A 144,179-nucleotide genomic window follows, 5' to 3' on the forward strand; every position below is an offset into this window, starting at 1 on the left:
ATAAAATTAACAACACACTTAATTTAACTTTATACGGAAAACAAATACGTGGAACAAGTATCAGAATTAATGTGCGCGAACGGTCTACTGGTTCACTTTTCTTTCTTCGGTCTCAGTTTTCAACGACTTGCAAAATGAAGAGAAACAATAATTGTGCACTTTTGTTTTATTAATTCAGTTTCTTCTCTCTCGTGATAAGCAAAAAAAAATGAATAACCGTCCTGTAACTCAACCAACTTAAAACTCTTGCATTTTTCTCAACCTAGTCAAAAAATGAAACGTGTAACTTACAAAAAATGTGAGATCATCTGAAGGCAAGCGCGAGACTAATTTAGTTTCTCGCGCGGGCTTGCGGTGATCGAAGCCAAACGTCACACCAGCCCTCCCCCAGATGAACCATGTGATATTCCAAACAAAAATGGTGAATCGACAAAACATATGTGATGTGCACAAATGAAATCACTGGATGAACAGAAGAGATGACCATGGTACTTTTGCACGAAAGAACAAAGTACTTCCATTACATATCACTTTTTTTGCTACGGACAAATTGGTTTCTTGGGCGAATTACATAAATCACTTTTGAGAACGTTTTTTGTCCTGCGAATCAGCAAGAAATTGATGTTTAATTAACACATGCCAAAAGATACAGTATTTCTATCAAAACCCATGACTTTAAATAATCACTAAAAAGTAACAATCTCATATTACAAAAATAATGATGAACTACATGAGCTTTTGCCAAAAAACGCAAAAACCTTCAGACAACATAAGATTACACTAAGTCAACATGAAATCTAACTACACAATTCTTACTTTAGCTAACATGCTATGCAAAGGACGCAGAACACAATGTAAAACAAAAACCAACGCAATATATATAACTACTGTGACACAAAATAGCACTGACATCAAAAAGCATCTTCAATCATTGAAGTGAATCCTTTTTCAAAAAAGAAAACTATTTTCTCTGAACTTTACTTTGTTAAAATGTGTATTTGTGTCAGTGCGTACATATAACAATGAATTTTTCAACAAAATCTAATCACAAAGCATCAGTTTTGATCAGCAACATGCAAGTTGGATGACATTGCTTTATGTAGAAGATTTCCATTTGAAACTAGCATAAATATTGCCATAACATCTCTAATTACAGTACAGTATGGTAAACATTTTAAAGCATAAATCTAAAATAAATCACATGCATATCCATCAAAACCATCAGGAATGGTTATAAAAGACATTTGAGGCCTGAACTCTTGAATTTTAAAGAAAAAACTAAACAAATTTATCAACTCTTGATTACCAATAGAATGAATAAAGATAGAATGTTTCGTTGTTATCGGGGTTTACCAGACAAATTGATCCACCAACTAAGAACGGCCATGCAACTTTCCTGCAGAAAGAGAAAACGAAATCAAAGAGACTGTCGAAGACAACCCTCGAATGTTTTTATTTGTCAGCTCAGATCTCATCGGCCACGAATCCATTCTTTCTGGATGTGCCACAGCGATCTGGAATTATAAATCTGACTGGTGTGATGCCGCCAGGATTGCTATTCCTTACTTCCTGCCAGTATATCGCAATCGATCGCAATTCTGTTATAAACTGAAATCACGTCGGGGTCACCAATGTGCGCGAACGGTCTACTGGTTCACTTTTCTTTCTTCGGTCTCAGTTTTCAACGACTTGCAAAATGAAGAGAAACAATAATTGTGCACTTTTGTTTTATTAATTCAGTTTCTTCTCTCTCGTGATAAGCAAAAAAAAATGAATAACCGTCCTGTAACTCAACCAACTTAAAACTCTTGCATTTTTCTCAACCTAGTCAAAAAATGAAACGTGTAACTTACAAAAAATGTGAGATCATCTGAAGGCAAGCGCGAGACTAATTTAGTTTCTCGCGCGGGCTTGCGGTGATCGAAGCCAAACGTCACATTAGTAGCCTATATCTTGGCCACCCACTATCCTCGACCAACGATAGAAAAACTGCAATACAACACCTAAGGCCATTAAGAGAATAATTTGGGCCTCAAATCAAGACACTTCTAAGAAACGCACTATATCTCAAGAATGCCAGATATTTTTTGTAATTTTCCGGGTTCCTTGGAAAGTATCCGGGCACCTAAAGTCATCCCGGCCCGGGTTTAAAGGTGCCACCTGTACCCTTTTTGCCAACGCTACTGACATTGAATCGGCTTAGGCTGGGCAACGTTCGAAAAGAATAAAAAAAAGGTGAGTCCCATACTTGATCCAAGCTCGGGGGATGAGAAGATAAGGTTTTCATTATACTAAGCCTTTGGCGCTAACGAGAGTAGGATGGCCTACTACACCCTGGGTGGAGGTGAGCGGGTGTTTAGATTACATGATTACATGATTGGAATCCAAGATTACATGATTGGAAAGCGAGTGCCTTATCCGCTGCGCCATTCCACCGCGTTTCGAAAAAAAAGAAAAGCTTTTAACCTCCAACCAAACTGAAATCAAAATTTTTAACACTTACGTTTTACCAGTTGTAATCTACAGTTTAGAATGCGTAAATTGGACATCATCAACACTGCAAAAACTCACCAGCCTACTATCCAAAATCACATCATGAGAAGCAGGACCAACAAAAGGTTACTTGTCCATGACCACACTAAAATAAAAGATCTATATTGACAATGACAAAGCTACATCCAACTAACATTGATTTCTAGTGGTAAAAAGAAAGTGCACCTCACGTCTATTTGAGTTTATCATAAAATAAGTAAACACGCCATCACAACATCAATGAGGGTTGTTCATACGTTTTCAATGTGGTTTCAAGTAATAAATTTCAATTCAGTTTGTTTTTATTTCTGACCATCACAACGAAAAACAACGTATGCCCAACATAGCAGAGGTCTAGAAAGAGGTAAAAGCGACAATACATGGACGTTATAACGTGCGTGTAAGCAGAATAATCAGTTTAAAGTATGGCACGGTCGTAACACTTAAATTAATCAACTTTAAATTCATTAAAATTATCTTGAAATCACGAATGATCACAGTTGTAAAGCAATCATCACCAGTTGTCATCTCCGCCTGCAGCAGATCGCGCATCAACATGGGTTATTTGCTTCCAAGAGTGGCAATTTTGAGCCAACTCGCCCAGTGTCGCCAAGTTGAGTTCGGTCCATGATTGAATGTTGTCTTGCCATTGTTTTGGTTGCCTGCCACGTTTTCTTTTTCCTTCTACTTTGCCTTCTGTGCAAACTTTGCTGATTCCGAATTGTGATCTTTTAGTGTGGCCGAACAATTTTAAAACTTTTGATTTTATTATTGCTGCAATTGGATGTAGTTTTGTCATAGTAAAAAGATCTTCTATTTTCGTGTGGTCAAATAGCCTTTTGTTGGTCATGCTTGTCATGATGTGATTTTGGAAAGTAGTGAGTTTTTTCATTGTTGATCATGTCCAATTTACGCATTCTAGACTCTACAGCACGACTGATGAAACGTAGGTGTTGAAGATTTTTGCTTTCAGTTTGATTGGGAGTCTAAGTTGAAAGTGGTTTTGAAGCCCGTGAGAAGGTGGGTGTTGTCCTAGTGGATCTTACAGCAGCCTATGACACTGTGTGGCACCGTGGTCTTACTATGAAGCTATTACAACTCATTCCTGACCGACACATGGTTAAGTTTCTGGTAGAGACCATCTCGAACCGTACCTTCATACTGCATACCAACGAGGGAAAACCCAGCAGACCACGCCGCCTGAAAAATGGCGTCCCCCAAGGGTCAACACTATCGCCACTCCTATTTAATATCTATATAAGTGACCTCCCATGCACTACATCGCAACAGTATGGCTATGCGGATGATCTAGCTCTTCTATATGCTCACAGGAACTGGCATGAGGTGGAAAGAAAACTTGAAACTGACCTGAAACTGGTGGCTGACTATCTGGACAAGTGGAGGCTCAAACTGAATGCGTCGAAAACAACAATCTCTGCTTTCCATCTAAATAATCGGGAATCTCAGCGTCAACTGTCTGTCTCGCTAAAAGGAAATCCTTTACCATACACTGCAAACCCAACTTACCTTGGAGTAAAACTTGACCGGCAGTTGACCTACAGACCCCACATCGAGTCACTCCGTGCCAAGGTTACCTCGCGAAATAACCTCTTGAGAAGCCTAGCAGGAACAGGATGGGGAGCCCGAGCATCAACCTTGCGTACAAGTGCACTAGCCTTGGTCTACAGCTCAGCCGAATATGCCTCAGCTGTGTGGAACCGCAGCAGACACACAAAAAAGATGGATGTATGCATTAACGACACCTTGCGCATCATCACTGGCTGTCTCCGCCCCACACCTACTGCTTATCTGCCAACTTTGGCTGGCATTGCTCCTGCTCATGTCCGTAGGGAAGAAGCCTCTTACAAACTGGCTCTACATGCAAGACTCGATCCTCAACACCTTCTCCACAGTCACTCCCAAACAAATGGACCAGTCAGACCTCAACGCCTATCATCAAGGCGCCCATTCCATCGATACGCTATACAACTTGTGGATAAGAACTTCAGCTGCATGGAAACATGGGCCCAAGAATGGAACGAGCTGCCACATATCCCTCCCCAGTTTTCAGTTATGCCAGCACTCTCCATCCCTCCTGGAGCAGACCTCTCAAGAAAGGCATGGGTCACATTGAACAGGATCAGATGTGACGTTGGCTGTACTGGAGCTAATCTGTTTAGGTGGGGGTTGCATAATTCGCCGATATGTGTCTGCGGAGCGGTAGAACAAACAATGCAACACATACTCCACGAATGTTCCATCTTACGACCCCCAAGTGGAATCACTGGTATTCGACAACTGGACCCAACTACCGTATCTTGGCTGCACGAGGAGGCATTGCCAATCTAAGCTGCTACAAGTCAAACGAGAGAAGAAGAAGTTGGATGTTAAAATCTTTTTGTTCTTTTCAAATGCTGCCCAGCCTAAGCCAATTCGGTGTTGCACTGCAGTCTTTCCATCGTTGGTCGCGGATAGTCGGTGGCCAAGATATATGAATTCTGTTACTTGTTCTATTTGTTTTTCGTTGAGAGTGAGATTGAGTGTGTTGTCAGTTTCACAATGGCCATATCGTCTGCGTAGCGTTGGATATTACATGACCGCCGTTGGTGAATCCAGTTGTAGCCTACACTCATTTTCTGTTTCTGAGATTATTGCAGCAGCTACGATGCAGAACAGGATATAGTCCTGTAGAATTTGGTCTAAAAATGGGTCAACCTAGAAAAAATTCTTATATAGACGTATGATATATCGTTGGAAAGATAATTTTATCAGCTTTTCAATGATGGGTTTTGTCATTTTTTTTACTTTGGGGAAAAAAAGTTACGACCAAAAACGTGCCGGGGGGGTAAAAGTTGAAATTAGGAAAAAATATTAACATAAGAATATTTATTTTCTTATCTTTCCTGTAATGGGTGAACAAAAGGTTAGAAACTTATGAATTATCAACAGAAAAGCAGGATATAGATGCAAAAGGTATAAATGAAAATAGAATTATAGGCTAAATAAGTTTCAGGGGGTAAGAGTGAGCAAGACGGGCAGGGGCGCCGGAACGATTTTTGACTGGGGGGGCAAGATTGCGAAAAAAGGACACTTTTGTTTACTAAAAGGCCAATTTTTTGTCAAGTTTTAAGATAAGATATGGCGATAATGCTAATCTATCAGCTCGCTATGTATTGAGTAATGATAGCCTACAAGTGTCCGGTATACAAAGAAGGGCATCATGCTATGTTATAATGATCTAATCTACTGTCAAGCCTTAAATAAAGCAGCCTGCGGCCATGGCCGCTAAGTAGTGCTTGAATGACCGCCGGTGCTACCTCCTCAATCGGCCAAGTTTAGCCGCCGGTCTCTTCTAGCCAATTATTTAATTTCGCAATAGAATGATCGTGGATTCACTATCGAAAATATGTAGTATCAAAGAGTGACGCAAAATTAGGTCAGCGAGTCATAATCGCCACTGTTGCATTGTGCGGGAATATTTTTTATTGATGGAGTATATCCATCTGCGATCACCAGCGCTGTAAGTCTTGTTTGTAATTCTCGACGTTTATTTTAACAAAGTCTTAATCCCAAGTGCTAATTTACATCGGCTGGCAAAATTGTCGTTTTTATGTCGATTCGATGTTGTCGGACATTGAATCGTTGTTAAAAAGGAGAACTAGGTTAGTTGACATCCGAGGAAAAAACATTTTTTGATCAGATTTTGCAAAAATTATGCTTCTTTTAGTAATGTCCTTCACATCATTGAAATACTTATTTTATTACCTTGCCGTCATCGTCAACACATGTCGAACGTTGTTTTTCGTTGCTAAAAAGAATTCTAGGGGAGTGGCGAACTTCTTTAAAATCAGCCACATTGGAGACACTCGTGCGAGTGTCGTTAGTATGGTCCCGCAGTACTGGATTACAATCCCGATAAAGCAGTTATTGCGAGATGCAACGATTCTATTGTAGGACGTCGCCCAGGCCCAGACTTCAACAACGCTAAGTGATCATTTTTGCATTGTTTCAAGTTTAATTCTATTTACTTGTGCTATCGTTATTTTTATTTTGGCCTCCAAGCACACAGATTTGGCCGCCGAGAAGGAGCTCCCGGTAGGCCACGATGGCTGCCGAAAAAAAAACGAGTTTTAAGGCCTGTAACCTGTGTTGCAAAATTTTGTGCCGTAAATATTATTTTAAGGCAAAAATGAAAGATTATAATTAGGCTAAAAGCGAATAGCAGAAATTGTTATATTGCAAAATGTGCAGTAGCTTACATGACTTTAAAAGGGCACCATTGCCCCCCCTGCCCCTCCATCTGCAGAAAAGTTGAGGGCAGGGGGGGCATCCGCCCCTCCTGCCCCCCCGCTTCCGGCGCCCCTGAAGACGGGGGGGCACCAGTAAAGCTATCGTTGTTCATTATAACTTTATTATGTTATAGTTTACTTACTACGGTTAGTGTGATACATTGCAGATAGATTCAAGTCAAGAAGAAACAGCAATTTGTGTTAAGTGTCTATCGGACTGGTGATTCACTGTGTCATGTTGGAGCTTATTTCTGCGAGAGTGATAGTAGCCTACCACACCCTTTGGACCCTATAATTGGTCATGCTTTGAAAATGGATTGTGAAACGCTGGTTGCAACGGAGAAAAATAGAGAAAATGGCCATATTACATGCATCCATACATCATGCCGTAATTTCTTGAGAAACCATGCGAGATCCAAGAAACGTCCAGCCTCAAGCAATGAACAATCCAGTAGCAAGACAGTATCGACCGGGTCAGATCAACAGTCGTTCGACTTTAAAAAGCAGTGTTTTTACTGTGGATATACAGTAGTTGTATGTTTGATGAACGGCACCCTGATCGAAATAAATTTGAAGAGGTGCGGACAAAATCGTCAGGAATATATTACGTAACACTTGCTTTATGCCAAAGTAGAGACGATGAACTTGCTAAAACTGTTCAGAAACGACTGCTTAGTGCACACGACATGGTGGTTGCTGAAGCCAGATACCATGCAGAACAAGGTTTGAAAATCCTGCTCAGTATTCAACACCTGGTCGTCCAACATCCACTGAAAAAATGACAATACTCCATGTAAAAAAAATGGAACATGATATGGACTTGTACACCGTTGTCAGTATAGGATTGGAATCATGATATGATTACAGAATGCCACACAAACCGTATTGTTTTTCATATTTACTTTTAGGAGGACCTTCACAATCGCTTTATTGATATTCTCTGGAGCGCATCTTACATCTTCAAGAAGTCACCCTCCAGGTGGTGGATACATGAGTGCGAAAACAACATCGCAATCTAAGCCAAAGTCTGTTGTAACCATGTTACTGGTGATCGACTTACACGCCAAAGATTTAACAGCTTAACACTCGTTCTATCGGTTGAACAGTGGCAAAAACTGAATGTCCGAATGGCATTAGGGATGGCATGTGTAACCTTCGACCAACAGCTTCATATAAAAGCATACGACATAGAGTCATCAAAGAACATGAGCGTATTTGTTCGATTGGGCGGCTTTCACCAGCTCATGAGTTTTCTGTGATTAATTGGTTCTTTTATGGAAGGAAGTGGCTTGAGAAGAGCTCTTGAGACAGTATACGCTCCTGTAACTGTAGGTAGGGCACATGTTTAGTGGGAAGGCAGTTTCCCGCGCTGTTCGACATGATCTGTTATGCGCAACAGCTATTCTGTCCCTTATGTTGGAAGAATTTTGGAGTGAGTTGACGCCCGGAGAGCAGAGTGCCTTGGAAAAATTGTATGACTCAGACAGTCCTTCTGATCATAATAATGATAACATTAGGCATAAGATGATGGCATTTTTCACCGATAAAAAGGAGCAGTTCACACGAGAATCACGTACATCAGCTCTGTGGTTAAGCTATGTTAATTACGTTTTAGTTGTGCTGGAGTTTATTCAAGCAGAGAGAACAAGCAACTGGTTACTACACATTTCTGCGTCAAAAAGCATGCTGAAGCTGTTTGCTGCCACAGGTCACAACAATTATGCAAAAACATGTCGCCTGTATCTTTAAACAGTTGCTGAATTGGAAACAAGTCTCCCAGATGTCTACCAGCAATTTATGTACGGAAATCACACCGTCAGGCGTTCTAACAAACAATGGGCAGAATTCTGAACTGATTTGTCTAATAAACAGATTCTCATGAACTCTTTAAAAGGAAAAGACGTAGTCATCGGCACGGGCACTACCGATAATGTATTAAGGGTGTAAATAAAACCATGCACAGGTGTGCAGAAGTGACAGATGCACTCAGTACAGTCTCATCATTGTCAAATTCTGATGATAAACACAAAGAGGCATTTGCTGGAAGAATCAAACGTGATAATGATGATTTAAAAAAAGTACAAACCTGGTTTCGTTCACATAATCCGTTGGAGTTCAGCTTATGGCTCTAGACTCAGGGTTGATTGATAACAACAACAGTGTGACCTGTGACCGATCTGAAGAGATAGGGGCGTTTATCCAAATTGAACTTGATGATAAAACCTTTATTAATTGTTCCTTCAAGAGGAAGAAGCAAATAAGTGCTATAGGCTACAGAACCTTTATGCCAGTCTAAAAAATGGTCATGATACTATCACCATTGATCAGTGACGATCGGTGAGGGAAAGCAAGGAAAGCAGTGCTTACCTTAGCAAAAACTATGCAAAATATAATGACTGAATTCTAGGTTTAACTGATTATTTTTATCACGTCTATTTTAACTTGAAAATTACTGTATTCGTGACTAGAATTACTCGTAACGCTTGTGAGTAGTCTAAGTCCTCAAACCGCATATCTTGCCTATAAATGCCAATTGACGCAAACGCTTCTGTCAGAAACAATCACTGAGGCTCCAGGTAAGCAACTATCAAACTTGCTTTCCCAGATTTAAAAATGTCAAAAAACGCCTTCGTTTTAACCAATCCTCACCCGTTTTGCAAAACGTCACCAGCTGCTTAGCCAATCAGATGTGTTATGGTTATGGTAGGTTAGTTGTGCTTTTCCAGTGACGTCAATGCGTACATTCGCTAGAGCAACTAGACTAACTCGTCAGAATGGTATCTCGTCACGCTACACGCACAGCATCATAATGCCAAAAAGCTTGTTGCTGTTTTTTGATGTCTCCTCGCCATGTAGGCTACTTTAGCCTACTGTACTAGCTTTCATAGTCATGCCTTTGCCCTTTTTACAGCGTTGATATAACGTTACTTCGCCAATGAACGTTCAGGTGCGGATGCAATATCTAGTTTGTTAAGCTTCTATACGCAGGAGGCAAACTTATCCAGCTTTTTGTACAAATTGTTTGCGGTTGTAATGTTTAGGCCTAAGTGTTAGTTTTTGTAGTGTAGGCTTAACTGAATATCTGAGAATGAACATTCATGACAAATTAAACATTTAGACAACTATTATTCCATGTCTTACACTGGATTTTGGTCCTGCAACGTTAAAATTAAGATTGTTAGGCGAAGCACAATTTGACAGATTTTTATTTTTGATTTGTTTTAGAAATGCTCTCAGAGCGCACCAAATTGGAAGTGCTTATCAAAAATTTCTGGGGGAGGCCCCCCAGACCCCCGCTGGAAGTGTTGCCTTCGGCAACAAGCCCGACGGTTACGGCCTTCGTGCCTACTACCTTGCTGCAGCATATTTCCAAGTTGCTTTCCCAACGGTTTAAGCCACCGAACGTCACTGCCATTGATCCATTAATACTCTTTTTGAGATTGGCTGTTGTCATAGAAAGCCAGAAAACGAAATTGCAATCTACCGGTACTTCTACGACTTATCACCGTACCCAATCTCACTGTTCAAAGATAGAGTTTTACGAACTGCGCAAAAATCAAAACTGAAATCATACATCTTGCACAAAGTTGAAATGACAAAAGAACCTGACTTCATTAAAATTATTGATGGCGGTGCCCAGTGGCGTACGCAGGATTTTCTCAAGGGGGGGGCCATTGAGAGTAGCGTAGCCAAGAATTTTGAAAGGGGGGTTTCGACAACATTTTCGCTTAAGACGACACCCAGCGGCGGGGGGTCTGGGGGGCCTCCCCCAGAAAATTTTGAAAAATTACTTTGAATTTGGTGCGTTCTGAGAGCATTTTCAACAAAAATGTGGTTGTGAACATTCCTGTAAAATGGTGCTGTCAGGTGGCATAGCAAAAGGATAAGATCATGTTTTCTTCGGCATTTTTCCGAAATAAAGCTAAGTCTCTATGTTTTCTTGTTGTTAATTCCTGGCTGAGATGTTTGGTATTGGCAAAACTCGCTCTTTTAATGCAGTTTTGTTTAAAATTAGGCAAGTTTTTTTAGACTGAAACCATCATTCCCAAGCATAAAGAGACTGAAAGCATCATTCTCAATATCGTGACGTCACACGCGTGCCAAAGTAGGGTTGTAAACCCAAGGCCCAACCCCCCCCCCCCTTGGCTATGCCACTGGCCATTGATATCCCTAGTTTAGACTTTATCCATTTCTCTCTCACTAATCACTATAATAGGCTTACAGAACACTATGCTACGTTGGCATACCTGGGGTGGGGTAGGTGGATTGGGCTATGTATTTCGTATTGGCTTAGTCTATAAAACAACATTGTTACAGTAATTGCTTTGACAGAGCAATGCAAAACATATTAAATGCCTTAATCTACGTCGTTAACTACTAAAACATTTTTAAGGGGGGGGAGGGCATGGCCCAATGGTCCCCCCTGCGTACGCCACTGGCGGTGCCTTGTTGTGGTGGTGTGACTGAAGGAATGAGAAGTTCCATGAGTTCTTCAAAAAGTACATCAGTTTTCTTCAGCACTTGCGCGCCAACGTTATTGTTTTTGATGGCTACAGGGTTGGTTTTGAATCTTTATACGCGGACTGACAAAGCCTTGACAGGTTATTCGTGATAGTATCGCATACTTGTAGAGGCTGTTGACGCAGGGCCGGTTACCGAGATTGACGGAGTGAAGTTTCCGATTGTTGAAGTGTTATTGCCGGGAAATTATTCCATCCATTAGGTCCCGCTGAATGGAAAGCAGTCCTTAGAATGCATTGCTCAAGCGCACACATCGAGAGTCGAACCAGCGCAGCTTGATGAAGCTTCTTCGTTCACAAAGTCACGCGCTAACCAATTAAGCTATTGGGAGGACTCACATGGGAAACGACCACAAAAGTACGAGGAAATGGTCATGTCTAATCGTTCACCTGTTGATCCGGCTCTTCTTCCACTATCACCACGCACTGCATATACTATCACGGCCACAGAGTATATCACCAGCTGAAAGTTTGGAGAACTTTAAGCAACTCAGATTTGAAACCATTGTCATGGGGTTGGCAGAAAAAAGATGACATGTTTTCTCCAGTCATGACGGATGTAGCTGCTGCACCAGAAGATGTCTTGAAAATCTTTCGATGTAGCTGCAAGGGATCATGTGACAGACTCTGCTCTTGTCGGAAAGCGGGCTTAACAGGCACATCGTCAAGCAAAGAATGACACGGTCAACCAAAGATTCCACCCATCAAAAACGCTCTGGTACGACGTCTCAAACTGTTGAATTGAATGATCAAAAATCTTGCCAAACTGAAAGGAACATCTTTTTCTCAAACTATACAAACAAAGATCCGACGATACTGATGTCCATTGCTTACTAGTATATCATGCTATGTAGCCTACCGTGACTATTCTGATATCTTCTTGCCAAACATTACAAGAGGGAAAAACTACCAGCAAAGACAGTGCTACAGAGTTAGAGATGTTATTGCGAAGGTAGATGTTCTTGGGGTGAGTGGCTGTGATACAACTTCAGCAGTTCATAAATTCGGCAAGATGTTTATTTGATAAGTTGAAATCAAGCAAGTTTGCAAAACGTTGCCGATGTTTTCTGCGAAGACGACATGTCTCCACACCAAGTTGGCAGGGCTTGGATACGGTTCTTCAAACTTTTAAACTTGTCTACATATTATACTTTACCACAAATCACTGAACAGAAGTACGAGGAAATGGTCATGTCTAATTGTTCTCACATTGATCCGGCTCTCCTTCCACAATCACCACGAGCTGCATTCTGCATACCACCACGGCCTCAGAGTATAGCTTATCATCAGACATGCACAAATATTACAGTCGTGTTTGATGACGAATTGGGAAAAGAAAGAAATTTTATGGATGCATTTGCATCACTTTGATTGAAATGTGTTTACATTTTATTAGAACTTAAAACTGTAAATGTCGTTTTTACATCTTCACGGCTGGTTTAACCCTAGCAAGACCGGGCTTTTTTGGCACTCCAGGACTGGGGGACACAGTGCTTTTGTAACAAAATACCCTATGAAATAGCACTTCATCTAAAGCCTTCTTCACTACGGTACGTCCTAGATAGCTTTTATGTGTTGCTTACATATCCTTGCTTATAAAAGAAAACCCTTTTGTTTTGGTGAAATCTATCCTGTTATCTCTGTCTCGGTCAACTTTTACTCCCTTACACGTGTGATAAATACCTCCTAATTAGGTTATGTTTTATATTTTTGCTTTCCGATTGTTAGTTTGCTTTGTTGATAGTAATATTCCAATTTATGGTATTGTATTCTGTTATGAAGGTAACGTATTTTAGCTTATAATTGTATTACAATATTGAGCAAATTAGTGTTTTACCCCCCCGGCACGTTTTTGACCGTAACCTTGTTTCCCCAAGGTAAAAAAAATGACAAAACCTATCATTGAAAAGCTGATAAAATTATCTTTCCAGCGATATATCATACGTCTTTATAAGAATTTTTTCTAGGTTGACCGAAAATTCTACAGGACTAAAAGGCTATAGCAGACAAGACATCTCCTTGCTTAAAACACCTTTTATAATATCGATTCGTCTGGTTGTTCCGATGTTTGTTTTGATTAGTGCTTTCGAGTCGTCGTACGTTGCTTTCAAGAGGTTGATGTGTTTTTTGTTGATGGAAGTTTTATCCAAAAGTTGCCAAAGGCAGGGTAATTTAACACTGTCAAACGTTTTTTTGAAGTCAATGAGGGGGATATGGACGGGATTGTTGAATTCAATAGACTTTTCTATAATTTGTTCCAGCGCTAGGATTTGCTCGATTGTTCCTCTTCCTGGTTGGTAGGCTGCTTGTGTAGGGGGAGGGATGCATATAGGCCTAGGTAATTTTTATGAGTGCCGCAATAATAGTGATACGCTAAAGAGTTTGTATATATGACTGAGTAGACTTATTGGACGGTAATTGCTGCAGCCGAGTCTATTGCCTTTCTTGAGTTGTAGATTACAATTATTAAAGCTTCTTTAAAATTGCTGGGTATCTTTTTCGTTGTTAAGATAGAATTGAAGAGGTGAAGCAATGCTGTGATTAAAGGTTCACCTCCTGCTTTGAGGTATTCCGAGTAGGATAAATGCCGTCTATACCGGGACATTTCTCATACTTTAAGTTGCTTATAGCATTAGATATTTCGCTTCTTAAAATAGATGGGATTTCGTCAGAGGCAGAATCATCGATGAGTATCTGTTGTGGATTGTCGTGACAGAGTTCTTCATAGAATTTTGCCTAACGTTCGAGGATACAGCTTTTGCTCGTGAATATGTTTCCTTTTGCATCTTTAATTCTCCAATTGATGTTTTTAGGTTTTGTTTTAGGTTTCTTTATTGGAGCATAATAGATTTTGTGTGGAGGTAAGGTGTTGAGTTCATCAATTTTATCTTCTAATTCTTTTATTTGGTATTTTTTCACGAGCTTCTTCGACTCAGATTTAGCGATTTTTTATTGAGTAGATGAGGATCCATGTTCTTTTCTAGTTTTATATTTAGATTGGATGGCTTGTTTAGTTTGTTGCGACATTCAGTTCGGTTGGTTTTGTTGCATTGTTCTGGGAAAAACAACTTCTGATGCTTCCCGTAGCTGTGTCCCGTAGTCCTGCAGTTATAGCTTATAGTATGGACTCTGGGTCTGTCATTTGCTGTAAAGTGGCATAGGCCTATCTGTTTTGTAAATTTACTTGGAAGTGTTCAGCGACTTCTTGTTGTTTCATAAGGTGGAGTCTCTGGATTGGTTTCCGCTTCTGAGGCCACGAGAAGCTTATTCTGAATAATTTTGTACGTATCGTTCTGTGGTCTGATATGTTGGGAGTGTTCAAGGTAGAGCTGTCCAGGACGTTTAGTCTAAAGAGGGCGAGATGCGTGATAGGATAAAGTCTATTTTGTTTTTTGTCTTCCCGTCAGGAAAGGTCCAAGTTAACAACATTTTCTTTTTCTTTTGGAACCATGTGTTAGTGACTTGGAGGTTGTTTTTTACGCAGAACTGGCCCAGTAATTCGCCTCTTGTATTTCCGGTCGCCAGAGTGTGTTTTCCAATTCATGACGGGAATGTTTTATGTAGTTGACCTAGTTTGCAATTGAAGTCTCCCTTAATGAAGAGGTGATCTCTTTTTGGTACGTTGTCAATGATAGGACTAGCTTGGATTTTGTCATATAGTTCTTGGACTTCCTCATCGCGGTGGGATGAGGTGGGGAACTAGCACAGTATGAGAACTAGTTTTGAGAATTTTCTCTGAAGAAGTAACACAGCAAGTCTGTCAGATATCGGTTGGTATCCTTCCACAAAGGGAGCATAGAACTTGTGAACCAGGAAGCAGTGGCATAGGAGCATATGCTGCCGCCCCTAGCTTTCGTTGAAAATGCCGCCCTAAGTAGACTGCAGCAAATCTTGAAATAGTTTCATGTTCAAGCAATCTTTTCAATAAAAATATTACAAGTAATGTGCCGCGTCTCAGAAGTTCTATATTGCTTGAGAAAGAAGCCTCACTGTCTTTGCGTTAAGGCCAAAAATAAAAGACAAAAAATGGACAACAAATGTATTAGGCAAATAAAAGATCAATAGCCGCCTCAAAATTGAACTTTTCGAGCCTTCGCCGAAGCAAAATCAGCGATAATATCTTCAAAATCAAGTTTTTGAACGTAGTCTCTTTCTATAGAAAGAATCTATAGAGCTGATAGCCAATCATCATTCATGATAGAACGTAAACACGACTTTATCATTTTGAGCTTTGAGAAACTCCTCTCACAGCTCGCAATTGAAACACCAATGGTAAGATAAAGTTTCAGACGCAAGCATAAATATGGTGTCGAATCAAGTAGGTGTGATTTAGCTAACCACTGTAAAACATCAAACGCTGTTGCATTACGATCAAACGTGGTTTCACTGCTATGCACCAGCCTCTTAAATCTGTCAATTTCAACAGCTAACTCCAAAAAGTCCACTCCGTCGTCATAAGTGCTTTTAAAAGCGTTGGTGAATTCATTGTGACTTTCGTTTTGCAGCAGCGCGTGAGGATTCAAAAATCCAAACATATCACTCAAGTGGTGTATGCCGGTAAACCTAGTTTCAGCTTCAAGTTTAAATCTGTGCAAAGCTTAAAACATGCATCGTCTTACTTCTCCAACAACACTAAGGCCAGCCTCTTCTGCGTGTTCGCCAAGCATTCTCTTTTTTCTGCAAACTCTCCGATCTTCAACTGGAATCTCTAGCTCTGTGCATTTTTTGATCGCTGCATCCACAGAACCTTTAACCAGATTATCTCGTTTTTGCACTAAAAAGTTGACAAACGTTTTCATCTTGTTAGAGCATTGCGCTTACAGCAGTCCTTTTTGCTGCAAGTAGGCTAAGTTTAAGTATCATGAGATTCTCGCAGGATTACTTTCCAAAAATATAAGAAGGAAAAGAAAGAAAAAGATTGAATCGCTTCTAGAATACTATGAGGTGCATTATAATTAATTAATTCATTTCTCGTGCTGTGTGCACTGTGCAACCTCATTGTGCGCTCCCTTGCAGCCTGCCGCCCCTGGCGCAGAGCCAGAACCGCCAGGTGGCTGTTATACGCCACTGCCAGGAAGCCGACTCCGTTGGATCGAAAGGATTCATTACTTGATAGGAACAATTTGTGAATAGAGGTGTTATGAGTTGTAATTTGGCTTTTCATGACTTTGGTTTCAGCTAGACCAGCGGTTCTCAACCAGTGGGCCATGGCTCACTGGTGGCCGGTGGGCCATAGAAGCATTTTGATGTGGGCCACAGACATATTTGAAAAATTGAAAGATTTATTGAAACATTTTGTTTCATTTTTGTCACTATAGTCAACTTTACACTTGTGTGTTTGTTTATTGTACAATGAATGATACTGCTGTTTTTAGCTACAAAGTGGCAATCATCTTCTTATTATTGCAACATGCAGTTTACATCAACTCAGTTTTTACAACACTTTATGATGTAATAAACTAGTTTGTGGTTACAATTAAGCCATCTTTATAAGCGGTAGCCTTGTCGAACTTCTGCAGATCCGCTTTTTAGTACGTGCAGCATTTTATTTTGTGGATTATTTTTGGGAGGAATTGACAATACTTGAAGCTTTAAGTTTGATGAAAATTACATTCAGTATGTACATCAACTTTTGATAACAGAGAAGATAAAGGACAATGTGTATTATGTTGTAAAGTTCTTAGTCATCATTCACTGAGGCCATCAAAACTGAAACTTCACCTGGAAAAAGTTCATCCTAATTGCAAACATGAAGATATGAATTTTTTTAACGAAAAAAAGACAGTGTGAAGCGTTAGCACCTGGATTCAACAAGGGAATTCCAGAAACATTCCAAAGGCAATGTTCTGCTGCTTTTGTTTATAAACCTTTTTGTAATTTTTTTCTTACATAAAAACTGAATGGGCCACAGAACTTTTATGCAAACAAAAAATTGGCCAAGAAAGAAAAAAGGTTGAGAACCACTGAGCTAGACCGACCACATCCCAATTCGCATTTTCGAGTTCATCAAGTGCGTGATTGTTTAAAGTCATTGATTGTCCTTTAAGCCCCAAGGAGGTCAGCTGGCTTTAGGAGAAGCATTAGAGGAACATCTAGTTGGTCGACTCTTGTTATGTGCACAGTGGGGCTAGCCCATGGACAAATTTGGCATAAAATACATCGTAAAAGCTCAATTTGATAGAAGGGGAATTTAACACACAAAGTTTAAAAATAATATGCCGGGTAATGACTGAGTAGAATCGTTTCTCAAACGGCACCAAGATATGTTGGCTCAAAGGCTGTGTCAAAATATCAAACGGTCAAGAGCTGCAATCTCCTTTACTGCCATAATAGCTTTTTTGACAATTTTGAGGGCACAAGAGATGTGCCGCCTGGAAACATAATGAATTATGACGAGACTCTAACCTCAGTGATGATCCTGGGAGGAACAAAATTGTTGTTAAAGAAAAATTTAACTTTTCAAGTTTTTGACATTTTATTTTAATAAAAAAGCTTTTTGCCTCATGCCAAGCACCAGCAGGGTCAAACCTTTGCATTACTTCAAAGCATCAAGTACGGTACCAAAAAGCTTCATATACGGTGTTCCTATTCACCTCATGCGCAGATCAAAAAGGTTTAAAATTAGAAAAAAAAAAATAAGGAACATCAGTTTTTTCCAAATATCTCAAATTCTTAGGATTTATAAACAATACAAAATTACATAAACAATATAGGTCTAACATAATTATGGACATATAAGTCAAACTACTAAAAATGGCAACACTATATTATTGGAAAAGCCTGTGTAGCAAGGAAAAACCTAGAACATCACACAACTCAGGCGAAAGAGAAATTGAAAAAAGAAAACTAATCGGGAAAAAATGATGGTTTGCGAAAATGAGAGAACTTGTATACCTGGGACTGGTATATAAGTCCCCCCCCACCCCCTTGGTAATTCATGACTAAGACAGGACTCAATGGACATGGCTCTTCCGCTTTAGTTGTGTGATGTTCTAGGCGTTACCGTGTAGCAAAAACCTTTAACCATAGACATCTTCCTTTAACATTGTCTCCAGTGCTTCCACTTTGCAGGATTTTATCCCGAAAAAGGGATTTTTCAACGCTTCGAAGGATAAAAAAGGGAAATGAAGATCGGAAGAATTTTTTAGGGATTTTTAACAATTTTACAAGGAAATTTTGTCTTAAAAAAGGGAATTGTTGTTTTTAGCAATATTAAAGAAAATTTTATTAATATTTCCATTCAAAAGTTCTAAAAACGACTGGAATAACGATGATCAACTGGTTTCCGTCGCCACCCGAAACCCCCTCTCACTCTCTTTCCCATTCTCGCCTTTCCGTCACTTCATTTCTATTCTCGCTATGAGTTAGTTTTCAGGGTACGAAATGAGGGTACCAAGTGTTCAGGGTACGAATTAGGTTGCACCCATAATAGTGCTCAGGGGCGCCGGAAGCGGGGGGGGGGGGGGGGCAGGAGGGGCGGATGCCCCCCCTGCCATCAATTTTTCTGCAGATGGAGGGGCAGGGGGGCAATGGTGCCCTTTTAAAGTCATGTAGGCAACTGCACATTTTGCAATATAACAATTTCTGCTATTCGCTTTTAGACTAATAATAATCTTTCATTTTTGCCTCAAAATAATATTTCCGGCACAAAATTTTGCAACACAGTACAGGCTTTAAAACTCGTTTTTTTTTCGGGAGCTCCTTCTCGGCGGCCAAATCTGTGTGCTTGGAGACCAAAATACAAAATACAGTAAAAATAACGATAGCGCAAGTAAATAAAATTAAACTTGCAACAATGCTAAAATGATCACCTAGCCCTGTTGAAGTTTGGGCCTGGGCGACGTCCTACAATAGAATCGTTGCACCTCGCAATAACTGCTTTATCGGGATTGTAACCCAGTACTGCGGGACCATCTAACGACACTCGCACGAGTGTCTCCAATGTGGCTGATTTTAAAGAAGTTCGCCACTCCCCTAGAATTCTTTTTAGCAACGAAAAACAACGTTCGACATGTGTTGACGATGACGGCAAGGTAATAAAATAAGTATTTCAATGATGTGAAGGACATTACTAAAAGAAGCATAATTATTGCAAAATATGATCAAAAAATGTTTTCCCCTTGGATGTCAACCAACCTAGTTCTCCTTTTTAACAACGATTCAATGTCCGACAACATCGAATTGACATAAAAACGACAATATTGCCAGCCGATGTAAATTAGCACTTGGGATTAAGACTTTGTTAAAATAAACGTCGAGAATTACAAACAAGACTTTCAGCGCTGGTGATCGCAGATGGATATATTCCATCAATAACAAATATCCCCGCACAATGTAACAGTGGCGATTATGACGCGCTGACCTAATTTTGCGTCACTCTTTGATACTACATATTTTTGACAGTTAATCCACGATCATTCTAAAGCGAAATTAAATAATTGGTTAGAAGAGACCGGTGGCCAAACTTGGCCGATTGAGGAGGTAGCACCGGCGGTCATTCAAGCACTACTTAGCGGCCATGGCCGCAGGCTGCTTTAAGGCTTGACAGTAGGTTACATCATTATAACATAGCATGATGCCCTTCTTTGTATACTGGACACTTGTAGGCTATCATTACTCAATACATAGTGAGCTGATACATTAGCATTATCGCTATATCTTATCTTAAAACTTTACAAAAAATTTGCCTTTTAGTAAAAAAAAGTGCCCTTTTTTTGTAATCTTGCCCCCCACTCAAAAATCGTTCCGGCGCCCCTGATAGTGCTAGCTAGGCGCTGTGTGTACGACATGTATAATTGTACCCTATGGTGTACACAGTCAGACTGAGTCAGTAGCCTATCATGAATAGGCCTAGTAGGCTATCCTGAAGTTTTTCATCAGTCTCAGATGATTGTGAAGACGTTGCTGCAAGGAGAAAAAAGAGATAGCCTAGCCTATAGAGTTAAACAAGTTAGCGCATCAAGGAAAACCGAACTAAACACAAAAATAAATTTGTTAATGGATGGATAATTCGTTACTGCACATTTACCACCTGTATATTTTCGGTGTTAGGGATAAGTTAGGACTTAGGAGTCCGGGTGGGAAAGATGAGATTGGTAATTGCTGATGTCCAGGACTCCAGGTGGTAAATATCCCAAAACCGACTAACTGACAAGCGGTTTTTTGGCTGGACAGTGAACAAAGGAAGTAAACCATGTTATTGTAAAATATGTGCTGCTTTTGTGTAGCCTAATACTGTTCTAATAAAACAGCGTTGCTTCGACATACCGTTGCCTGGTGTTTTTTTTTTCGCTGAGACTTTTCGGTCATTTGTCCGAAATGACTTGAAAAAATTCGGTCGTTTTTATTTATTTTGGTCATTTTTTCTGATGAAAGTATTTCGTTTTTGATCGAACTGACTATATATTTTTTCGGACATTTTGACCAAAGTGACTAGGCTATATTTTTTTCGGACATTTTGCTAAAAAATCGGCCAATGACCGACAAATGATCGAAAAAAAAACAGCCGTTGCTACTGAAAAAAATCAAGCTAACTTTTGTCATTTATTCCGCAACTTTAATAGCCTATTATCAGATTGGGTTTGTCAACTAAATCAGCCATGCTACTGCCTGCAAGGTTTTGTTTTTGGTAGCGATTTGAATACTGTAGGCTACCACTTCTTCAATTCACTGATTTTCTGTTCTTTCAGGTTAAAACGTAACTTAGGTGAGATTAAAATAACTTTGAAGTTGTATTGGCACCTCTTTTAACTTAAATAATGTCAAAAATAACCTCGCCTATGAAGGAAATTTTGAAGGATTTCCGACTGAGAAAAAAGGGATTTTTCAAGATAAAAAGGGTAACTGAAGAGGATTTATCAAACGTCAAAAGCGGAAGCACTGATTGTCTCTATTCAGTATTCACCCCAAATTACGGTAGTCCAAGAGAGCAATAAAGCAGTAAAGCAATATTGTAGGCTTAATTTTAAAACTGATGTAGTAAAGGTTTTCTTTTTCTCTTTTCTATGTTTGGCGGCTGTGCATTTTAAAGATAGGCTAGCCTACAGTTTTTTGTCGATGCATATTTTAAACCTTTCGGTTTTGTCATCTTTTCCTTTTGTTGGTGCCAAATTTGTGTGTTTACTAATCGTTCTCTATATGTTCTCCCCCACAACAATGAAAATTGAATTGAATTAAACTCTCTTTATGTCGACCTTGCTCGGTAAAACTTGAAAGTTTCATTAAAGTAGCGCTGCAAAGTTGATCATCATCATCATCAGCCGGTCATGCCACTGCTGGCAGATAGCCTCCACGTATGTTTCCACACCATTCTGTCTTTTGCTGTTCTCATCCAGGTGATGCCAATCTTTTCTTCTATGTCATCTCGCCATTTTCTTTTTGGTCTCCCTCTAGTTCCCTCTAGTTTCAAAGTTGATATTGACAATAAATATCTTAAAAAAAAACTAACTTGTGCTTCGTTGTGGCAATAAGACGTAGGCCAATAGGCTACTTGTAACTAAGGATTGTAGATCATGGGGATGCAAAACTACATGCCATTTTGGCCTATCTGCAACACTAAAAGGGTTACGGTGTCGGTACGGTAGGCTACCATACGTTTTTTCTACGTTGCAAAATGATGTAGGCCTACTTTTTATGGACTATATAGCCTACGAGGAATTAAGTTAATTCTAAAGTAATTTGAAGTTTTTAGTTAAAAGCAAGCGAGTAGCAAAGAGTAAAAAATTGTCAGATTAGCAATTGACCCTTCTGAAGTTGCCGGAACAGCGGAGTTTAAGTAATTTAAATTACATTTTGTGGCATTTTGTGGCGGTGGGTCAACCATCCTTGCGGATCAACTTTACTGGGTCACCTTTCCATCTCCTGTTTTTATCTGCAGGTCTAGCCTACTCCTGGCAGAGGTGCACGGAGTCAGCTTTTCTGGACTCCTGCTCCACTCCAATTTCCAAATCTATGACTCTAACGTTGTTTTCAGAATCTTTATACTCGGACTGGCAAAGCCTCTGATAGTTTCATATATTTGTAGAGGCTTTTAATGCAAGGCCAATTTTTATCAAGCAGTTTAAACTCTCACTCCAGTCTGACTCCGGCTCATCAATCCTCTAATATGCGGTCACTTTACGCTTCTGACTCCCGGAAATACATGAAGAAATGTTGATAACAGTTTAATATTTTTGACTGGGAACAGTGATTGCGAAAAAAATTAATTTCCTTATTTGAAATAAATTGAATTTTGAATGAAGAAGATTTAAAGACTATGACTAATCAGTACGGTAGGTACCTTACTGAGTGGCCTACCGGTAATCCGGTATTGACCAACTTTGAAGAAATACCTAGAAGTTTTTCATGGTATATTTGAGGTGATCTAAATGAGGTATTTGATTTGACAAGAACAAATGGGCTGCAGAACATGTAGGCTTATGCTGGAAATGGAGAACAAGGTTAAAATTGGAAAACAAACATCAATTACAATAATAGCCAATGCTTGTTTTTATATGGTGCTATATCCATTGCATGGCACGTTGCTCCTCAGCGCTTTAAAAAGAAGACTGTGTCATTGCAGCCGTATATAGGTGCAACTGAATAGCCTGTGACATTATAATAACCTAATTAATTCATTCTGAAATCTAAATAAACCGAACATTGTTTTCAATATTTTTTCAGTTGTAAGTAAGATCGGCTTAATCATCCGCACAGTTAGCTCAGTGGTTACACGCCCAGCTCAAGATCACGCGACACTGGTTTGATCCTTGGGGTGTGTGCTTAAGCAACACATTTCAGAACTGCTCTCCATTCAGCGGCATCTAGTGATTAGTGAATGGAATAATTCTTCTGCAACAACAGTTCAACATTCGCTAAACTTCACTCTGCCAATTTCAGTAACCGGCCTTGCGTCAAGAGCCTCTACAAGTATGCGAAACTACCAAGAATAACCTATCAAGGCTTTGTCAGTTCAAGGATAAAGATTCAAAATCAACCAACTAATGACAGGCTAATTGTTCAAGTTTGTCTTCTTTTTGTCAAGATTTGAGAATTTCTCTATGTGAATTTCTGTTCACATAAAATGATGTGCCCACGTTTGCTAAACAAAGGAGTGACAGATGTTCCGTCCCTGAGATCCTTCAGCCTGGATCTTTCGGCCCTAAGTACTCCGGGAGTTATCGCCACATTTTCTGGTTGTACGTATCAACGGATTGCCATGCTTCGGGTCCTATTTTGCTCGAAGTTGACAAGGGACAGAAAATCTGTTGATACAAATCTAAGGCATAAGTTTGTATATAATTTAACACTTAAACAACAAGTAAAACAAGGTGATTCCGATCATCAACTAAAATGGATGCAACTATTTTGTCCTCTGAAGACTACAGTACATCCCCTGATTTTGTACCCTGAAAAGATCAAGTGAAAAAAATAAAAAAAGCCGAAGTTGCTGATTGCAGTTTCCGCAAACATTTTAAAATTTTCTAGGTGCTGATAGTTAACGATAAAATTAATTTAATGATAGTAATAAAACTGCACTGTAACATTGAGAGGTGAAATGTTGGCGGCAACTCTGATCAGCGACTTCAGCTTTGTTCTATTTTTTTCTCTCGATCTTTTCAGTTTGTTTGTTTGCGGAAACTGTGATGAGCGACTTTGGCTTTGTTCTATTTTTTCTCTTGATCTTTTCAGAGGGAAAATTTTAAAATATTTGCGGAAACTGCAATCAGCAACTTCGGCTTTGTTTAATTTTCTCTCTCGATCTTTTCAGGGTACGAAATGAGGGTACAAAGTGTTCAGGGGACAAAATAGGTTGCACCCAATTATTTAGGAAGTGGTTATTTTACCACATTTAATACCATGGTTACAATCAGGTGTTGCCAGAGTTAGGATTAAAGTTAGAAAGGGTTAAGGTAAGGGTTAGAGTTAGGAATAATATTAAGATTAGGATCTTTGCCCTTGACTAAAAAAAATTTCCAAAATAAAAGTTTTTGTTTTCAACAGCTTTAGGCTTTTCTCAAATTATGGCAGAATTCATTATCTGGCAACACTATTGAAGCCATTATTACACTATATAGTGTAAATATAGCCACAGCGATTATTTAACTCCCAATTATCCAGATACTTTCATGAATGTCACAAAGAGAACTAATTTGAATGAACAAAATAACTATACTGTGAGAATGAATTCTTTGTTATGCATTGAACAGCATTAGCATTAATATTATTAACTGCTGATATGAAGCTGTGATGGGGAAACATAATAGCAAGTTGAAACCAGAAGATGTGAGGGATTTGCGTGCGGTTACAGAGTTCAATGAACATGAACTCCAAGAGTGGTATAAAGGTTTTATCAAGGTGAGGTGCTACAATGTTATTTGTTTGCACAAATGTTACTTATTCCAAATATACAGATTTCTAAACGTCACCAGGGATCGATCTTAACTTTTTTTTTCACTAGCCCACCGGACTAGTTGCTCCCCGTTAGCACTAGCTCGCACGATTTTTCACTAGTCCGACCAGTTTACTGACTTTTCACTTGTCTGATGACGTATTAAGATAAGTGTTTTGGCTTAGACTGAAACTAACTATAAAGTAAAGGCTTTCAGATTTCAGTACGCACAAGAGAGCAACAATACGCACAAAAACACCTGCTCGTACTACAGACGCAAACAATGCAATTTTAAAACATAAAAAATAAATGTGGCATGCGGTTTGTGCTTAATATTTATTTATGTTGTAATATTACATTGTGTGCATCACTGCATCTGTAGTACGAGATGACACGCCACTCGCCAGGGTGGTACAATACATAATATTCGTTCACTGTCAAAAGAAGTGGACTATTGGATGGATTGCGTTTGGTTAGGCCTCTACCGTCAGACCTGTCTGGCTTGTTGGGTCAGCATAACTCTTTAGGTCACAGAGGCACACGAGCTCTTCAACTACGACAAGATAGCAATCCAAATAGGGAAAAAAAAACGAAAAAAGTAGTCACATGCTCAGTCGACCGACTTTGCAGCCTTCTTCGTGCTATTTCGCCTTTGGCAAGCAAATTTTGCAGTATTTCAGAGTGACGTCGCCAATCGCCATTTTGTAAACCAAAACTTTTCACCGGCGAATATTTTCACTAGCCAATCGGACTAGTACCGGTACACGGTACTGCAACATTTCTACTAGTCCGCGCTAATTTTCATTAGCCATTGGCTAGCGGACTAGCGTTAAGATCGAACCCTGGTCACTCAATAAAATTTCATAACATCTTCACACAAAATTAAAAAAATGTTGTGGTTGTGATTGCTTTCAATGCAGTTTTGATTTTCTAACAGACTATTGTTGCCAGTTCCTTCAATAGCTGTCACCTGTAAACTAAACAAATAGGTATATATATAATGTTTGGGTGCAACCTAGTTCGTACCCTGAACAATTCGTACCCTCAGTTCGTACCCTGAAAAGATGGAGAGAAAAAATTAAAAAAAACCGAAGTCGCTGATTGCAGTTTTGCAGTTTTTGATTTTCAGTTTCCGCAAACATTTTAAAATTTTCCCCCTGAAAAGATGGAGAGAAAAACGCAGTTTCCGCAAACAAACAAACTGAATAGATCGAGAGAAAAAAATAGAACAAAACCGAAGTCGCTGATCGGAGTTTCCGTCTTTCCGCAAACATTTTAAAATTTCTGGTAATGATCCTAAGAGTTTGCCAAAGTCGCTGATCGCAGATTCAGCAAACATTTTAAAAGGGTTAAGAAAAGATCAAGAAGAAAAAATTAAAATTAGCCGAAGTCGCTGATTGCAGTTTCCGCAAACATTTTAAAATTTTCCCCCTGAAAAGATGGAGAGAAAAACGCAGTTTCCCCAAACAAACAAACTGAAAAGATTGAGAGAAAAAAATAGAACAAAGCCAAAGTCGCTGATCGTAAACTTTTTCCGTTTTTCTGCAGTTTCCGCAAACATTTTAAAATTTCTGGTAATGATCCTAAGAGTTTGCCGAAGTCGCTGGTCGCAGTTTCCGCAAACATTTTAAAATTTCTGGTAATGATCCTAAGAGTTGTTGTTTGTTTGCGGAAACTGCAATCAGCAACTTCGGCTTTTTTTAAAGTTTTTCTCTCGATCTTTTCAGGGTACGAACTGAAGGTACAAACTAGGTTGCATCCATAATGTTTGATATCTGTACCATTCATCACAAATATTACAAGTGTTTTGATGGTGAAGTGTAATCAAGAAAGCATCTAAAATTCTATGTGTATGTTCTTGAAGTGTTTTTTTTTTTTTGACATTGCACACAAAAGTTATTTGTTTTGAGATTAGTGTCATTTGATGCACTTTAAACTGTTTTTTGTTTTGAGAAAGTTTTTTCACTTTGCTTTTAGTTGGTGACAAAAACGCAAAATTTCATCCAGAATGTTATTGTTTTGACTCGCATTTTTAATTTAGACAGACAAAACAAAGTAACTTTAACAGGCTTAACATAATGTATTACACAGTACACACACAAAGAAACATAATTAAAATAAAATAATCTCTAATGTGTTCGACATGTACTTATGTCCTCATCAGGAATTACAAATCTGCAATGTATATACATAAGATGATAAAGCCCGTTTAAGTTTTTTTGTTTTGTCTGTCTATGGTTCAATAAAGCAAACTCTCTTATACCAAAACTTTATTTCTAATTTGTTGGCAAGTCACTTAAGACCTGAGAAACTAGGCTACATTCAGCCTTAGCCAATGCAAGTTTGATAATGTTAAGACTTAGTCTGCCGTACATTTTTTCCAAAAGCTATTGTCTAGGCCAGGGGTTCCCAACCTGTGGTACGCATACCACTAGTGGCACGCGAAAGTTTTTCAGGTGGTACGCGGGTAACTTCCGTTTTTTTACAAAAACCTGGATTCACAACTTCATATTTTGGCTCAGTGTGGCCTCTTCATATTTAACGCTTGCTTCCCATGCTGTTCCACAGCTACTGATTTTTCCTTCCACGTAGCCGGGATTTTAATTGCAATCAGGGATTTTAATTGCAATCATGATGAACATCAAGTCAAAAAATCAAAACCGGCTAGATGCGCCCGGAAATGACTTTCGATGCGCTGTTCGCAAATGTAGCCTACACCGCACATCGACCAATTGGTGGACAGTAAACAAAAATAAAAAATCTCATTATGTGGTGCTTTCAGTGGTGCCGAAGTTAGTTGAGGATTGGGGAGGATAAATCATCATTTTATCAAATTTTAAACAATTTTGAATATTGGGAGAGATGCATATTTTTATACAAAATTTTAGTGGTAGCCTATCGGTATTAAGTTTATTAAACAATCATCAGACCTCGGGAAATTAGCTTCTAACAGCATAATATACAGATAAGAAATCATGGAGATAAAAGTGCTACCAGTGCTCTTGTGAATGACTGCTGCAAGGTTAAGAAACAAGCAAAGAAAAATTGGTTCCTCCAGCGCAGTGGTTCTTAAACTGGGGGGCGTGTGAGGCTCACAAGGGGGGCGCAAGAAATTGAAAAACTCTGCATGAATTATGACTAAACATGTCTTCACAACTACGCTGGACAGTCGGTTGTTGAAGATGAAACTTTGTTTTACAGCAGTAACAGTGTTTGTAGAGCGTGTTGTTGTCACATCTCGCATTCTTTGTGATGTTTTAGACGTTGCTAAATATTTCTGCGACGCCTTAACTCTCGTAACATAACGGTTTTCTGACACAGCAGCCTCGAGCTCTAATTGTAATAACAATGGCAACGACTGACTGACAACTGACAGTGGCTAGAAGTGCAGCAGTATCCCCAACTCTACAACACTAGGCTACCATGGGTAAACTTTTTTTTAAATTTTAGCATTGATTTAAATAGGTTTATTGTTAATTAATCAATTAATGAGTGGAAAAAAGAGAAAGTATGACGAAGATTGTCTGAATTTTGACTTTATAGATGCCATAGTAAATGACCAAGTTGTACTACAGTGCCGTCATATGTTTTCAAAATCTGAGCAACGACGCTTTGAGACCAACTCGTTCGCAGCGTCATCTTGAAAAAAAAACACCTCGATCATCGAAATAAACTTTCAGCTTTTTTTCAATGCAAGAACGACTCTTTTAAAACATAAAGATTGCAAGTAGCGAGTGCTTTCGTCAATCGTCATCCGCGGAAGTTGTAGAAGCGTCTTTTGGAATTGCTCACATGATAGCTCGGGAGAAGAAACCCCACAGACAATTTACAAGAGGAATTCTTGGAGCTAAAATGAAGTTCTACTGAATAGGGAAGACTTTGAAGCAATGCCACTAACTGAGTTCTGGGTGAAATATGTACAAACATTTACAAGAGTGTGGGTGCTGTGGCTATACGCATTCTTCTTCCATTTTCATCCACTTAGGCTACTAGTGCGGAAATGTTTTTTGTACTCTTGTCAACATAAAGACAAAATCTAGACACAAACTTGACTGTGAAGCCGATCTGAGATGTGCCTTATCTGCTACTAATCATCAAATTAAACAATTGGTAACCAAAAAACAGTTATATACATCCTAATTTGCATTAATGCAACTTACCAGGAAACAAATTGCTGTTCTGCGTAATTTTTTTGATTTTGAAACAAGGTGGGGCGCGAAGTTTTTTAAAATTGTAAAAGGGAGGCGTGTCACAAAAAGTTTAAGAACCACTGCTCCAGCGGGATTCGAATCTATGACCTTCCAATGAATACTTAGTTTTTCAAAAAACAGAAGTTATGCTTTTCTTCTCGTCCTCTCCATCACTACACTTAGTGCACTATAGGACAAAGTCAGTAGACTGAAAACAATCGAAGCTACAGAAAAACATCTGCAAATTTATGATAAAAATAATAACTTTCGAACACATCACAAGAACTTGTTACAACCGAACATATTGCTTCTTACGGTAGTGCGCATTGAAAACTCATTACATGATTAGCAATGTCATTTATGCTGATGTCATTAAGAATATTTTGGTGAATGTTGCAAACAATTAGCATTCAACCTTTCCTGTCCCAAAGTATTTCTCAGCCAGGTTTTCAATCTACGAAGATTGGAAAACGACCTTTCACATGCAGCAGAGCTTACCGGGCAAACTAAGAGGATCTTAATCAGCTGGAGTATTTGAGAATAGAGAGGTTTTTCCAACTTGGACAATGCCTGGTAAGCTCTTTTAGCATCGTACAGAGATTTTGCTCTTGTTGCCTTTCTGAATGTATCAATTTAATAACTCATCGATTGTCTATTCAGCTCTGGATGATTTTTGACCATTTCAGGAACTAAGCCGGTCTTGAAAATTTGTGCAAGTTTTAACTTTATACTTTGCTCGGAATGGCCCGTTTCGGTGAGTCTGATCCCTTAACGGGGGATTTTTTCATTTTTTTTTAATAAATTATTGGGTACCATAGCCTAATTATCATTGCCGTTTTAGGGTTAGGGGTTTGGGGTTAGGGTTAGAGGTTAGGAGCCCACTGAATCGGACTCACCGAATAGTAGCAGACCCATATTTTGCCGAATCGGAATTCAGGCTACTTCAAACCGTTCAGTCAGTTCAGAGATAACTCTGTCCATGAATTGATTGTAAAGTATTTAATAATGTAGTTGAGTGTTTGCAGTAGCTGCCATCGAGCCTCCACCCAATCTTTCAGGGACTATTTTGCGGTGATGCTTGCAAAGGCGTGATAAAATTAGCAACAAATTTTTCCGGATGTGAAACTGCATTTTGTAATTGTTCTCAAACTCCAAATCAGAATATTTCTCTAGAGTGATTTCTATATATAGAGTCATTGTCTACAGTCAAATCCGAGACAATGTAAAACTGTGATCAAACATCAATAAAAGAAAAACAACAGCAATTCGAGATGCTTGCAAACAACTAAATGGAAGTAGGCTACAACTTCATAGCAAATATTTTTTCTAAATTATTGGGGGCGATGCTGCCAAAATATTGGGGGGATATATCCCCCCATCCCCCCTACTTCGACACCACTGGGTGCTTTAGTGTTATTTTAGTCGGCCAATATTATTCTTCTGAATAAAATATGATTTGATGAAATTAGTTGTTCTGCGTGAAGTGGTACGGTACGTTTGGCAGTACAGAGCATCTAAGTGGTACGAAATCGTAAAAAGGTTGGGAGCCCCTGGTCTAGGCTATTTTTCCTGATGCAAATTTTCCTGGAACGGAACTAGACAAAGAACTAAATGTCAGCATCCTGGTTTATTGGAACAACAAACTAACCAGGAGAAACTTTGATGATGATGAGATGACCCCTTTTTTCAGGATTGTCCTTCTGGAAACCTTTCAATTGAAGAATTCCAAACAATTTATGCAAATTTTTTTCCACAAGGAGATTCCACAAAGTTTGCAGCTCACGTGTTTAGAACGTTTGACTCCAATGGCGACAGTAAGTTCATTGTGAAGTTAAATAATAGCTCTAACAGCATAACATAATTAGCTTTGATTTTTCTACCACAGTATAATATTGTTTCAAAGTTAATCCTCATAACTCGAGATCATGAGATATGCAAAATTACCTTCTCAGAGTAGCATGTATTAAATAAATGTTTTTCTTCAAAGTGCTGTTCTTAACTGGCTCAGAAGTAAACAATTCCTTATTAGTATATGTACAGAGTCAGTATCCTAAGATTTGCAAAAGCCCACAACTTTAATTTATCAACTTATCAATGCAATCATGTTTTTAAATTTGACTAGGGTGAAAGTTGCAAATTTAAATGAGTCAAGGTCTAACTCTGAGTGCAATGTTTTGTTGAATATAAAATTTTTATTAGCCTGAATTTATGAACACCATTACATTGATGTTATTACTATAATTTTACGGATTCTTTTGCAGTTCTTTTGATAATAAATGAAATTAGTTGTTACCGTACTTGAAAAGTGTATGAAACGATTGGACATACAGTAGTAGTAGTAGTCCAGTTTTAATCCGGTGATGTCCCCGTTACCGAGGGTGGCCGGATTCACCTCCAAGTGCCCCAATCGTCTTCACACCCTGCCTCCACATCGATCTGTCTAACGCGTCCTCTCTTGTCAAGCCCACCTTGCTACTTTCTTCCTCAACTTGCTTTTTCCACGTTTTCTTTGGTCGTCCTTGTTTTCTACGACCCTCCACTCGCAACTTCAGCGCTCTTCTCAAAACATCATCTTCATCCCTTCTCAAAACATGCCCATACCACCTCACTCCATTCGCTTTCGCCAACTTATCAACACTCTCATTCAACCCAAGCAAGCTCATAAGTTCTTCGGTATTCCTTTTGTCCATCAGCTTTACACCACACATTGCTCTCAGCATCGCTCTCTCAGTTCTTCTTAAAATCGCCTATTCGTTTTCCCGTAAGCACCATGTCTCACTTCCGTACAGCATTGCAGATCTCACACAACTAGTATAAATTCTTCCTCTCATTTTCAACGGAAATCTTCTACCACATAACAACTCTCGACACTCTCTAAATTTCACCCAACCAAACCTTACTCTTGCAGTCACTGCCGCTTCACAACCACCACTGGCATTCAATCTATCTCCTAGATAGCAAAAGGCATTTACTGATTCAACTTCATCATTCAGCTTTTCAACAGGACCAATCATTTCTTCCTCAATCTTCTTGCATCTTTCACATTCAAAACCATCTCCAGATCTGCATGTCAACTCTCTTCATCTTTGCACATCTTCCATGCACCCATTTCTTGCATTTTGTACATGTAACAGAATTTGCCATCACTCTTCTTCCGCAGACGCCACATGGGTCAATTTTGCTCATTGTGATTTCCCCTTCCGTTCCGCTTATTACGACCTTTGTCTTTTTGATGTTCACACGCATACCTTTACATTCAAACGATTCCTTCCACTTCTCAAATTTCCCTCTCAGACCTTCCATTGTGTCACTCAATAAAACCAAATCATCGGCGTACAGTATTTCCATTAATGAATCTTCTCTTACACATGCAGTAGTACTGTATATATAAAAAACGAAAAAAATGTAAAAAAAACGAGTAAATAAAACGTTTTTAACCATCTTTATTTGTTATTGAATCAAATTTAAAAAAGCTTTGAAATGCAAATTTAAGGATGAAGTAAGTAAACCTGAATGCTCGCTGTGTACGAGACCCAACCTTGCGAATAGTAATACAGTATCTGATGAGATCTTGAAAAATAACAACGCTCACAGTTGATGGCTTGTACTTGCAGATACTATTGACTTTCGTGAATTTATATGCGCGCTGAGTGTGACGTCGCGAGGAAAACTAGAGGACAAACTCCGCTGGGCGTTTTCGATGTATGATTGTGATGGGAATGGAAAGATATCTAAAGATGAGATGCTTGATATTGTCCGGGTAGGTACCGATGTTCAATTGTTCATATTCTTCTGTTCTTGTTTTACCTTGCATACTGATTACGGTACTTGAGAATTCATTGACGACAGGGCAATCGGTAATTTGGAGAGCAAGTCTTTTAGGCGCAGACAGTTAGGCGCCGGTCAAATAGGTGCGCACACTGTGGCGTCTGGATATTTATGTGCGGAGCACTGTGGCGCCCGTTCATTTAGGTGCCATTCCTAGTAAAGTCTGCCGATTGTATCAGCTTGGCAGGTAGGGCAATGCTTTTCACACGTAATTTGATGTTTTTTTGTTGTTGTTGTAAGAATAATGCGATGTTGTGAAACTGCTGCAACCTTTGGTTGATTCATTCTAGAATCCTACTCCTTTCTACTTTCTAGCCATTCCTCTGTCGAAGGTGTTTAGATTAAAACATCATGTGATAGGCGGTTTGCTTTTCAGCACCACAAATACAACGTGATAGGGTGTATACTGTGCAACTAGTATACATATATATGATATAGTCATTAGTCATATACGCCGGACGCCGGTACACCATTCGTTGCTTTGTAACTCGTGGTTTATATCAACCTCACTAGGTATTGAGGCTTGATTACGCGAGAGGCTGTCCATTTTTTCCTGCGAGGTTTTCGCAAAGAATGTGATTTTTCATTTTATTTTCAATCAGTATCTTTTCATCGCAATTGCTGCTTCATGTGGAAGATGTTTTGCGTTGTAGCTTAATTGACACAGAGAGTTCCTGGTCTCAATCGCTATGTTAGCTGACGTCATTTTGAAATGAGATAATTGTAAGGTGTAACAATTGACTATCAAATATCATTAAAGATATGTTGCATTACGTATATAATATACTTTCGTTGCGAATTTTTAATTCTGATTAAAACTCTACCTATTCCCACGTTTTAACATTACAACTATTGCAAGGAACGGAGTTGTTAGTGGAAAATTATTACTGGCTGTAGAGAAATCGCATGGTTTGGTTTCGGCTCGTGGTTAGGAAAATGTTATCCAGTGTCCACCCCTGGTTTATAGGGGTTGGCCAAGTTTGCGTCAGGCCCAGTCAAGTAGTGATCGCAGCTTTGCACAACTTACATCATCCTAGTCAGTTGCATGTCAACTGGTGTTGATTTGCAGTTGTAATAGATTGATGCTATTGAGAACTTGACAACATGTTGTCGCAATGATGATTTGTGTTTTATATGAACTGCAATACAATGGAACTGCATTGTAAAGTTTATATTTTGGTGGCGTGTTGATGGTTATACTTGAAACGATCTCATACAATAGCCAAGACATGCTGGAAGTGAAAGTTTTTTTGACCGTAAAGCCATTTCCTTGGTATAATGCAATGGCGAATTGTCTATCTTGAATTATTAATTGCTTTAATTAAACAGTTCAGTCGCCGCTCTAACATCCAATGCTATGCCACAGTGGGCTAACGTCCGGAACGAGTTTGTCAAGTCCAAGGCTTTTGCGACGGAACATATTAATTGTATTATCGTGAAGTGAAAGACCGGAGATTCCGATTCGGAGACGCTGATTCGGAGATACCCCAATGCAGAGATAACCGATTCAGTAATTACTTGAAAATCCAGCGACGGTTTTTGTTGATCTAAAGAATTTGTAAGGATCATTTAGATAGGCAGTTTTTGTGTTTACCTTCCCATACCCATGCAAACGAAACTGTTTATGTATAATACCAGGTTTGTTCTAAACTGCGACTAGATTTTAACTTAGTTGAATATGATTATGAAACGCTGTTTGACAACTATTTTATTTGCCGAGATTTTTCGGTGATGTCCGAAATCTCCGAATCGGGTCATGCCGGTGAAAGACAAGTCTAGAAAGTATGCGCTATCTCGTTGGTTGATCTCAACATCTCATTCAAGTGCTTGGAATAGTCAGCCCTCGTAATGAACACGCATGTTGCTGCTTGGTACAAATTGCTCCTTTGGAAATCTAAATTTAAATTAACTGTCGTGTTGTAAGGCTAATGGTGATGCAATCCCCAAGAGATTGTTTGCTTAGTTGTTGTGCCTTGTGCCTCTAACATGACTCAACCTGTTTGAATCGTGCGATTTATCGTCTGTATAACTTTGTTCTCGGCTTTGCATTACCAGTATGCAATGGACGAATCTTTTGGGACTAAAATTTAATTTGTTTTGTAAAATTTCATTGGCCCAATATGCCGCGAGTGTAATGTAATAATCATTTAAACTTTTTGAATACGGTAGTTAAAAGTATTCCGTCTTTCTGTCACTGCCAGTTTTATTTTGAAAGCATAGTAAGTTAGTTCTAAACCGTGACTCATGGAGGCAGATGATCGATGTTGATGCGCAGTCTGGTTCAGGTGGAGATGGCGACTGAATATATATTATATGTCGTTAAAACCTTTTAGTACATAGCCCTTTCAATGGCTTGTACTCACGCGCGTAGATCCTTCCACATAACGACCCACAGGCCACAAGTTAGTCACAGTTTGCAATCCAGGCTTGTTAAAGTTGGTGTGTGGATGCACAACATCATGTAGCTTTGTGCTATCGCCATCCTAACTCATTGTACTTCACAGATGTGCATTATTATATTTAAAAATCAATAGAAACTATTTGGTTGGCTGCTTCACTGCACACGGTGGTGCCCGTGAGACAACTAAATCTTTTCATTATGAGTTTTCGTTTCATTCGCTTGATAAAAAGCAATATGTTGGTCTTGGGTAGGCTAATGAGCGGATCGGTCTGATGTCGTTAAGGGAATTAACTAATTTTCCGATCGTACTTCGTTTTAGGAGTTCGATATGCAATCTGCGGCACGTACATCAAAAACTGTTCCTGGACGGCTTTTCTGAAAAGCTTTGTTCAATGTTTGTCTTTCAGTGATCTGTGGATTGCCATTCAAGTTCCATTGGTTTGCGTATAAATGATATTGGACTGCTTAAGCAAAATTTGTTTTTTACTCCCGAAGTTTTCAAATGTCACCGTACCGTCAGTTAGTTTCAAATGTCAAAACCCGTCTAAACGCCAGTTCAGTAAGCATGAGGGCCGTGGTAACTGACAATGTCGCCTGACATTGTGGGTGTGAGTTGTTTTTTTTTGCGCAAACTATAATTTTGTCTAAAATTTCAATGCTGGAACAAAACTTGCACTTTTGCTTCTCTGAAACATCTGTTCTAAAATAATCAAGATATCGGTAGTTAACATGTATCAGTCGGCTTGACGGCAGATTTACCAATTAGACTTTAAAGATCATTTATCATCATAATTATGAAATGAATGAAAGCAATAAATAAAGCATATAACAAAAGAAAGTAGACAATATCACACCGAATCGGCAAATTCAAATTTATTAAATAGAGCTTTCGCCACACATATTTCGTCAGTATAGTCTTGATTGCAAATTTACAAATAAAAGAAATTAAGACAAACAACAAAGGAGGTTGACTGTTAACGTGGTCGCCACTGGAACAGCATTTCCAAGGATTCATCACCCGAACAGTCCTCACCCTCATCATTGGTAGCTTTTGAAGTTGGGTGGTTCATTGTCACCACTTGCTGAGCAATGAGCATGCGACCATATTTTTTACTCAGTTCAACTTAGTCAATACTACAATAAACTAATTTATATTCATAACAGGTTATTCATAATATTCAGCTGCTATAATTTTATGGTTTCTTTTGCTGTTCTTATTGTGATTAATAAAAACAGTTGTTACTTCAAAAAGTGTATGAAACGATTGGAAATACATTAGTATAAAAAAGAGATTAAATAGCCGTTTTTAACGTCTCTGGGCACGACCAACTTGCGGTTTCTATACCGCAGAGTTTTCAGTCTTAAATAAGGATACTGTATTGCTGTCCTTACGATATGTAACACAAATTTTTGTATGGTTACTGGTTAGCCACTGTTTATTTTCAATGAGCTAACGTCAAAAGTGGATTTGTCAAACCGTCTTTGCTTGTATGTTTTGCTGGTGTATCAGGGGGTGCTGCAATCTCAGTGTTTCAAGAAGTTGGTTGACAAGAGATTGCTCCCCGGCTATTTTGCAGGCCGTGCTCTTAGTTGATCGTGTTCATCAGGGGTGTAGATGTTAGAGTTGCATTCGCAACGTGACCTCTATTTGTCGATTTTTTGAAATTACGTTATCCCCAGGATATTAACCAATGATTTGTATGTGTTTCAAAAAATGACTTATTGTCTTCTTCATCGTGTGTTACACGGCCGTAGCCCAGAGCATCACGCAGGCTCTTGCTCGATCGTTGAACTCGGCCAAATCCTGTGCAGAGCACCTTGCTTTTAGGTCAGGGCATTCGAGTAGATGTTGCATCGTTTGCTTCTGTCCGCATTTGCAACTTGTGCTCCCCATGGAATATATTGTGAAAACAATATGTTTTTCAAGCAATCATAGTAAGTGCAATAACGCTTCTTTGTAAGAGAATCGTTGGAAATTGTGAAAACAAGTCTCTTAATTTGTTGACCCGTTGTCTGCCTAAATCTTTAAACTTCACATAGCTTTCAAGTTGATTGCCATAAATTCCAACGTCTCCATATGACGCGTTGATCGCACTGATGCAATGCTTGATATTTCAGGCAATTTACAAAATGGTGGGAGCTGTCATGAAGGTCCCGGAGGATGAGTCAACACCGGAGAAGCGGACAGAAAAAATCTTCCAGCAAATGGATAAGAATTTGGATGGTGAGTTGCCGCGTTGATCCAACCAGAACCACTGAGTCGTACACAAGGTTCTCACTGAAATGGTGGTTGAAAATTTGGATTAATGAGAGGACTGTGAATCTGAAAAGATGTCAAAGTTTGTCAAATAGAAGATTATGTTGAAAAATCACGTGGCGTTTTATTCCTTCTATAGGTATTGGGTTCTCAGTGAAACATTTCACCAACTTCTAATTTACTCTTAGGTTATAAGTGCTCTTAGTTGCTTGAAATATCCATTCCCGGGACAGCATTTCATCGATTGTTGAGCTAATGAGAAATACTTTTGGAATAATTTTCTCAGGCTTTGTAAATTTTAAACTAGTTTTGAGAGTGCCATTGGTCGACTTTTAAAAATAGCATTTAGTAAAAAGATTCGCTTCCTTGCCTTTTCGTCTCGTGTACCTTCAACCACTAGGCGTAATCCTGGATTACGGGGTTGCCAGTTTGCGGTTTTTACTCAAAAATTGAGCTAGTTTTGTTTTGGAGTTGCGGGAAAATTTTAGCACTCGCGTTTTTTTGGTTTTGTTTCATTTTCACCAAATTTGTTTCGATTTTGACAATATTCTGTACACATTTGTCATATTCTGGGCAATTTTTAGGCTTGTTTCATCACTTGTGACGATTGAGCTACTTTGAAGTTGGGCTGGAAATTTTAAAAATATCTGGCGACCTCTAGATAGGATCCAATTACGAGTTGGCATCACGTGTTTTCGGAAGTCTTTGCAGTGCCGGTATTAAGATGAAATAGACCTAATGATTAGCTGCACTCCAACAAAAACGAAACATTTCCCTGTAAGTGGCGATTAGATTGGCCGTACCTGCGTCATTGCTTGATGACAAATGCTACACCATCACGTGGTGGGGAAAATTAGCCTAAAACTGGTGGTTTTGCTTTTTGTGGTTTGTAACTGAAACTTGATTTAAACTGATGCAAATGTAACGTTACACAGTCATGCGTGATGAGTGTTGGTTAGTTCCTATCCTGTTGCAATGTGGCCCATCACAACTTATTGTGACGTGCATCACGATTCGCTGACTCATCTCAGTACAACCAATCTGATTTCTAGCTGCTTCCTAACTAGCTATCAATTGGCTGCTTCGTGTTTTGAGATTAATGTGGTGGAACGTTATCCAGCCATCCATGTATTAGTTTTATTGTCCAAGTATACACAACTGCAACGGTGGTTCCCAATCTTTTTTCAAGTCACGAATTCCTACCTAATGTTTCTAAGAATACCATCAGGAAATATCTTGTTTAATGCATAGCCTACTACTGAGGAACATTTATTGTAAAATCTGATATAGACGGCAGCTGCTGGAAATGTCAATGAAATAAAGTGCTGAAAATATTCATATTATTATTTAATTGAAATAAAGTGCCTTAAACGAAACATGCAAATGCGAGACTTGAATGTTCAAAAAAAAGGCATGAAAACAAACGAAATAACGAACAAATGAGACACAAGCACGGAACAAGTTTAATGAGAAGGCTGCTGTTGCCTTTCTTGTAGCGCACAAAAGCCAATAACTGACTACATTGGGAAACATCTTTCCTCAAGCTGCATGTTAAATTCGAAAGGGGAAGCTGATAACAACTATCACCTATGGTCTTACGCGATTCTTTATAACAGAGGCGTACAACCTTTCATACAGCCGGGCCAAATATGCGACATGCGTATTTGGTTTAGATCATGGGCCAAACTTGCATTTTTCATCGACTAAAACTACCACGCAAACTTGTTCTGAAACGCTTTTTTACGCCTGCCCCGCACGGCGTACATGTAATTTTCATACTGGCCATTTTGCTGCAACTTGCGTTGAAGTCATTCATGCTATATCATCCAAGAACACTAGATTACACAACCAACTTTCGTTTTCCATTTCATCAAATGGTTGCCCTTTAATTTAAAAAATGTATGACTTCTACCCTCAGATCAATCACAAAGTCCTTGCCTAGCCAACGCCTTTGAGTAAATTACGACTGGTGTTGATGCGCAGAGTTAAGATTATCCATTCCAAACACTGAAATACGGTAGGGCAATTACAAAAACGTGACTATTTATCTCTGGCAATCCGATAAGCTACCTTGCAAGAAGCTTCTGGCAATTGCGAAGGCAATTGCAAATTGTCCTGTTTATTGCGAAGTATGTTTTAAAACTGAGTCTATTATCATGTTATATGAAAGTGAAAGTTGGACTTACAGAAATTTACAAACACATTGATGCTTTTCAACTCTGATGCCGCAGAAGAATACTAAAATTATCATTTAAAAGCACATTACAAAAGAAGCCTTTGAAAAAGAATTGGAGTACAAGACAGATGGGCAAACGATTTAGCAAAACAAAAGATGAAATTTTCGGGACATATTTTGAGAGGATCGGCACGACAGCTACATCAATTGGTTATTGAAGGTATTGTGGAAAGAAAGAGGTGCAAGGGAAGAAGGAGACAAACTTGGGAGAAATTGTGGGCTGGATTGTCAAGCATCAAAGAAGCAAAAAGGATAGCGGAGAAACGTGACTTGTGGAAGCAAATGACAGCCAACCATCGTCTCGGAGACGGCACATGATGATCTCTGTCCTTCACGACACCATTATGATGGTAGTCTGCAGGGGTTCATTTTTGAAAATAAGTTTGTTCATGCTTCTCACCTTTCGTTCATGTTCATGCTTCGTTCATGCGTTCATGTTCATGTTCACCTTTCGTTCATGTTCATGCTTCTCACCTTCTCACCTCACCTTCTCACTCACCTTTCAATATAGTGGCAATACCAAGATACTCACAGACCCCTTTGCAATATCTCATGGACCCCCGAGAGGTTTGCGAACGCCAGGCTGGGAATAGAACAATGTGTATAAATTATGTGCAATCTTAATGTTATGTAACTTTTATACTAGCCTATGAAAGGTCTTGTGTGTACGATGCATATTGTGCTTCTATAAGACTTGTGTGTATGCAAGCCTGTGCGTTTTGAAAGAACGCTTGCTGACTGGTGCATCCAAAAGCATTTCTAATGGAAAAAAAACGTTATTATTTCAGGAAGCATCACGATAGATGAGTTTGTTGAGGGAGCAAAGAACGATCCTTCCATTGTTCGGTTGCTGCAGTGCACCCCCGGAGCCGGGGGGTCAGGCTTATAGAGATTACTGTATCATACCTTTGTCCTTCAACACATGATGATGATGATGCGCAAATGAGATTGCACGCAGGGCCACATCACTGCACTTAACCTTTGTTGTTTCCACAAGACTTTAAACCTTTTGACGTTAATTCATGAATGTAAAGTTTAAATAGAAAGTGCGATGTCAGTGTCTTATAGAGAAGATTATGGCAAAGATATTTACATTTTTGACAAATTGTTAAATTAATCCGCAACCGATATAATTTCATCTTATTGCTGAATCATTGAACTGAACGAATTGTTTGCTGCTAGTAGACAGCTGGCACATGCTTGCCCCATGTGTAAATATCGACTTTTTCCTTTATATTCAATACATCGGTACGCGATCATATATTATGGCTTGTGCTAAAACACGTTTTTCGTCGCTTTATCATCAATCCCTTACCCCGATTGGCTGTCGGAGTGGAAAGCCCTGCTACGGTCGTTGTGCGGCGAATGTATTTAGCTCATCGATGTGTTGGATTTTCTTTAAATGGTTTCGTAATACTGAGCGCGTCTGCTTTTTTCGTTGTTGGCTAATGCCTTTGAAACTTCCCTCTCTTCGGCGACAGAAACGTGAAAGGATGTCAACGTATCAAAGTCTTAAAACCAGTGCTGTATACGGCGGTATACGCAGTATACTCTCTGCTTTTTCAAGCAACTATAGTATAGCCACTGGCTTTCCAAAGAAAGTGCCCATGATGCTATCCTTACTAATAAACAATTTGGTACCTCTCGTCCACTTTTGATGTAGATAAATTCATGTTATGGTAGAATAAAGATTTGTATTTGGCAAGTTGTGTATTATTTATCATTTTGGAAAATCTGACAGTAGCCTATACCCTGTGCTTTGTTTACGAATACAGCACTGCTTAAAACGTGTAGTTTTGTCACATTGAGGGCATTTTAAAATGCTTCAAAACTAGTGTTGTCAAAAACAGCTGGAAAATAAGCTTCATCAGCTAGAGTTTTAGAATGTAGTTTCGAGAGAGAGAGTCCACTTCTGTTACAAGTTTGCTTTTTTGTACCACAGACAAGCAAGGCACAAAAAAGCATAATAATATATTTTACATACTATTTACAAGTAGTTTTAACAGTCGGACGTTTTCGGCTTAAGAATATTTATTTTTTGGTGTAGTAGACAGTTAGAAGGAATCTGTTGGTGCATCTCTGATAGCTCACCGTTGAGCCACTAAGTTTGAACAAAGTGACGGTGAAATAGCACATCGGACAAACACTCGCTTTCAAATTCTGCGGTCCTCGTTGGACTCCCTACAGGAGCTGGTTGTCAGCCTTCACCCAATACATTGAGCTGGCGATCATAACTAGTTCGATAAATTGTTGTCACCAAAAGTCTTTGTGATCACGCATAGGTTCTCTTTGAGTGACGTAAGAGTAAATGAGTTCCGTGCAATATTTCTTTACTCACAATAATCGCGACTAAGGGCGTCTGTACAAGCGCAACGAGAAGAGGAAGGGTGGAGAACTTCCACAAGCTAAATGTAAAAATGAGTTTACATTTCAGGCGGCCCTCTATACGAAGCAGCCTAATATCTTCATGTCTGGTTTAAACTCTTAGAGCGATCCTGCAAAAATTCTTTGAACTAATCCTGTTATCTTTATTTACTCTTGCAAAAGAATGATCGAGTTGTATTTTGTTAAATAACAAAATCTAATAAAAACAAGTAAACAAAAATAGGTTACAACCGAAATAAAATTCAACAATAAAAATTAACACTATGTTGCATATTTGTGATGGCTGCGTGACGTCACACTTTTTCCGGGGATTCCCCCATAAAAGCCACTTCATCACTTTCTTCATTGACGTCATGATTGTTATCGCCTTTACCGCTATTTCTGGATGAAAAGAATTGAAAGGCGTCTTCATCCAGTGCCTCGCGTGGAATTATTTGCATGGAGATCTTCTTGAGCGGGTAGTCTTCCCCCCTCCAGGTCATGTAGCGAAGACCACCGAGCATGTTTGTAGCCCCATCACCGGTGAGGTCAACCGGGTCGTTCATGTAGGGCCCGTTCGGGTTGGCGTCGCCACATAGCGGCGAAAACCACCATCCTGCAACAAGATGAAGGGAAAGCCATTTGATGTAATTTTGTTTTCAATTTTAACTAAGATAGACATAGCTCTCTGGCGCTCCACTGGGCATTGGGCAACCCAGCCAACCACAAAAGTTATAAAGTTTCTTCACTTCCTAAACTTGAGGCGGAGTGTGATTAACCTTGACGAATTGCCATAAATGAAGTAGCCTAATTATCATGATAGGCAAACTTAAAAATGACAAGAGTATTTCCCCTTTTTTCACCAAGAAACCAAAATATCAACTTGGTATCAATCATTTGTTACTTTTCGAACACTGTGATGTTGTAGGGCTTGTAATGTGGTAGGCACTTTAACAAGCAGATTTCTAATAATCCACGAACGCATCCAATCCAACCACGAACCAATGAGATGCTACGTTATCTGTTATTGTGACCATTCCAAAATTCAGCCAGAGAATTAATTATTACTATGAACTTTGTTTGGTAATTACAGAAGGAAAAAGAGCTATAGCAGAGGTGGGAATCAAACCCACGTCAATGTAATGACTACTACCGCCCTAACCCAATGCGCCAAGCCAACCGATGGCAAAGCGATGATTTAATTTAGCTAGAATGTGCGTTTTTCCTTTATTCTTCCCAAACGCAATCTTGATGACGTCATGAACAGCGTAGCTTCTGATTGGTTCGTGCTGGATTGGATATCTGCATGTTAAAGTGCCTACCTTGTAATGTAGGCTATTGCCAGAATTGAACCATCAGCTTATAACTTAGTTGGTAGCACCCAATAATCCCAAGCCATTCCAAATAGAGGTGCGATGGAACAAAGTCGTTGTTATGCTGTTACTATTTATTCAACTTTAATTGTCTCCAGTTCAACTTGAAGCAGCAACTGACCTGCTTTGCGGGTGCTGGTGCAGCCTGTCGTCGAGGACACGCTCATCTGCCGATGTTGAACACGAACTTTGAATGTCTGCTGATTGTTTTGTGACAAAGAGTCGCCTGCATCTCCGTTGTACCCACTGACCTGGAAAATAAACTATGATCAAACATGGGTCAACTCATCTTCAGCGCTTCTGCATTCTTTTCTGAGGGTGTCGCGTTAAACCGTAATCAAAAACTGTAGAAAAATAATTCCTGCTTTGATGCTATTGTGGGATTCCAAAATAGCGGAGCTGATAAAAGTCAAGATTGTAGGCAGATAAAAGAAATTTAATATCATCCTGTAGCCCAAAAATGCTGCATTGCGGACCGAGTTAGTTGTAGGCCTATAATGTGCTAGGCTACTGGCTTATTACTTTCCTTTGCAATTTGTCATTCTTTTTCTTGTAAAACAAATGATTTTGATACAATCATACTGACGTGACAATATGACGTCTCTTACCACCAACACGTAATCATGACCGAACACAAGAAAGCGATCATAGACAGCGTATCTCTTGTTTCCTCCCCAATCCTCCAGGATGACCATGAGGGTGTATATCCTCCCATGGGTGAGCCACCGGATGATATCCAAACCCAACCAGTGCTCTCCATAAACATTTCCGAATCCGTCCCGGTAATCCTCCATACCTGAGGACGATCATTGAAGGTTCAAAAGGTAGGCATACTGCAAGCTGGGGAAGTTAGATTAAAATTTCATAGCGGTCACACTGCTAACTATTTCGATCTGGTTGCGTGGGGGATAAAGTTTAAAGTTATGTGGCCTATAGGCTAATCTAAAGTACCGGTATTGTTAACTTGCTTGTCTTTGAAATACAGTGCTAATGTTAGCCTACATGTTCTCGTAAAAAGAAAGTGACAAGTGTAGGCCTAATGACGGATATGATGTTTGATCAAACAGATGCTGAATTTTTCAATCTTGGCACCGTTCCCCTGCAATGTCCAAAAGCGTTTTAGCACTTTAATTGAATAAAGTGTTGTTCACTGTCTGCCATGAAGCAAGCACCTAGGTGCAAATCCACATGCTCGTCTTCCATGATGATCTTGGAATTTAAGATGTCTGAGTTGTGTTACTCGTGAGTTTATAAAACTTCCGCTTGTGTAACATGATCTGTGCATGGAATCAAGAGCATTGCTCTGTAAAATTACATTTAAGCTGCTTTGATGTTACGCATAGTTTTGCTAGAAAGGTCTATATATCACAATCATACAGGGTCTATATCTCACAAAGTTTGCGATCTAATAGAACAAATCGTTATTCTTCTTCGTATCTCTCCTTTTTAAAACCGGCATCGGCAAGGCACAAGGATTGAGGAAGCTAAAATAGTTGAACGATGAGACTCGGTCAGTCGTACTGTCCATCTAATGCTGTGGAAAGTGATGTTCAGGGCTGTGTTTTCAAATAGCCATGCATTTTTGTTGGTTTGAGTGAATCAAGAGCTCCCGATTACTTTGATTAATGGCAGACTCCGACAATTGATCCTTCTTTTACATTCATATGGTTTGCAATAGCCGTAGGGCGGATGCATTCGAATTGCAATTACTGTACATATTTCTTCTAGTTCAAAAATCTCTTACTTCGGTCAAAGTCCTGTGTTCCATCCTTTCTCCTCTGTATCACTGTCCATCCTCCCTTTGACGTCATGTTGCAGTAGACGTGTGTGGTCTTCATGTTGTGCACGAGTGCATACACACCCTCCTCAGTGTGCCCGCTCATCCACAGATCGTGGCAATCTGTACAGCTCAAGTTTAGAGTTACATGTTTTACTGAGAGTTTGTTACTACTGGCACTGAGAGTTTGTTACATCGGTTTGGGTTGAATTTTTGTTTAATTTCAAGTGGTTTAGAAGATGGCAGTTTTTTAAATAAATATGTGAATGCATCCGATCAATGCCAGAAAATATTCCATCAACGTTCAAGAGAACTAAATAATTTCCTCCACAAATAAACAAAAGTGCTTCCGACCTTTGTGCTGAGGGATGGGCCTTCTTATCTGTTGGGCGAGATTCGTGACGATATTCAACAACTTCATAACCATCTCATGATGATATTGCAGGTCAGTCTCCATGTCACTTATTCTATCTTCGTGCTGCATTGTCTAGGGAGTGGAATTAAAGAGATGCCAAGTTTATATTTGCAAAGACAGCTTTTTATAATGGAAATCCTATTTTATCGACATTCCACATTTAGAACAGGAGCAAATAAGGCGCACTAGACTTAAATAGGCTACACTTCGGTACAAATGAACTGTAACAAGCCTGGTGATGCCACCAACTGCTCACTTTCAAAGAGTAACTGGGAGCCAAGAGTTTTGAAATGCTTTACAAAGAAAAAATACTATAAATTAACGATCCGAATCCGTGCGGTACCATATCCACACTAAAAGTCGTTGTCAAAACCTATTCACATATGCTTATGAAAAGATTTACAATAGTTATGACCAGGGCTGTTGACAGGATTTCTCGGGCCCGGTACCAATTTATTTAGGGCCCTCTTCATCGACAAAGTTATGAATATAAAGGTTGTGTACAAACTTTTATTGATGTCGTTTAAGCATGGTCATTTAACAAATCTTGCGCAATCTTAAAATATCTTGAACCGCAAAAACTTACTATCTCCACCTAGCGGTTGCTTTTTTGAACTTTTATTTATTACATGGCGCTAAAGTAGGCTATTATTTCCCGATTCCATTGATGATTCACTAGTCATTCTAGGCTCACCAGAAGAGAATTTACCGCACTGCAGACAGTCAGAAAGTTGTCAAACATTTGCTGATTGCTGCAATCTGAAAAGCGGTTTTGGTCTAATTTTTAGTGCAGAAATAGGAATAGTAGCCTAATCTTCTTACCTGTGCCATTTCAGTTTTTGAGTTTAAACAAATATTATCCTGTTTATTTTGAAATTCGTGCTTCGGGTAGTATTTGTGGTTAGGGAAATCACTATACTAGACTAAATTCTTATTTTACTGTTTGGTGGTAGAGGTGGCTATTTTACCACCAGAATGCTGAAGTGGGCCCGGTACTCATAAGGGGGCGGTACTTTACCATCTGACGGCTGAAATGGGTGTTTTAAGCTCTGATGGCAATTCCTTTAGATCTGATTATATTAAGATCTTGATAATGTTTGAAGTTGTGGAAATTTTTTTAAATCCGGGCCTCTTAAATATTCCGGGCCCGGGTCCAAAAGTACCACCTAGACCCCCCTGTCAACGCCCCTGGTTATGACTGAAACAAATCTTGCGAAAATGTCATTTTAGACTACCAATAGAAAAGCATGGATGATAATGTTTATATTTCTAATAAATAATAATGGCAATTGGTTTCAAAATCCCACTCAAAAAACGGATGTTTGAGAGTTTAGTTCCATTAAAAATTTCCGTTATTCAATTCGAAATGAAAGCTGACGTGGCAGGTAGATACGTCATTTTGACGTCATAGCAAATAACCTTGACAAAGTTTGGTTTGCTTTGTTCAGTCATTGAACTGAGATGTTATTCAAAAGTAAATACAAACTTACAATAAGAAAACATGAATGTGTTGAACATCTAATTCAAGCGGTAGTGATAATCTCTACACACGGCAACTATGCAGGTAGAAGTCGTGAAGTAAATCTTTTCATACGGAGTTGAAAGTGCTGGAACAATGGCAGTGATGCAATGGCTAGGTTTCAAAGGACCGAGGCCCCATAAAACTGACGTATTCTTACGTTGTTTGTTGCAAGGAACGAACAAGACCGGACAAACCGTTCATATCAATGCACCAACGAAGCCTGCATGCCACATGCCCGGTGAGCCAATCAGTGCTTCTTAATATTGGTAGATGTTGAATCAAAATGACTTATTTGCCGGCCGGAAGATGTAGCCTATGAATATTGTATGGAAGGACGTAAAGGCCAAGGAGGTGATTATTCTGATTAAGGAGATGTTCTTTAACCTTATCTCACCTTCATCACCAGCAGGGTCAAGGTCTCATTTTGCTGATGAACCGCTTTTGCTTGTTTCGTCAGAATGGTGTATACGTTTGAAGTCGTCATAGTTAGGTAGTGCACATCATCGTTGGCCGACCGTAATGATCTTGACAGGTTAGCCAATCGGTGGCTTTGATGACGTAACGCTTGGGAAAGTCCCTCTACTTGCTCCCGAAATACAGTCGTCTGAAAAACATGACATCAGCAGCAATCAGTGCTTTTATCGATGGGGAAGCTCTCTGCTAATCCGTTAGAATGATCACGGCAGGAGGTGGATGCAAAACCTTAGTTTAGATTATAGCTACTGCTCGATGTGCATAGGTCAGATCAATGTGATTAAAATCAACAAGTAGCCAACATAAGTTGACATTTTAACATCATGGCGTAGCCGGAACAGTCTAGCATTTCAGAAACTTTAAAAGTTGGAGTGAATCCTTTTTTGAAAACATTTTTTTCCGCGCCTTCATGTTCTGGAATATTTTGCAAGTTTTCAAACATTCCAAACTGACATTGAGCTAGAACAGGGAATGAACGGATTGCCAGTTGATGATGGATGAGCACATAGGTTTGTAGCAATAGAAGAATCCGCGCCATAACAAACCAATGACCATCGACTTTGATCGTGGCCGATCAGGTGTTGACCTTTCCCTCAACCTATCTTGCGGTGACCCGCTGACGTCACTACCGCCTTTTAACTGGCGACATGACGTCATTGTCTCATGCGATGTGGTTCTCAATATGACGTCAATATGCTTCTATAATTATATGTTGGTCGCTGTTGATGGATAACATTGAAACCTCTGCACTTCGCCGACAATTTGTCATAAGTAGAGTAAGTAGAGTAGTAGTAGTAAGTAGAGTATGTCATAAGTAGAGTAGACAACCGGGAACAGACATTGCCGTCGGCTGCAGCGTGGGTTAGGTGTACGTCGGAAGGCGTACACCGATGCATAGCGCTCAAGTCCGCTTTCCCGCAATGCAGGATAAAGATAAACAAACAAAAAAAAAACAAAATTTTAAAGCATCATTACTTTACACTGTCTCTGCTCTCTATTGCAACATTTTGTTGCAATTTTCAATCTCAAAAATGTTGCTCAAAGTAACAACAAATGAAAAAAATCAAAAAACACATTGTTTGACCAGGCGACCAGAACAGGCGCGATTAACCTAACTTGCATAACGCAGTAAGAATAAATTGGGTAATAATATGAAGACATCGTAAACCTGACGTAAATTAAAAATGAGCCCTGTCGATAAAAGATCTTAGCTGTTATAAAGCGACAATGAATAAAACCATAACAATATTATTATCAGCAATAGACTTAACGATTTGTACTCAACTTGATAACTTCCTACCTCAGTGATGGTCGGCGAGCGACTGATCGGGAAGATGTTTCCGCTCATGAGCGTGGCGTTCAGTCTGTCCACCCTGCTCCGAAGCGCGGTGTAATCGTTTGCTTGGTATCGAACCTACAGGACAAACCACATGAAAGCATCGCGATGTATTTGTGCAGCTAGACGTGAAGCAAAAATAAACGTGATGCTTTTAAAACATTTCAATCTCGGAAAGCTCAAGATGGTGTACACAAGATTTGCTCAACGAGTTGTTTGGAACTTGAAGTCGTGTACTTGATCTATCTATGCTCAAACAACCGCAGCTTATTGCCTTCATCATTTGTTATCAATGCTCTGATGGACTTGAAACCTTCAATTAGGTTTCAAGTCTATCGTCACGAAGACACCAGATCATGTGGAGCGGTGGATCTCCACAATACGTGGAAGGTTGTGTTAGAATACTTCAACTTGTTTGGTGAAAAATTCGATCATTTATAAATGATAGCACGGTCATAAGAGAGTGACCTTGAAGATTGTCTTATTATATTATATATTATTATATATATTATATTATATATTATATTATTATTATTATTATTATATTATTTTATTGTAAGATTGAAGATTACTTGAAGAGTGGATTGAAATATGAAAAGTGCTCTGTAAGTAAATTTGAACTTGCTCAGTTGAATGAATGCGTTTCCTGCCGTGCAGCTTATAAGGGAAGTGAGAAGCATAAACAAGCGAGATCAATATAGAAATGAAACAACGTCGGACAAAGAAAGAACAGAAAGCCTTCCTTCTTGCTCAGTAATGCAGCTGTGCAAGTAATTCTACGTCACTACTCCACGTTGCTTTCACAACGCGGAAGCGAATAATAAATTTATTGGCGGATTTTCCTCCATAATCCGCTTTGATAGGTCATTGAAATGTTTGTTTTTAACTTTGATTACCGGTAAAAAGAAAAGGTAAGGTAGTTTGTTTTCCAAACTTAACTTCCGGAAATTGGAAGTGCGCCAACATTTGCCAACGTTCTCCTCTAAACGCGGCTGATTGAGTTCGATGGAAGGCTAACGTCGACATCAGTATTTGGGAAAATGGTAGGCCTAATTGTGAATTATTTTATTAAGCATTTCAAGTTTATATCAAAAACTCTTAAGCACTCCAAATTTTGGCCAAAAGCAACAGAACCGCGCCCCTGTATGGAATCATAGTGCTCATACTCACCTGCTCGACAAACCCATTAACAAAGCCTTTCGTATTGTATCGGAACCTACACCTGCTGAGTTTTTACCAGTTTTTTTAGGTATCGCCCAGCCGAGCTGCGCCGCAGAGCTGCCACACTCTCCTTGGCTCGCCGGTCACTAGAGCCCTTCCATGCGCTTCACACCTGCATCACCAAACCAGCTACAAAGAAACGCATCAAATCAAGAAGCCCTTTTGTTGCTCAAGCCCAATCCTCACTGAAGGATAACACCAGTGCTTCATCTTGGATCACCAACACCTGGAAAGAAGAGTGGACACACAACACCTCCAGACTCAACTCTTTTGTCCCTGACCCATGCTTCCAGGAAAGAATCGCAGCCGACCTGCTTGGGTACGGCTGAATCTGCTTCGTACGGTATTGGGCGCTTCAGATCCATGATGCACAAATAGGGCCTATCAGCATCTGAGGCATGCAACTGTGGTGCAGAGGAACAGACAGCAGATCATGTACTATGCCAATTCCCGATTTTTACTCCACCAAGAGCAGTTGGTCTGTCAACGCTGGAGGACTCTACCATTAAGTGGCTTCTCGAGGAGTGCCCGAACATTTGACCCCGATGAAATGTAGTCGAAAAAATAACTTCTCATACGAAAGGAATGTCCTTTTATTGAAGTAAACTACGAATGTTGGTCCGATTGTGCCAAACAAAAAGTCACAGTTTGTAAGTGGCACTAACTAACTTGCTTTCTTGGTCTTTTAACTTTTAAGTCATTGCTGCTGCATCAAAACAGATATTTTCAGCTTAAAGTGGAAAAAGTTCTTTTTCGTGTAACAGGTATTTATTCTGCTGTATCCACCAGAGTTTACTCACTCTTTTACCATTTAATAGCGAAATGTTGGCTCGGACTGCAGTAAAGTCTTTTACAAAGCAACCAATCTTTGGCTTCACATGCAGATCTCCACCTTCAATTGGCGGGAGAAAGAAAATGGATGCAATCAATGGAACGCCTATACTTGAAATATTGAGAACCGCAGATGCAGAGAAAGTAATTATGAATAGATATTTTTACACATATGTTGATCCTCACCTGCATTTCAATGACGTTCACCCGACTCTTTGTGACGTGCAACTTCTGCTCAACTTCGATCAAGGTTTGGTTGTTATGGGCAACAGCATCTCCCAACATTCGGTTAGAGGCAAAGCTTGATTGAAGTAGATTCTGCTGCTCATTGATGGAAGAACTAAATCCTTCCAACTTTTCCGAATGCCTGCAAGAACAAATACTATTGCTTTCTCCATGTACAAAACTATACTTTGCTATGAATTTAATGTTTGTTTTGATATACAGTAACAATCACCGGATTGTAGTTGTGACACTTCACAGCAACCCCACCTGGCTATTGATTGCTTTATTTCGGCTATGGCTCTTTGCTGCCCTCCAAGCTGAGGATGCAATTCATCCATCACTCTTCGATAGCTCCTTTCTGCAATTTCTTCTGGAGATATCCTGTTTTCCGTTAGATCTTCATACTGAAGCTCAATTTCCTCCTGAAAGATATAAAAGTCAAATGAAGATCTTTATTATCTTTGATGAAACAACTTATGGAATGCACGAAAAAAGCATCGAAGAAGCTGCAAGAAGCTTAGAAACACGCGGTAACATTAAAAACATCTCCATTGAAACCCATGAAGTCCAAATCTTTCATTGCGTCGGCAGCATAGTTCTATCAATCTTGAATATTTCCACAACGTTCGGTGTGTTAGGTTAGAATCAAAGGGTGGTAGGTTTGAACAGAGCCCCAGGCTAGAATCTGTGTCTGGCAGACAAGCTCTAGCCCGATATGCTTTAATTTGCATCGAATAAGGCCAACCTCGTGGCTGTCCTAGGTCAGTTGTCGATACGACATTAGTAACTGGCTAGAGCAGTGGTTCCCAACCTGGTGTTCGCAGACCCCTTGGGGGTCCGTGAGAAAGCATCTGGGGGTCCGTGATTACCTTGATGAATTTTGGAAAAAAAAAACTTTGTTCTATATGCACGGATGGACCACCAGTTATGCTCGGGAACAAATCTGGATTTGCTGCTTTAGTAAAAAACGAAGCTTCTCGCGTGGTTGTTACCCATTGCTTCTTGCACAGGTACGCCTTAGCAGCAAAGACTTTAGCCTACTAGCAAGTCTCAAAGAAATTCTGACGAATTGCGTGAAAGTCGTTAATTTCATCAAAAGCAGAGCTGTAAACCACCGTACTTTTAAAGCACTCTGTCAAGAAGTAGGGTCAGATTACGGAGTACTTTTGTATCATTCTGAGGTACGTTGGTTATCTAGGAAAGTTTTAAAACGACTGCAGCAGCTAAAAAATGAGGTATCAACTCTTTTGAAAGCAATAGGAAGTCCCCTCTAAAAATTGTTCGAGAGTAAAAGTTTTCTATACAGCATGGCATACTTAGCCGATATTTTCGGTCAGATTAACAATGTTAATCGTGGCATTCAAGAACCAGGTGTGACAATAATTGATGCAGCTGAAAAACTGAAAGCGTTTTTAGCCAAGTTGCCGGTTTGGAAACGCAGATTGGAAGCAGGTAATTACGCTAACTTTCCAATGTTAGAAGATCTTATCTTGATGGATGAAACTCAAAGAGAATGTACTCATTTGATCTCTATGAGAGAAAATGTTGCTCACACTTGAAACCCTGCAAATCTCATTTCAACATTATTTTAATTTAGAAAATCTGCCGAACGAAGTTGAAACATGGATTCGAAATCCTTTTCTTTTTGACTCGAACAACATTAGCGATGACGATCTCAGTAAAGATGACCTAATTGATTTGAGATCAAAAGAGTTATTACGCATTGAATTTTATTTAAAAACTATGGAAGAATTTTGGTGCTCACAACTGCAAACCTACCCATTCTTGGCAAAGCAAGCGATTATTGTTTTGTTACCACTCATAACCACTTAACCTTTGCGAGGCAGGATTCTCAGCTCTTGTTACAATAAAAACAACATCGAAATCGCCTGGACACTGGACAGTGGACGTTGAAGATGACATGCGTGTTGTATTGTCAAAAACTCAACCGCAGTTCAGTCGTTTAGTTCAGGAAAGGCAACAACAACCATCTCATAAAATTTGCTTACGTTGAAAAAGTTTCGGCATGACACTTTGGGTCACCTTAATATTCAAATACTGCTGACATTTCTTGAACAATCCATTCATTTTCTTATTTGAGCAACTGTTTAACCTGATATTTGCCGCAGGAGTCACAGCGGCAATGCAATATGACACCGTACAGTAGTTGAGTAGCATAATTATTACAATAGTCAATAATACTGTGATTGAACTGACTGTGAAAATAAATTTCTTTGCTATAGTCAATTTAATTGAGTTTCAGGAAAAATTTAGGTAGGGGTCCGCAGAATTAATAATTTGTCTAAAGGGGTCCGTGACAACAAAAAGGTTGGGAACCACTGGGCTAGAGCCTCACATTTTCAGTGACGCGGGTTTGTGTTTTCAAATCTGGGGTGACTGGTTTGTGAGAAACCTGTGCTGTCAAGCTGCTAGCGGTTATCAACACTTGTTTTTTTCAGATTTATTGTTTTTTTCCTTATTACCTAAGCACATAGGCGTAGCCAGGGGGGGGAAGGCGAAAGGGGGCATGCACCCCCCAAGTTTTCAAAGTTTAGATTCCAAAGTTGAGCCCTTTGTTGAAAATATAATAAAGTTTGTAGAAACTTATATCGTTTTCCAAGAGCTCTGGCTATTAACACTCAAGGACTTGTTTTAGACACACAGAAACACACCAATAAATTTTGCAAATCGCAAATCGCGCAAAATTTACGCGATTTACGTTTCTTTTAACTAATTTGTGGAAGCAATTTCAGAATGGCTTACTCTGTTGGGGTTTTGTGTAGTTATTGAGTTTTTGTGTAGCTGAGTTTTTGGTGTTCTCTAATTTTAGCCGCAGGTTTAGCCTGTTCGTGTGTAAGAGCTACCTTTAATAAGTTAATAGCTGTTTATCTGCTAATAAATTTCATACAAATATTACCTTAAAAGTGTTTCCAGAAAGCGCTATAGTCCATTATTTGAGTATAATTTTGCAATAATTTTGCGGGGGAGCATGCCCCCTGACCCCCCTAGAATACCCGTGCCTTCGACACGCTCTAACCCCCCACCAGCTTTATTGCTTCCCTTGCTCAACCCACCAGGATACGCCACTGCACATCAGGTGGCGATGGCTCAAATCAAACACTTTGTCGTTCTCTTCAATTCATCAAATATTTGGCTCCCCCCAAATTTTTTCTTGGCTACGCGACTGCCTAAGCAACTGTTTAGTGCTCATGTAGGCTACTATTTAAACCTTGTCAAGTTTTTCCACCATTATCTGGTAAATTCAGCCGATATGAGTTCAACCCGTGGCCTACTCAAATAGATGGCCTAAACACTGTGCACAAAACTTTAGAACTGAAGGCTGAAGTCGATTGCAGATAAACGTGTTACTTGGAGCCTATGTAGGCCTAAAATAAGTGTTTTTATTTATTTGTTTCAGTGCTCAAGTCTTTTTTATCATGAAAAGATTTCATGTAATAAAAAAATTAACATTTATCAAGTAATGTATCTCGGCAGCCGATTGTAGCAAAAATTGACAGCGATAGACACCGTGTTTCGTGGTTGTGATTATGGCATGGTACACCGTTATGGTTAGCGAATCGCGATTGCTCGCTGTACTAGTGAGTAGCCTATATACTCAGCTTTGTGCTGATGGCCAGGAAGAACGCTCGCTTCTTCACAATATCCTCCCTTGGCGCTTGCTGGTTTTGATGGCTCTTTTCTTTTCACAAGATAAGAGTTAAACTCACTGGTAAAGGCGGTGGCTGATAGTTTGTGGCAGAATTAGTGGTGCAATACGGACGAGCTCAGCCTAAAAAAACAGCCTCGTGGGCGAAACACGGTGTCTATCGCTGTCAATTCTTGCTACAATCGGCTGCCGAGAAACATAGTTGATTGGTTGGTCTAAATGGCTAGCGTGGAAGCTACACCGTTATGGTTAGCGAATCGCAATTGCTCGCTGGACTATAGTGAGTGCTCACTGCTCAGCCTTGTGCTGCGATAATCAGGAAGAAGGCTCCCTTCTTCACATTTATCAAGTCATGTCAAACACCATTCATTGGTTCTAGCAATGAATAAAATTTTCGATATGTAGATTCAATAGTTTGCATTGGCAGGTATAGTTTTATCAAATATCAATTTGTTAAACTTCAGATTGGAAAAAAGCACTGAAAGAATTGAACATTGAAACCATTTGAAGAAACATTTCAGGCAATTGTAGAACCCAAGTATACTTTTATCTGCAATCGACTTCAGTCTTCAGTTCTGAAATCTTGTGTACGGTGTGAGGTTCAACCCATGAACAAAGTAAGCCATTGTGAAACGGAAATCGAACATTATCCATGGAATTTGCTGAATGATTGAATTTTTTCATCTCACTCAAACAATGAAAAGCTTTCAGCTTCTGGTTATTTATATTTTTCTTCCAATTGATAAAATCCTTATCTGACGAGAAGTGGACTGCAAAGATTTAAATATATAAAATCTATAGATGCCGTTGGTATGTGTGACTTAACAAATGTTGCCAGTGCATTCAATATTTTTCAAAGCACCAGATGACTTACCCATCAAACAATCATTCATTGTTTAGATAGATAGCTTAGATAGATAATAAACGAAATCGCGGCATTATGCAACAGTCTTTGTCATTTGCTTCACACGAATCAAGAAAACAAACAGCCAAGCTCTGGTCATGAGGCGTTAAGTGGTTCGGATGGACATTGCAACACAATAGGCGGTTGGAAGCAGATTAAGACGCAACCGAGTGTTTTCAAGAGGGATCGAACCAAGATCTTGTCGAAATTCATGCAGGCGCTCTTGCTTCTTCCAATTGCTTTAATTAGACGGCGATCACCTGAATGAGAAATGAACGCGAAGCAATCAAACTTTTTCCCAGGCCCTACTTTGAAGTAGCGATAAGCAGTTGTCCATCAAATATCCACAACTAGTGCATCCCAAATTCAAAAAGTGAGATTTGCAAAAGAAGTCAAGAAACAACATATCTATGGAACAGGGAGTTTAAAAGATCACGACGCTTTGGGCGCAGCAAGTGTCAACATACGATGAGGAAGTGTCAATCACAAGTACAAGCCGCAAGTTCAATGAAAAGTGACACAATTATTTTTCTTTGGATTTACTCCTGACACATTGTCGCAACGTATTTTGAACCATCGGACAATATTTTGGTAAATAACGAAATAATTGACTGGCAGTTGATCAGGAATTCACCATTCAAGCAAAGAACCAACTTTTGATGTAAACCGTCAAGAATGCAGCTTGATTGATTGAATGCACACATACAATTACACAATTTTAATGAAACCTGCAACTTTATTCTATCTATCTTTGCTAGGCTCGGTTTGCAAACTTCGACATTTTTTCCGTGGGAAAATGAGCCGTATCTTTCCACAAACATTTTGATAAAGTTGAACTTGTTGATACCAAACACAAAAATAACACACGAGCTATGTGAATCAGGATAAAAAGTGTTTGACTGGCGAGTGAGTGGCAACAAACTAACTGCTTACTAATGAAGATTAATTATTGAACTCCACAAGATATCACGACACTTCAACTTAATGGAAACAAAACACAAGAATTCCAGACCAATGTCCACAAATGGTCAATCTTTCAAATTGTGTTTTCTGATGCCATACGTTGAAGTGATGAAAAAGGGGCGTTCAGAAGAATGGTTTCTCGAAATAATCAGTGGCGAGATGGCAATGCCTCTTATTGTCCGATGGTTTGATGAAGACAATCTCGACCACTCCAAAACATCATTATTGTTTGATACCTTTTATTTTTGAAAACTGAGGGAAAAGAACTACACGTGTGCTCTCTACCAGTGCATAAGTCGAACACTGATTAAACTTAACATAAACACGTTGCAGTCAGCGCAAGAATGTAGCTTCTGGAGAATCGGACATTCCTCGCGCTGATTGCAACAAGCAGTGCTTCCAGCATATTATTGCAAATACTACAACAATTATGACGTCATCACTCACAAGTCGCGACTTGCACGAGTGGTGAAACCATTTACCGGACGTCCAAACAGGACGTCAGTTCGACACCCACCGCAAACATGAGACTGCGTTCTGGTAAGAAACTTAATGACACACCTCAAGGAGAGCACGAAGATTAGCTTCATCTAAACCAGTGGTTCTCAACGGGGCAGTACCGCCCCCCGGGGTGGCGTTTTGATTTTGCAGGGGGGCTGTATGATTACCTCGGCTTAAAGGGGGCATTCTGGTTTAACCCATCTACCGCCGAGCGTAACGATTTCGTCAAAGAGCTCGTATCTTCGTGGTAGCATTTCCTACCTCATACCTGGTGGAAAAGAGATTCAGCTGTGTTGTTCTGCTACATACCAAACAGCGAAACCCACTTGACATATTCATAAGAAGTGATTTTCGATTGTTTCTCATTGCCTTTACACCGGATGTGAAGAAACTAGCATTTTCTCACCAAGCCCAAGGTTCACACTGACTACCAGTAGGCCTAGCCTATAATGTTTTCATGCTCGGAAATATATATTTGCTTTTCATCAAATAAGATATAGTTAGTTACTATAGTCTCTAAAACCCTTACAGCCTGTTTTACCCTAAAAGGGGGATCATCAAAAGGTCCTTATTGTAATAAAAATAGAATTATACTTGAATAACCCCTTTTAGGGTAAAACAGGCTGTAAGGGTTTTAGAGATTGGTAACTAGCCTATATTTGATGCAATTATATCACTCTGCTTGGCTTTGTGCTTGGTATTGAGCACTTTTTGTAGTATAAATAAATAGTATAGCCTACTGTATATTGTTTTATTTTGCTTTTTGTAATTAATCGTTTTTGTTGGAGGGCGGTAAAATTTTGCAAGTTCATGAAGGGGGCGTTGGGCCAAAAAGGTTGAGAAACACTGATCTAAACCTTCAACGGGCTGTGACCGGATAAAAGTCTGGATTCTACCAAAAATCAACTTTAAATATAATTAATTTAACGTCATTTGTTAACCTAGTTCAGTGCAATGATCATCACCTCCTGCCCCAACACAGTTGGATTCCATCTACCTTCCAGTGCAGCCGCCTCTCCAACCCCCTCGTACAACACTTGGAGACCATCCACCAGTTGCTGCAAGAAAGTAACAAATACATTGAGTTAGCAAACAAACAATGGAATCTATCAAGTTTCATTTTCGGAAAGCGTTTGTCTTGAACTGCTCAACTCAATAAGAGGCCGGGACCTCAAATGCTTCACTTCACTTTTTCTCAACCGGTTTCACAATGATTACATTTTTGACAATAAGATAAAGAACTGTATTGTTACCAGCACAGGACTCCGACTCCTGCGTTTATAATTCGCCGACTCCGACTTTGACTTCAGTGTTGCCAAATATTTAAATTTTTCTCCTTTTTTTATTTTTCAAAAAATTAAATTCACTTTAAATTGTGATCAAAATTGAAACGGCGACTTTCAAAAGAACTGACAAGAACAAACACTTCTATTTTCTAGTGAAGTTGCAGAGCTCAATACGGAGAACAAGAAACAATATTTTGAAAAAAAAGATGCATGCAAAAATTTTGTAGTTTATTGTTTTATATCAAGCCGGAGTTGGAATCGACCTTTACGAAGACTCCGGACAAGTCAAAATCCTTTTCACTCAACGACTCCGACTCCACAGCCCGATAAAAAGGCACGAATCGAATCTCGGTATAAAACGAGAAACAAGAATGCTTGTGTTGGCTGCTGTGTAGTTTCTGCCAAATGCTTCAAATGCTTCTTCAATGTTTGACAGAAGTTTATTTTTCCAAGTTTACTTATTGATCTGTCGACGCAGCAGACTCTTCTTCAAGTTCAGCAATCATAGTCACGACCAGCCATCCCACCATTCCTTTCGGGTAAACTATACAACACCATCGTAAAATTGTAATTGTTTTAAGGACTTATGAGACCACATCAAAGACTCGTATATTCTCCATCCGACTCCGCAACCCTGGTTTTACTGCAGACGTTTCTCATAGTAAGAATTGTTGATACACGAATTATCCCAACCAGAGTAGAGGCGATAGACCAACAGCAATCTCATACCTGAAGCTGCGTGATCTTCTTGGAATTATTGAAGGCCGCTTCAAAGACCTGGAAATATTGTCTGTCCTGTCGGGATTGGTGACTTTCAATCTGTTGGATCTTGTGGAAGGAATCGGTTTGGTAGCTGAAAGTCAAATTAGGCCAGTCAGCAGTGGGATCATGGCTATGCTATTGCTATGGTTAGGCTACCGACAAGGTGCAGTGAACAACTGAAACATGGCTACCGCGTTTATTTGCTCGTTTTACGTATTTTTCCTTTTATTTTTGTTTTTAAAATCTTTTTCCCGTTTTTATACATGTGCTAGCTGAAGATGCTATCATTAGGCTATAACAAAATTGATTATTTTTAATAAATTATGCTAAGAGGTTGCTGTGCGACTGCTAGCATTGGATGAATGCGAATTAGCGTGCGCATCACACAGTAACTTACATGAAAATTCGATAACCACTTGCAGTGTAGCACTCTATCAGTGAGTTCGTGGAACCGCATGATCCACTATACGTTGTTTATGGTTTATGATCGTCATTTGTGTTATGGTGTAGCCAGGGTTGGAAGTCGTTAGTCAAAAAGCAATGACTATTTCACTATACGATAGTGCCCAAAAAAGCAATGACTTTCCGCTATCGATACTTAAAAAAAGCAACAAATAGCAATTACTAAAAATTGACTGGCCAAACAAAGCCCAAAAACAAGCAACCCGCAAACTCAAAAAAGGTACCAAAACTCGAAAAAAAAAACAATCCCAAGCTTGCGGGAAAACCGCAAGGTTTGCAACACTGTTAACGGCTCTCACTGGCATGGTTTTTCTGAACCGAAAAATTATCCTTAATCCTTTAAAGTTCGAAAACCGGAAGGGGACTAGGTCGGATAGTAATCCGAAAACCAAATCTCGTAAATTCGTTTTGACGACAAAGTAAGTGAACAACAAAAAATGATTCAGCAGTTCTCCTAAATATCGATTAGTGAAAAACGAATAATGATTTCATTGCTTGGATAAAAAAGCAGTGAATAACGCGCATTCGATATTTATTTTTAAAAGGAATGGGTATAAGCATTCGATATTCAGAAAGCAACGAATAACGCTATCGAATAGTGACAACTAGTCGTTACTTCCAACCCTGGGTGTAGCCTACAGTGGTCATCGTGGTGATAATTCTGGTGGTCAGTGCCGTCCTTACATGAAGTGGAATGATGTAACCTCAATACAATTAAACTTTGAATATATCTGACATCATTTTGCAATATTTCAACGTGTTACGTTGAACTGTTGCGTATGGCTAGCCTACATTACAAGTAAACCAGAAGTTCTGCCATCTAGAAAAGTAGCCTAAAGAAATGTGCCTTTTCAACTACAACTTTATTAGCTTAGTTGCATTCATTTCTTCTACGTTTGTGCGAAGCGGGCTTTTCTTTTTTTTCAAGGCATCCATCCTTGCGTCTGGGTTGCCTTGATCGCTGGGAAATATGAAAAAATACCACTTCAAAAACGTGTGAACATTTCCTGTTAAATTTTAAGACAACCTTAACATGAAAGGGACGGGCCAAAAGTCGGACGCGATGAAACGTTCACCTTTAAAAGCCTTCCTGCGTAATGGTTTGATCAATGTTTACTTACGAAAAAGTATTTTCGACAAAAACAACCTTGAGGGCAGACGCTTTGGATAGGCGCTTTCACATGGGGCCATAGGCGTAGCCAGGGGGGCGAACGGGGCCATGCCCCCCCAAATTTTCAAAGTTTGGATTCCGAAGTTGAATCCTTTGTTGAAAATATAATATAATTTGTATAAATTTATATTGTTTTCCAAGACATCTGGCTATTAACACCCCCCAGGACTTGTTTTAGACACACAGAAAGACACCAATAAATTTTGCAAATCGTAAATCGCGCAAAGTTTACGCGATTTACGCTTCTTTTAACTAATCTGTGGAAGCAATTTCAGAATCGCTTACTCTGTAGGGTTTTTGTGTAGCTAAGTTTTTTGTGTTCTCTAATTTTAGCCGCAGTTTTTGCCCGTTTGTGTGTAGATAAGAGCTACCTTTAATAAGTTAATAGCTGTTTATTTGCTAATAAGTTTCATACAAATATTACCCTGAAAGTGTTTCCAGAAAGCGTTATAATCCATTATTTAAGTGTAATTTTGCAATAATTTTCCGGGAGAGCATGCTCCCTGACCCCCCTAGAATACGCGTGCCTTCGGGACGCTCTAACCCCCACCAGCTTTATTGCTTCCGTTGCTCAACCCACCAGGATGCGCCACTGCACATCAGGTGGCGATGTCTTAAATCAAACATTTTGTCGTTCTCTTCAATTCATCAAATATTTGGCCCCCCCCAAAAAATTTTCTGCCTACGCCACTGCATGGGGCAGTGTTTTTGCACAATTTCTGACAAAATATGAGTTTTCATAGCGATAACAACAACAGAACCTTGCCGTACGAAAAACATTTATAGACTATTTCACCGTAACCAAGAAGTGAAGAGACTTTTTTTGAAAGATGTAGTTACATAATAAAAACTTTTATTGGTCGTTCAATGTAACTTCAGTGGAAATCTTATCGATGACGGTTACATCTAGAAAGCATGTCTTCTCCACAATCATCTATAACTTTAATCAAAGTCTATGCTTTGAATCTAACATGGAATGTTTCAACGTAAACACCCCATCGACGGTAAGTTCTTGAGTGGTCGTCGCATTGACAATGCGCAAAGCGCTTGTAACAACAAAATTTTAGCGTTTGTTGTGGAGATCATTTATTGATGACTTCTGTATTGCAAATATCACGCTAATAACCCACAATCAAACACCTCAGCAACGATGAGGCATTATATGTTGCGCCCGATCCCTGTAATGTTGCTCCTTCAACAACAAACTATTTGTTGACGTATGACGTATGATGCTGATCTCTTCCGCTCGGTTGATGTGGTGCGCAGCTTCGACATAAGGTCGTGGTTTCGAAATGTTATCATTTTTTTGGAAACGGGTCATGTGCCATACCATATCATTCCGTATAAAGGGGTTCCCAACCTTTTTACGATCTCGTACCACTTGGACGCTCTGTGCTGCCAAGCGTACCACTTCTTGCAGAACAACTAATTTGATTGAATCATATTTTATTCAGAAAAATAATATTGGCGTACTAAAATAACACTAAAGCGCCACAACTAAATTTAAGGAAATTTTTTGTTTACTGTTCTCCAATTGATCGATGCGCGGTGTAAATTTGCTAACAGCGCATCGAAAGTCATTTCCGGGCGCACCTAGTCGGTTTCGAGTTTTTTACTTGATGTTCATCATGACTGAAAATCCCTGCTCGTATTCCCACGTGGAAGGGAAAATCAGTAGCTGTGGAACAGCATAGGAAGCTAGCGTTGAATATGAAGAGTCCATACTGAGCCAAAAGTTTATTGGAGAACATTCCTTGGAACTGTTATTGAACATTTTATTCCTATCTATTTTAGCTTACAACTAGCATTATTCGACGCTATTTGTAGCTTATTTATAAAACAGTAGATGATATCTATCAAGAGCAATCACTTGACATAATTAACGCCCACTGTCCCACAGCGTTGTACGGCTTTTCAAAGCAACTGTGCTCATTGTTGACAATTGACATGACCTGCATTTTGAAGATCGTAATGATACGAAACAACAGGAATAGTTACGGAAAAATAAGAACAGGCTTCAGGAAAAAAATGTAAACAAAACCAGATAAACAAAAAGTTGTGAATCCACGTTTTTGTGGTAAAAAACGGAAGCTAGCCGCGTACCACCTGAAAAACCTTCGCGTACCACTAGTGGTACGCGTACCACAGGTTGGGAACCCCTGGTACACCGTTATGGTTAGCGAATCGCAAGTGCTCGCTGTACTAGTGAGTGCTCAGCCTTGTGCTGATAGCCAGGAAGAACGCCCCTTTCTTCACATGAAATATCTTTGTTGGAAAAATCTATCTTTGCACAAACAAATATTTTCAAAGTAAATCCTACAGGTAAATGTTGCGGCACCAGAATTTACTGAAAAGTAATAAATCTGATATAGTTGCGAAGTTTAAACCAGAAGGGATGTGTTTGCTTTGGAAACAATTCTTGACAACAGCTTTGAATTAGCTAAACACCTTCGCTTTCGTTAACATTTGGTATCAAAGATCAAAGTCGTAAATATGGCTGAGTTCATTATCCTCGCTATAAATAGCAGAAATGCATTAACAAGCGAAAATGTATTAACCGCTTAATAAAATCTCTAAAATTGTTTTAAAGTCAAAAGAAGATAAAGAAGCAGTTAAATAAGAATTCTTAGCTATCAGACATGGAGGATATCATGGAATGAAGCAGATAACAAAGATGTTCCATCTAATCTGTCCATCAAGTGGCGTGAGTATAAACCTCACTTATCATGGTCAAAGCAACGACACCGAAAGTTGACGAAAGTGATATTTCTCATCACAAGCAATTCGACACATTTAAAAAAATAAGTTTTTCCACTGAAAGAACACGTATGTCCCCTGTAGTTGATTTCCTCAAGTGTTTTCAAATTCATTCAAACGCATCGACCCTTGAAAGAGACAGCCGCCTTACTTGTGGAAATCATTCTTGTGCTTTTCTAGTTGGTTTATAATCGCTGTTGAGTTCTTTTCCATTGTTTGACATAAAGCTTTCAATCTCACCAATTCCGAACGGGCTTGGTAAATATCTCGCCACATGCGGCGGTGTTCGGACCGGCTGCACAGAAGATAATGTACGATTTAGTTTAAAAGAACTTCATCTACGAGCTCGTTGTAAACAAAAAGACGATATCAACGTAGGCTACACAACTGAGTATCAATCTCAAAGTTTTTCAAACTTGAAACATTTCCTCACAAAATTAGCCAGGCTGAAGCAAAGTACCGGGTCACGTGATGCATTCACATCATTATTAATGCATGACATGGTTGAATGAACAGGGCTTAACAAGTTATTGAAAAGCACGAAAGTTAATTTGTTGTAAACTTTCGGATTAAATCACTTAGAAAAGGTTCGCAACGGATTGAGTGTGGACGAAAGTTGACGTTATTTGCTGACGTAATCAAGACGGTACAAGTGGTTTGTCAGAACCATAGACACAGAACACATAACGTTGCTTTCATTCACATCTGCAAGTAGTAGCAGCACAGCATGAGATATCACTCAGTAACGATTACGACATAAAACAATGACGCAAAATATTGAAACAATAAAGGTTTGCTATTAAACTGCCCGCAACATCCAATGAGTAAATTGCGTTGCTTTGAAATCAATTTGACGTCTCATGACGTCGCGTTGAGGTCAGATCAACGTCATCAGGGCTTTGGTACCTTCGTAGTTTGTGTTTGTTGTAAGACCCTCTCAGAAGATTGACAGATTGCTGGCTTGCTGGAGCTTGTATGAGGAACCTCCCATCTTTTGAACTCGTACGATTTGTCCTAAAGATAGGCGTGGCATTATTTAATTGTGACAAAGAAACATAAACGTGTTGGTGAAATCAAGAAAACGCATCAAAAGAGTATCTCATACAACTTTTTTTCAAGACCCATTTTCGACAAAGCAGGTCAAAGGCAAAATTCAATTAAGCAGAACGGGGTTGACTTATGACCTCACGAGTAGAGCATCCGAGTATGCGCAGATCATCCTGTTATAAACTCAACGTTTCGATACGTATACCAAACGTATGGATACGCTTGCAAGGTGGTGCGCATTTGTGCCATGACAACACTTTAGCAAACAATACAAGCGCGGTGCAGCGAAGGTAGAAAATAATACACATATTCAACATTCGACAAACGCAATATAATTGACACTTGACGGCGTGCACGCAGCCATGCAAGACCTGTAACGTTTTGCTAATGGCGTACTCTCTGTCATTTGCTGACTTTCTTTGCTGTTGTTTCAATAAAATTACTGAAGGTTCAGCAAATTAAAGTTAGTGCGCATACTCCCGTGGTGACCATCACAAACTCCATATGTAAAAGTTTGCAACTAACATCTGAAGTGTAGCGCCACAAACACTGCGGCATGTTCGGCTTGTTCAATGTTCATGGTGATGACTAACAAAGTGAGCTATAGCCCTAAGCCTCGCGACAACAAGTAGGGCAAGTTACATTGTTGTGGAGACATTGTCCAGGCGCGAGATGACGTCATTTCGAGACAGCGGCTTTGACTATGAGGCAATCAATCAAATACTTTCGCGCTAAGGCAAAGAGTCCATCGAATGACCGGCAGTTCAACCACTTTGCAACATGCCTGCCGGTAAGTTCAAGTAGCAACTTGGATGCAGTAATTATTTTATTGATCATGTCGATAAAAGATCTATTCATTTACCAGGACCAAATGTAACTAGAACACGCAGCATATGCCAAATCAAATACGTTTATTGTGAAAAGCATTTTCTTCGACTACAGCGCATTTGGTTAAAACAAATTCTTGTTTCCTAAATATACACATAGACTACTTTAAAAAAATAATTGCTATAAAAACAGTAAAAGTAATTTGTTAATCAACAGAAAACTTAAGAATAGAAGTTTTGAAGCAACCATGCAAAAAAGAAATATGCAACGAAATATTTTGTTTGAGAAAAATAATCGTGACAAACGGTTGGAAGAGGGAAAGCTCATCTTCAGATTGGCAAAGCGCCTTCAAAAGCTTAATTCTTGCAGTTTCGCATACTTCCAGAAGCTTCGAATCATTGGTCCACTGGTCCAGGCAGCGCAATTAGCAGTGTCGCTTGCTGTGCGTTAAATCCTTACAACGGCCAAAGCCAAATAATGTTAAAAGCTACCATGTTATTTCATTTCTCTACTTTGTTGGCTAACTGTAAATTATTCCATCCACTAGATACAGTGAATAGCTGCCTTGAAGTAAATTGAAGTACCGGTGTAGTCTTGAAGGAAGCTGCTTGACTACAGTCACCAAGAGTTGAATCACCGCTGCTTGTTATTCTTTCATTTTCGGATATCATTTAAGGGACATATTAGGCGAAAGCTTCAACAACACCACATTGCAGTGTGTTACTACAGACTACAAACATTGGGGAAGATGGACAAAGTAGCTAATTGCTGCCATCACGTCTGTTCTATCTTGATCACTTGAACTGTTTCAGAGTCGGTAAAACATTCATTTATGTAAATGCAACCATTGTACATCGGTGTTCTGCGCAAAAGTTGAGGCAAAATTCAAAAGATTGCGGTGAGCTTATTTCCACTGATTCCAGCAAATTAAAGGATTAACCTTGAGTAGAGTAATAATGTTCTTTAGTGACCGATCGGCGCCTTTCTTGCATTCAGTTGTGTATGACACACCACGATAAGTTGTTTATAAATTCTCTATTACGAAAACTAGGTTGCAATCGGCCCCTTCGATCGCGTTTAGCCTACAGGGCGCAACAAAAGTAATAATGAAATTTAACACTACGCCAAATTCCTAAAAGTCCCAGTAATAAACATTACAACAATGAGCAACTGCCGATAAGCTTTCTTACAGGAAACAAAGCCAACAAATTGAACGCATTCCATTCACTGTGATACTTTTCTGCCATATTTTGAATTACTTCTGTTTGATAATTCTTTTTTGTTTTTATTATTGCCAAATTCTTTAGACAGTTTTTGTTCCACTTATATTGGTCGACAACATAGCAACCCATGGTCTACCATTTCAGAAATTATTCTGTTACTTGTAACAAACTATTCTGTTATTTCTTAGCCATTAACTACTGTAGCCTGGTCCACGTCCGGTAAGTCGGGAAGACGTGTCGTTTGTTTTCAAATTCAATTTATTTGTGTTGCATTTCTTTCAAGTATTTGATTCTCTTTTTTTAATTAGCAGAACATATTTGAATAAGATACTGAAGAAGCCGCCTTAACGACGACGAAAGCTTTATCAATAAATTATGCAAGTCTCCAAACCTGACTGATTTTGTTCACTAATTATGTTTAATTGTTCTGTTGCATCCTAAATGAAGGATCCTTGTATAACTTTTTATCCTCAATAACATCGAGAAACCAGAACAGAGGTTGAGAGATATCAACGTCTACTTCATTCTTAATATTAGGTTACATAGTGTCAGCCTTGTGATCTTGGAAATGAGAAGACGTAGAGATATCTTTATGTTGGCTTTGGCAAATAAAATATTTGCAAAATGTTCTCTTTGTTAGTGGCCTAACTGTAAATTTTAACTTGGTTGCAATGTTGACCCATATGTTGCAGAATCAGCTTTAAATCAAATCTGTGCGATGGACAATTCAGGAAATCCGACAAGGAGATGATTTGAAACAATTTTGTTTAACATCGCTCTCACAAGTTGTTGACGTTTATCCAACGTTGTAATCCGTGGCAATGGGTCAAGACATAGTGTTTGTCTCATGTTACTTTCAAGCTAAGCAGACAAATAGAAAACAAGCGGATGTCTGGGGGAGGTAATCAGAAGCAAAGCTGACACATCTGGCTGAGGTCCAAGGATCGCACTGTACCTAAAGACTGAAAAGTGCTTTTTGCAAACCCAGGTTGGAAAACACAAGGAATACTTTCATTCCAGATCAAACGCAAAGCATTCCTTTCCATTTCCGAGTTGACGCAATATTAGCGCGCGCGAAGAAAGCGCAAGTATTGTTTTCCTTGACTGATATAATCTGTCTGAAAAAACATTACGCAAAGCTGCGTTGATGTAATGTATATTCAGGTAAACAAGCCGCTACCGGGTGGAATGTCGAGGTGGACTGGCGGCATTTGTCTTCGCGTGTTTGCACGAAACGATACCGGCCAGCTTATCAGATATGGCTTTATTCAATAGTACAGTACAACGTCAAAGTGACATTATCAAACTAACAACTAAGGCGATATCAATTGTATCCTTTATCAGAGGCTTTGTATGATGGAACGCCGATTGCCGACGTAGCCTACGGCTGGGGATCGCTCACCATCAACTATATTGGTTTAATTTAGTTTTCAATAAAGTTTCTTCGTTTCAAACAAATCATTCAGACCAAGCAATCTAATGAGAAATTGAATTGTTTGACCTTCTATAGTGCGGAACAATCTTTGTGGGAACAAGCGTGGACTGCACGAAGCACCACGACCACACCGGCACAAGAGTGGGAGGATCCATCCTTCCATTCTTACTTCAAATTGCCGGATTCAATAACTTGAAATTGAATGAAGTGGTTCCCCAGTAGGGTGGCTCATTTTCCTTGATGTTCTTTAAAATTTTTGTCAGTTTGGAATAATGTTCCATTTTGCTCACTGATATTTGTAAACCAAAAATTTTTGTTGGGTTTTGACCTTTGACCCTGGTTCACCCAAGAAGAAATTCTGAATTTTTCTGAAAAATTAGTAAATTTCGAAGTGGTTTAGCAGTATCTGAAGAGAGGATTTCTCAAAATTTGACCACGTGACTTTGACGTCACTTCCCCTGTTAACTTCCACGTCGAACATCTTCACCCTACTCCAAGTCTGAGAGTCACTAATAGTGCATGCTTTTAGTGTCATTTTAGTTGATTTTACAGCCTTTTCGCGGTCAGTGAATCTATAACATAGACCAACAAAAAAATTTTGGCACAAAAGATGAGAGTCATTTTAGAGTATTTCAGGGCCCCTCATTCCAAAAATGCACTTAGTTTTTTCAAGTTGTCTCTAGTTTTCGAGATATTCGACAATGAAACTATTTTTGAAATCGTTTCTCGAAAGCTTTCAATTAGCAAATTACTTATTTTCAGCCCTGTTTACCATTATGATGTCATAATTGCACTTGTCTAGTTCAATTGGTTCATATTGCACGAAAGTTCAAAACGCAAGCAAAGGTTGAAATGAACTGTGTTTAACGCAAGGGAGACATAAATACTCAATGAAAACAGTTGTGAATTAGTAGGCCTACATCACAAGAAAAATATCCCGAAAGTCATGTGTTTATGAATGCAGCTTTATATTGAAAAGGTAGGCCTACTGAAATGGATACTTGTACAAACGAAGTTTTATTCCAAGCCTTTGCTAAGGCCAAGTCTTTGCTGCAAGAATTTTTTTCTGGTCTATAGGCTAAATAAATGGCATATAGGCTAATAAAATATGCCTTTGACAAGTAGGATGCTGTACAAACAACCCAGATATATTTTGCTGCATGAGGCAACGCAGAGGACCAACACATTCTGCGATAGATACAGCGCTATATGAAAACAAGCATTATTATTATTACTTTGACATGAAGCTGGGTGATCAAGATAAGTCCTGGGTTCCTCCTAAAGTATGCAAACATTGCACTCAAACCCGTTTCTGATGGGCTCAAGGCTAAGAAGTTCAGAGTGCCATGGCATAAAGAGAGCCGTGGAATCACCATGAAAATTGATACTTCTGCACGGTGAGCATGTTCGAAGAAAGTTGGAACATCATGTTTACATGGAGTGTGCAAGGCAGTCATTGCATGGATGTTGCTATTTCTGTTTTTTGTTTGCCCTCTCTAGTTTAAAGTGGTGATTTGCTTGAAACAATAGGAAAACGGGCATGACTGAGAGTAACATCAATACCTTCAGTAATGTTTTGGAGCAAGGTCAAGTTTTTTTCTCAAAACCATTTCTACCACCTACTGTAGTAGTTAAAGATTTAGTTATCAAAAGTGGTAGCTGCAATCTTGGCTCCTCATCTCGATAAACATGACATTCTTGACTCCAAGGCCAAGATTACGTTCTTCCGCAGCAAGGATAAAATTCTAAGCAGCTACTTTACTGAAGAACATAACTTTGTATTCTGTAATTATATAAATGGCCTTCAAACCTTGATGGGTGTTGCTCAGTAGGCCAATCATAATAAAGAGTTGCGTTTGTTCATCGATAGCTTTGTTTTGTTTATTTGTCTAGTTTGTTAAGCAAAACAATGTATGCATTTTGTTTGTACTTAGTAGCTTACTTAGTAAGTCTGAGACTGTTGAAATCAACAAATATATTAATGCAAAACGCAAGTTATATATTCTACATCTTGTATCCTCAGGCTTGCTTCACATCATATTTTGATTGTTGCTAGGCCAGTAAACGTTAAATAGCTGTTTGTTTGGGTTGTAATTAGCGTGATTGGTTCCAAATAGCGTTTACACAGCTCAGAAATGTGCCTGGGATTACTTCCAGTTTTGTCTATGTAGTAAACGACACGACGTTAAATCTATAGGGGCTCAAAATTGCAAAAAAAATATTTTTGCTGTAACTCAAAATCTAGAGCCAATTCGAGAAAACTTAGTGCATTTTTAGAATCAGGGGCCTCGAAATACCTTAAAATGACTCTCACATGTCTTTATATAAAAAAAAGTTTTGTTGGCCTGTGAAAATCGATAAGCATCGTCAAATGATTCAAGAAACTGAAAGCAGTAGATATTTATTACGTGAAGAGTGCACAAAGAAAATCATGTCTGAAGTGTGGTAGAATTCGACATTTTGAGAGTAATACATGTGTCAGTGTTCATGGAGTTGCTAATTAAACCATTTTGCTTGCTACAAGTTTGTGTTACTGCCTCTTATTGTGTCCATTAAGATGCTAGAGTGCATTAGAAGATAGCGGGTGAGCAGTTTCAGGGATAAGCGAAAATTCGATATTTTGAAAAAATTCAAACCAAGTGAACCAGGGTCAAACGTTAATATTTTTTTGTAAAATTTGGTGTAGGAGGTACATTTACCAAAAGGAACAATATTCCAAACTGACGAAAGATTTAAAAGAAAAAAAATATTTTTTCGAGATTTTGCGCCAGCCTATTCACCAGGCATTTAGTTCAATAACATGATGCGTTTTTCTGTGACAATCACCACTTTGACTTTTACAGTAGCAGCGTAAGATGACTGTTGATGGCGCAAAAAGGAAAGCTACATGTGAAACTGATGCCTAAATGTAGCCCAATATTTTCACGAGTTGTCGAAAGCTGTGTTTATGTTTATAGTGTGTTTTTCATTTTTAAATAGAACAACAAAAACAAGAACTTAATCACTCTTTAATCTAGGTCAGTAGTTACTGGGATCCTCAGAGCAAGTTGGCAAACTTTTCTTAATACAGCATAGACGTCCATTCTGTATCGGCACTTTCTTGGTTGAAAATGAGACTCCGAACGTTTATCTTTGACAGCTTGAAATGCATGAGCATGCAACTTTTGGTGTTGCGATAAATCACCAGGCAATGACACTGCTGTCTTTTTACAAAAAAAAAAATATATATATATATACATTTTGACACTTCTACAGTGCAGGTGGAAGCAGTCGCATTATTCTATCCAGCTACCAGCTATTAAACTGTGCTGCTATCCAGCGCTATGGGATTGGCATTTTCTTCTCTAGGTCGTTTGTGACAAATGATGGGTTTATACGGTCTGAGTCTCTGTTTCACATACACGGGATGACGATTCGTCGGATCTCCATGGAAACATATTGTTGTTAAAATGTCCCTTTCCAATGTGAAGGCGTTTGACCCATTTCTTGGGAGTAGCCTTTTCTGATGGGGACGTGATGTTTAAGAAGATTATTACTTAGTGTTGCAGTTTCTTTCCAACTGTAACTCTAGCCTACACTCCCACAAGTTTAAAGTGCCCCTGACAGGTTGGATCCAAGTATAGTAACTTTTTAAAGCATTTCCTAGCGCAGAATTACACTTAGCGAACTTTTTAATCTTAACCTCGTAGCTCGACTGGTTAGGGCGTAATTTAATCAAACGACTGCTCCGCAGCGCCACCACAGGCGAAACTCCATATTTCACTGCTCTGGGACGACTTTGGTGGTATTACGTCATCCTAAGTAGACGTCGTTAGCAACGGATGAAACAAACGCTTCCTAGATATAATTGGTGGATCACAGTTTGGTCGGAGTTGGTACAAGAGGTTGCTTTTTTCAAAGATTTATTGTTTTTTGCAGTTTAATAAAACTGTACTGGATACGTTCCTACAAAACCTAAAATATACTTGAAGTGAAAAATGAAGAAATCGTACGAATCATCATTCATATTTAATTCATCATCACTATTCAAAAATAAATAAAAGTTCTCTCTCTCTCTCATAATGTGCCTTCAGATGGCCATTGAAATCCTGTGTAACTGCCATCTGGATCTGGAAAATTGTTTCGGATTCGCCAAACAATGCATGACGGCATCACAATCCGATTGTTGCTTCCGAGAGCACCACCTTGTAGTATACACTCCAACACATGCCTGTTGGCATTTTTACTTGAGTGGTATTAACAAAATCATCCATGGCCATGAATCATCTTCAGTGAAGTGAACATATACGACTAGTTTTGTATGGCCCATCCCACTTTCGAACATTTGAAGAAAACTTTGACCATTTTCTTCTCAGTACCTCGTTTTGTGGGAAAGTGGGAAAAGAAAGCACACGGTCTTTGTCACTGACAATGTCACATAAACAGCAATTTGTAGGCATTGCCTCAACCATAAATTAAAGGTACTGTTTGTGAAATACTGTTGTTACACTGCAAATGGCTATAGCCAGATTAGGACAAATAAAAAAGTATGAAAATTGTAGCCCTATGAAACTGCAATTTCAATTGAATTGAGATGTTGTTTGATAAAAGTAAACTCAACCTATTTGATCGAAACCTGATAGTAATAATAAGTTCACTTTTTCATTTCGATAATTCTTAATTTGCACATGCTTTAGACCAACAGAGCCCCACACATTCACGTTTTGCAGTAGCCGTACCATACTTTACCAAGTCATCACAGAGAAAGAATGTATCCTTCCCGCTTACTGTGACGTCACAGCGGTGTTGCCGTTTTTATTTTCGCAATTGAATGAGTGCCAGATTCGCCGATGTCAACGAAAGTTTGCAAGCGTGTAAGTAGCCAGTTGTAGCCTGTTGATATTTTTTACGATTTGCTGGTCAGGGAAGTTTGTTAGTGTCATCTTTTTGACAGTAGTAGCCTGTTGATATTTTTTACGATTTGCTGGTCAGGGAAGTTTGTTAGTGTCATCTTTTTGGTATCTTAGGTAAATTTAGCGAATTTATTTACCTGTCAGAGGCACTTTAACACTGATGTCATAGATATTTGCAGTCTGGTGAGAGACGGGCGACATCCCATTGGACGTCGGCATCATGAAAGAGGTATCTAGGATCGACTGGTTTAAAGGATAACCTGGAAATTGAGAGGTGGGCAGACAGTTGGCCTTTGGATTCCCTATTGACTTGTTGGGGTGAAAGGGTGTTACCGTGACTTTAGCCAAGCTTAGTCTGAGTTTCGTATATACCCAACGTTTCCACATGAGCATCAACGTTTCTTTTAGTTGATGCGTTTCTCGAGGTATTCTAGAGTGAGAGTGTCAGTCCTGTTTGACATTTTTGTTATGAACACCAAAGTAATAAACTGAAGTGGTAAACCATTGGAGAGGCTCAACAACAATTTAGATACGTCAAAACTAAATAACAGGCGACTCCTTTGACTTGTTGTTGGCCATCTTTGTCACGGTGTTAGTGCCAACACCAATATTTTTGTCCTATTTTGGAATGTTAAGACAAATTCAAAACAAACTTTCAGTTGATACAACACTGGATTGCGTAAAAGCGATGTAAAACCGACAGGTTGTCTTCATAGGCGTACGTCGAGCAGTCAACAGCTTGGCATGGAAAACAACTTGTTTTGGACCTCAATTTGCACTTAGGTCACCCACGTGGACTTATTGTCGATTTGACACTGTAGCCTACAATAGAAAATGTGCAACGTGTTTTAAAAATAGCAAGACCACTTGAACTTATCTGGTTGTTATCTGTTATCAAGCAACCACTCGTCAAATGAAACACAAGCTCGCACAGCACGGAAACGTCATAGACCGCAATAACAAAAGCTCTCATAGTGTCACTTTAATGATGCAGTCACAATATATCAAAATCGCTTTTCAGTAGAAAACATTTGCAACCGTGGTTATAACTTTTAAGAGTTAAGTGAGGCTTCCCGTGACAGCATCGAGTTTTGAACACGGGCCGGTGGAGTGAGGCACCACTCCACTAACCGTTATTGACTTTTGAGTGCTTGATCGACTTTACACATTTCAAACATTCTCAATAACGCTGAATAATGACGCTTTTTGACTACTGCATCTCGAGGAGTATCGTTACAGGCTGCTCTGTATTTAGTTTCATTAAAACTTTGACAAACAACTCAAACAGCGAATTGGTGCATTTCTGTGTTGCCTGCTTCAAAATCGCGCAATCCCACACTTAAATATACGAAAGTGATAGCATGGCGATTTTGTTAGTTTTGTTTGTTTGTATGTTTGCTATCAATCATCACAGAACAGAGAAAGTTTCTCAACATTACAAGAAGGTGTCAAGATCAGTATGAAGAAGCATGCCGCCGATATGAAGAAAGGATTTCGTTCGATGTGAGTCATTTAGAGTTTAGACTTTACAAAAATGTGGGTAAACATTCACATTCTTTTTGTTTGAATCAAAGTGTTATCGTCAAGAACACGATCATAGTCAACGACGAGAAAAGGACAAGAGCTATGTAGCAAGTATTATTTTGATAGGACATTCAAGAAATGCTTTAAGTCCCAGGAACAAAATGTAGCTGTCCTGATAATTTTTAAAAACTGGGTAAATCTAATTAAATTTATTTCCTTACATTTTGAAAGATCAAATATCAAATTCACTGATGATTCTCAATCACCGTGACGATTTCCTCACCTGGCGGTAAAGTACAAAATTATGTGAACTTGTAGCAGACATCGCTAAAAAGTTACCATCGGCAAGAACCGTGTGAAGTTCAACCAACATTACAAAGCGTAGAAATGAGATTACATAATTTATGGCCTTTGGCTAAAAATTAAACTTGTCAATTTACCTGACTTTGGCTTACAAAAGGTTTTACATCAGGAAGGGCAGCCCTGATTGTCCAGACTGCTGCCATTATCAACACACAATGGAAGCATTATGAGTTATGACTCACTACAAACTACAATATTTTCATCATCAAACACAAACTCATGGTTCTAAACTAAAGGATTTGCATCAAGATTCGGCAAAAATATTTGCTTAGTTTCAAACAACAGCAAACAATTCAATGTGATGACTCAACAATCGCACAACAGAAAGCCCTCACCTTGACGCCCCGGTGATGATCTGTCCTTCACCAGTCTTGATGGTCGCGCGCACACCAGATATCTTCTGTCTCGAGCGTAGGCGGGTGACGTAATTAGGGTGACGCAGGGTGTAGTAGCGACGCCTTGACACAGGTGCGCCCTTTACAGTCATAGGAAGCCGTATTGTAGTGTATTGCAAACGGGTAGAGACATTTCTTGCAGCTGTCACCCTGGCTGACAGTTCAAGCAGCACTGCTATTGAACATGCAATTGCTGCACAGCAAAAGTAGATCTTTATCATGTTCCACCAAGTTCTTCAACCTGCCGATTGTCTGTTTGAATCACCAACCATCACAATAATGCCAGCCTTTGTCGCCGGCTTGAAATTAACTTCAGGTTCTTATCCCTTGAGTTTCGACTTCAACACACGCTAATTAAACGCCCAATATGAAGAGACGGGCTAACACCTTTTAAGTGCAAACTTATGACCCTGTAATTAAAAACCTTGATGAAAAACAACAAAGCAAGTTTTCATCTTTCAACATTGGTCTAATGTTAAATAACACAACAAGTTGTTCTGGTGCAAACCAAGCTAAATTATCACAAGATCTGTGACCTGATCTAGCATCCTGAAGAAGTCGCTCGTGTCTGATTGACGAAACGTCGTATAAAAAGCAGTTTATCATCTTACACGTCTTGTGATAGTTTAGCTTGGTTTGCAGAACAACGTATCATGTTATTTCACTAAATGCCTGGTGAACAGCATTGTTCAATTCTTGGACTAATGTTTTTAGATTTAGAGTTGTTGAGAATGACTAAACTATCTCGTGGCAACAAGAACTTTAATGTGCTCGATTATGAGATTCTGATGTGCAGCAAGAGTAGCCTATGTGACTATTTCAATAGTTTTGGTGGACTGGGACTTTAAGGCAGGGTAGTCACTAAGTTATCCACCGCAGCCTTCAAAACTGCGACATTAAAAAATACAAGAAGTTTTGTTTAAATGACCGGAGTTTACAATATTTTTATTGTCATTTTAGTACAAAGGATAGAGCTAAAATTGCAGCAATTAAAGTTATATTTCATCACACATGTACGTAGAACAACGGTGTGAACTTTCAGTTATGGTATACTAGCACGATGCTTCAACACATACAAATTTCCCCATACATATCATCAATTTCCCCATACATATCATACATTACAAAAACGTTTCTTGTTTCATCAAATTCATTTCCCGATAAGCGACCTACGTGTAGCCGAGAACCTCAATAGGCTAAGGTAACCTTACACTTGAACTCTGCGCTCCCAGACCTCACTCAACAAACAACCTTCCTTATTTCACAGAAAAACCTATTGACGTCATGATATGCAATGAAAGCGCCAAGCGGTTAGCTCCTTTTTTTCACGGTCTGAGATTGCCTTTCTTTCTTCAGTCTCTCCAGAGAGACAAGTGTAAAATAAAATGTACCACTTGCGCACTCATCCTATTTAGCGACATGTGACAAATCACAATACTGTGCTTTGTTATTTAACCTTTTACGTAATAAAATATTCACCTGTAGCATATTCATCGGCTTCGTGGTTAAAGAAAAGGTCAAGAAGTGACGAAATTAATCACCGCCAATCTGATCCATACACTGAGCCTGCTGATACGTTCAACCCTTTAATACATCTTGTAGTATATTATGCTCTCAGATACCAAGAGGCCATTGGAATTGATTTAGTTATAATCTTTTAAACACCCTTCATGTTGTTTAGTCATGAATGCGGTGTGTTTAGCAGTTTAGTCATTTGTTTTGTAAAACATCAAATACAAAAAATATTTGTGAAAGTAAAATGGACTAAAAAAATACTTGAGTGGTTTCATAGCTTTTAACACCATTATGGTTGAAAGAGTTCTGTCCTATTTTAATAGTTTACGATTTAGCCGTGCAAAAGTATTTTTATAGAAAACTAATTGGAACTTAAGTGCAAATTTTCAGCTCGAGCAAAATGCGGCAATTTTTATTTGATAGACATAACCTGCTTTCCAGAGGAATCCCAGTTGTGTATTATTTCGAACCATAGAAGCTGTTTTTGTAAAATTTGGAATGTTGTGACTTTTAACACTTTAAAGCTATATGCTCTTCCATAGCCGTAGGAGAGTAAAATATATATTTTTTTTTGGGGGGGGGGCAAACAAAACTTGCACAAATTTTGCCTTTGCAAAAATATATATTCAAAAACGCAACATTAGTCCCAATCTCTGAGATTTTGTAGTCTAACAAGTCCACAGTCATTAAATTGGCAGTGTACGAAAACACAGGCAACAATTCGTTTCAACTTAGCAAAACAAGGCTTATTTAACTTTAATCTGTATTCATAGACCTGGCTGCGTGTACCAATTAAATAAACCATCAAATTAAAACTTTCTTGTGGCACAAAAATATACATTAGGTCTATCTGGATTCAACAACAATTTAAACTGAGACTTCAGTAATAACAGAATATAAAAAAAATCAATAAAATTCATTAGGTTACCAATGATCAGCAGGGTTTCAAAATTTTACCGATAAAGAAATGTAGTATAGGTGATATTCTAATGAATGTCTGTAATAAGCTTGCATTATTTTACATTCTGCAGGTACTCAGTCGAAAAGTTTGTCACTCAGTCGGCAACAGTGGCCGAGTGGTTAGCGCGTTGGGCTCGCAGTCGAGAGGCTGCATGTTCGACTCCAGCCACCCGCACTTGCTGTTGTTTCTCTGGGCAAGAAACTTCACGATAATTGCCTCTACCCAGTGATCGATTTCGAGTAATGGGTAGTACCAAATTTAAGTCATAAGTAGAGTAGACAACCGGAAACAAACATTGCAGTCGGCTGCAGCGTGGGTCAGGTGTACGTCGGAAGGCGTAGACCGATGCATAGCGCTCAAGTCCGCTTTCCCGCAATGCAGGATAAAGATAATAAAACAAAACAAAAAAACAAACAAACTTGACATTTTGCCTAAATTGGAATATATACCAAATACAAAAGCTTCCAAAATTGTCGATGCCACATTTTACATTCAAAGAAAAATGTTAATGTATTTCATACAAAATGCTATAAACAAATAAACAAAGTTACTAAACTGGAAGAATGTAAAACTTATGATAAGAATTAATTTGTTCAAGTAATTAAGTATATAGCCTAGTAGCCTATATAGTAATAATATATAATATAGTATGAGAAAAAAGCAAAAACCCTCGCCAATGGTGTTTTTTACACTCACGGTTTGCAGATGTTCAGTGTTCATTTGAAACTTATCATTCTGCCCAGATTGCAATACCACATGCAATAAGTTCCAAAATTGATGATAATATATTTTACATTCATTGGAAAATATTAATGTATCTCATAAATTCTAAGAATGTAAAGTTTTGAAACTGGTGAGATGTCGAAACATCATGGTAAAGATTGAACTGCCCAAACAACCAGACAAATTTGCAATGTTTTTTTTTCTGCGAGAGAATGACCGTCCCCCCTTGATCCCCATCTCCTACGGCTTTGTGCTCTTCAGTCGGGCTTACAATTTCTACCTCTATGTTAACCACATACCATAAATCTGGCCATCATCTCGTTTCACGTTCCAGTGCCGCGTGTTGTCATGTTAGAGTGAGACCAGGCCCGCAACCAGCAAATAATTTCGGGGGGGCATTTAATTTTTATCAAAGAACAAACATTAAAATGATGCATTGTGACATTTTTATGTTAATGTCCACACCCATTGATAGAGTGTGTGGCACTACCATGTTACGGTTCAGTGGTCATAACTTATGTCAATCACGTTTTTGTTTAGTACAGCATTAAAGAAAACTAGCCTTTGTAACTTTTTCTCATTTATAGCTATGACTAACCAAGGAAGAAAATTACGATATCACGGTAATGTGTTCAGTCGATTACAAATAAAATACAACATCTGTAGGCTACGAACTGCATTGGCACGACTGGAGTCATAAATTAATCAATAACATATAGGCTATTTACATCAACATAAACAAACAGATACATATGAATAAACTCTAAACGGTAATTACAAATTACAATCCTGAAACATTTTGTTGGCTCAACAAGTTTTTATGTTTGTAGGCCCAAAGAAATTGACTTTGCAAATGCAAAATGACATTTTAATTTAGAGCATAATGTCTAACTTTCTACTTGATTCGGCAAGTTCGTTTAACACCAATTCCGCGCTTGGAATTTGAGTACGATGGATTTGCATGAGAGCTAGTCCAGAAAGCCTGTCCTGCCCCATAGTGCTTCTAAGGTAACTTTTCAAGCGTCGTAGACAGCTAAATGTTCTTTCTTCACAAGCAATTGTGACTGGAAGTGTAGCCAAAATTATCAAGAGTTTGTAAATGTTTGGATAAAACTCTTTTTGGGATTCTATTGCTGACACCGCATCAATCGCACTTGCTGGCCTTTCACTTTCAAGAATTCATTTAAAATCAGATTTACAAATGCCGAAGCCCAACTGAGTAGCTTATTCACCACGCTATCGCAGCTGCTTTTGATCTCGAATTATTTAGTTGTTTTTAAACGCTTTTTATGGTGATGATGGATGCTGACATTATGTATACGCTAACGAAACAGATAATAAGGATGCCAGCCTAATTTATCGAACAAAATTGTTAGCATATAGCTTCCAACCAGCGTAGCCTATTTTCGGTTTCGATAGTCTACACTCTACAGCAGTGGTTCCCAACCTCTCAACCTTTTTTGGTGTCGGGGCCGAATTTCAAACTTCAGAGTACGTATGGAGCCGCATGAAAACACTCATGAAAACACTCACATCATAAACTTAAGGTGTGCTTTAGCGGATAGCCTATGTGTGCTTTAAGCGTGCTCTGTGCTAATTGGTATTGGTTGCAAATTATTGGGCTTGTCTTTGTGTTGATTTGCCTGTTTTGGGCTTGTTTCTTAGATTCACTTTCTTGTTTTCAAAAAAATAACCTGACATCACTGTGTAAGATGTAAAATGAAAATTTCACTGACAATGCAACCTCTACGACACAACGACAATACAGTTTGTAAATAATTTTGACTTCGCAAACAATTTTGATAAGTCATAAAATAATCGCCCTAGTTATTATAAATAGATTTTTTATATTTTTTTGTGGGATTTTCAGGGGTCAACGAGAGCCGCAAGAAGGCTAGCTTGGAGCCGCATGCGGCTCTAAGAGCCGCGGTTGAGAATCACTGCTCTACAGTATGGCTGTACGTGTACGACGTATAGTACAATAATATTCATACTGCATAGAACGCTTAAAAAATTTTCAAAAAATTTCGGGGGGGGCAAATGCCCCCAATGCCCCCCCCTGGTTGCGGGCCTGAGTGAGACCCTTCTAGATGCTGCTCCTGGACTTCATCAAGATAATTTGTTGTCGTTTTATCTAAAGACAAAGCTATCAGGTTTATCGTCAATGATAAGTTAGTTCATATACTAAAAGTACTTTTTGTGTTGGCTGGTTTGGTGACACAAGGAAAGTTGGACTTGTTTTGTTTCTGAAAAGTGAAAACTAAACAATTGCAAATCAACTGGTTGTATCTCAACATTTATCCGTTTTCAATTGTTCAGCTTCCTGGTAAAGCGGATACAAAACTGCCCAATCAACGGTATAAACAACAAATGTGTTTGTAAAGTTGTTTGATGGCCCATTGGAAGCAAAGTTACCATGTTCTCCCGCTCCGGTGTCGAATGATAAGGTTATTGATCTACTCAGCGATACTGCAAACCATGGACTTCTAAATAGTAGCATCTGGACTGGAAACTCAGTAGGCAACATGAAGCCAAACAGTTGGTACAACAGTTGGCCAACAGTGGGCCAACAGGGTTAGTTACTTGGCTGTTGGCCCAATGTTGTACCAACTGTTGGCCTCATGTTGCCCACTGAGTTTCCAGTCCAGATGCTACTATTTAGAAGTCCATGCTGCAAACAAAGACTTCAACATCACCGGAAGCAAATACAAGAGTTCGTAGTGATGATGGTGACATTCTACAACATGAAACTATTGATCACTCTGGGTCATCGTCTTTGCCTACCGTTGATAGCACACACTTAGTAGATCTACTCGTATTCAACGTTGTCTGCAATCTTGCAATGCAAAACGTGACGTCATTCTAAATTACAACTTTTTGGTGAAAAAGAGTAGGCCTAATGCAATTTTGTAAATAGGGATTAGGGGGCTGGTTGAAACACAAAATATTTTGTTTCGATGCAAAGCTGTTTGTCTTAATTTTCTTCATTTTAATTTGAATTCAAATCTTGATAAAGAATTTTGTTTTATTTTGACCGAAACAAATTTGTTTCGAACTGCCCTAGGAGGAATTTATTAAAACGTTTCAACGCCGAATGCCATGAATGCCCGGTCAAGCATTAACTCTGCGCGTTTGCATTGATTGGATGGAACTTGAATGTTGCATTGATGCACATTTTTGTACAAACACACAGCAGTACCTTGAATGCGGTGTTTGCACGGTTCCTTTAATTTTCTCTTTTTATTTTTAGTTTGCTTATTTTTACAATAAGTCACGCTTGATTGTTTTTTTTTGTAATCTCATCCAAAGATCTAATCTTTTTCGCGCATGCGCAGCTCCACCGACTGTGATTTAAAGTTGTTTTAAGGAGTGACAACTTGTTTGTCGGCCACCCAAATCACAATTGGAGCACTTTATCACGACCTGGCTTTTACAATTGCTTTTTTAATTTTGTTCGCTAATCGATGGAGTGCATTGTGAATTCTTCAACTTTTTGATGAAGCAAAGAAAAACAATCCACCAGTAGCTCCTCCTAGTGTCTAGTCCAACATACAGCTTTCAATTGTAGGCCAATAGGAGCAAAGGCGTTTAGACCTTACAGCAAGCACAGTTATGTGTTGATTCAGGTGCAAGACAACAACCACAAAATGAAGCAGAAACAATCACCACCAACAGAAGAATTGGTTGAGAACGTGATTCTTATCAAAACCAGCTCTTGCCGCTCGTTTGAAATATTTCTCTGAGCGAGCAAATATTTGAATAGCGAACATGTTCTTTCTTGGATATTTTGGCTTATTTGTAAACTATTACGTAAGAACACCTGGAAGTGAGCCGGTGCTAGATGCGTCATTCATGGCCAAGAACAACCAAAGTAATTAGGCCATTGAGGAATCACAATATGATTCAACGTTATTCGTGAGGGTGAATGTTCATTGCTGGACCAGTACATCCAGCCATAGACTTGTACGAATATTTGCATTGAAATTGCAACGTTTGAAAGTTTTAGCCTACGTACTTTCGTATCAGTTCCATGGCACAGGTTAGTAGACAACTGAAATAGTAGTAACCCTATTTTCGCCCTGAAGTGCAAATGTGTTGGGTTACGTGAATACTTATGTATGGCCAGCTGTGTTTTGCTAAAGCCAATTCTCTAAGGATTATCCACTTCAAGGTGTAACACACTCTTTCGTGCAACTAATGTGACGTCATCGGGTTTGGTGCTTCTCTCAATCATAGATGGATATAAGTAATCTCTACTTCTATGCTGTGAGTTGATCACACCGGGCACAGCGTACGCGGCTGCGTTCTATGGTGCGCAGTGTGCCTTTCGTTCATGAATGGCGCGTGCAGTGTCGTGCCGCACATATTGCTAAACATGACTTTTGCTGCCATATTTTTAGTTGGATATTTTTCTCAACAAAAGCATGTTTCAGTATGCTTCACCAAAACAAAGAAGTCCGCTTTGGTTTCCGTGAATATAGGGTTGTCCTTCTTTTGAGAAGCACCATTACTAGAGTCACTCGGTTTGCAGTTTTTTTTGTGTAATTAATCTCGTTTTTGTAAAATTTAATTTTAAATGTGTAGACTGAAATTAGTCAATAGCAGTGAACTGTGATGGGAACTTTTGTCCTATGAAAGCGATTCCGTGGCGGTGTTGTGTGACTTAAGAAGAACGCTGGAAAAAATATTTTTTAAGCAAATAAAATGTTCACCTTGCTGTTCAACTTGAACAAAAACTTGTCTGTTTGTCCAGTTTTGCTACAGAACACCCTGGCAAAATACCATTTTACTACTCGGCAGCGCCAGTATGTGGAATTGCCGAACAAAGTTGTCAGAACTTTAGAAAGAAATATAATATTTACTCTGTTTTCGGATGATGGCGGTGGGATGGCGCAGCAGATGAGGCGCTCGTTTTCTACTCATAAAATCTTGTTTCGACTCCCAGCTTAAGCTGGTTGTTCAAAAGCACGCTCATCTCTACCTAAGGTGAAATAGATTGGGTGGGCATAGTTGCTGAAGAAAAGGCGGCCGAGAGAAAGCAACTGGCCTCCCTACTCTCGTTAGTGCCGAAGGCTTAGTGTAATGAGAACCTTATCTTCTCATCCCCCGATGCTTGGATCAAGTATGGAACTCACCTTTTTATATTTACCGTAACCTTAAACCGTAAAACAGATGACTGACTGCAAAATAATTGAGTTGAATAACATCAGTCAAGCAACCAATGGTTTATTAAAGAATAACAAAGCTAATGGAAGAAAAAAAATCAAACCTTTTTAGTTTCAAACAAATGTAGCAACTCTTAAATTGTTCCTTATGTATTATTGTCAAGCTTTCTAATGTCGGCTGCATAGCCGAGTGGTGAGAACACTGGAACGGCAATCGAAAGGGCGCCGGTTCGACACCGCTCAAGAGCATGCGGCTGTGTCTGTGGCAGGACACTTAAAGGCATGCCTGAAGGTAGACACGAAGATTGGCTTCCTTGCCTTCCCGTCCACTTAATCTAAATCTTCAACCACCAGGTGTAAGCCTGGATACGACAAAAAAAAAAAATTCTATAACTTTTTTTTAAGTGAATAAACTTTCTTGTATTTTTGCAATTTCAGTTTTCACATTTGGTAGGTTACAGTAGCCTATACTAAAGTTTGTTGAAAACACTTCTGACAATGCCAACACAGGCAGTGTTGGAAAAATACGTTTTTTGCTGTTTGACTTGTCTATTAAAGATCTTTAAAAAGAAACAGTCTTTTTAACCAATTCGCTTGCCAAACATAGCAGCTACATTAAAATGAAAATGATGGAAAAGTTCGCTTTTCTCATGTAGATTATGTTGATATTTCGTAATTTTAAGTTCTGTCTTCAAACAAAGTTCTGTCTTCAAACACTTTAAATAGATTCAGGAAACGTAGAATAAGATATGATTCAAGATTTTATTAGTTTGTCGCAATTTTTTTTATTTTTTTCAATAAAGGTCAAAATTTTGTAAATCGTCTTAGTTTAATGAATTTACTTTGTTGCTCTTTCTGTTGGGGCCCTCTTTTACAAGTGTCAATCGTTGTAAGTTTTTAGACCAACCCTAACTAAAGGGTTAGTCTGGAAACTTACAACCATAAAAAAAGGTTCCGCTTGGTTGAAGGTTTTATTGAAACAAAGTCACAACGCACACAATCCGGGTTTGTAAACAGCACTAAGTGATCAATGCGGCGGTCTAAAAGAACTTCATCTCATCTACAACTTCCCAACAAACTGTATGCTTGCCTACATTTTTTTTTCTCGTTTTAGTCTGAAGTATGATGCCGCAGCGTTACGCATTGTAGCTTTGCCGGATATCGCTATGGTTCAATACACTCCCTTTCCTACCCAGCTAACACAGTGCATTGACCCCGTATCATATTTGCGAAGCAAGTAATGTCACTTGTGTTCAGTAATATCGCACGTTAAGGACTGCTCTCCATTCAGCTGTAGCCTATCTAATGGATGGAAAAATTTCCCGGTAACAACACTTCAACAATCGAAAACTTCACTCCGTTAATCGCGGTAGCCGGGCTTGCGTTGATGGTGGCGGCAGCAGTGGCCGAGTGATTAGCGCGTTGGGCTCGCAGTCGAGAGCCTGCATGTTCGACCCCTGCCACCCGCACTTGCTGTTGTTTCTCTGGGCAAGAAACTTTACGATAATTGCCTCTACCCAGTGATCGATTTCGAGTAATGGGTAGTACCAAATTTAAGTCATAAGTAGAGTAGACAACCGGAAACATACATTGCAGTCGGCTGCAGCGTGGGTCGGACAGGTGTACGTCGGAAGGCGTACACCGATGCATAGCGTTCAAGTCCGCTTTCCCGCAATGCAGGATAAAGATAAAACAAACAAAAAACAAACAAAGCCTCTACAAGTATGTGAAACCGCCAGGATTAAGCTCTCAAAGAAGCTATCTCAGTCCGAGGACAAAAATTCAACCAATCAAGTGAACATACGAAGATTCAAAAAAGCTTACTGTTCTTGCTATCATAATCAATTAACCTGGGACTTACTAAACTATGTAGGTCAATTCACAAAATGTTTTCTGAAGTATAATACTATTGCTTCCATGCTCATCTTGTTATGCATCTTAGAAGCTATACAGTATATACAGTACAACGGGTATCTTAAACCTTTGGCAAAGCAAAAAATACACTGGTATTCCATAAATGCAAATACTTGCAATAAAAAAACCTTAATAAAATTTAAAGAAATATCAGTATCTTCCTTTCATTCCATGTTCAGCCATGGCCCAGTCTGTAGTTTGTCATAGTCCGACAAAAAGTAATCTCACAAGCAACCACTGTGCTTGATATACATTTTATGTAGAAGCACATTAAGCAGCTCATACAAATACAGTACCCTGTACAGTACAGCCACAACATTGAATTGACAAGAATAAATTGTGAAACAAACGCGAATCAGCGCAGGCGGCTCTGCCGCAAAAGATCTTTACAACAGTGATGGTTCCTCATTAACATTCAGGAAGTGTGATGGTTCTTCATAACATTCAAGAGGAGTGTAGCCTACAATCTAACCAAAAATAAAGAACCCAAAAATGTAGATATTAATTTCATATGCAGCCAACATTTGAAAAACTGGATTGTTTTCATCTTCAGTTAAACATATTGCCTATATTTTATAAATTCAAAACGTTTGCTGAACAAGAGTTTATTATCTAGGTCTACATTTCGGAAACTTTTTTTTGTTAGATTGATCAGGTCTTCGAGCCGTTATGCTCCTAAGTTGATGGAATATGGATCAAGTTGTTAACTTACACTCCGCTGCTTCAAATGCAATACACAATGCTTCCTGAACTATCGAGAGATGAAAATTTATAGCCTACAAATAGAAATGAATAAAAATCGACCTTGCAAAAATAAATTGATTTCGTAAAGTAAACGAAAGTAGATACGAATAGTGGGCAGGCAAATAACCACCACACAATAGAAACGGGAAGTGCAATAAAAATTATTGAAACCAAACTCCAGGTATCAACCACAAGTTATTTCAGAAGAGCAAGTATACTGAATAAAGTTGCCATGGAAGTAAGGATGAAATGTCTTGAATTGATTGGGGCAGCACTACAATCTATATTCACGGACACGTGGTTAGGTTGTTCATCCCAGCAACGGAAGAAACTAAACACAAACATATATTTTTATAAGTTTTCACTGAACAAACACAGATACTAGGCCTGTTCAGTGTTCACACATTCGACAATTCATATTCAGAAACCTGAGTGACGAGATTCTCAAAGGTTTTAGTGAAATGGTCCAACCTACAAGAGTTGCAGCTATTTCATTGCTTTACTAACTGCATGAACAAAGCGTGAATTGTCAAACTGTCAACTCACTTCAATCCAGATAGCATCCCACTCTTGTTGGTTGGATGGGTTACACACTGTGTAGGCTACATCATCAACGTTTATGACATGACTGCATCTGCATTGTTTCACACATCTTCTTGTTTTTATGTCAATAAATTATGTTACAGAGGTTTTCACCTGCATGTCGCAAGTTATGAAGACAGCGATATGCTCGCAACTCTCAGCAGATTATTTAAACAAAGTGAACGACTCACTGGTAAGTGACGTCACGGAATACAAGTTCCTCTGATTTTGTTGCTGGCCAAAACACGTTCTTCTTCAAGAAGTAAGGAATACCTGAGAACATGTTTGCGTAGGATTTATAATACGTCAACACCAGACAAAACTGCAGTAAGATACACAGTAGCCTATGTTGGGTCTCCCACAAGTCAGCAGTTGTGAACTGAGCAAATGGCATTTGAGCAAATGGCTACTGAACTAGCACCATTTCAGCAAGTGGCTAAATCTGGTAAATGGTGAGCCAGTAACCACTGAGCAAGCCGAACTTTGGCATGTCACAAGTCAGCAAAATGAGTTCAACAAGCGATGAACAAGCAAGTACGAACTGACTACTGAGTGAGTAAATTTTATTTGCTGACTTAGTCGTAGCTGAAGTGTAGCCTACTTGCTGAGTTGTCGCATTCCGTGTGGCCTGACGACCCCCTATATATTGATGCTGCACAATGCACATCTTGGTATCATAGAATATTTTTAAAGTTTTTTATTTAGGCTTGCAGAAGCATGAAATTAGTGATTTTTAAATTGTTTTATATAGGCTATTATATTGTAACTTACATCAAATCAAATGCTGAATGAAAAAAAACATTCAAGATTTTTTCTTAATTCCTCTTGCAATTTCCATACTTGACTGACTATCGAAACCTTTTGTTATAATGTTTACAAGGTGGTTTATGTAGGCTACGACATTATCTCCTTGTTGCAGAGTTACTGGTTTGTAATATGAAAAGTAATGGAACATCGGTCTCATATTATGACGTACCATTGTAACTAAACACAGCGTCCACACCGCACGCAGCTACGCCGTGCCACTTCTCGATGTCCTTTTCTGATGAGATCATCTTAAACCGACGTGAACCCTCGGACCGGTGTGCATCGTCCTAAATCGCAACCAGGAAATGATTAGATGAGTTTCGAAAAATTGCTTGCTAAGCTATGAGTTCATTTGAGTGCAACCTAGCAAGGATTGTGGATGGTTGTGAAGTGCGAACACATCCCATTGACGTGGAAATCATAAAGAGATTATAAATCCTTATTCTCAAAACTTCATGGTCGTAGATGCTGGACTACGATATTTGAGAGAAAACAGTTTGATTTTGCTTTTGTTGCTATTTTGGCGGCATGCAATGTTTAACAAACGCGAAAGCTGTGTTAATATTTTAAAGTAGTTAAACTCAATCTAGTCTTAGCTTGCCCACATGAAAGAAATTTATAACTCACTGAAAACACATTCGGTTACTTCGTAAAAATGAAAAATATTACTTACAATCTTAAATTGCCAGAACTTTCCCTTGTAGAAGATATTATAAATATAAGCACTTCTTTTTTTCCCATCCCTTTCCACGTAAGCGGTGTCCAGCTGCGTATGGGGGTACCCTGCAAACACCTCCCCAATCGGATTGTTCCCTTTGTGGAGATTGTAAGGGCCGTTTCTCTCATATTCATCCACCATACCGTCGTCTGCGCGGATGAACATGCAAAAAGTTTTTAATCAGTTTGAAACTTCAGATAATTTGAGTTTTATCGGAGATGAAAAATTTGGTCAACCGCTTGGTGTCCCCACTGGTGTTGCTTGACACCAAAGACAAGGGCAGTGCGACTTCATCTGTCATCAACAACAGTAACAAGTTTCCGACGTTTATTAAGAATCTAGTTGTACAATTTAGATAATGACCGATGCATTGCGTCAGGGGCGCCGGAACGGTTTTGACTGGGGGGCAAGATTATGAAAAAAGGGCACTTTTGTTGCTGAAAGGACAATTTTTTAAAGTTTATGATAAGATATAGCGAGAATGCTCTTCCATCATTGAGTAATGATACAAGTGTCCGATATACAAAAAACAATGACACGGAAGGGCATCATGCTATGTTATTATGATGTAGGCCAGTCTGGCCAGAGGTGAAGAACCTGCGGGCCGCATGCAGCCCGTCAAAGAATTTTGTGCGGCCCGCAAAACAATTTCATAATCGCTCATGCATTAAAGACAAAAGACATCTCAAAGCTGTTTTATGCCTTCACTGGTACACCTTTCCTTTGCTATTTTCTGAAAATCTTAGTAGCCTACTATGCAGTTGAGAGTTGGTACATCGTCTGTTCGACCTAATATTGAACGCTTAGTCAAGTAAAAAACTTTCCAAAAATCCCACAAAGCAAAAAAATTCCATGCTTTAATGCTATTTTAAAATTTTTTTATGTTTCAATGCTGCATTAGATAGCTTCAGCTGTATGATTTGCATGGGCTTTTGTTTGTTGTTTGAAAAAGAAATTTCATTAACTGATTTGTTGTTTCGTAGCATAGTGGTCGAAACATTTAGTCAACTTGAGGAAAAAGGATGGAGCCAAAAAAAGAAGAAATCATAATCATATGAAAGCAAACACTTTGAAAATAAAACTGTCTTTATTATCAATGCAAGTACTGTTACTCTATCCTTTCAGCTCAAGTTGATTTGTTTTTATTTTTTACTGTTGTATGTTTCGATTCTGCGTAAGATAATTTCAACTGCGTGGGTTTTATTACTTTTCATGAATAATACCTTGAGTCGCTTCTAAAAGATTTCATAGTAGGTTACGATTAAAAAGTCGTGTGGCCCGATAACTCATGTGTAATTGACCTGCATTGCGTGGTAGCACATGTGCATGAGAACAACAATCACGACTTAAGAAGTTGTCCTTGTTGAGATATTGTTAAAGAAGCATTTCGACGGTGCATTACTTAGCGAGTTTATTTGATTACAACGAACGCCAATGAAAATATGTTTGGCTATAAACTTGGTTTCCCTTAAAAGTTTTAAATATGAACATTGTCTTGAAACGCAAGAGAGAAAATATTAAAAAGTAAAGCAAGGCATTACCTGTAAAGGTGAAATAGAATCCAGACGCCCACAATGCTGCTTTGATGGACAATGAGCTCCCGAATAAGTCAGTTTGGGCATATTTGAGTACTCCGGCTGGCGCGGACTTTGGATCGTACCTCCACCTCAGCTGCCCGTCAAGAGACCTGGTAGAGTCCAATAAACTAACATCCGGGTCTGTGGTTTGAATTTGAATTTGTACCGGAAAGTAGAAATCATCCTGCGAGAAAAGTTGAAGCCGGTTATGTTGCAAATCGTTTATAAACCACATCACATCTGCAATGGGCAAGGGATTCCACGGCAATACAAACTCTTTGAGGCCATGGTTATGGTCAAGAAGTTGTTTCAAGTGAGAGAGCTGCTGAAAACTCCAACTTCACTTTCACGTCAAAGACTTTAGAGTCCGATGGCAAGACATGACCAACATGAATCGGTGAAGCACGAGATGCAGCAGAATAACCATGACGTCATTCGTATCAAGTCAAGCTCTTAGACAATTTAGTACTTTTAGACACGTCCTGAGTCCATAGGCGTAGCCAGGGGGGGGGGGGGGCGAACGGGGCCATGGCCCCCCCCCCCAAATTTTCAAAGTTTGGATTCCGAAGTTGAACCCTATGTTGAAAATATAATGTAATTTGTATAAATTTATATTGTTTTCCAAGACATCTGGCTATTAACACCCCCCAGGACTTGTTTTAGACACACAGAAACACACCAATAAATTTTGCAAATCGTAAATCACGCAAAGTTTACGCGATTTACGCTTCTTTTAACTAATCTGTGGAAGCAATTTCAGAATCGCTCACTCTGTAGGGTTTTTGTGTAGCTGAGTTTTTTGTGTTCTCTAATTTTAGCCGCAGTTTTTGCCCGTTTGTGTGTAGATAAGAGCTATCTTTAATAAGTTAATAGCTGTTTATCTGCTAATAAGTTTCATACAAATATTACCCTGAAAGTGTTTCCAGAAAGCGTTATAATCCATAATTTAAGTGTAATTTTGCAAAAATTTTCCGGGAGAGCATGCCCCCTGACCCCTCTAGAATACACGTGCCTTTGGCACGCTCTAACCCCCACTAGCTTTATTTCTTCCCTTGCTTAACCCATCAGGATGCGCCACTGCACATCAGGTGGCGATGTCTTAAATCAAACATTTTGTCGTTCTCTTCAATTCATCAAATATTTGGCCCCCCCCAAAATTTTTTTCTGGCTACGCCACTGCCTGAGTCATGGGAGATGCCTACCTGTCCATTACAACACATCCAATGATAAGTCTCTCTCACGCAGTTTATCACACATCCCGGTTTGTAATAAGATAACATGCCTGATTGCACTATTTTACACATAAGTGCGGCCTAAGAATATGTCATAAAAGGACTGTATAAGAGGTATTTCTCTGAAAGAAACTTTGAAAACAACATGACAACATTCAATTCTAATTCGAATAAACAAAACATTTTTGGCCACTGTGTGGCAGAAAGTTTAGTTTTAATCATTAAACTTTTCAAGTTCAAGACAAGTTTGAAATTACCTGTATGACGTAGGCATGAAAAGTATTCGAGTAATCATAGATGGTGACGAAAGTGTCAAAGCTTTTGATGTCACAGATGGTTTTCGGTTTAGTTGGAGTGGAGGTTGGTTTGCTTGGTTTTGTTTCTAAATGTAAAACAGTTTAAGTAGAGAGGTAACTTTTTTTTAACCAGAAGCAACAACAAAACATTTAACATCACAAAACAAAATAGCAAACGTTTGCAGAAAGCACAATAATCAAAGAGCGATATGCATAGCCGAAAACGTTTGCTATTTTATGTTTGGTTTTATAGTATTAAATGTTGTGTTGTTACACAGTTATGTCTGTTTATAAATGTAAAACATTCTACATGCACAGCCCTGCAAGCGTCCATGCACTGCATCAATAACAATCGTACTGGATGACGCAACACAATCAATATCTATTCAATACTCTAATTAAAAATTACTTTTTACAATAGTTCGGTCATAAAGTATAGAAATGTTCTTTTAAATATTAACTTCGATTACTGTTCAACGGTAATGTTGCAAACAAAAACACAAGAAGAATAAATTCGTTGGCACAGTGCCAAACAATTGCAACATTGAGCGGGAACAGTTCACTACCTGCACAGAAGCCACAAGTCTTTCTACAAATACGACTCATAGCCGCGCTTTGATCGACATCGGTGCAAAGTCCCAGCCTCTTCCACCCACCGCAGTTTGACTGCAAGTTTACGTCGTCCCTGCAAGTCTCCTCTTCTAAAGGAAAACAATAATAATGAGTTGTGTGAGCAAAACAAACTATACATTTGTTGTGATTGCATGTTGCACGTGATCACTTTGTAGCAGCCTGTTGTATTGATAAGTAAGTGTTCGAGTATTAATAAAAGTAATTTGCGTTCTTCTGGTGACTATTTACTAGGTTACCTCCTGATGTTAAAGATGATAACTAGCTTTTGTATTTCCGACGTTTCCTGCAGTTCAACTCACATCACATCAAGCATCAAAAACTCACAGTGGCCAAAACATTGTACAACAGACTGGACACTCACATAACGGATGATTCTGAACGTTCACACCACAAGAAAAACATTCACAATACTTTAATGCTCAACGGATTTCCACGAAAACTTGCTTGCATACAGCGACCCAAACCGAAACCTTCGCTTCCTCCTTATAAATCTTTTACTTGTCTTCCTTACATAAGGGGGGTAACCGACAAAATTCAGCGTATCCTCTATGGCATAGGAATCAAAGTTGCGATGAAACCCTATCTGACAATAGGTAAATACCTTCCCTCGGCTAAAGACCCCATGAAAGAAGGTGAAGTTTCTGGATTGATCTACCAAGTTCCGTGTCATGACTGTGATTTAATCTACATTGGACAGACAAAACGTGATCTTAAATCTAGAATCAACGAGCACCAAAGAGCTATTAAATTTCAACGTCCGGAGCATTCCGCTCTTTGCAAACATTCTATAAATTCAGACCATAAAATTACTTGGACCAACGCTACCATTCTTAAAACTGAAAAGGATTATACAAAAAGATTGTTTACAGAAAAGTGGTACATAAACCAGAAAGCACAACATGCTCTTAACCAGAAAGATGGTCAGAATTTCCCCTCTGTGTACAAAAAATTACTTTAACTTTAGCTTCACCTTTTCCATTCTCAGTGCGTCTTCTCTATCATTGTTATTGCCAATTCCCTTGGTTTCTGTCTTATCTGATGTCTTTTCTATGTTTCTTGACGGTGGCCCAATAGATAGATAAATTTACGCTGTTGGAAAGTAGCCTACTGGTTTTAGGCATTCACTGCATTCAGTTTAACCTCTAGGTATCTTGTTGCGTGTTTTAATTCTGATTCTTGCTGCTTACTTTATTCATTTTATCAGTATGTTTTTGTGTTGTGCCATCGTTGCTGAACAGGTTGTGTTAACCTGTTTTAGCCACCTTGATAAAGTCAGTCGTGCTGACTGACAAAACGTCGGAAATACAAAAGCTAGTTATCATCTTTAACATCAGGAGGTAACCTAGTAAATAGTCACCAGAAGAACGCAAATTACTTTTATTATCAAGTGCCTGGTGAACAGTCTCTCTCTGTTTTTACTGTTGGAGTATTATTGTATAAGTGTTTGTTTGCATGAAGTAAATGAGCCAACAAAAAGTCGACTTTCCTATCTTCGTTTTGAATCATCACATTGCTTTGAGCAAGGAGTTGATGGGAACGATCGAGACAATTCATTTCAAAACCATTCTGCACAAAACAAGAATAATTGCCACCACCTGTGTGCTTGTTTCTGTGCAAGCTGCTTTTTTTCAATCAGACATACCTACAACAACAATTGCAGCGAAAAGAATCTCACCAATTACAACCAACCACATAAACTATCAACAAAAACTCAGCCAATCATGCAATTGTTGTCTTCCACAAATAAAGTTATCTTTAAATTAAGCTAAAAATCTCAAGATTCTTATTTATTTTTCAAAGCACCTCAGCACCAAATATTTCGAAGCACCCACCGGCCACCAAACATCTCGAAGCACCTGTCCGCCCCGTTAGCTCAGTGGTTACGCGCCCGGCTCAAGATCACTCGGCGCTGATTCGACTCTCGGGATGTGCGCTTAAGCAACGCATTCAGGAATGCTCTCCATTCAGCGGCACCTAGTGAATGGAATAATTTCCCGGCAACAAGACTTCAACAATTGAAAACTTCACTTTGTCAATCTCGGTAACCGGCCCTGCGTCAAGAGCCTCTACAAGTATGCGAAACTATCAGGAATAACCTATCAAGGCTTTGTCAATCCGAGGATAAAGATTCAAAACCAACCACCACCTCAGCACCAAATGTCTTTAAACATAAAATATATAAATTTATAGACAAAACTTATAGTATTCCTTGTAGCGTAAAAATTATAGTCTACAAACAAATGAACCGCTTTTCACCACAATGATTAGATTTGTAATGAGGGTCCATGAAAGTTGACCACACTCGACTTATAGTTGCTTCACATCCATATCACATCAAAACACTTCCTTTCCCGACATAGGGCCATTGTCTTCTTGCAATGAACTAAATTAGCTTTTAATAAAACTGTACAAACAATTTAAGCTCTCCCTTTCTTGCCCCTTTAGCAGCTTCACCCATGCACCTAATGCAACCAACCTTCCTCAGTGGTCTCGTTTTGGGTCGGTTTGAAAACTCGTCCTCCTAGTGTTAGAAATAATATGTGAGTCACGTCTATTAAATATCGCTCTTTGTGGAACATGCAGCACAAGGCAGGATTTGAGAACGAGATTGTGCACCACTCAGGTCAACTTTTTGTAGTTTCTTAAAGGTTTTGTCATTTTGCGCAATTACTTTCTTCAAGAGCAACACATAAGTTACTCGTAGCATTTTTCTCATAAACAGCAACATCTAAAATACTTCCATTGTTCTGCTTCATAACAGAAAGACTAAAATGACCATCAGGACTTGAAATGCAACTTGGTCTTCACGTAACAAGAATTGCTTTTGAAAAAATTGAAAGCTTTTCATGTTATTACATTGAATGAAATGTTTGAGAAATGGAAAACGTGGAAATAAGAAACAAAAAAACATGGAAAGTTTGGCAATATAATGAGAGAAGCAAACACACTTGTAAATTATTTCTACTTTATTTAAACTGTTCACTCTATTTGCAACATTATTTGGCTTTGCGTTGTTTCGTTTTTCTGAAATGCTTATTCGACGCAAGAGAAACCACAGTTATCTACAAGAGCATGCACTGACACCCCACCATTGGACATTACCTTTGCCACAGAGGCTGCATGTTTTCTGGCACTTTGCAGTCATGACATGGCGGTACGATGGGTTTTTGCAAAGACCGTCACTTTTGAAATAATTGCAAGTGCCCAAGGCATAATTGTCTTGACACGTTTTGGCTAAAATATGAGAAAGTTTCAAATAACTTGACTATGATGTTTCGATTATTTTCAAGATCAATCAAAGCAATCTTTTATTTACATTCACATGTCACAAATGTACTACTCCATAATATCCCCAATCATAAGCACAATCATCATCCACATCGCCATCATACACACATCCATCATCTACACAGCCATTGTCACGCTTTCTTTCTATCTCTTACTAGGAAAAATACTTGGAAAGGTTCAATGACGTAGTTTAATGGGTTATAACCGAAAAGCAGTCAATTAAATGTCGAATAGTTCTACTAGTGAAATGATATATATGAAAACGCTTGAAGGATTCCAACGAATGGTTCACCACTTCCAGCAATTAATCAAAGTAACAGTAAACAGCAATAGATTCCAACGCTTGCGGCTTTTGATCGAGTTTAACGTGATCTACTCACAGCTTCTCATACGATTCTAATTTCAATCAGAAATTATATTAGCATCAACTTTGCTTTACTCGTATTCAATATTTCAACTCTCGATCAACAATAATCTTTGCGTCTATTAACAACTGCTACTACTACAACAATGATCTTTCATCACCAACTCATCATAATAATGAACTCATCATAATAATGAACTCATCATAATCGACTCCCATAAAAATCATTATGCAAATTACACCACTATTTATAGAAGGTTTTTCGGTATAGTGATTAGTGATTTCGAGAAGGTTACGTAATGTTACATCATAGGACTCATGGTTCTGTCAAGTTGAACTAAATCGTAAACAAGCCAAAGTTTCTAGATTGTCGCGTAGGGAAAATGATTCTAGAAAATACATTGCATAATAATGATTTCGCAATCAGAGATCCATTGGTAAACATCCTTGTGACATCATGACAAACGATATTTGGTGATTGAGAAAACAGAATGTTCGAGGTTCGCATCTTACAGAATGGTCCAGAACTACGTTACATAATAAAGATTCGCAATCAAAGGTTACTTCAGGTCATAACCGATAATAACACATCGCACCAGAATTTTACAATCAAAACAACACGCTCGTTGAAGACACAAAGCAGTCTATCGCGAGGCCTTGCACATTGATTGTGACAGCCATCATACACATAACCATCATACACACAGCCATCATACACACAGCCATCATCCACACAGCCATCATGCACATCCATCATCCACATCGCCATCATGGTTCTAGGACAATTGTTCCCCGGACAACTGCCCCCCCCCCCGGACAACTGCCCCCCGGACAATTGCCCCCCGGACAATTGCCCCCGGACAATTCCATCAAAAAGTGCAGTAAAGTTTTTTCTTAATTAGCGCTAATGGTTTGATACTTATTTGCGACGGACAGATATATAAACATCGCCACTAGAAATGTAAAAGTCAAGTACATTGCGATTTTCATGGTCTTCTACAATGGTTGCAATGCGAGCTGAACAGTCTTGATAGCGTTTTTTGGGCGGTGGTGCATGAAATCCTGCAACCATTTGGTTAATTGTTGCCGTTCTGTTGCTAAGGCCTGCTCGCTCTTTGATGCGTCCATAAACTTCCAAACGTTTGGATGACATGCAGTAATGTTAGCCTGAAGGTGGACTGGATATGCCATCCTTTCAACGAATTGTTTGTGCGGGAAAGATCTTCCACTATACGATCATGCATACTCCACAGTCCACATGCTGATCGGAAAACTGGTGATCCTCTGTCCGATAAAGACATCTTCAAAGTAATCTACGGTCGAGTCAGCTTCTGTTGGCATAGTATCCTGAAGTGTTTCAAATGCACTAACTACGTCATTTGGTCGAAGGAAAGCCAAAGCTGAAAGCACACGAATTTTCAGAGCAAAGTCAGCATTTGCCTGATATTGGTCTTGCAATCCTTCCACCTGTCTTTCCTTTGTTCGGTGTAACGATGTTGCCACTAAACGTCTTCGAGCTATGAATAAACTTCCCCAAGTCATGTTTAAATTTTATTATTCTCTTAGTATTCATTATCCGGGGACAGTTGTCCGAGGGGCAATTGTCCTATGGGGGCAGATGTCCGGGGGCAATTGTCCGGGGGGCAATTGTTTGGGGCAATTGTCCGGGAGGCAGTTGTCCGGATACCCGCTATCATACACATAGCCATCATATACACAGCCATCATACACACATCCATCATCCACACAGCCAGCATACACACATCCATCATACACATAACCATCATACACACATCCATCATACACATAGCCATCATCCACACAGCCATCATTCACACAGCCATCATCCACATAGCCATCATCTACACATCCATCATACACATAACCATCATACACACATCCATCATACACATAGCCATCTTCCACACAGCCATCATTCACACAGCCATCATCCACATAGTCATCATCTACACATCTATCATACACATAACCATCATACACACAGCCACTATACACATAGCCATCATCCACACAGTAATCATACACATAGCCATTTCATACATAAACATAGTTAAGAAAAAGCGATTTTTTCCGGCGTCAGCATTACCTGACTAGTCACTGTAGAAGAGCGAGCATTGTGTTTCGCTAACCATACCGGTGTAGCCTTCACACTAGCGATCAAGACTTTTCCCAAAAGCATGTGTTTCTTGGTAGTCGAGTGTTGCATGAATTCAGCGAGTAAGAATTCAATTGACTGAGAAAAGCAGCGGTTGAGAATTATGTGGCATGAATTAGTGGAGCGATACTGATGAGCCCAGCCTCGTGGGCGAAACACGTGTCTATCGCTGAATTTACTCTACACTCGACTACTAAGAAGCATACGCAAACGTGTCGCCCGTTTTTAAATTGATGGTTTGATGCAAGTAAAGTCATAAATATTACAGTAATGTTACAGCCTGATGCATGTTAATCAAGTAACATAAGGACAAAATAGCAAGGTTGCATTGTATGGTCGACTTTTTTTAGTTGTTATTGAGAGATTGAATCAATGATCGTCACTTTCCATCATTATTAATTTATTTATATTACCGGTAGCCTACTACTAAGTGTGTAATGTTTGCATAAATTAATAAAACCAAAAAAAGCAGATTGTGTTATTTGTTGATCATCAAATTGGTCGAAACATCACAACAATGGTTCCTGAACATCACTTGAAATTGACAATTGGAAAATTAATTTTGATGATTGATTTCTTCGAACCAAACATGCACCATTAGCATGAACATGTACAGTAGAATTCGTCTATAGTGACACCTGAAGGGACCGCTGAAAAAGTGTCACCATAACCGAAGTGTCACTATAGACGAATTCTACTCAACTGTTGCGTATGCAAACGGGACTTTGCAACAGGTGTCACTATAGGCGAAGTGTCACTATAGCCAAAGTAACTATAGGCAAATTCTACTGTACTTTATTAGAAGTGAGCAAAAGAATGCATTTGCAGGTGCACAGGCCAACACTAAATGTACGATACAATGCAAACAAAGTTTTACAACATGCCACAACATTGTATTTTCAAGACACAAATTATTAAGGTCAACGCAGTACTTTCCAGGGAATGCTATGGCTACTCGCCAACAGTAGCCACTTATAAGGTGGATGCAGCAACTACTTGTACGGTAACTTAATGTAAGTTTAATTTGTACTTCCAACTTTGACCATGAATGACACTTACTTTTTATAGGTTTGCGAGCGGTTGTGGTTTTTGTTGTTGTGGTGGTGGTGGTTGTGGTGGTAGTGGTTTTACGGTTAGAAGGTCTTGGTTTGGCCGGGATGGCAGAAAATGTAGGCTTTTTAAGCTTGCTCCCATCAATACGTCGCAAACGATTGCACGCGCTGTTGTACTCCGATTCAACATTCCTTCCTAATAACATAGTAATGCCTCAATAATATCACTTTGTTATTTCATATAGAAAGCAAGTTGTGGATGAAAAAACAGAGTCGACACAAGTAATCACATCTCTAACCTCCTGCTAAAGCCCGGTGTTTGTAAAAGTGAACAGGTTTAACTGAGATCTGGAGAAAACATACTACATTCTTGGCTTTATGTCTGTCTTTCTCGGTTTGCAAGCGCAATTGCTGATTTTTTTGCAACTAAGATTTTGTGATCTTGAAGGCTATACAGTAGAAATAGCACAAGTCTTATAAAAGTGCATACTGGGTTGACTAGTTTGAAAACGATTTGGGCAACTAGGGATTTTCTAAACTAATTCGGAAATATAATAATACTTCATCATGTAGAATTTAAATTGGAATTAGAAAATTTGTGAGAACTAAAAATCACAACAAACAAGAACTAGAATAACATGAAATCAAATCGAGTCAAGTGTAATTGGCACCAAAATATCAGAAGTCCTTCACATCAGCATCAGAATGACAAAATTTATTCTGACTAAGCCGATGTAGGTGTCATGCTGAGGGGGTCTGGAGCAGCTGCTTTTATACGAGAAAACAATCTTAGATATTTTAAGACATTATAGTCCACAGTATGCTCTCGCGCTCTCTCTGTAATTATCTTTCTACGCCATCCTCGACAATTTGTTCCTGTTAGAAACTCGAATCAACCTTCTTCTTCTTCTTTATGTTGCCGACATGAAAAAGAAACAACCGTTTGTTGGCCACATCCGTGGTTGGCAATATCTGTTGTTGGCCACATCTGTTGGTGACCACAACCGTAGTTGGCCACATCCGTTGTTGGCCACATCCGTTATTGGCCACATCCTTTGTCGGCCACATCTGTTGTTGGCCACATCTGTTGTTGACCACAACCGTAGTTGGTCACATCTGTTGTTGGTCACATCTGTTGTTGGCCACATCTGTTGTTGGCCACATCCTTTGTTGGCCACATCCGTTGTTGGCCACATCCTTTGTTGGCCACATCTGTTGTTGGCCACATCTGTTGTCGGCCACATCCTTTGTTGGCCACATCCGTTGTTGGCCACATCTGTTGTTGGCCACATCCTGTGTTGGCCACATCTGTTGTTGGCCACATCTGTTGTCGGCCACATCCGCTGTTGGCCACATCTTTTGTTGGCCACATCTGTTGTTGGCCACATCTGTTGTTGGCCACATCTGTTGTCGGCCACACTCTTTGTTGGCCACATCCGTTGTTGGCCACATCTGTTGTTGACCACATCCGTTGTCGGCCACATCCTTTGTTGGCCACATCCGTTGTTGGCCACATCCGTTTTTGGCCACATCCGTTGTTGGCCACATCTGTTGTTGGCCACATCTGTTGTTGGCCACATCCGTTGTTGGCCACATCCTTTGTTGGCCACATCCGTTGTTGGCCACATCCTTTGTTGGCCACATCTGTTGTTGGCCACATCCTTTGTTGGCCACATCCGTTGTTGGCCACATCTGTTGTTGGCCACATCTGTTGTTGGCCACATCTGTTGTCGGCCACATCCTTTGTTGGCCACATCCGTTGTTGGCCACATCCTTTGTTGGCCACATCTGTTGTTGGCCACATCTGTTGTCGGCCACATTTTTTGTTGGCCACATCCGTTGTTGGCCTCATCTGTTGTAGACCACATCCGTTGTCGGCCACATCTGTTGTTGGCCACATCCGTTGTTGGCCACATCCGCTGTTGTCTTCAGACGAGCTTCTGTGCTGTAGTTAGACAAATGATTTAGTTATCTTGCGATGACATGTTTGGAGTTACACCAGTCTAATGAGGCCTCGCCAATAGCGTTGACAGGGTGGTCCAGGGAGTACTTTTGCTGGTAAGGGTTGCCTCTACTGATGACACGTACATACGGTACAATGCTGCTTATAGAGTTATAGTGATGTCACACTTGCTCTACATTGTTGTGTATCACAAGTTTTTTTCTCAGTTGTGAAACGTGCGAAGGCGACTCTCCGCTCAGGATCTTAAACAATGACTCGCAACGGTGATTGTGATGGCATTTCCTACTTATTGTTTGTTACATGGATCAATAGTTAGAATCAATGAGCCTCTATGGGAATAACAGGAAGCATAGCAGTATGCAAAAATAATCAAACCCGATCTTCTCTTTAGTATTTCCCCAGTATCTTGAAATGGAGCAGATAGACTAATTGTTACAACTCACAACTTAAAAGGCTGCGAGAAGTGAAAAGGTTCAACGTAAAACATGTTTCGTTTACCCTTCACCTCATTCATCATCAAGATGCCTCTCGCCTAGAAGAGACATCGTTGGAGTCATCAAGAAAATACAACTCATTCCTTACTTTTTGTTCACTTTTGCCAAAATTTTCTTCCTTTTGTTGTGAATCATTCACCGATATAAGAAATACTGGTGTAGACTACTCAGCATTGTGTAAAACGATCCCTTACTTGCAGTGATGTACGCGCATACAAAAAATATTGACGCCGTCAGCGCAAACGCAAACGTTTGAAAAACTATACGCCGCATGCGTCAACGCAACTTGTAAAAAAAGTTGGCGGCGTCAGCGTTAGCGCATACTCTAGCGCAAACTCATTTTGTTTGCTAGGTGCCAAACATTCACGCAGTATAAACCACCAGAAACAACACACTTTTCAATCCACTTCGCGATTTCTCGTCACAAGAAATTATCCTTTTGACCGGAAGGCACATCTGGCATTGAAAATATAAATTTTTGCCTTTCGAAGAACAGAGCTTAAAATACTTTTCCATGTAGGGTAGGGCCATGGATTTGTATTATCATGCTCCATTTCACTTGGAGATTAGTATTACCGTAAGTTATTCCCTGAATACAATAGTGTAGTGTAAGAAACTGTAGCATATGCCTATCAAGAAAATTCTAGTATTATAGTAACTGCCGCTCCTAGTAATATACTAACTGTCGCTCCCTAAAAATCCATTATAAAAAACACTATTTTTAAAATGATTCCGTTTGAATAAGACTAATGTTGCTTTTAATGCCATAATTCTCTCAGTAAGCTCTATGCTTTTTTCTGATAAGATTTCTAAAAAGTGGGTTAATGGAAGACAAAACTGCCAGACACAAGCAAGTTTAGATTCTGAACTGCACAACTCTTTGTTATTAGCATTCAGGGATAGTTAACATTACTAGTGTTATTAGCAGTAGGCTACCCAAAAGCATCTCACAATTGGCCCCTGGATGCATGTTTTGCTAAACTGCTCATCAAGTTACAAAATTTATAATTACATACTTACGCAACAGATTGTATAAATTGTCAAGTAAAAATTACCTTAGCTTGATAGCCTACTGTATGTAGGCGTACACATTACTACGCTACATAGCCTACAACAAGAATAACCGGCAAAGGCAAAGTAATGTAGCCTACTACATATAACATACAGAGTTAGACCTACCATACGTCCCGGTTTAAACGTCTGTCCCGGTGTCCCGTCCCGGTTAGCAAAATGTCCCGGAATTTTACTTTAGTGAAATTTTCAAAATTAACTCCAACCTGATGCAAAATTATGAAATAATTCCGTCCCAAAAGGCACAACTTTGCTTTAACTCGAGGCTTATTTTAATATCTTAATTTTTTTAGCTTACTAGGTTGAGTAAAATATCGCGCATAGCTTGAGAAATCTTTTAGTTAGGGAATAATGGGTGACGTTTATTGCGTCATTATTCTATTGACTTCAATAAAACGATGAAGCCAATGGTTTCTGAATGCATCCCCTATAAATGTTTGATTTGTGAGTTAGTGTTATTTCTTTGTTCTCAGTGTTTGTTCTTTCTTTTTTTCTTATGAATGTCTGATTTGTGACTTAGTGTTGCTTAAATTAACATGTAGGCTATTTTCCTTTAAATAAAGTAATAAAAATTTTTATTCAATCTAAGTAGAATACTTTATTATGCAATATTAAAGCTTAGAAATATAAATATGGGATAAAAATTTGCCAAGCTCAGGCCTTCGGCCTTTTGTCCAGTTATTTTATTCATAGTTTTGAGTTTGTCCCGGATTATGCCCAAAAAATTATGATAAGTCTATAGGCCTACAGAGTACAACATCATGCAAGCAATCACGGTCGGAGACCAAATATTTGAGTTTGTTTAGATACATAGGCTGCACTGCTCATTGCCTGAGAAGTTTCTGATTTGCCCCAAAATGCAAGACTTCATTAATATAAATTAAAGTGCTTACAAACGCCTTCAACACTGCTTGACTAAAAAAACTTCACACTACGAAGCCAAGTCATTGTTTACATTTTACATGGAGCGACATTACCAACCTACCTACTTGCTTGCTTACATTACATTCCTGTTCTGACCCGTAATTTACTAAGTAATTTCTCAGTAGGCCTAAGTTGTTTTAACTAATTCTTTCTTTTTTTCTGCAAGACTATAGTCTCCACGTGGGACTCTAGCGTCAAAGGCAGTAGTGCGATATACAAACAAACTCCAGCTGACTGAACAATAGATGACTTGTGACACAACACTAGAACAGTGGGCAATTATTGCAAGACGTCAACATTTCGCAGTTTGACAAAAAAAATTGCAAACAACAACTAAGACATTAAAAAGTATGCGTTGACGCTATGCGCTAAAAAACCGCAAAAACTTTGCGGCGCAGCCTCAAGCGCAAACTATCCAAAAAAATGTGGCCGCAAGCGTTAGCGCAAACAAAAAGTCTACGCCGCATGTATGCGGCGTAGAATTTGCGGCGCATACGTACATCTCTGCTTACTTGACGCCGGGCTCCCATACATGTTGGCTATTCCACTGACGTCATCACGTGGCAACTCGTAGTCTTGAAATGACTTTTGAAACCTATACACTGGAGCCATAAGAGCGCTGCAAAAAAGCAAATGTTATTTTTAAACGTTACTTGCGACCATGGCACGTTATCACATCACCATAGTTTTCAAAGAAAACCACTTAGGCTAAGTAGCCTCGATTTGACTTCTGTATCGAGCTTTCATTCCTGTCGTGAAACAACATCGTCACTTGCTGAACAGTTTTATTGAATTCCAACTTTACGAGCTATTTTACGACTACAAGATCAAGCAAAAGTCTACTAGAAAGTTTAAAACTTACTCTGACTTCTGTGAGTGTCCAAGCCCAAGAGTGTGGCCTAGTTCATGGGCAGTGACAGTAAATATGTCCTTCTTGTCGTAATTCCCTGTGCACGAAAATAAAAACGATATTCTTTGGTTGATAAAAAGGCATTCCCACTTTCTAAGTTTCACTTGTCAAGTTAAACTAGCAAGTTTCATTTGATCTAACATCACAATTATCATAGAAAGGAATTGTAAAAATTGGACCATTTCATGATACAACTCTGAACTTGTAACTTCAAGCTACATGTTTGATATGTTTAATTTTCTATGACAGAACATGACCTACTTTCATTGTCTAGAGAAAGGTACCACTTTTCATCGGAATCGAAATGCAATCTTCCGTTTTCAGGATAAAAGGCATGAGCCAGTGTGCCGCCTCGTCCGTCGAAAGCAAATCCATCCCCATGGCTTGCTGTTGACATTAAAAGAAGCATTAACTCCACTCATTACAATGAATGTATGAAGTGAAAGTAGCAGCAGCTTTCAACTATCAATACAGCTGGGCGTCAAATAGGTTCGGTAGGGTTACCATATCATTATCCGTAGCCGGTCGTTTAGTCGACAGACATTTGGTCAACAGTCATTTGGTCGACAGACATTTGGTCGCCAGACATTTGGTCGACAGGACGTTTGGTCGACAGAAATTGGTCGACAGACATTTGGTCGACAGGACATTTGAGTTAGGGTTAGGGTTAGGTTAGGTTTAGGGTTAAGGTTAGTTAACTAACCCTAACCCTAAAATGAATCGTTCTGTCGACCTAACGTCCTGTCGACCAAATGTTTGTCGTCCAAACGACTGTCGACCAAATGTCTGTCGACCAAATGACCGGGTACCATCATTATCAATAGGCTACAAAATAAAACATATTTTGGATAAAGTTAACTGCCAACCAGTCTCCTTGCTGTTGTGCATCGTCTGTAAGCAATTTTGCTGTATAGGCTACTTCTTCTTCTTCAATTGCCTTGCCTGAACCAGGCATCGACGGCCTCAGATGAATAATTAGACCAAATGTTCCTGTTATATGTTGCATGGATGAGCTACTACACAAGGCTATCAAAGAGGAACAAACATCGTCGACCAATGTAAAATAAAATAGCATCATCTTTTGCAATAACATGAAACTGGTTTCACTAAAGCTAAAATAACAATCTTTCTTTTTTATCGTTGTGGCTACACCAAGATAACTCACCCACACTTTATAATTGTTCACTCACACTTTAAATCTAACAACTGGATGACATTAAACTAAGCTGAAACAAATTGGCTGTACCATGTCGATACTACGCGCAAATCGTCAGCCCTAGGATATGTTTCCAAGAGTTACCTCTTCCGAACAAGATTTGAACATCAGCATTTTCGACACCATTTCCACTGTCGGCCGAAAACCTAACGTTGGAGTTCCACTCCCACATACACATCGCAGCAAGCACACCCTTCTCCACATCGATGTCCCGCAGATACCCCGGATAGGTGTTTGGGAAAAAGCTATGAAAGTAGGTATTTGCATTGTACGTACTGTCAATATGCAATCTGCTTCGATACTTTTGCGCAAGATGCAAACACTTTTGTTTATGCAGTTGATCAGCCAACGTTTGGTTGCGTTCAACAACAGTATATGCTACAGTACTTACAACACTAAACAGGCAGGCTGCTTGCAGACAGTAAATGAAAACGACAAAGCGAAACAAGATGAATTGAATTTTATTTTGCAAAATTAGATAACAGATTTCGATAACTTTCAAGGCCACGAAACCTTGTTCCGTTGTGTTCTAGTAGTTTTAGTTTGGTTGAGAACGGAAGATCGAAATAATTACTAACTTAAAGCAGGAAATGAATAATCCCAGTCGGGTTGCTATTAGCTACTGGCTGATTGATGATGACGTCTAACGTTTGAAAGGTTATTGAATTGTAGGCATTCACAAAATGAATATACCGATTAGAAAGTATACCAAAGGCATGTTCGTGTGATCAAATGCTCGCAATGACATACAATAAACAATATTAAATTATAAAAAAATATTGCTTACGAATATGAAAGCTTGTAGAGTCCTGATCTTTTGTGATGTTTCGTCTCCCATCTGCTGTGCTCGGTGTACGAAGCAACCCCGCTCCCAGGTGGCGGAGGGTCAGACATTCCACATCTCGGCGCTTTAAGTTTTTGAACATCTTCAGCACTGAGCTTTCCTTCAAAACAACTGCTCATAATTGTCAACAAATAGTATTCGACATAGGCTGAATACAAACAATGAAAGATACATCTTTCTTCATACGAGTTTTTGAAACAAATCGTCTTCACTTCATCTTTCATCTGTTAGTTTACCTGTTCTTTTTAATCCGTTCGACTCTTGCATCCAACTGAGAGTTTCTTTGAACTGAGGAGAGTCAATGACTTTAACCATCTCCCGTCTATCTAAGCTCCCTTTGGTTGAACTCGCCGATGTTTTCTTGTTCACTTGAAAGGACGTGTAGTTTTGCATGAAGTTGATGACGTCATTAACGTCCTAAATTGAAAAACAAAGAAACCTATTTTAGACTTAATGTAATAAAATATTATAAATCTGTCTGATATTAAATTGTATTATAAATTATTACAAGACCCCTCTTATGGAAATCTGACGACTGGTAACTTTTCTTACCTCAGCAATTGTCCACAAAGTAGGAGCTTATGCATACACAATAACCAAACGACCAGATTAGCAATTAAAAGGTAAGCAAAATTTGAAAACAAAGTTAACTGTTAGTATTTCCTTCCGCATCATACTACCTTGGTAGATACGTCACTTCCGGTTTGGCTTGGTATAGGTCCGGAAGATATCTGGAAAGTTTTTATATAATTTTGTTGATTGGACAAAAATTTATCAATACATTTTAATAAAGTCATCTTTTTTTAAATTAAAATAAAATCAGCAAAGTAGCTGAATTGAATGAAACTAAAAAAATAGAAAAAAATTCAAAACCTTTCGGAGCAGCACTGGGTCTTTTAGATAAAACAAAAAAACAGTAATCTATCACTGTACATCTTAACAAAGTAACAATACATTTAAGAAATTGTAAGATTATTGTGCAGGTTCTACTTAACCAAGCTGAGCATAGTGGAACAAACTCAAAAACTGCCAGAAGATTCCATTTGATAGCATGCAGTTGCATGACTGGGGCAGCGACAGGGAAGATACGATGAGTGATAACAATTACACAAGTAAGAGCGGATTGATGGAAATAAAACTTTACGCAACCAACAGATGCAAAATATATAAACGAATTGTACAAAACTTAACCTAAAATTTTTGGACCTGATTAATTGTTTTCTTTGGAAGGGAACAGTGTTGGTCCAAAACCTCTCTGGTTGCTTTGTATTTTGAATAATATTTATTAGCTAACTCAAGCGTTGTTGTTGAACTTCATGATAAATAACTAATTTAAGGTATTTGGAAACCTTCAAGTTCATTGGCAATACTTACCAGACTTATACGGCAAGCTGCACATGTGATCATCAACATAAATGAAACTGGATCCATCTCATTGGAAACTTCATCAAATGATTGTGAGATTGTTATCTTAAAGTGTTAGTGCAAATGTTTAAAAGTCGCTTGAGGAACGCAATCTATAAAGAGTACATATTTTTTATAAGGTTTCCTATCACAAAAAAAATAATATCAAATTTCATGTCTTTGCGTTTGACTAAGACTAGCCAATGGAGAGAGTATGAAAAATAACTTTTTGTCTATTTGGTCTACAGCCTACATTGAAAAGTTCGCTTTGTCACTTTTTGTAAGCCTATCTAATACACAAGCTTCTAAAGTCACACAATTGAAATAATCTTTTTATGTATCATTGAACTTCTTGTAATACTTCAAATCCTTGACTCGGAATAAGCTACCCTCTTTAAGGTTATTGCCTTCAAAGATGAGCTACCACGTTGAAAACAAGAACATACCAGCAACCTCTACATACAAATCAAAGCTGTTACAAACTCCTATGTTGCCTTAGTGCTTCAACCAGAGAGACAATTAACGGAAAGTTGATTTATTTATTACATTGGAACCTCAACGCATAGAACAATTCAATTCGCTACCAGGCCACATTCTTTCACTAACGTGGCATTAGTTAATTTTAGACAATTGATTGTCTAAAATTTCCGGACAATGCAGTTTGCCAAATAAATCAGCAAGGATGGGACTTTACTGCGGTGACGTTCGACTTATTGATTCGCGTTTCTTTGAGCATTTAAGGCCATCACAAAAACCACTGCATCAATTTTCCTTGTTTGGTTATAGTTTAGATTTGAGCAATTTTTTTAGTCTCCTGTATAATGTAGGAATGTAATAATTTTATTCAAAGACAACTACCAGAAGGCAGGCCCGGATTTAGGGGGGGCAGAGGGGGCAGTTGCCCCGGACCCCCCGACTTTTGAAGGGCCCCCCTATGTGGAAAAAATGTGATTTTGTGTTATTTTTTTCCTTTTGGCCTTTAAAGTTTCTTCAAAATGCTGTGCAGTACTGGACTGATGCTACTGTAGACGTAGAGATGGTTTTTCGCGCCGTAGGCGCGAACAATTTTTTTGCACGGGGGCCCTCCGATCTAAAAGTGCCCCGGGCCCCCCATCAGCTAAATCCGGCCCTGCCAGAAGGAAACATGAACGGCAAACGAAATAGGAGCAGACCACCAAGAATTTGGACTAATGATATAGAAAACTGGTCAGGACTTAATTACAAAACTGCTGTAGAAAAATCTCACAACAGAGAAACTTGGCGCCTCATTGCCTCTAACCCTCGACGAGAGGAAGGAACTTAATGATGATGATAATGTATAGGCCTATGCTTTTCTTGATCAATGCTTTATTGACAGACCAAACCCTATAAAAATACACATTATTTGCAATCACTTTAATTTTGGTCTTTGTTTGACAAAACGTACAAAACTTGTTCAGAAAAAGGAAAACTGTATTTTCTAATAGTGAAAAAATAATTTGTATTTAATTTTGGTTTAATTGGTTTGAATCTTTATTCTCGGACTGACAAAGCCTTGATAGGTTATTCCTGGTAGTTTCGCATTCTTGTAGAGGTTTTTGATGCAGTGCCAGTTACTGAGATTGACAGAGTAAAATTTTCTGATTGTTGAAATAGAGTTGCCTGGGAATTATTTCATCCATTAAACGCCGCTGAATGCCCTTGAAATGCGTTGCTCAAGCTTACACACCAAGAATCCAAACAGAGCCGCTTGATCTTGAGTTGGACGCGTAACCACTGAGCCAACGCGGAGAACAGTAATAACGGGATTTCATGATTTTCAATATTTTTTAAAAATACAAAAAAAAAACGTTGTTTATGCAAATTAAAGTTGATTTTTTTTTTGCTAACACACTGTCATAGCGTGTGTGTTGAAAGCCTGAGACTTGCCTGACACCAAGAGGTTAAGTTTCAGTTTCAAGATTTTTTAAATGTGTTTGCAGATTAAAAAAATGCAAAATTTGTGTGGTATGTCAGAAAGTTTAGTTATTTGAAGTATTTACTTAACAAGAACTCAAAAATTTGGAAAAATATACAAAAAGACGTTTAAAAGTACAACATCTTTCATGTTTTGCTTATTTCTTTCGCCGTTACCGTTAAAGTTATCGTTCTTAAATTAGAGCGTATCAAAGTTAAAAACCTGCTCTATAGCTGAAATGTGAAAATTGTGTTGAAACGAAGAGGCAGCAACGCGACACAAAAGTTTTATCATCAATCTCATCCAAGAAAAAGTTTTCTAGCCCATCAACTCTCATTGGGGCGTATGAGGGCAAAAGAGCAAAAAAAAGCAAGTTTTTTATATTGGTTACTATTTGCTTCGTTAACTCGAAGTTGAAGAGACCGAGCAAATTGCTTCGAGTTATCCGTAATTCGCGAAAATTACGTCACAATGACGCAAGAACAAGTAGCCAGAATATTGCTGGTAGTCTCCAACGTAAGTCGGAACTCTCCAACGCCCTTCCCTGTAGTGAAAGTTTTGCCAGAGCTTCGAATTATCGAATTTTGACCGCATATTGCCACCTTATTGTATTACAGCTGCATCATAAGCTACTGGAACGCTACTGGCTACTAGTTTCTAAAGCAGTGGAACCAATAAAATTGACATAACCACAAAAGTTGTGAATAACAACCATCGTTACTGCCACGCATTGTGACCAACGACAATGAGAAGACGGGATCTGCAACCCTGGGATCACGTGAGGGGTGATCAGAAACGGACAAAACATGTGCAATTTTATCAACTTTGCTGAATTGTCTTGATCGCTTATCTCGCTCCACCGCATTAACTCCAAGAGGCCGCGTTAGGACTTGACGTCAGTGGAGAAGAAAAGAACTTGCCCATCCGCCTTTCAAAAACAGAGAAAAAATGCGATGCGAATTTTTTTTAGTAAAGTTCCCACTCAACCATGGTACATTGAAACCAGCAAATTAATTTATCCCAGTGTTAACAGAGATATAAGGTGTTTAACAAAGTTCTTAATAAGTATTACTACAGATACAATTATTAAATATTTTTAATATTATATAAACGTTATTATCTTTTCCTTACTTTTACTATTTTCCCACTTGTCAGAAATGAAAAAGTTAGAATTTTGTAGCGATTGTATACCACTAATATACCACTAAGGCAACACGCTGGTTACAAAATTGCACAGTGTTGTCTAAATGTCTGCCTAAAAAGCAATAAAAAGAATATGTAGACATCGGGCAAAGGTTTCTGGCCATCTAGTTTTTTTCATCTGCACTCCACTTTACTATTTTTGTGTTTCATTAATTAATGGCAGAAATTATCTTTCACGCAGAGTTAAGTCAATTTTTTCTGGACTACTTTCGATCAATAAAAATGAACTTCTACATCTATCTGCTAGTCAACCGAGTATAACTATGACCGTTGACAGGATAATTCGGCCCCTATACCAATGAGCTTCTCTGACTCCATATAAAGACACTTCTAAGAAAAACGCACTATATTCAAAGAATACGCGGCAATTTTTTCAAGTTCCCACGCTCCTGAAATCATCTCAGATCTCAAATTTAAAAGTATCCCCTGGACCTCCCCGTCAACGCTGCCGGCTGTAGCCTATTAAATTGCTTGGTGTAACATTAAATCAACATTTGTGTTTAGAAAACTTTGTCAGTTCCACTGTTAAATCTTGCTTTTTTCATCTTAGAAATATTGGTTCCATCAGACAGTTTATTAATGTTGATGCTTGTAAAACTTTAACTCATGCACTTGTGACATCCAGGCTTGATTATTCAAATTCATTGTTAAATAACATTCCACATTGTACTATTTTGCGTCTTCAAAGAGTTCAGAATGCTGCTGCTCGGCTAATTACTTTAACACGTAAACGTGAGCATATCACTCCTATACTAAAATCCCTGCATTGGCTTCCAGTATTGTATCGTATTCGCTTCAAAATATGTCTATTAATTTATAAAGTTTTCCATGGTTTTGCTCCGAACTATCGACACTTTGCTTGTTCATTATAAACCTGCCAGAACTTTGCGTTCTCAGCATCAATTGCTCTTGTGCAACCCTTCATGTAAGACACAATATGGAAATCGTACCTTCCCAGTTGTTGCTGCCAGTTGCTGGAACTGTTTGCCTATTTGTGTGAAAGAAGCTGAAAATTTAAATGAATTCAAAGCTCGCTTGAAAACGTTCTATTTCAATGAACATTATGACTGAATGTACCGTATTAATTATCGCCATTGTCATGTACAGCGCCCAGGAGCATAGTTTGACTGTGGATGTGGCGCTATATAAATATTGTTATTATTATTATGGCAACCTTCAACATGAAATCAAATTTGTCAAAATTGAACCCGTTTAATGTTCGGCGGTTTAAACCTTATTAATACGTTGATACTTATTGACGAAACGTCAGAATAAAAGCAGATTGTCACTTTATACAGTACATCGTGTGATAATTTAGCTTAATTTGCACCAGTAGAACACCTCATATTATTTGATTAAATGCCTGGTGAACAACCTCATTCAATTTTCAGCTTACTAATACGTATTAATTTATGCAAAACTCTCAAGTTACAAAAGCATTGCAGAAATTTTTGAAAAGCTTTTTTAAATGCATCGACCCTAAGCGCAGTAAGCTAAAGAACTTTTTTCGCTTAGTAACCTACGTTTTTTCACCACCTGCTCTTTACAGGATATCTATGCGTACCTGGAATATGTTCTGGTAAGATTGTTCCTTGCATTTCTCACTGCAGTCAGGTAATTTTTCACTTTAAAGGTAATGCTTTCTCACAAGCAATGTGTGGTTAGAAAGATTGAAAGATGTCATTTCCTTTACGCTGTTACGTCATACTACGAAATAACATCTACCGAACAATATCCGCTTTGTTGTTTTTGAGCAGCAAGCAGGAAGAAAACCTGGCTAGCTTGCATTGCAACAAGCACACCACTAGAGTGGTCTAACTAATTAAATTCAACCTATTGGCTGGTCATTTCCAAGACGCAAGATTTTGCTTATTGCGCCCCAAGACTTTGTTTTAGCTGGAACCTATTTTCATCATTGAATATGTAATAACTTGCAAATTGCTGTTTTATTTCGTAATTATCATTTTGTTGCTGTTTTATTACTAGACCGAGACAACCACTTCATCTGGTCCAAATCTTTACCAGATCGGGTACGAATCTGATTAGATCTTTCTGGACCAGACAAGGTGGTTGTTTGGGGAGTAACCTACTTTCATATGTATTTATTTATTTCTTAGGCACTGTGCCAAGGATTTGTCTTTCATAAATCAAACAGCAGAAATATGCACTTGGGAGCCCCTGTAGGCTACAAGCCTATGAATTTGGGCAAATACTGGCCATTTAGTTGAATGTATGATCTTTCTTTCTAAATTGGCTTATCGAACTTATAAGTTAACAAGCTATTTAGCGAAAGCTGCTGGCTAATTACTAGATATTTTCGAAAGAATTAAAAATTAAAACCACTTCTATATCCATTTATTTTCTTATTTAATTTACGCTAGACTACCTTTTCAAACACAACACTCCACTTCACGTATATAATAAAAATCTTGCCAGCTCTAAGGACCGCAAGACGTTGTCTCACAATTATGTCACACCAATGAAGCAATCTAGTAGTCATCCATGAAGCATTCATTTCAAAATAAAATTCTCAGGTTAGCTAAATAGTCTCCTTTAGTGTATCTGAACTAAATCATTTAATCTGCATTTCTAACTTAAAGTAGACAAGTCTTCCCTATAGTTCGGTAACAATCAATTTAAAAACCACGTTTGCTCGTATGGTATTTTGCATAATTATTGGATTTCGTACAGCCACATTTTTTAAAAACGCTTTGTATCGTCTTTTTGTTCCGTTAGCTCTTAAAAGCCTCTTTCTGTTTCCAAGCGTTTCCAATCAATAAAAAGGAAGTCATGGTGCGGAAGAACTCGATCACGTAATTATTTGTCATTGCAGCAAAGAAGATGACCAACATCCTTTCCATATTCGTGACGTTTCATAGATCACTTTTAATGACGTCATACGACCTAGCAGTGTCCCAAACACGTGGTGAAGAAAGCGTCGATATTGTTATTGACGCTTCAATAACATTGTAGGCAATGCCTATTGACTAACCCAGTGCTTTTCAACCATTAAAAACACGATTCAAACAAAATGAAGGGGTGTACCAGCAAACATCTATATAAGATTGGCCCATGATACAAGAGAAGGACCCACAGAGGATACAAACTGATATGCATAAATCAACAAGTGAGTAAAAAACAACAGTAACCTCTCATGTACATGTAGCTCCACACAAAGTGCAATTTGCATGACTTTTAACTATTTTTTTTTTAAAGATAATGTCTAAAAAGACATTATTAAAAAGTAACTACGCACAGTGGCCAGTGTTTCGATCTTCCGATCTCTTCAGCGTAGTAAAATGTAAGTGGAAAGTTGTCTTGAAGTTTTGATTTTCAATTTTTTTAATCTTAATACATATTTGTGCCGCTAGTATCCAATTTCTTGTATTTTGGATCCATCTCAGATAATTGTTATGTCTTAGCTTAGTGACAAATTCCGGTCTTTTTCTCAAGTTTTTATTTTTAACAAATTCCAATGAAACCATCACCTTGAAACTTCACGACATCTTTCCACTTTCATTTTACTACGCTGAAGAGATCGGAAGATCGAAACACTGGCCACTGTCCGCAGTTACTTTTAATAATGTCTTTGTAGACATTATCTTGAATAAAATAAAAAAAGAGTCAAAACTCATACAAATTTCACTTTGTGTAGAGCTACATGTAGCCTACTTGAGAGGTTACTGTTATTTTTTTATTCACTTTTAAAAACACAGTTTGCACTATTTTGTTTATGAAAAATTTTATCCGCACAAACCAAGCAGAGTTGGTGTACACCAATTTGCTTTCCTTATTTGTGAAACAACAACGAAAGTGTTTGTTCATTGAAATTATGCACCTAAGCTAATTTTAAAATCAATGGCAAATGAAACAGGTTGATCTGAATTCAACTCTCATTTAGGCTACTTCTCTCCACTGCTCCAAGTAAGTAGACTGAGGGCACTTTAAGAAACGTCAGATAGATTTTGATTAATTAATAATTGCAGAACTATTCCATCCATTAGGTGCCGCTGAATGAAGTGCAGTCCTGAAATGCGTTGCTTAAGCGCACATCCCGAGAGTAAAACCATCTTGAATCCGCGCTTAACTATTAGGCTAACGAGGGGGACTCGTTGGGTTGATAGGCTGCTTCGGTTCAGTGTCCATTCTACTTATGTAAAACATAAAGGTCTGGTCTGGAGTGTCTTAAACTATTATAGTTGTGACTTCAGAATTCTTCCAGGTTTAAATTTTCTGATTACACGACAGAATTTTGGATATCGGCTTACATATATCCATATTTCACATTTTGGAGCTATTCATTACTTCACTGTTACATTAGCCTAAGTAGGCAGCATATGACAAAAATAGTTTTTAGGCAGTTTATGACAAGAAGAGCCTCTTTATGATCATTTATTTTGTACTGCGCTGAACTATCTTTTTTTCCGGCCAGAAGAGGTAGGTAAGTTGTTTGTGACACAAATGTTCCGGTAGTGTAGAATAAGACACTTTGACATCACTCACCCCTCAAACCCAGCCAGAACACAACTTTCAGTGGAAAAGTGAACAACTAAGCTGACGTTTCAGCCGCTAGCTGAAAGTAAAGAGCTCTTTTACGGTACGATGTCCGAAAGTGCAACTGATCTAGGCTACTATCGTGGGCATGCTGTATGTTAGCCTACTTAATTTATTGTTAAATTAGATCCAAAGATTGCCTTCCTATCCAGGTTGCCTTCCCGTCCAGGTAGGCTAACCAGAAGTTTTCAACTGCTATCCACAAATCGGGATACGACAAATAAGTTAAAAAAAATTGCCTCAATTGTACAACATTGAGTGGTGTAAAATTAATAAACAGCAACTTACAAAGTCAACTTGAAAACAAACCTCTTCTGAAATTATTATTTGCTCCTAAATTCTTCCTTGGGAAGTAATTTCTTCCCGGTTAGAAACTAGCCTACTGGACTAGAGGAGTTGTAGCAAGATTACTACATACAGTAGGCTATGTAGTAGACTCGAAAGCTTAGTAGTTAGTGTGTCTGCCTCTAGATCGTGCGATGCCCTGTCGGATCATACCAATGAATAGATTCAGAATAATAATGTAGCCTACTCGGCTGCGCCTCTATACGGCTGCACTGACCCTGTCTGCTTTGTAAAGCGCTGAAGAGCAACGCCTACATAATATAGATGCAGCGCTGTATAAAAACACATAGTAGCCTATTATTAGAGTAGCTAAGCATTTCTAAATGGAGGGAGGGTTTGTTTTTAATGTTATCAAATTACAAAAAATAATCAAGTCTGCTGAATGACACGGCTTCAATATTGTTTAGAAAATCAGACTGGTACTCATTGTAGTCTGTAAGCATTCATGAAAGCGTTCTAATACTGTTACGGACAATCGTTCTCCAAATCAAACGTCACATAACTTACGTCATAGAATATTTAAAAAAATGAGCAGAGATTGCAACATACTTCGTAAGACCTCTAAAACATTGCACAATCCTTTTCAACAGCTGTGCGAATTGGTTCACAATGTTTATCACTGTTACGTCACAGAAGCTGGTTACGTAGCCTACATTTGAAATATCTCAAGTCAGTTTCGTTATTTTAGAATCGTCGTTGGAAAGGTTGGTCAGTTTTGCTTGTGCTTACCAACTCGAAATTTCCATCTTTTATCCAAGTATTTTGTATTGTGGTGACAAAGTTTTAGTGGTGTATCGCGTTGCACTTCATTTTCGACAGCTTGTTGGCTATTTTTTGCTGAAATAGGCTACAACTCTTGAAATACGTTTTCAGAAGAGTATTTTTTCCGTGTCATTGCATACAGACGAAAGGATCCGGGAATTTTATGTTACAACTTTCCCACGAAGATATTATGGTTTACCGCTGTGACTATAAAAAATAAAAGACGTTTTGTTGTCAGTTGGGACAGAAGCACATCAAGAAAGAAAAATCAAAAACATGTTCTTGTCAGTTGGAACCGAAGAACTTCAAGCTAAAAATTAAAGACGTCTCTTTGTTGGTCATTGGCAAGAAAGAAAATTAAAGACTATCGATCTGTGCTTGAAGATTCTACTGGACGAATCCAAGCAAGTTGTGTGGAACTTTCAATAGCCGAGATTGGAAGACTCCAGAAGGGGTTGGACTTGACATACCCCTACAACTACGGTACTGTGCATTTAAATTCTTTTTTTCTTTTTTTACGGTCATTGCAGTTACGTTTTTATAACTACTGTAATTGTTTGTGTGTGTGTAATTTAATTTTAATTGTTAAGCCCAGTATTTAATATGTCTACACTCGGTGGCGACAAGGACTCGACCGACGTCGATTCGGTTTAAACCTGATGATGTTCTTTGCGATCGGGCAGGCCATTCTGGGGAGGGACCAGTAACGATGAGGCTAAGTTAGTTAGGGAGGCCTGGTCTCTTAGAAGGGATATTTTGACTCAAATTGGTGAACTTTCTGCAGCCCTAGGTTCTTTAGGTGATAAGCGGGAATTGTTAATTTTTAGATCTAAGTTCTCTACTTTGGAAGAGGATTTACGGCATTTCCATGCACTTTTGAGTAAAATTCTTAACTCGGAAAATTTGGCAGAACTTCGTGATAGGGTAGATCCTGAATTTAACTTGTTAAAAAATAACTTTGAACAAAAAGAAAGTGAGTACTCAGATATGTTGGATGCTGACATACATCCTGAGGATAGCGCCTCAAATGTAAGCACTAGAATGTCTAGGAGCTTGTCACGAATAGTTGCACAAGTTAACCTGCAGCTAAGATGAGAGGAGCTCCAGATACAAGCCGAGGCCGAAGCAAGAGCTGCTGAGGCCACCGCGAGAGCTGAGGCTGCCGCGAGAGCTGAGGCCGAAGCGAGAGCTGCTGAAGCTGTACGAGCAGAGGCCGCCGCGAGAGCCGAAGCGAAAGCTGCTGAAGCCGCCGCGAGAGCTGAAGTGAGAGCTGCTGATTTCGCACTCAAAGACGCCCAGTTGAGGGCTGAACAACGTAAGGAGGTAGCTTTAGCTGAATATCGATCAGAGGTAGGCTCCCGGCGTAGATCTAAGAAGGGCTCTTCAAGCCATTCCAGAAGTTAATCGCGGTTAAATTAATTCAATCGCGGTTAAATTTACATAACCTTTTCCAGACACCTGTTCAATCCGTAAGTGGACCAATACAATCCACATGTTTTCAAGCTGTTTCAGGAGGTCTCGGGGCTGCAGCTAAGGGTCTTCCGAAGGATCTAGAGCCAAGGCCTGCGGATTTTAGCAGAACTTCTCCCCAGAGGGTACAGGTCACGGGGCCGCTATCAGAAGTAATGTTTTGCCCCCTTCACAGTTTTCTGCGCCGCTAGTTTTTGATTGCCCAGCTACACGTAATTTGGGTGGTTGTGAAAGGCGTGTCGCGTCTACTGATTTTAACGTGTGTGAGGATCGTGATCGGGCTGTGCATGTGACTGAGCCCCATAAGGGATATAGCTTGTCTTCTCCAGCTAAATCGAGTTCTCAACAACAGGATTGCTTTTTTGAATACCAAAATAGTAGGACGTTTTTCGATAAGGCGGCCTTGATTGGTTACGATGGTAACAATATGCCATTTATCTTCTTTAAAAATCGTGTTACGGCCTTGATGGCAGCTTTTCCTTTTAAAGGGACTCGTTTGACTTTGTTACAAGCAGCGTGTGTTAGAACAGCTGCTCAAACGATTGCTAATTTGGTTTCCGACACTCCTGGCTTGACAGAGGAAGACAGGATAGAAATGTCGTTAGCTCGCTTGTCCCAACGTTTTGGAGTTCGTGGCGGTCTTTTTGCTGAACCGGAAATTAGGAAGTACCGCTATGGTAGCAAATTGACTTCGATCTCTTCTAGGGATTTGAAAGAGTAAGATGAATTGTCGCAGTGCCTGCTTTACGCGCAAGCTTATGGTCAGCGTGATGAATTGGAAAGACGTTTCCAGAAGAGTATCAGGTTGAAACTCTCGACGATATCCTTCATTTGCTCCATCACAGACAAATTCTTCTTCATAAAACAACAAAAACAATATTCTCTAACCTCAATAACAAATCCATAGATTGCAATTGTAATATCTTTGAATTTGTGTAATTTGCATAAATATTTTACAAACTATGCTCAGTTTTCATTTTTTTGGCAAGATGTCCTTGCCACATAGTTTGTATAGAGTGGAAGATAGTTCCATTCGCCTCTGCTAAGTAGCCTATAATTAGCTTGGATAGGCCTACTAGAATCGACTTTGGGCTGTGAAAAAAACAATGTTTTTGAAAACTGTAGTTTGATGAAATTAATTGGCTTAAGTGCCTAAAAGTTATTCATTATTCGCTCTTTCAGGTCAAAGCGCTTTCAAAATTAAACAACTACATTTCACTCCCAAAACGTGGGCCTTTTAGTCTGAAGTTTTGAACATTTATAGGCCTATTTCTAAGCATGGGCACCGATCGCTCTCTAAGATTGGTGGGGACATTTAGCCTACTAGGAAAGAAAGGGAGGCAAGCGAAGCGAACTGAAAGATCGGGGTCTGTTCAACAAACAAACAAATACAGTAGGTACCGGTACAAGTCTTATGCGATGTATTTTAATTGTCAGTGTCAGCATTGGACAGCAGATGTCTAAGCACTGCAACTCGGCAACGAATCTCCGGCGAATTAAAAACGAAGTCCTTGGAGAGGTAATGGAGGTTGATCGAATTCAAAACTTTGTTGTGCACATGGCAGAACATTGCATGATTTGGCTGTTTCTGTGTCATCGTAACCAAGTTTTGACACGTCGCAAAGTTGAAACTGACCGTTTAGTGGTTCTTAAACTGGGGGCGTGAAGATTCTCCATGAGGAGCGTGAAGGTGGTAACTGTTGACTACTGTATTGTAAAAGTGGTAAACAGAAACGTGGCCTAGTTTTTACTTTACTTTCCACTGCTTAAAAGTGGCTTTTCTGCACATGCAAGTGCGAAGACACAAGCTTAGAACATTAATTAACTGCGAACCTGACATGCGATGTGCGTTGTCTTCAACCTAAGCCACGAATTAAACCGCTGGCTTCCAAAAAGTAGTTACACCTCCTTCTCAATGCGAGAAAAAGTAGATTGTGCTTCACTTTACATTTTGATTTATGCATGATAGACAGGGCTGGATTTCAGCCGGAACGCCGCTCCGGAAGCTCGATCAAAAAGTTGACTTGCCTGGAACGGCGTCCCGGAAGCTCAAATATTTTGTGCTTTGCCCTGTTCAGAGTAGCCTTGTAAGGTCGTGGTATTGTGGTATCAAGCAGTCGTGGTATCAATTGCAGAAATAACCCGCCAATCAATCCCCGCATCTGCCATCATCACTTAGGAAATTCCATCCAAGATCGCTTGTTGAATTCAAGAGACTCGTAATTTATTTACGCCTGCAATATACTTGATCCAACAACTTGGCCAAAGGACAGAGTAATAACACAGAGAGAAAACGAAATCATTGAAGTGGCAAAGAGATTGTGCTTATGAACGCAAAGCTGACACATGACCGTGCTTCTCTACACACTGTAACTGTTTATACGAATGGTCAGTCTTCCACTGAGAAAGTTGAGACCCGAAGTCGCCAAAGGTCTTAATCCTACGGTTTTGAATACGATGAATGTCCTGAAAAACTGTGGAATTTGTTGCAATTTTTTGTGTTATTGTGTCACTAAAATACGAATATTTGCATTTAATAACGTTATATCATCTATAGACTATGATACTTATTTTAGCAACGTTTTAAACACGTAAATCAAGTGTGTTGTTTCAAAGTCTTATAAGGGCATAATTCTGAATATCTTCTACAGACACCTAGGGAGCGTTCAAATATTATATAACGCTGTTTTTCCAAATTTTTGACCCCCCTCTCCCTCATGTGACGCCAACGTAACGTTTTTGTCAACCCCCCCTCCCCCAGTGACGCCTTTCCATTATAAAGCCCGTTTTGCCAGTTTATATCAAAATTATGACGTGGAAACACGTGCTGATAAAATATCTTGGTTTGTATGCCCCTAAACCTTACGTTTGAGACATGAAATTTTAGCTATATTCTTTTTTTGGAATTAAAACGTTATGTATCTACTGAAAACGTTTAGTAGCCCACCGTCCAAAATGTTTCGATCCAAACCTTTCATTGTTTGGTTATGTATTGAAAGAAACATCACAAAAGCGCAAAAGAAACCGCAAGGAAAGCTAAGCATCTTCGAATGGGGTCATCAATGCTTCAAAATGTTTCTATATATTGGAGCAGTACTCTCGCTTGTGTGGTTCGAACTTGATGCATTGTCTTCTTCAGACTCGCACGTATGAATGTCTTCTACCTGTTGAGAGGTTTGTGTCAAAGTCGTTTGGTTCTTAATGAACATAGGCTATGTAGGCCTAGGCCAGTGCTATTCAACCGGGTAGGCTATAGGCTACTGTATACCCAAGTGTATACCAGATCAAACTAGGGTATAGGATACAGCTGGAAAAGGGTATAGCAGCTTAGATCTGTGATAGTGGAAGTCACAACAGAGACAGCAATTGGCATACATAGAATTCGCCTATAACGGCTTCGTTTATAGCGTCAATTCGCCTATTACGTGACATTTCGCTCGGTCTCGGCAGAATTCCTATCTTTTACGTACATTGTAGTTCGGCTACAACAGCATCGTCTATAACGTCAATTCGCATGTAACAGCACCCTTTATTGGTTCCCAGACGTCTTTTGTTTGTTTATAACGTCACTTTAAGCCATCACCTTCACCACGAACGGTCAGTCTTTTAATCCAGTTAGCGCTGCTGCTTGCAAAATGTCTTCCCTTTATTTTGCTACGTCGTTCTCAGCAGGGACTTTAACTGAATTAACTTTTTTTTCCGCGTGAAAAACTATCACGTGTAAAAAGCAGCTCCACAGCTGTGTCAAATCCGTGTCAAAACCGAAACAGCTCAAGATCAATGCCTTTTTTGCTAATAAACAATGAACTTCTCTACTACTGTATGTAACGAGCTGTATTGCGCAAATTTCCTGTACCCTTCGCTGTAGGTTTTTTTTTTTTAAACAATTTCCTTGTTTACTGTATTTTCTGCGTGCCTTTTGTCAGTTTGGTGGTAGCCTACACAGTAACCCTGATTGGATTATACACCCCTTTCTTTAATCAAAAGACAGTTGTGGAATAGTTTGCGGTAGTTCGTCTATAACATCAATTCGGCTATAACGTCAATTTTTGCAAATCCCCTGGAGGTGCCGTTATAGGCGAATTCTACTGTATTTGTAAACTTTTAACCGGACCTACTGGTATGCGGTTATTACTCGCCAACCTGTTTTGTGCTTTTGAAACAGATACGCTCGAATATACTTCGCGAACAATTAGGGGCATTTTACACTGAACACGGAGACCCAAGGGCTTCCAAGTTTCGTGACATAGCCTATTCTGGATTGCAAAATTGGCGTCGACTTTTGATCATTTGAACCAAGCGAAGATCAATCTTCAAGGGAGAGGGGGTGATACATTTCGGTCAACTAGCAAGATCAATGCGCTGAAGATGAAAATTGCACTCCGGAAAGAGAGTGCTTTGCCGAGAAACTTCAATGACTTTCCTGTATTAAGTCAATACATGAAAGAGTCTAACTGGTAGTTTGAGGACGTTTCTACTGAAGATAACTTGTCTGCCCTTATTGTTGGTCACCTGATATTACCTGCCGAGTGCCGACAATTTGACTACGTATTTTCCTGAAGATAACGACCAACGTCTGGAAGAAAAGTCGTGGTTTATCCAACCATCTAATGAAGAACCAACTGAGGATGAGAAATTATTGGAACTACGGGCTGATTGAAATCAAAATACTCATTCCGAGAAGTGGATTACACAGAATGTTGGGTTTCTCTTCTTGAATTTCCCGAATACAAAAATCTCGCGCAAAAAGCCATTGATATCTTGGTGCAGATGCCTACCACTTATTAGTGTGAAGAAGGATTTTTCAGTCTTGTTGAGATCAAGTCAAACAAACAAAACTCGATACTTGACATTGATTTTTTAATGCGGGGAAGAATAGAGTAAGAGCTAACATCACGTTATGTCCAACTTGCCGAAACAATGTAACAACAAGCTAGCCAAAATCAACTTCAATTTTGACGTTTTTTGCACTTTTGCACGCGTAGTTTCTTGTGCCCAGTTCAAGACTACTATATTAATCACTTTAGCAAACAATTAATTAATTATTAGTTCTTTTTACTTCCTGTGCACAATTAAACATTGCTATTTGTGACGTACCGGTATACGAGTAAGTTGCTGTACTGTAAGAATGCTGCCTTGCAATTTCGCAATGCGAGGTTTTAAGCACTTAGAACCTGTATGGAATTACGGGAATTACAGTACCGTAGTTGATACTCAATAGAGATTTTGTTGGTGCTGAATAGGTGCTGTTGGATATGATTTCAGCTTAATTTAGTATCCAAACGACGATACCAGCCAGCACAAATAAACTACCGCACCGTACTCGTAAGCGTTACGTAACGTTTTGCTTGAACCCCCTCCCCCCGATGTGACGCTAACGTAACGCTTTTCATAAACCCCCTCCCCCCTCGATAGCGTTACGTAATATTTGAACGGTCCCCTAGTGCATTTGAAAAGTAAAATCCAACGTTTCGGAAGCTACTATTCTGGAAATCCACCACTGATAATAATAGAATAAAAAAGTTTGCTTTAAAGATTAAAACATGTAAAATTTCTGTAGCTTGACTTTGATTTATACCGTAACTTAAACAAGAAAATGAGGGCACAAATTTTTACAAGTGACAACAAGGGGGGGCGCAGCCCGAAAAGTTTGAGAACCCCTGCACCAGAGGATTGTATTTATGGAAACACAAGCAGAATGAAAAGTGGCCTACAAGGTGGTGTTCGCATCCAACATTGCAAACTTCTTGTTAGTTGTAAGACTTGGAAAGAATTTTTATCCAGAGCGGTTTAAACTTAATGTTCGTACACGTTTATGACTAGAAGCTCGCTACACTTCTTAATCGCTCTCGGAGCATCATGTCGGATGGTCAGTAGGGTGCGGCTGATGCCCCGTAAAATTCAAAACTTGATTGTAGCAACCCTAACTTTTTTTTGGAAGTGAAGCTTGGTCTACAAAGCTTAAATATGAAATTTCAGCAAAATTGAATAAGGTCTAGGGGGTCCAGATTGCAATCAAACTTTTATAGGATTATCGATTTTCCCAAATTTCAATTTTGACATTAAATTGAGTGATTTATGTTTAAAAAGAAATTTGAGTGATTTTTGTATATTCATTGCTCATGTGATACCAGCTAATTTTTTGTAAATTATTGCAAATTATAGTTTTTATGCTGTGAACAGAAGCTTAGATTTCACTTAGAACAAGTGTGTCAATTTAGGGGTAATTTTGCATACTTCGTGCAATGGAATTTCTGAAATTTTTGCAGAATTATGGCAAACGTTCTAAGTTTAGGCAAAATCTGTGGAACATACTTTGCAAAAAGTTTCAAAAATGGTGTCTTTGGATTGGAAATTCCTTGAATGAATACCCTGTTCAGAACATACCATAACTGACACTAGAAAATCAGTGTTTTATACTTTTAATGCCGTTTACCACAGCGCTGTGTAGGCTTTAACCATAATAAATTTAATATAAACACTCCTTTATTGCTTTCGAGTTAAACTTTAGATATTCTGAAGTGACATTCTAACATTTGTGTTTCAATACTTTATGATACATAATTGCATATCATTTCACCACAGGTTTTCAACTTAAAAAGAATTACTTCACCCACATGGTGCATACACGCAGCCTAAAGTAAGGGGCGACCTATATCTTCTTGAAGTTGTATACAAGCACCAGTTTTAATGCCCTGTATTACAGCTTGTTGTGTCAAAATCAAGAGATGTAACAAAATCTTTGCAATTCCAATCTTCAAGCAACTGCATAGTAACTTTGGACACAAGTGCTCCAGCTGTTTCTGTTGAATGGGTTGGAATTATTGGAACACCCAACAATTTAATGCCACCGATGCCAGATATCAAAACTCGGAGATTTTCATCTTGCTTCTACTTGCTGGTTAAAGTCTCCAGAAGCTTTCCATCCCAATGTACAGCACCAACAGCAGGTGGTGACCATGCGGAGAGAATTTTTTATGAGATATGTTGCGCTGTTTCAACTCTGTGTGACTGAGATAGATGGAGATTCAGCTTCAAAGCATCTCCAGAACAGGCTTGAACCATAGAATGGAGAGTAAGAGATAAGGCAGTTGGGGTAATGCTGTTTCTGATTGCTGCAGAGACTAATCCTGGAGATTTCATTATGTCATGAGGAATGAACATGGCTGTTCCTGTTTTTGATCTTCTTTCATGAGAGTGTTTTTCTTCTACCTTACAAACCATTGAATATGTGCATGGCTTGTTGTCCACGTCATTCTCATCTTCTAAATGAATAGCATTATTTATGCCATTAACTCGGGTCTCCTCCTTTGCTACTCGTCTATCTTGTTGTTGTGGCCTGGTACTGTCTTTTTAACTTTTGCTTCTAACACTTTATCTTTTCCAGCCATACTTGCTTCACGGTTGCCTTGTAGCCTATACTGATAAGGAATAGCATGTCTTCTTCATTGCTATTTTTTTCATTACATTGCGTGGCCAGAAAGGAAAGGTTTCGCTAAGCTTTTTCTGAAATTCTTGTATATTTTTAGTGGTTTGCCTTTGTCTCTCTTAATCTTCATTTGAAATTCTTGCTTGTAAAAAGAAATTATTTTTTTCTGACATTTTTTGCTTTGCAACTGTAGAAATGTTAGCTCACAAATAAAACGTAAAAACTTGCTCAACTGTACTGTAATTACCTGCCTTCCTGATAAAATTGTTTGAATTAATTTGAAAATCACTTGCATGTGGGTTGGTAACTTGCTACGTTTGATATCTTGATCTGCTTTTGTGGTAACCGTAGCGAGTAGAACATACCGAGGGTCATGTTGTGTATAAGAAGACATAGCCTAGCAAACTTTTTTTCGATTAAATAGCCTACCAACTGAATACAAACTACACGTATTGATTCTGGACTGTATTCTGCAATTGATAAATATGATTCTATGCATATTTCACCACAAAGCATACTAAATGTCTAAGGTAATTCACCATTCCTAAGTTGTCACAATTAAAATGGTTAGGAGCCTTGTCTTGATATAGGAGAAGTGCTCTGTAACGACTCCTTACATTTAACCTTATTCTGAACCTGGGAACAATGCCTTAGAAATGATCTGCACTTACTAGACTGAAACTGGAGGTATTTGACTGAGCTGAACAGTGGTAGGCCTAAGTCATTTTGAAGGTATTATGACATCACATAGGCATGTTTTCACTTTTAGCGATTCGCCAGGTAAAGCTGACAATAGTGACCAGGAAGATTTCAGTCACTCACATTTAATAAAAGTTGTGTATTGTACTGGGTAATAGTAATACACAGACTATGTTGTTCTACTGCTTAATACTTGCATTCTCCAGCAATTACATATCAAGCATATTTTGCAATAGGTTGTCACGTAACTTCTCAAATTAGTGTTTGGCTGTCTGCTTGCAAAACCTTACTTGTTAAAAAATAGTATGGAACATAATAATAGCCTACTGCGTGAAACATTGCAACTGTGGAGCATAAATGATCTTAAATACAGAATTTACCATGATAAATGAAGGACTATGTAGCACTGTAAAACTACACGATTATGGCAATTAAGTACCAAATTTCTCAATTTTCAATTCAAATCTGGACCCCCTAAACATTTATAGATTGGTCTTAAACTTCATAAATATTGTTTTTGTACCAAGTGTCACCTATAAAAAAAAGGTAGGGTGTTTTGCTTCAAGTCGGGGCATCAGCCGCACCCTAATGGTCAGTATATCAGTCATCAATTTAGTTGCTGTAAAGATGGTAAAAATATACAAGCTTTAAATTTAATGAAACGTATGGCATTTTATACGCAGCTAGTCTTTAGAAGAAACAATATTAGTACAAAGGATATAGGCTATATAAAAAAAAATTCAGTGAGAAACATCTAACTGCAAATGCCAGAAATACACACAATCTATCAAATGACATACAGCGAATAATGTAACGATTCGATTAGAATTCATATGAACAGCGTAAAAAAAGTCATAGAAATTACACAATATAACGCATCATCCAGCTCCATAACACGTTGGACAAACCATTGCCTCTCTTGCGATCACCATGCATAGCAATGTGGCCCACTGTTCGCCACCAGCATGGCTTCATAACCAAAGAACTAACCCACAATAGAGTTGGGGCTTGGCAGTTTGAGATTCATTGTTTTGCAGACCCACTCTGCGAACTGGTACTGCGTCATGCGGTTGTTTGAAATGAACTTCATCTCCATCAAGGCGTACAAGTCAACGCGGTCTTTGGGGTCTTTCTTCAAACAACTTGACACAAAATCATAAAAGTCTTGAGAAAAAATTCCGGGAGGAAGTTTTGGAGGAGGCTGTGAATATAAAGAACGTTTAAAAGATGAGTGAGCTACTAAGTGTTGTGTGTATACTTTTGTTTAGTTTTATGGTTGGCGGATAAAGATATTTTATGAATGGTAGCTCAGCAGCTCAACCATTTCCAATGCCAAACGATGCAGTTCAATCAGATATAAGCCATTTCTGAAACCATTGCGCTACAAGGTTATAACTACGAGTGCTCTACTCAAGATGTCCAGTTGTGAAATAGCGGACTGTGCAAAAATTGATTGAAATTAGCAAACAGTGTGAGTCAGATTTTCAAATACACAGCTACCGATACTCTTTATGAATGCATGAAAATAGTGCCCGTAATTTTGGAAACAAACTGATATTACTTGTATCTGCAAGAGTATAGTAAGTCTAGAGATGTACCGATGCCAATGTTTTGGCCAATACCGATACATTAGTGTTGCAAGAAGAAGCAGTTTCGGTGTTTGCAAAGAGTTAAATTGGAATTGGATACTAAGTTTGACCATATTTGCATCAATCCAGTAACATTGACAAGGGGGTACCAGGAGATAATTTGGACTCTGGTCCGGGTAATTTTAGGGGCATGTAATCTTTCCAAGGGAGCCGAAATGTTGACAAAACCACAATGTTTGGGCATAATGTGTTTCTTTTTAGCAAAGTCTTGGTTTGGGGTCGAGGATCTCATTGGTATCGGACAAAATTATCCTCGCAGTGGCCCTGCATTCAACTATCAAACTTATTTGTTGAGATTCATTATCCCTTTTTAAACATCAATCCAATCTCAACTGCATTGTTGTGTCATAATAGTAGTGTCTAATAATAAAAGGCCACCATGATTGAGGCAAGGGTATAAAAGGAAACGGAATGGCCCGTTTCGGTGAGTCCGATCCCTATTTGGTGACTTTATTAATTTTTTTTTTACTTATCGGGTACCGTAGCCTAATTATCATTGCCGTTTTAGGGTTATGGATTAGAGTTAGGGGTTAGAGGTTAGGAACTCACCGAATCGGACTCACCGAATAGTAGCAGACCCAAAAGGAAAAAACAGGCATCATAATTGAGGTTCTGAAAATTAATTAAAGGGTTTGTGCAAACTCTCCAAATAGGCGGTATTAGATAGAAAATATAAACATACCGTAGTTTTTTTTGTAGTCACGTACAAAAACTATTCGACCTAAGGGCGTTTGTCGTTTGGTTGAAGCGTTTGTAGGGCTTGATAAAACTATCATGGCAGAAAAAATGTACAATTTTGCATTGTTTCTACACCGCAAGACAATAAAAAAACATGTAATTTGATCGTTTTTTATGTGCTGGTTCTATCAGTTTGTGATTCAATTTTAACCTTTAGTTGTAATGAACTTTCTTCTACCACATCAAATTTTTGAGATGATTACAAAAATACTTTTTTAATACTATTTTTTTTTGAAACAATTTTTGCCAAAAGTATAAGATTTAATAAAATTATTAAAAAAAGGGGCGATTACTTTAAACCCGTATTATCAACGTAAAGTCAATCGGGGATGCGCGTAAAGCAGATACAAAAACATCAAAAATTTAAGAAAAATGTGAACACTATAATATAAACGACGACCTCTTACTCTTAGAGTACATGTTAATTGTATGAGTACAATCAGTACATGCATAAAAGTGAGACAAAGTCCAATTTGAAATTCTTCTGTTGCATTTTTTCAATTTGAAATTCTTCTGTTGCATATCGCGATTTCGGGTATTGAACCCTCTTCAGTACCACTTTTATCAACAGCATTTTACAGTAAAATTTACAGCAGTTCACTTTAAAAAAATGACTAAAAATATTATGTGGTTGCCAAGAAACAAATTAGTCTGCGAAATTAGTCTACCAGCAGTAATAATGACAATTTTTATGCAAATTATGAAGGTAATTAGGTCATAGGCTACATTATAAAAGTAAAGTGACAAAGTTTAGTTGCAACAATAAAAAGTACGAGAATATTAAGCATTCGGCAAAGTATTTAAATGTAAACAACAAACAATCTAAAAGGTCGTCGTTTATATTATAGTGTTCACATTTTTCTTAAATTTTTGATGCTTTTGTGTCTGCTTTACGCGGATCCCCGATTGACTTTACGTTGATACGGGTTTAAAGTAATCGCCCCTTTTTTTTAATAATTAGTTAGAAGTATCTTGCATCCGCTAGTTCGGATCATGTAATTGTAACAGGAGGCTGGCTTGACTGGTCCCAGGCTTTGGCGTATGTCAGCTTGACTGACCCCATTGTTTGTTGTTTATGGGCTGCTGAATAACGTTTGCATTTTTAAGTTAAGCATTGATCAACAATCAATATTCGTAGCCCCACAGCAGGCTATAATTTCTGTTCTTGAACAAGTGTGCTATTGTAATTCTGTTGAGGTGTTTTGTCGATTACTGTCCTATAGTTACCTTTAATTACGCAATCTTTTAAAGCGACACTTGCTTCTAGAAGATTTTGTGTTTATGCGATTCTAGAAAGGTATTTGACTTGTTGACCAAAAGAATGAGTTTTTGTGATGTAATATTACCATAATTTTAGGAAGCTTCTGGTTAAAACAAAGCTGTTATGATAGGCGAGTGATTTGAATGATATGTAGAGTTGTGTATTATGGGGATTAGAAGTTGAGAGGTCGTAATGAAAAGTATATTGAGACGATAGTAGAGTTCTAGCCGATATTGAATACATTGCAAAAGTCGAAGGCATTGCTGATTATGCAGCAGCTGTTGCAAGTAGTAGCGTATATCTATTTTGAAGTCGACCAAGAAGTTTGATGTATTTCTGGAAGCAATCTACAATTTGAAAAGTAAAACTATTTGACATTTAAGGGGAGACCCCTAATGAAAAAAAATTTTTTGAAGAAAATTATATTTTGGACTGAAAAGATAGAGAATTTCATCAGGATTGTGAATATATGGTAGTTTCTCCACAATTCCAATTCATTCCCTGTTAAATTTTAGAACTAGTGGAGCTACCACGCGACCCAAAAGTCTAAAACATGCCAGAACGATGATATGATATGCTGAAAATATACTAATAGTAGCAACAGAAAAGCCCTTTCTGGTTTTATATGTTTGTGGTATTTGTAGCTGTTGTTTTGGTCATGCTTCAACAGTTACAAATTTCCTGTATCCTAGCATTTCAAAGACAGTAGTAACACTAACAATAGCCTAGCTGAAAATGCACGACTTGCCTTGTATTTGCAAACCATAACTTTAAACGCGTTTTACTCAAAATGACATTTTTTTGCAGTAAATGTTTATTTAAACAAACTCATTTGTTTATTTCTTGTCCGAATTGGCTAAAAATTGGAATGCATGCTGGTACAATGGTATTGCATCAACCTATGAGAGCTTTTTTAAAAAAATTATTTTTTGACCATTTTATTGAAAAAAATGTGTATAAATATTTTCGCACACAAGTAACTTTCAAAAAATTTGTTTCTTTTTAGGAAAGTGACATTTTAGAGAAAAAAGCTCTCATAGGTATTTGCATATAAGGTAGATCTAGCATTTCATAACATTTCTTGTTGCTATATGGTGCTGGTAGTGAGAAACAGTGTTTTCTATTAGCATGTCAAAAAATAATTATTGAAATATTGTCTGTGTTTGAAGGAAGCTCATTGCATCAAATTAAACTTTTATTTTATGAGACTTGCATATTCAGATGTGTCTTTTCATGCCCTTTTCAGAAATATATGGTATGTGGGGGTTCCCACAATAGTTAGCTTATCTGAGGCAAGCTTCTCAGCCATCAGCGAATATTGGGATTTCATTAGAGGTGTCCCCTAGACCTTTCCCGCAGCTCTGTGCAATGAAGCGTGACGTTGAAAACAACCACGATGGCTGCTTCATAGGCAAGCGCCAAATTGAATACTTGATAACTTGTTGAGTAGTTAGTAGAATCTTCGTAAAAACATGGAATCAACGTTAAAAAACAAGGTTCTGACTGTTAAATTTTATTCAAGTTACTTTTATATGAAAAACAAGCCAAGTGATACAATGATCAGCCACTTATTTAATGGGCTCTAGTAACTGCGCATAAGCTATGGCGCTTGAAGGAACTGCTGGTAGTGTGTTAATGTCTAAGCAAAACGCTGTTGGTCTGCAATTCTGATAGACTTAAAATTTCTTTCTAGTTTAGCTACTGTTTAGCTACTATGTCTTTATAATAATAAGTGAGAATTACTGGTCTTCTTTGCTACAATAAGTAGGCTAAGTGGGTTTCAGTTTGTAGCCTCTTTTGCTTCTTTACTTGTGAAAGCAATGCAGCCTATCACTTATGGTCTACTTGCACTGAATATGAATCAACTGAAGTAGGTTAATAAGCTGGATTGCCATTCAATCAAGGCCGTAGCCAAAATTAGTCAGTAGGGGCTCCGATACAATTATGACGCCTTCATTTGTTTTTTTGCTTATAAGGCTATCATTGAACGTAGAAATGACATATGTAAAGCTCACAGGAGCTGCAGACCACGAATCACCTGTGTCTGTCAATTCTTGCTACAATCAGCTGTTGACAAACATTTATTGTTACTATGAGCTTATAGCCTACCTTGTTTTGGCCACTTTTTGGCTCAACTGCCCAACGGGTCAACCTGTTGATAAAGACGTAGGGGCACACACTTCGCATTTGCCCAAACTCATCCAATAAAAACTGGATTTCCGCATAAGTTTGGTGATTACTTTGGATATGAAATCGAAGCTACGTTTTACTTTTTTTTGGACCACAAAAGGATTTCAATTATTTGTTTAGCCTACCCAGTTTTATAATCCACCCAGTAAAGTTGACATGAAGTCCAGTAGCCTAATCACGTTTTTTGTTCCCATTGCAACAACATATAGAGTAGCCTACGTAGCCTTCATTGCGATGACAAATGCAATACAATAAAAGGCAACAAAGAGATATATAGCCTAGCTGTCGAGTCAGTTGTTATCCTTATTTTAGTATGTCATTAAGTGTCTTTGCCGAGACACAGCCGCAAACTCTGGAGCGGTGTCGAACCGACGTCCTTTGCAAACGTCGTGCAAACGCTTTCATCACTCAACCATCCAGTTGCTACATTAAGGCCTACTACTGTATAAATTGTTTGTTCTTAATTACAGTTTTATAATGTTACAAAGTTTTAGACAGCAGTTAGTAGGCTAATAATTTAATTAAGTTGCATTAGTTTAACCAAAAAGTATGGTATTGGGGAATTGGGGATTCCACTTGCGCTGTAGTCCAATTTAAAATAAATGCGTGTGTGTTGCAAACTTGTGATGTGATTATTCCTATTTCGACAGAAAGTAATAATTGCCAAAAATACTTAGGCCTATGCTGTCTCATTCTGTGTCAATATATTAATTCCATAAAAATAAAAGAAGCCGAACTAAACACAAACATTAAGTGGCTAGAAACCTGGAGTGACCAAAAGCATAGGGTAAGCTAGGACAAAAACATCAATTAATAAACGGAAATGCTGCACGATAAAATATAAGTGTAGATTCTAAATGAAATGATAACACGATTAAGCTACCTACTTTAGTTGTTAACTCAATATTTTTGAATAAAATTTCGTTCAGTGGTCCCGTGCAGTAGGCTATAGCGCTGTGCTGGCGGTAATTAGGCCCATGGGCTATTGGGCTAAGGCCCTGTAGTAAATTCAAATTTTTTTCTGAAAATAAATAACTTATATAATTGTAATAGGCATACGAAGCCGAGCAACGTTATCAAGTTTAGCATATTTAAAGATTATTATATTTATTCTACCAATATTCTACCATATCATGTGATCTGTTTAACACCTTTTGATGTAGTTAACTTTGATTCTCGTGGAGCCTATCGTTGAGTTAGAGCTAGTCAGAAGTACTGTGCAGTTTTTGTCTTTTCCTGTTTATAGATTTAGTTAACCATTGTATTTTATTCAGATGTAGTTAAGTTGTATGTATGTTATTCCTGAAGAGGACATCTTGTGATGTCGAAAACGTTCGATATTTAATTGTTGCGTAGTTTTGTGTTTTTGTAAATATAATAATCTTTAAATATGCTAAACTTAATAACGTTGCTCGGCTTCGTATGCCTATGGTTCAACAAGACAAACTCTCTACCGAAGCTGTATAATTGTAATACTCAGTCAACAAAGTACTTTTAGTACAAAATGTATGACTCAAATGCGCGATTGTTCCATCAAAACGTTCAAAAACTGTGCTTCACTACAGTAGGCTACTACGATTTCAGTTCTTAATAGTGGTTTGTTTTCAACGTCACGCTTCATTGGTTGGCTGCGAGAAAGGTCTATTGACTGTTGGGCGTTTGATATCCCAATAAACTATGTCATCAATCTTTCGAAAGTCTCTTTACGTGTAAGATGTTTTTTGAAATTTCAAACGACGCAACAGGGCAACAGTTTTCGCCGTTCGGCCATACACATTCCAAAATTTGTTACTTGAAAAGGGCTAACATGTGTATTGTGTAAGGTCGAAAACGTTGGTAGATTATAGTTTATGTTCACTTTATTGTATGATGTTAAATGCCGTGTGGTTGTTTGGTTTTACTTGTCTATGATTAGTGTATAATACAAATTGGGAAACAAATTCTGCTTGCCATTTGTTAAACTTTATAAAATAACACCCCTGCCTCCTACTAGGCACAAAGCATTGGTGAAAAAATGGGGGTTGTTAGTGTGTAAGTGGACAATTGGACATGGTCAACTGAGAGGCCCAATCCCATTTCCTTGAAGCAATAGATAGAATCAAAGAGGAAAAACCATCAGTTTCTTTTTAAGATAGAATGAGCACCGGGATTCACCATTCGCCAAGCAAATTTCTTTAAAAAAACATATTCTATGTTATTTTGAATTCCAACTTTTTGAATTCGAACAAACTCAACAGGTTCTTCCACAAATGGGTTCGGCACACCAAAAATTATAGTAGGGTCTACGACTACGAGTTAAAAAAACCCTCTGTATTAAGTGAAGGTATCCACAGAGTAGTTAAAAGCTAGCAATACTTTATTCAATTGTAATATGTTTTGTTACCTCATTGACAATGTAGTCCAATAACTCAAATATTGCCATCGGTCTCGGGCCATGTTCTTTTGCATCTCCATCAGATGAGTCAAATATACTGGCTATTTGTTTGGCAGTCAATGGTGGGATAGGGTAACGTCCAATTGCCATTTCTATCAAAGAGAGTCCAAGTGACCAAATATCAGAAAGAACTGTATAATTGGAACCTTGCAGCCGCTCTGGGGCCATGTAGGATCTAGTTCCAACAAAAGTGTTGGCCATTGAGTCGATTAGCTGGCCGCTGACACCAAAGTCACATAATTTAATTTCTCCGCGTGAATTAACCAATATGTTGGATGGCTTCACATCACGATGAATAATTTTATGTTTTTCTCGTAAATATTGTAAACCAAGAACTACAGATCTACTGACAGAGCCCAATATTTCTTCAGGTATTCTCTTTGCTTTTTTCATTACCAAGTCGAGAGAGCCAGCATCCATATTCTCCATACATATGCTAATCTCACCATCATTAGAAAAAGCACCATAAAATCCAACAATGTATGGACTACTGCAATCATGTAACACTTTTAACTCTCTCATGATTTGGTTTTGGATATCAGGTTTCACTTCTAAATGAATCAGTTTTCTTGCCATTTCAAAACCTGATGCATTGTGGCGTACAAGATGAACCACACCTCCATTTCCTGCACCTAATTCATTGGTTTTTGTGAAATCTCCTTTTTGCGCGTTGTCCATTAAGCCAACTTTTTGTTTTTGTTTGATGAAATCGTCCAGTCGTTTCCTCTGTGCATCATCTAGTTGTAATTCTTCCATTTTCTTTCCAAGATCTGCTTCTCGGACATTTTTTTTCGACTCTTCCCCACCAAGATTGATTGTTAATGGTATTTTAGGCTTTGGCATAATGCAAAGTGTTCAACCGTTCTACTAACATGCAATCTACAACAGCAACCTACACAAAAGTTGCAAGATATTAAAATGATGTTAAAACACAATAACTACTGTTCCGCATTAAATGTAGACTTGATGCAATGATTATACAAAAATAGTTATTAAATCTAAACAATGTTGTATTTTGTTATAAAGGACAATTTCAGCTATTTTGTGCTTGTTGATTGAATAAGGGTTTTAAGCATCCATTTAAAAATGTGAATAATCACTAATCACTAATCAGTAATCACCTAAACACATAAAATTCTTGACAAACTGACTATGCAAAAAATATATTCCTTTGTAGCTTCTGCATAGCTAAATTGTGACTTTAGAGTCGTGTTCAAAAGTTTAAGACCACTAGACAAAATTTAGGATTTTAACTAAATGCTAGAAAAATATATCCCAAATGCTATGTCATATATATATACTATTTTATGGCTGTAACCGTAACTATTATGTATACTATTATGTAACAGATGCTTCTGTGCAAACTATTATAAATAAGCTGTTGCTTTTGAAAACTGTTGTTGAAAAGTATGGGCAAAAAAGGTGCTTCATCAGCTTTTTTTGAAACAGCTGTTAAATAGCAAAAAATTGTGATATTGCACAAAGAGGGGTAAAGAGTACCGGTACTCAGAAAGAAAAATATCTGAGAGATGAGCTGTTGCACAGTTGAATCATCAGTAAATACAGTCATACTTTCCAGTTCCTTCCAATTTTAAATTATTCAACCGAGGTAAGATTTTGCAAATGCACATTTTCAGGTATCATCATCATCATTATCATAATCCATCGTCGGTTTGTTCCCCACTAGTGGGGGTGGCCGATTGTTTCCGCGCAGCAATTGTTTTAATCCCTTTTCTCCATTTCACCCTGTCCCTTGCATCTTCCTCCTTCAGTCCGACTTTTTTAAATTCATCCTTTACTTGTTGTTTCCACGTTCTTCTTGGACAACCGCGTTTCCTCTTCCCATCCACCTTTAGATCTAGTGCCTTTCTAAGAAAACTTCCTTCCTCCCTCCTTATCACATGTCCATACCATCTTACTCCATTTGCCCTTGCCAGTTGGTTTATGGTCTCTCTCATCTCTAGCATATCCAACAATTCTTCAGTCCTTTTTTCCCTTCTCGTTTTCACCCCACACATTGCTCTCACCATTGACCTTTCCGTTCTTCTCAGGATTGCCAGTTCACTCTCTCTCAATACCCATGTCTCGCTACCATATAGCATTGCAGGCTGCACACAGCTCCGATATACTTTTCCTTTCATCCTTAGTGAAAATTTTCTGCCATGCAACATTTCCCCACATTCCCTGAACTTTGCCCAGCCCAATCTTGCCCTTGTTGTCACCGCTGCTTCACATCCACCACTTCCATTTATCCGATCACCCAGATAACAGAAGTCTGTCACAGTTTCGATGCCATGGCAGAACTCATCATCATGGGCTTCCACTTCATTCCTTCCTTTACTGCATTTCCCACAAACAAAACACTTCGCCAATCTTGTTGCGGCTCTCTTGGTAGGTAAAAGGTAGGTAAAAGGATCGTTTATTTTTGGCTGCTTGGTAATAGATTTTGAGGTCAAATTTATTGCTTCTTGTATGGTAGAAGTAGATTACTTACATTTGTGTCCTTGCACAACAATTTTTGTACAATCTAGTCTTTTGCTGGAACATATGGGTGAGCGCACTCCCATCTTCCCTAGTATTATAGGCTATCACGTATGATCAATTTATCATCTGTTGAGGTGGGAACCCTGGGTCTACCAGCCCTTTCAGGCCTTACAACTCGTGTTTTTGTCCGGCAGCCATCGTGGCCTACCGAGAGCTCCTTCTCGGCGGCCAAATCTGCGTGCTTGGGGGTCAAAATACAAAATAACGATAGCACAAGTAAATAGAATTAAAATTGCAACAATGCCAAAATGATCACTTAGTGTTATTGAAGTCTCGGCGTCCTGCTATAGAGTCGTTGTACCACGCAATAACTGCTTTATCGGGATTGTAATCCGGTATTGCGGGACCGTCTAAAGACCCTAAATTGTTTCAACTGCACACCGCCTTTCATAAAACCTGACCATTTATACCATTATGATGTCACCATTGAGGGTGTGAAGTCACTAACCGACAGCGGAAACATTTCTCAACTCTGAAGACACGTGTTTTCCCCTTGGATGTCAACTAACCTTCCCAGACAACAAAATCCGTCATTTTTACATTGATTAGAGGTGGTTAAATCAAGGTAAAAATGACAAATTCTGTTGTCTGGGTAGTTCTACTTTTTAACAACGATTCAATGTCCGACAACATTGAATCAACATAAAAAAGACAACATTGCCAGCCAATGTAAATTAGCACTTCGGATTAACACTTTGTTAAAATAAACGTCGGGAATTACAAACAAGACTTATAGCCGGTGATTAGGGTGACCCAAAAAAACTAAATTTTGATTTTTAAATTTTTTCTTGTTTAGACCTCTGCATTATGGTTCAAAATGACACCTTGCCAAGTTTTGTTGAGATTGGTCCACATTTGACGCCCTAGCAGTGGGCCGGTACCCAAGTCGGGTCAAAATCGGCCAATCTGGCTGTAGCTCAGCAACCGGTAGGCCTAGAATGCTCAAACTTGGCTTTAAAGAAGCAGAATGCATGGTTTCCTATCTAACTTCCAGAGGGTTTTGGGGTCTAAACCATTAAGTTTCTGAAAAAAATGCAAAAAACGTATTTTTGACCAAATGTGGCCCCCATAAACGTGTAATGTTCAACTTATAGTTTAATATACAACACTAATTGACTAATACCATTTCAAGGAAAAGGTCCAGGTAGCCTAAGTTGCTTCTTTTCGAGGTGAGCTGAATGGCATTTTTGAGAGTGTTCCACATTTCTAAGTCATACGCTGCAGCATTTGTCAAACTTGGGGATGCAAACCAATATTTAACATAAAAAAGTGTTAAAAAAGCAGCCAGGGAATATATATTTCCAAGGCCACAATCTTTTGTAAAAGCTGGATTTTCTGATAACTGCTGCTTGAGCAAGGCAATTTGAATGGTATAAATGATCTTCGCCATCATACGTGCTAAACACACTTGGAGCCTTGAACGTATAATATTGTATCCACGCTGGAAAGTACCACCAAGAAAAAGAATGGACAGTTTAGCCAACTTTTTGTAATCTTCTTCTATGTTTATTGCATTTTGAAGCCAACTGAAAAAGAAATCTAGAACTGATTCTTTAATTCTATTCAGTTTTCTGTTGTTCGTTTGGAAAGTTTCATAAACTTAAACATTTATATTGTTCACCCAAACTTCTGCAAAGCTTTTAAATACAGCTTCATGTGGTGATTCTGTGTCACCGTAGACCACTGAAGCTGCTCCACCACAAACAAGCTCCATGATATGATGCCTGCAGGGCGCAGGCTAGTTGAAGGATACTGTGTCCTATATGGCTTTGAAATGGAACGGTAACGCCACTTTTCTAACCACTATTTACTGCAGTTATGTCAAAAACAAGACCCAAGACTATTTTTATGTCGAAATTGGCAGCATTCAGTTCTTCAATCACGTTTCTTGTTTCATTCTTTGATCCACGTGAGTCCGTCGTGTCTATTAGTGTTGGGCGATATATCGAATTTTCGATACGATATCTTTTCAATATCGATATTTATTTCAATATCGTTCGATATTTTAACTATTACAGCCCTAACTCGTAACTGCAAACCCCTACAAAAATGTTGCCGAGGCCAAACGGCAAAAGTTGAAATTGCCTTGGCAATTGCTGTGAACGTTTCGGCAATTGCTGTGAAAGTAGCAATAAAGCGAACAACACGATACGCACGCTGTTGCGGTAATTCACGTTGAATAACTCACGGGGAGGGGCAAAATTTTTTTCGGGGGGGCAAGGACCCCTGGCCTCCGGCTGGCTACGGGCCTGACTGGGAGGAATTTATAACCCTAACCTTACAAGCGCTCGTGTGGCCTCGGTATTTTTATTGCCGACGCTAATGCGCCATTCATGCATCTGCGTCGGCAATCATCTCGGCAAATGCCGATACTAATTTCGAAGACTGGGAAACTCTTTTCTTAATTAGAACAAAAATATCGAAAAGTATCAAAATATCAATTTTTTTTTCAAATATCGTATCGTTTTGTTTTTTTCAATATCGCCCAACACTAGTGTCTATCACATCAACCAACACTTCTGCTTCATGTTCTGAGAAAGCCGTTATTGGAAAGGGCTTAGTTCAAATGCATACTATTCAAAACTCCACTCGCTTGCCGGACTTGATCAGACCAGACTCTTTTGAACTCATTAGAGTTTTTCCAAAGTTTGAATGTCTGACTCATAAAAGTCCCAGATCTTGGCACCATATGGAAGAGTTTTCATCATTCAAAACTCTGCTACAGAGCATGCCTGCTACAAATGATGTTGTTGAGAGAATTTTGGGCATGGTCACTGATGTTGAAAGGGCTTCTGCTCCAAGTAGTGAGAAAGAGTTGGGCAAAGCAATCAAAGTCACTCATGCTTACCGTTCTAAAGTTCGAGATATTGCCAAGAAGTCATTGTCTACCAAAAAGCCTGACACAACCACAAAATCATTTTTAAGAAATTTTAAGTGATAAACGAATACGAAAAATGAAAAAAAACTGTCTTGAATTATTAATATTTGGGTAATTATCAGTTGTCAGTGGTTGAAAGTTAAGTGGTAAACCAAAGTGCAAAAGCATTAAAGCTTGTCTATGATTAAACAAAATTTGCTTGTATTTTAAATTTTGTGTCATTAGTCAATTTAGTGTTGTATACTAAACTAAAATTTGAACATTACACGTTTATGGGAGCCACATTTGGTCAAAAATATGTTTTTTGCATTTTTTCCAGAAACTACAGTAAATGGTTTAGACCCCAAAACCCTCTGGAAGTTAGATAGGAAACCATGCATTCTGCTTCTTCAAAGCCAAGTTTGAGCATTCTAGACCTACCGGTTGCTGAGCTACAGCCAGATTGCGATTTTGACCCGGGGGGGTACCGACCCACTGCTAGGGCGTAAAATGTGGACCAATCTCAACAAAACTTGGCAAGGTGTCATTTTGGACCATAATGCAGAGGTCTAAACAAGAAAAAATTTAAAAATCAAAATTTATTTTTTTTTAGTTCACCCTACCGGTGATCGCAGCTGGATATTTTCCATACAATAGCAAATGTTTCCGCACAATACAACAGTGGTGATTATGATGTGCTGACCTAGTTTTGCAACAGTTTTTGATGTATACTAGATATTTTCGACAGTTAATCCACGATCTTTCTACTGCAAAATTAAATAATTAGCTGAAGAAACCGGCGGCCAAATTGGCTGACTGAGGAGGCAGCACCGGCGGTCATTTAAGCACTACTTAGCGGCCATGTCCGCGATGGCCGCCGACTGCTTTACGGCTTGCCTTTTCAAGTCCATTAAACTTTTCAATTTCATAACTCTGACTAGTGACTATTGTCTGATAGATTGCTGTCTTGCTGAAACTTAGTTTTTTAGATAATTTTCTTTCTGAGCACCCTTCTTTGTGCAATGTCACAATTCTTTAACTTTTCAGGCTAACAGCTGATATGCTCCTTTTTAGCCTAGCCCAGGGTGGTCCAAACCCTGGCACGCGGGCCGCATGTGGCCCGCGTGAAGCTTTTGTGCGGCCGCGAACACTTTGTGCATGCCGGAATTATCAGTGCTAAATCCAAGCTTTAAAAATACACCTACGTTTTATAAATACATTACATTCGCCACAACCCTAAATAAGTCGCGCATAATCGGGTCAATAGGTATTATAACTATGAGGGAACAATGTCGGTTTGTGACGACACGAACGTGCGTTGATATTTTGCTTTTGTTCCTAGCACTTTCTCCGTTATGAAGGCACTTTCTCCATTATGAAGCGATTAAAAAGCGACACACGGAACAGAATAGCTGATGAAACCCTGGATGCCTGCTTACGTCTGTCAACCACTGAATTTAAACCAGAGATCGACACTATATGCAAAAGCAAAAAACAATAAATTGTTTTGGTTTGCTAATTTGTTGACGTGTTATGTATCGTATCTTTTTTACTAGCTGAAAATCACTTTTTGAGTCGCAAGCAGAGATTAAAAAGTGAGTTAGGTGTGCAGGAAAACATTAGGTCGATCAGAACAGCAAACTCAGTCCTTTCATTGCAACTGTATTTTGTCAGTGACAAGATTTGTTAATGTTCATAGCCTGCGAACAGTAAGAATATAGTTAAAACAGATCGAAATCTATAATATAGAAAAAAAGTTCAAAATCGCAACCTAGTTAAGTTTTTATTTAACAACGTTTCTACTTTATCACTTCTCACTATGCGGCCCGTGAAGTTTTTCTCAGACCGTAATGTGGCCCTTTATGTTTGCAGTCTTGGACCACCCTGGCGTAGCGTATATTTTTCAGCCAAAAATTTAAAAAAAAGTTAAATTCTGTGATTTCCAATGGAGACAATTCATTTATAACCATTTGTACAGAAGCATCTGTTACATATTAGTATTGTTACACCATAACATGATATATATGACATAGCATTTGGGATAATTTTTTTAGTATATAACTATATATATTGTAAAAATCCTTAATTTTGACGGGTGGCCTTAAACTTTTGAGAGCAACTGTATTTTAATTACTATTACACCCAGTTCAAAGTCCAAAAAGAAATACCAAAAAGTAAATACAGTAAGTGAGATTTTGTCCAAAACTTATGTGAATCACAAAACCAAAATCATATGATTAATGCAATCAGTATCCTTAAATGAGAGCCTCTTTAGAAGCTTTATCTGGCGGTTTCGCATATTTGTAGAGACTTTGAACCACTTACATCGAAGAGAAAAGTATCGTACGGTACCGGTATATGCTTGCCATGAGATGTTGCATGTGAATTATTCCATTCAAATTTCCAGGTGCTGATAAAGACTGGAAAAATTCCTCAAAATGAATTGTTCCAGTGTACACAGAGAATGGCGGTAATGTTGCATGATCTTGCTATTTCTTCATTTGCGAAGTCACGCACTTGTCCAATTGTGGTATCAGGACATATCATTTTACAGGCTGATAGACTACCAATCCACACACCAGATGTTCCACCACTTTGACAATGGCTTGTAATCAAATTCAAACAGAACAAATTTCAAGCAGCAAAATTAACCTCTGTTGCAAAACCATGGAGTGGTCTACTATTGAGTTTTAATAGCTTGTTACAGCTATGTTAAAATCTTTTAAACATCGCAGATCAGTTCGTCCTTTAGCTACCAAACTTTGACTTAGGCTAGATGCAGTCAACTTTAACTTCTTTTTTACAAGAGTACTTTTGCTGACTTCAAAGTGATCTCCGCAACGCCTAAAAATTTCTCAAATGGAACTTTTTGTCTCCTATGACCATCAAGTTTCACTATATTGGGAAGAAATTTCGGTGCTGCTTAAGCATCGGCCGCCTTGGTCAGTGACGTCATTAAAATGTGTGACGTCATGCAAAAAAACGCAACTACTTTTAGGAAGGGTGCAAAAACGTGGAATAGAAGTAAAAGCGGAAAGGCTATTGATTTTTAAATATTTGTAGTGAATAGTGCCTCCTAGCTTTCTCATTTCTGCTCGGACTTTAACAATTTTCCTATCGTTTGAAAGCATGATGCCTCATCTACCCGAATGGATTAAATGCCAGTCTAAAGTAGGCATTACATTTATGTAGCGCTAACTTTAACTTTACTATATTGTGCCAATTCTTAGCAATTCAATTTTAAAAATAAAAACATCAAACCAACACAAATTAAAAGAGTATGTCTTGGTTTATTCATATGTTAACTTTCACATTTATATCTAATCAACAAAACGAGCAATCGTTGTTCAAACGTAACCGCTCGACGAAGCTTTTTTCCAATGCATTTTTCAAGGCGATTCGATCGTGGTTCAGTATAAGCCGCCCACAGTTTGCTGTGATCGATGAATACTGCCTCCACCAAATGTGTTGTAGCTTTCTCATTTCTGCGCGGATTTGAGAAATTTTACCATCGTTGGAAAGCACGATACTGCATCTATCCGACTTAATTGGTTGCAAGTTTAAAGTATGCATTATATTAATCTAGCGCTAACTTAAACTTTACTATATTGCACCAATTCTCAGCAATTCAATTTTTACAATAAAAATATCAAATTAACACAAATTAAAAGAGTATGTCTTGGTTTATTCATATGTTAACCTTCACATTTATATCTAATCCACAAAACGAGCAATCGTTGTTCAAACGTAACCGCTCGACGAAGCTTTTTTCCAATGCATTTTTCAAGGCGATTCGATCGTGGTTCAGTATGAGCCGCCCACAGTTTGCAGTGATCGATGAATACTGCCTCCACCAAACATGCTGTAGCTTTCTCATTTCTGCTCAGAATTTAACAATTTTACCATCGTTGGAAAGCACGATACTCCATCTATCCGAATTAATTGGTTGCAAGTTTAAAGTAGGCATTATATTTATGTAGCGCTAACTTAAACTTTACTATATTGCACCAATTCTCAGGAATTCCATTTATACAATAAAAATACCAAACCAACACAAATTAAAAGAGTAGGGGAAGGTCGGGACCCATGATCATGGTGGGAGCCATAATCCACCCCCGTTTTTTTTAATATAAAGTACTTTTTTTGCGTTTTTTGACGTCATTATATTTTTTATGCCTGGATAACTTTCCCACAA

At 38.7% G+C, this 144,179-nt stretch overlaps 4 protein-coding genes across 5 annotated transcripts; 1 reads left to right on the top strand and 3 right to left on the bottom strand.

The window, feature by feature from the left end:
- Positions 1 to 24,532: 24,532 nt before the first annotated feature.
- LOC145786006 (neurocalcin homolog) lies at positions 24,533 to 41,324 on the top strand. Its single transcript, XM_082597697.1, has 5 exons — positions 24,533 to 24,676; positions 30,591 to 30,714; positions 32,515 to 32,660; positions 37,248 to 37,353; positions 40,411 to 41,324. Exons 1-5 carry the CDS (start codon positions 24,569 to 24,571, stop codon positions 40,509 to 40,511), a joined length of 585 nt encoding a protein of 194 aa, XP_082453823.1. The 5' UTR covers positions 24,533 to 24,568; the 3' UTR covers positions 40,512 to 41,324.
- Positions 41,325 to 42,160: 836 nt separating this feature from the next.
- LOC145785782 (uncharacterized) lies at positions 42,161 to 75,746 on the bottom strand. Its single transcript, XM_082597492.1, has 14 exons — positions 75,281 to 75,746; positions 64,540 to 64,647; positions 63,785 to 63,928; positions 59,211 to 59,334; positions 58,161 to 58,253; positions 51,428 to 51,582; positions 51,122 to 51,302; positions 48,848 to 48,961; positions 47,468 to 47,677; positions 45,491 to 45,623; positions 45,104 to 45,259; positions 43,968 to 44,155; positions 43,481 to 43,610; positions 42,161 to 42,602 (listed from the first exon to the last, which is right to left on the bottom strand). Exons 1-14 carry the CDS (start codon positions 75,559 to 75,561, stop codon positions 42,301 to 42,303), a joined length of 2,319 nt encoding a protein of 772 aa, XP_082453618.1. The 5' UTR covers positions 75,562 to 75,746; the 3' UTR covers positions 42,161 to 42,300.
- Positions 75,747 to 85,627: 9,881 nt separating this feature from the next.
- Positions 85,628 to 108,043, bottom strand: LOC145785570 (uncharacterized). 2 transcript variants are annotated; one of them, XM_082597230.1, is made up of 16 exons: positions 107,884 to 108,043; positions 107,190 to 107,240; positions 106,746 to 106,926; positions 106,453 to 106,609; positions 105,750 to 105,910; positions 104,711 to 104,836; positions 104,402 to 104,486; positions 104,052 to 104,158; positions 99,095 to 99,283; positions 92,141 to 92,272; positions 91,536 to 91,660; positions 90,011 to 90,230; positions 88,425 to 88,618; positions 87,921 to 88,038; positions 87,136 to 87,217; positions 85,628 to 86,693 (listed from the first exon to the last, which is right to left on the bottom strand). In XM_082597230.1, the coding sequence occupies exons 1-16, from the start codon at positions 107,938 to 107,940 to the stop codon at positions 86,558 to 86,560; spliced, it is 2,121 nt and encodes a 706-aa protein (XP_082453356.1). In that variant the 5' UTR covers positions 107,941 to 108,043; the 3' UTR covers positions 85,628 to 86,557. The 2 variants fall into 2 exon arrangements, with proteins under 2 accessions (XP_082453356.1, XP_082453355.1); XM_082597229.1 differs by having other exon boundaries at positions 92,141 to 92,275.
- An 18,890-nt stretch (positions 108,044 to 126,933) lies between these two features.
- On the bottom strand, positions 126,934 to 142,323 carry LOC145785063 (dual specificity mitogen-activated protein kinase kinase 1-like). The gene is made up of 3 exons (XM_082596770.1): positions 142,310 to 142,323; positions 134,533 to 135,475; positions 126,934 to 127,512 (listed from the first exon to the last, which is right to left on the bottom strand). Exons 2-3 carry the CDS (start codon positions 135,424 to 135,426, stop codon positions 127,297 to 127,299), a joined length of 1,110 nt encoding a protein of 369 aa, XP_082452896.1. The 5' UTR covers positions 135,427 to 135,475; positions 142,310 to 142,323; the 3' UTR covers positions 126,934 to 127,296.
- Between the last annotated feature and the right edge of the window lie 1,856 nt (positions 142,324 to 144,179).

This window comes from Aplidium turbinatum, chromosome 16, assembly GCF_918807975.1.
Source record: "Aplidium turbinatum chromosome 16, kaAplTurb1.1, whole genome shotgun sequence".
NCBI lineage: Eukaryota > Metazoa > Chordata > Ascidiacea > Aplousobranchia > Polyclinidae > Aplidium > Aplidium turbinatum.

Bases quoted from the DNA above. Each gene is read 5' to 3' on its own strand.
- LOC145786006 (XM_082597697.1), top strand. From the start codon at position 24,569: ATGGGGAAACATAATAGCAAGTTGAAACCAGAAGATGTGAGGGATTTG. The intron at 30,715-32,514 runs GTAAGTTCATTG...TTGTACTTGCAG, and splicing joins GTTTGACTCCAATGGCGACA to ATACTATTGACTTTCGTGAA. The intron at 37,354-40,410 runs GTGAGTTGCCGC...TTATTATTTCAG, and splicing joins AATGGATAAGAATTTGGATG to GAAGCATCACGATAGATGAG.
- LOC145785782 (XM_082597492.1), bottom strand. From the start codon at position 75,561: ATGATAAAGATCTACTTTTGCTGTGCAGCAATTGCATGTTCAATAGCA. The intron at 63,929-64,539 runs GTACCAAAGCCC...TCTTCTGTGCAG, and splicing joins AACAAACACAAACTACGAAG to CCGGTCCGAACACCGCCGCA. The intron at 43,611-43,967 runs GTAAGAGACGTC...TTTATTTTCCAG, and splicing joins GTCATGATTACGTGTTGGTG to GTCAGTGGGTACAACGGAGA.
- LOC145785570 (XM_082597229.1), bottom strand. From the start codon at position 107,940: ATGGATCCAGTTTCATTTATGTTGATGATCACATGTGCAGCTTGCCGT. The intron at 91,661-92,140 runs GTAGTGAACTGT...TTTTACATTTAG, and splicing joins GACTTGTGGCTTCTGTGCAG to AAACAAAACCAAGCAAACCA. The intron at 86,694-87,135 runs GTGAGTCGTTCA...GTTTGTGTTTAG, and splicing joins TTCCGTGACGTCACTTACCA to TTTCTTCCGTTGCTGGGATG.
- LOC145785063 (XM_082596770.1), bottom strand. From the start codon at position 135,426: ATGCCAAAGCCTAAAATACCATTAACAATCAATCTTGGTGGGGAAGAG. The intron at 127,513-134,532 runs GTAACAAAACAT...TTATATTCACAG, and splicing joins TGGACTACATTGTCAATGAG to CCTCCTCCAAAACTTCCTCC.